General features: G+C 43.2%; 2 protein-coding genes across 3 annotated transcripts; one reads left to right on the forward strand and one right to left on the reverse strand.

Annotated features, from left to right (window-relative positions):
* The first annotated feature begins 2,140 nt into the window (after window positions 1–2,140).
* Window positions 2,141–64,887, forward strand: LYPD6 (LY6/PLAUR domain containing 6). Of its 2 annotated transcripts, XM_028745711.2 has the most exons (6): window positions 2,155–2,259; window positions 26,901–26,985; window positions 45,809–45,998; window positions 51,650–51,748; window positions 56,879–57,009; window positions 60,189–64,887. In XM_028745711.2, exons 3-6 carry the CDS (start codon window positions 45,881–45,883, stop codon window positions 60,348–60,350), a joined length of 510 nt encoding a protein of 169 aa, XP_028601544.1. In that variant the 5' UTR covers window positions 2,155–2,259; window positions 26,901–26,985; window positions 45,809–45,880; the 3' UTR covers window positions 60,351–64,887. The 2 variants fall into 2 exon arrangements, with proteins under 2 accessions (XP_028601535.1, XP_028601544.1); XM_028745702.2 differs by lacking the exon at window positions 26,901–26,985 and having other exon boundaries at window positions 2,141–2,259.
* Window positions 64,888–87,832: 22,945 nt separating this feature from the next.
* On the reverse strand, window positions 87,833–104,660 carry MMADHC (metabolism of cobalamin associated D). The gene is made up of 8 exons (XM_028745724.2): window positions 104,508–104,660; window positions 101,579–101,735; window positions 98,250–98,394; window positions 97,533–97,750; window positions 96,830–96,935; window positions 96,002–96,132; window positions 93,221–93,307; window positions 87,833–91,610 (listed from the first exon to the last, which is right to left on the reverse strand). The coding sequence occupies exons 2-8, from the start codon at window positions 101,591–101,593 to the stop codon at window positions 91,416–91,418; spliced, it is 897 nt and encodes a 298-aa protein (XP_028601557.1). The 5' UTR covers window positions 101,594–101,735; window positions 104,508–104,660; the 3' UTR covers window positions 87,833–91,415.
* Between the last annotated feature and the right edge of the window lie 39,519 nt (window positions 104,661–144,179).

Below are 144,179 nucleotides of genomic sequence, written 5' to 3' on the forward strand. Positions count from 1 at the left end.
CCCCTAAATTCCCCTTGCCTGTTGGCTCCACTGTTCTGCCACATGCTGGAGATCTGTAACTTCATTTGTGAGAGGAAACTAGAGAAATCCCTGCAGCCTAGTTGTGAAACCTGGCTGGCTTCCTGTCTTGATTTATTCCACAGCCAATGAATTGTTCACACTCGTCTACACTGTCTGGATTGAATTACATATTGCTAAATATGCATAGCTGAAAACTCTGGTTATTTAGGGCTGCCTTTAGTGAATATTTTTAGTGCCTGGAGAACACGTAACTACTGTATCCTAGTCACAAGAAATGTGGAAAGATAGGTGTCAGGATTCAAAACCCACCTAGGAGTTATTTCAGGAGATAGGCCAATGTATTTTGATGTTTGAGGCAAAAAAAGTCCCATGCTCCCACTCTCACACCAATGGTAGTAAAAAAAATCTAATACTATGCTAAATAATTGATATTTTGATGGCATTCAGTGGTCTCCTAAATCTGTTGCTTCAGCCCAACCGCCACCCCTGCAGCCTTTCATCCTCTGTGTGCAGTAACGACATCTATCTATCTATCTATCTATCTATCTATCTATCTATCTATCTATCTCTGAATCCTGGACTGGCAAACTGTATCTCTGGGCCCAGCTGAATGTGATAGCAAACACTCCATTTGTTGCTGCTTTTCTTGAAACACACCTGAATCTCATTGGGACTGTAGTGTCAAGGTTCAATAACCTTTTTGCCATGGCTTTGCCAAAAAATCTAACCCCCTTCCAACATTTCTAGTATTAGTCCTGAGAGAGAAGCTTCCATTGGTACCCCTTCTTGCTTCTGTTACTGTTTTAAAAAAGGCAGGGGAGAGAGAGAAGATCACGTGATGCATTCAGGCTATATACACACTATCCCTTTAAGGCACATTCTCAGGAAGCAGCAGGTGAGAGAGAGCTTCAAGGAGGCCCCTCCATTGGTTGGGAGGGGGGCTGCTGCTTCTGTGGGGCATCTGGTCAGAATTTGGCACTTGGTTCCTGAAGCAATAGTTCCCAATGGACCCTGACCCTGTTTTGAAGAATCACAGTATTCGTTTTAGGTTGTCCATGTGATATCTATCATTCATGCCACAGATTGATCATGAAAGCATCTGCAGATGTCTGGGACGAGGACCAAAGAGATACAGTGGGTGAGGGAAGTAATGTGTCTTACTATTGGGGGGCGGGAGGAGTGAGAGGGCAAAAACCATACTCTGACTGTAAGGGGGCAACAGGTGAAGCTGCCCATAGGAGAGCAGCAGAGGATGGGAAGTTAAGGTAGCATAGGAATAGGGGAAAGAAATGGCAGAAGGAAGGCATCCCACTTGCTTCCTAAGATGTGGGACCCAATCACAGGTGGCCTGTCACATAAGGAAACTTGGGCCTTTGGGGGCATATTTTGCCACAAACTTTCAGTGGCGATGGTGGTTTCTTTTCCAGCTACTGGAAAAAGCAGCCCAGTCCTGTGCTCAGATTTGCCACCTGCATTCTAGCAGCATTTTGTTGTCGTGGTGCTGTTGGGAGAGGGTTTGGGTTCTAAAGGTGACGAGCTCTTTTTGGGGTGCGGGAAACAGAAACGCTTTGGTGACTGGGGAAGTCTGGCAGGCATCAGAGCGAACTCCTAGGGACCAAGGTCCCTTCAGCCCCCCCAAATATTTGAGGGGGCTGCCCCCCAAAGTTAATGGGCATTGCCATCATTCAAATGCCGTGCGTGTGCCATGTCCTGTGATCGATTGTGCGGGGAGTGGCTTGCTTGCTCCCCCCAACATATTTTATTGAAGTTGGCACTCCTGGTGGCAGGGGGTTCCACAGGCGCCCCAGAAGGATCTGGGAATCATTCCATGGATTCTGTGACATGCAACCCCAAAGCGATGGGCACAAGGGGTGATCTCTCGTGACCTGTGGAGGAACCCCCAGGTGGGTCGAAGGGCTGCGTGGCGAAGCCAAGGCTGCTTCTCCTCCTTTCTTTGGCTCTCTCTCGCTCTCTCCCTCCGCCTTGCAACGCGGGCGACCAGCCCTGCAGCTCGTCTCAACCCCTCTGATCAGCCAAGCCACGCTAATTGGCTGGCCAATGGCGAGGCAGCCCAAGAATTTAGCGCGGCTTCCGGCGCTCTCATTGGCTGGCGGGAGTGTCGGGGAGGCTGAGCGTTCCAGAGCAGGACTGCAGTGCACGCCGCCAGCCTCGCTCGCTGCATTGTGCGCTCGTGGGATGGGGCGGCTGGCCCGAGGCGGGCGGCTGGCCACGCAAGCGGTGAGTAGCCCGGGTTTCCCCCCACCTTGATGACTGTTTTTAAATAAGGGGGAAAGGAGGGTCCCCGTGTGGAGGAGGAGGCACAGCGCTGCGCGCGAGAGGTGCGGAGTCTCAGGCGAGGCTTTTGTTGTGCGTTGCTCGCTGCAAGCGCTGGGGATCTGCAGCAACAGATGAAATGTTTGGGGAATTGATCGGCGCGCTTTGCAAGTGCACGATCACGAGCGCGGTGGTTTCCCCCCTTCCTGGGTCTGGTCTTCCCTCCTCGTCGGCGAGAGTGTCATGGTCAGTCCATCTCCCCCAAGGATCAAGAGCTGGCGAGCTTTCAGAGGGCAGGAAATGAAATAGGCGCTTCGCTGGGGGGAAGTTTCCGAGCTGGAGATCATACAAACGGATTCGAGACGGGAGGCTTACCTACGAAATACAGATGTATTTCTTTGCTAAATAAAGTGGACTTAAAAAAACAAACAAGCCTCTCTCTCCCCCCCCCCCCGACACCCCCGTGATCGCAGAATATTTTGCAGCCTGGTGCTTGATCCCTACAGATGAAATGCTTAAAAGAAATATCTACGTGCATCTTCGCTGTTTTGTGGTATTCGAATTAAAGCTACATCCTAGTTTTAAATATTACAGCAGAAACTCTATTAAGAGGAACAAACCAGGCCTTGTAGTTGAATATCTAGAACAGCTGCGTTGAGAGGCTTAGGTTAAAGTTGATTCAGTTCTATTGATTTTTAGTGAGACCGTTTAGCGTGTTAAATGTGAATAAACGGAATGCATTTGGTGGTATACTGAGGATGCAGAACTCCTTTTTATTTAACAGGCTCAAGAGTTTACATTTTTTGAGGCTCCTTTTCTACTAATGTGACATACACACAAAGTTAATAGGCCTGACTCAAGTACTCAAATGCTCTGTGAATGCATTTTGCTGTGAATTCCAATAGTTGCTTCTCATAGTTGCAAAGCATTTTGTCTGTAGGGTGATGCTCTTTTCATCGGATGGACATGTGTCTAGAACTGCTAAAAATTGATAGGTAAAGCCAGTACTTGCTGAGAAAATCACTTAAGGGAAGATGGAAGTCCAAGTCTAAGTTTAATCTTATGCATGTTTGCCCAGGAAAAAACCCGTGAGACTTAACTCCCAGGAAATCATGCAAATTGCAATCACTGGCTGTAATCTTTTGCACACTTACTTGGGAGTAAGTACCATTGAACACAGTGGGACTTACTTTTGAATAAACATACAAAGCTGTTAGATCATAAGTACATTTACTAGTGGTCTATATTGGTAATACAAGCGGAGTGATTCACACATTTATTTTAATGTGGTAGTCTAGATAATGTTGCACATTCTAGCCTGAATGCCGTCTTGCCACTTAAAAATGAAAAAAAATATTTCAGTCCTGAGATTTGCTTGCTTGTTTGTTTTTGTAAAAATAAAATAAAATGTGAACTTCAAAAGGTTTTCCTTTGGAATTGTTAATTTACCATAAAAACTTTCATAACTTTAATGACTCAAGAAAAATTGCAATTACTTTAATTCATCTAAGTCTGTCATTTTGGGCATTTGCTAGAATGACTGTTTTTGAAGTGATTCTTTGATTTCAAAATTGGTCTCATTGACTGACTTCTGAGTTAACATGCATAGCATCAAGTAATTTCACATTGTGTTGTGAGAGCCAGTGTGGTGGTGTGGTGAGAGTGTCGGAGTAAGACCTGGGGGAGCAGGGTTCAAATCCCCACTCAGCTATGAAACTAACTGGGTGTGGCCAGCCATACCTACCTCACAGGGTTGATGTGGGGATTGATTGAAGAAGGGCAAAAAAGGTGGGATAGAAAGGCAATAAATAAATAGTAAAGGTAAAGGGACCCCTGACCATTAGGTCCAGTCGTGGCCGACTCTGGGGTTGCGGCGCTCATCTCGCTTTATCGGCCGAGGGAGCCGGCATACAGCCGAGGGAGCCGGTCATGTGGCCAGCATTACTAAGCCGCTTCTGGCGAACCGTTTACCTTCCCGCCGGAGCGGTACCTATTTATCTACTTGCACTTTGACGTGCTTTCAAACTGCTAGGTTGGCAGGAGCAGGGACCGAGCAACGGGAGCTCAGCCCGTCACGGAGATTCGAACCGCCGACCTTGTGATCGGCAAGTCCTAGGCTCTGTGCTTTAACCCACAGCACCACCTGCGTCCCTTAATAAATAAATAAAACCATTTAATAAGTACAACATCAAATAATTTACACATGGATGAAAAGGGACGAAGATGCTTTGAACTGGTCTTCCATAAATGCATGATGCTTATAAATTACCTGATGTGTTTCAGGAAAAACAAGAGTAGGGCAAAGAATATTGATGTGCCCTGGCTTGGTAAGGTAACTAGAGGGCTATATCTTCAATAAATATTCCCACTTCTTACCTTTCTCTTTTCTTTTTAAAAATCTGTCTCATTCTATGGGCTGTCCCATCTCTCGTTTTGCGAGTTTGAATAAGCTATTTCGAGATTTATTATTATAGATAGAACGTCTACAGCTTGTGATCTCAAGCTGTAACATTCATTGAATGTGATGCATATCCAAGATTTGAAGTCAAACGATGAGATGTGATTTAAAGGATATTAATCTTTCTTAAATTCACTTTTAAGTCCAGGTGGTAAGGCTTGACAGGTTTGTGGATTGCTGCCGCAGTCGGCAGCAAGATATGTAGCCTTAAAGTTGAGGCAAGTTAAACATGAGGAAACTATTGTGTGAACGACTTTGTTTTTTTTGTAAGAATCCTGCTGTCCATCTATCACAGATGGATACAAAAAATGGCTTATAGGAGCAAAGCTAGATTCCAAAAGGTGTCCGAGAGATGGAGCTAATTATCTACAGTACACACTGGGACAACTTACACACATAAGATACATTTCTACATATGAATTACTATAGAAAAGGGGTACCAATCGGAGCCTTTTTGTTGCTACCGCACTTGGGAGTTGGGCACCCTAGAAATCATCCAAAGATCTACAACTAGATTGCACTCCCATTGTAAGGATTTTGAATTGTTCCACATGTGGAAATACTGGTTGATTATTTCGATCGAATATTTCTTTTTCTCTTTTAAAATTTATATCCCACCCATCTGGCTGGGTTTTCCCTGCCACTCTGGGCAGCTTACAACATATATAAAAACACAACAAAACATCAAACGTTGAAAAACAAAATATCCTATATAACCAACCAACCAATAAATCAATAGAAATCAATAATAATAACAACAAAAATAATAACAGTTTACAGTTATACCCAAATTAAAATAACCACCAACACCACCTAAGCATTTAACCAACACCAACCTGACAAAAACAAAACAGAGGAACCAAAATTAGAACCGTTTAAAACAATTTAAACATTTTAGCCAATTGCCCCAAACCAAGAGTTGTTCCAGCAATGTCCCAGTGGCCTCCCAGGAGCCTCTTTTAGCTGTTCAGGGTGAGTCTGGGCCCCACTCCCTAGGCCAGGCGGAAATGGGCCTTACAGCAGGGAGCAGGTCTTCCTTCCAGGACTCATGGCGGCAGCAATGGTTATTTATCGAAACAAATTACCGTAGTGTAGTTACTTGGATATAAGGTAAAGGGACCCCTGACCATTAGGTCCAGTTGTGACCGACTCTGGGGTTGCGGCGCCCATCTCGCTTTACTGGCCGAGGGAGCCGGCGTATAGTTTCCGGGTCATGTGGCCAGCATGACGAAGCCGCTTCTGGCGAACCAGAGCAGCGCACGGAAACACCGTTTACCTTCCCTCCGGAGTGGTACCTATTTATCTACTTGCACTTTGACGTGCCAACTGCTAGGTTGGCAGGAGCAGGGGCCAAGCAACGGGAGCTCACCCCGTCACGGGGATTTGAACCACTGACCTTCTGATCGGCAAGTCCTAGGCTCTGTGGTTTAACCCACAGCGCCACCCGCGTCCCTTACTTGGATATATGTCTGTGTAAAAAGTGTGTGCAAAAGTGGTTAGCTGTTGGTAGAGTATGTGTTTGGCAGTGCAGTCTGGTCTGCATGTGCTTGGAAGTGATTCCCATGGAGTTCAGTGGGGTTCACTCCTAGACAAGTTGCATAGGACCACCCCTTGTTAAAATCAGCGGCATTTATAACTGCTTTCCGTCCTTTCCCGTGTATAAGACTAGGGTTTTTCCTTTAAAAATCATGCCAAAAGATGGGGGTTGTTTTATACATGGGTAGTGCATAGGGTGGATGTTTGATTGGTTGCTGCCGCGGCTGTTAGCGGCTATTGTACGTGTGATTGGTTTCTGTGTAAATGGTGTTGATTGGCTGAAGCTGCGGCAATTGGGCGTGCGATTGGCAGCTTCTGCCGGCGAGGGGACAGACGAAGCAGATTTTGCGACACGTGCAGGTGAGCGATTTTCGGCAATCCCATCCCAAAGCTCAACAACTCCGTGCCATCTCCCCTCCATTTTCTTAAATTTGAGTCCCCCAAAATAGGGGGCGTCTTATATATGGGGGCATCTTATACAGTGGTACCTCAGGTTAAGTACTTAATTCATTCCGGAGGTCCATTCTTAACCTGAAACTGTTCTTAACCTGAAGCACCACTTTCGCTAATGGGGCCTCCTGCTGCCGCCGCGCCGCCGGAGCATGATTTCTGTTCTCATCCTGAAGCAAACCTGAAGCACTATTTCTGGGTTAGCGGAGTCTGTAACCTGAAGCGTATGTAACCTGAAGCGTATGTAACCCGAGGTACCACTGTACACAGAAATGTATGGTAACTGGCTGGAAGGGTAATACGCATTTGTCTACAATTCATTATAGAGCTTTCTTGAAGAAATACATTTATGTTGTCTGTTTCTAGCAAACTATATTTAGTTTCTGGAACTGTTTTCATAGAATCATAGAACTGTAGAGTTGGAAGGGACCACAAGGGTCATCTAGTCCAACCCATTGCGACGCAGGAATCTTTTGTCCTACATGAGGCTTGAACCTGCGACCCTGAGATTAAGACTCTCCTGCTCTACCAACTAAGCCATCTTTTATTTGTTTTATTGTCACGCTGATGGAGAACCATTAATCCAGTGTCAAGAGTCCAGCCACACCGAAAGCGCTGTAGAATCAAGTGTGGGGATGTGGCTATGCTTGTTACTGTCTATGATTGCTGAATATGTGATATTGAATACGATGATGATTCTGATAGAACTGGATAATCCCTGAGAATATGCTTCAGTACCTAAAATTATTATTTTGACTGTGTGTTAGGTTTACTGGTTTCATAGCTTACATAGCAGATTTGTTTTCTCAAATAAAATCGACCTTCTATGAATCAAGTCTCTCTGTGTGAATATGGCACTAAGATTATCTCTAGTGGTGGCCTTGCATCAGCAGAAAGCACTTCTTCTTGGACAAGGCAGGGCACCCAATATTTTCTGACCTCTGCAATGACAACATCCTCTACGGACCCATGAAAAGTTGCTCTAGAGCACTGGGAGATCTGCCAGGAGAGAATGAGAGAACTGTGATAGAGGGGCTTGGTGTAAATTGAGTGTCTTACCTCACACAAGTAAAAGTGCTTTACACTAGCACAAATACAGCAAATACAGAAATGCAGATTTCTTTCTGTGACACATAATGGAAATCAATGAGCATTATTCCACTGGGTAGGATTGTGGGTAGGATTTATGCAACATGTTCACAAAGCCATCCGTCCTCCATTTTCGGTATTTGCAATGTAAATGGGAAACGGAACAGGATTCTTCTGGAGTTGATAAGCTATAGCTGGCACACATAGTTGAACTATTAGCTTCTATATGCACTTTTCAATAATTAAATGGTTAGACTGGTAAGAGGGAAATACTAAACTCATTTAATTGTGCATATATATATATATACAGAGTGTGTACAACTGTTGTGCATGTATATTGTTCAGTGTACTCATTGCATATCCAATATGTGGAGGAAAGAGCATTTCTATAAAGCTATGGCTTTGTGCAGTTTCTATGGGCTTTTAAGATGAAAGATCTATACGGGATTCCCCCCGCACCCCACTGCTTTGTTGATATAGCCTAAGCATGATAAAAATGGTTCCTCCAATCCCATATTGAAAACTCGCTCATAACCAATAAATACTTTTTTATGTCTGTGTTAAGTTCAGTTCTTAGGAAATGCTGCTGTCATAACTCTCCGTCTAGCAAATGTATGTGGAAATAGGTTGCTGCGGGCACATTTATCACAAAGTCTGCAGTAATGGTTTAAGATTACTGTATCCAGCATGGGATAATATATGCACAATCCCATGCATTTCTTAATAGAATCTCTCTCAAATGCTACCAGCTTGTGCCTTAGGTACTGGCCTGGTTCATTAAACCATAGGCTTCTGTGTTCTCCACCCCTGCCAATACATCTGTGAGGAGTTCAGAAGCTTCTGCTTCCTTTATAGATTAGCCACAGTTTACCTTTACCTCTGAACCCTAAACTGTGGTCAATCTTAATTGTGTTTAGTGATAAGCCAGCTTTATAAAATATGCTTTGAAGTTGGCTGGTTTCCACAGAGTCCTTAAAATGTAACACTAAACCATAGCTGGCCATTGTATGTATGAGCTGCAACAAGGAAGATTTTGAAAGTGTTTGTTTCCTTTTTAGTTTAACCATACTTTGCATCATTGTCTGAATCCAGAAAACTATGGTTTATGAAGCTGGCTTGTTTCAATAAACTGTAGTTAAGAGTACCTAGAGTTCAGGTTTGGATGCAATGCTAAATAGTGGATAATTTAAAAAGGAATGGAAAACGTACGATTGCCTTGTTGCAGTGGAAGAGAGGGGAGCCGCAGGCTCATTCATGTAATGGTAAGCCATATTTATTGTTGCTTCCAAAGCAGGCTTGTGGAGTGACAAGCCTAGTCTTGGTAGTAACTCTGTGCCTGCACTTGACCCTGTAGGAAGTTACTGAAATGGGTGAACAAGCATGGAATGGATATATGTGCATTTGACAAAGCAATCAGATGACTGCATTTGTTGCATGTGTAGCAGCATCCCTCATGTGTCAGTTTAGAAATTGCTTGGGTTGCTGATTCCCTGTGGCTTCCTTCCACAGGGAGGCCTTTAAATATATGAATTTAATGCACATGGAATGAGCAAATTCTGTGGGATGCAACAACACTCAACTTCAATGAATAGCAGTTGCATAAAACTTTTGATTTGATAAGCCTAAATTAATCAGCATAGTTTTGGGGTGGTTTACGTTTTATCCAATGCTTTTTCCCGCAACAAGAAAAAAGAAATATTTGTGTGTTGATTCTTAAACACTTACATTTCAAAAATATATATGCATTTTAGTCTTTATGCTGCAGATCTAAAGGGAGCTTTCAAATAGATCTAAATCAGTGAGACAGTTTTCTTTATCATAAAATTAAGAGTAAATAGATGTTGACCATAATTGTTCTATTTAGAATGCATTCTTAGCACTATTGTTAAAATCCTTGGCACGGGTGCAGACTAAAGCTTTGATTGTGCTTAACAAGTTTACATATGTCGTTCCCTTTCATGTGGCAAACACTTTGAATCAGTTGAGTAATCTTGTAGTTGTGTTTCGGAGCTGCAGGAATGTTTACCATTAGTGAAAATTTATTCCATCCTGCTGCATAAATGCTTGGAACTAAAACATTCGGTACGTTACGCTACTTCACCCAAGCGTTCGATTGCTATAAGTAACCTTTGGGATGCCTAAACAGAAATATTGTATTGTTCCCGTATCCCAGCCAAAATATTATTTGATCATTTGGGACAGTGGTAAAATCCTGTCTTATGAACAATACTTCCTTGAGCTATATGAGATGAGAGTGGGTGTAATGCTTGCATTTGCTTGGAGGGGAGGGAAATAAGGCACAAGCTCATGTCAGCAATGGATTGTGCAATTTGTCTACCTTTATCCTTGAAGCTGTTTCCAGGCACCAGTAGGCTAGCCTGGACCACCCCTGTGGGAGACCTGCACGGGGCTGGAAAATTTGGAGATGAAAGCAATACATACTTTAAAAGCATTAAATTCCTCCTTGATTCCACTGTTATCTGTAAAGTGAGCAAAGGAGATCAGTTACAAAAGAGAGAAACTTGATAATCAAACAAAGGTACTCCTTTTTCTCACTTGTTTGGGAAAAATGTTTACCTCGTAATGTTACCTTTCTTATTAATTCCCTTTTCAAACATAATCTTCCTATGTTGGTGTCATTTTATTTGTTCTCGCTCTCTCTTTCCTGCATGTAATGTTCCTGTAGAACAACTGTTCCATTGCATATCTTCTGAGAACTTCACTTATCCTGAGTTGCACCTCATTGGTTTTCTGGAGCATCCAGTTACCTAAATGAGCATTATCAAGTACCAGTTAATTGTGTTGCTTGCAACTGAGGCTAATGGCTGCATTACCTAAATAGTAAACCAGAACAGAATTTCTATCTTGGTGAAAATAAGGTAGATAAGTAGTGGGGGAGCAAAGATGCTTAAAGATACATTCTTTATACACTAATTGATTTTTAAAATCCTTTGAAATTTAGTGTACCTTGCTAAATATTTTTTCAGTTGTTCTGTATTCTTCAGCCAAGCCTTCAGTATGGGACAATTGCACCTTAGTTCATGGCTTTGTAATGTTTTTCTCTTTGCTCTTGAATAGCACAGAACAAGATAATTGGTTGATACTGGTAGCACTGATTGCCTCCTCCTGTGTGAAGAATTTCTCCCTCTTATTTTTATACCCAGTGTCAGCTCCTTCAAATTAATTCATTCTGTGTCTCCTGCGCTGGGTTGAGCTTAGCTTATATAGAGATGAACTTAAAACTATTGAGTTGAGGTGTAAGACATAACACCATGATCCTGAGCACAGTTGTTTGGAAGGGTCGTTAATTACAACAGAATTCAGTTCCAAAACCCTCCAGTCCAGATTGCAAATACTTTAGGCGCCATATTTATTACGGATCTGACGTTAATTTGAATTTATCTGTACCTATCTATCTTTTTGGGGGAAACAATATGGTAGCTTGGGGACAGTATAATCCTTTGTCTCTGTTTCCAAGATAGTGAATCAGGGTCTTGAAGGCTTTGAAAACCTATACAAGTCTTCAAGCAGTGGTTGCTGGAGCCATTAATGACATATGACTGAAAAGGGGTTGAGATTAAGAGAGTTTAGCAGCAAAATGTCAGTCCAGGCAATAAGATCATAGATGGAATTCTAAGGTTTGATAACCAGTGACATACATGCCTTCTCATGACTGAAAGGACAATATTTATTTACATTCTCTATATTTGAACCACGCTTGTCTTCTAGTTATATGCAATGTTCTCCTGGGCAATGTTTCCTTTAAGTCAGGGATGCAGAACTAGGGTTGTTGGACTACAACTTCCATCAGCCCCAGCCAGCATGGTCCATGGTCAGGGATGATGGGAATTGTAGTCAAGCAACATCTGGAGGACCATGGGTTTCTGAGCTCTTATTTAAGTGAATTTTTTTTAGGGGAAAATTTCAGTTGGAGGATTTGCGAGATCCCATTATCTTGTCACTAAATCTTTGCTTCAGGGCTGCATATTTGAGGCTAAAAATATTTCGGAGTAGAAATGTTATGTAGTTGAAAAGAAAATTTAAGGAACCAGGGGTGGAGGGAAGTCACGGGATTCGGAGAATCCCCATTTTATGGATTTGATATTGTTTTTGCGTATATTTTTGTACGTTTGTTGTTGTTGTATTTGTTATTTTTCTGTTTTTGTTATTTTTGTTGAATTTTTAATAATATATATTTTTTAAAGGACTGCATATTGTTGCACTGCCACAAGAGTAATAAGATACAGAGGGTAGTGTTGATTATGTACGTCTTGCAGGTGTCATTGGAAAGTTGATAATACAGCCACATTTGCTCATCCTAGATAATTTTGTCCTGGCATTGACATCAAGGGCAGCACTTGGAATGAAAAGCTCCTCTTGGAGCAGGAAGCTCATTATGCTTTAGGCTTACACTCCTGAAACTGGCACAGAATTTATATGACATCACATAGCTGGCAAGATAGTAGCTCCGCTCCACAGGCTGTATGGAGACACAGCCTGTGTACAAATAATTCATGTAAGGGCTCCTTTTTTTTTTCCCAGCCGAAGAGGGAATATTAACTTTTATCAACCGGTAGTAGGGTGTCATCTTGGAAAACAGAGTCATATGTTTTCCTGTAGCCCTTTTCCATTTGTGAGGCAAGTTTTTTTCCCCTTCCTAGAGAATCAAATCTCTGTCTCTCTCATTTTTTAAAAAAATAGTGGAACTGCTCCAGAACTAAATGGAATGTGGTTTTGAGAACTATACCATTGGTAGCCCTTTTTGGATGAAGAACATGAGCAGGTGGGAAAAGAGCTCAGTGTCCCAAGTGACCCTTTCCATAAATCAGCTGGAGCTTGGCGTAGATATCAATTTGTGGTAAATCTCAATGGGCCATGTGAATTAGACCTCAGTATATGAGCTGCAGTGATTTCCTTGCGGCCATAAAATTTGTCCTTTTTTTCATCTGGAGGGCAAAAAGGGATAGACAGCAAATAAAGCTCTTCTCCTTTATTTTGGAGCTAAGACAAGCTAAAGACAACTTGGGTTTGGCTTTTCTGGTTTCGGTTCTTAAATACTTGTTCGAATCTCAGTGTTCCTTGTTTGGTATTCTTTCCCCACCCCCACCCCCTTTTCTCCTTCCATGGCTACAACTGTTTTGTTAAACTAAGTTCAAATCCTTGCTTGCCTATGAGGCTCACTTGTTGAGGCTAATCACTATCAATATTTAGTCCAGGCAAAACAGAACTACAGTTAGTGGATAGGCCATTTGACTCTGGTTTGAGTTTACAGTTTGTCCTGGAAGGGGGTTGCATCCCCCCTGAACAGGGGTGAGCCACCCATAAGGCTAGGTGAGGCTGTTAGCCTCGGGTGGTGGATCCAACCCTCTCCCTGCCCCTGCTATTGTTCTGCTGCCAGCCCTGCAGCCCTACTGGGGCTTTGCCCTCAATGCTGGTACAGTGCTGTTGCCTTCACGGTCCTCACCTCTGTTGCTGTGTCATGGTGGTAGCATGGGCACAGCCTCAGGCAAGAGTGCAGTTGTGGGACCAGTGGCAGTATGGGTGGGGCAGTGGGAGCAGGGAGAAAGCCCAGATCTGTGGGGGGGGGGGGAGTTGACATGGGGGAAGGGGCATAATTGTGGTGTTTTGCCCATAGCAGCAAAATGTCCTGATCCAGCCATGCCCCTGAATTTATAGTTTGGGGATACCCCTTGGCATGGTACTCTTGTTAGATGCATCAGCGGTGATGGGTTCCTTTTTCCAGCTTCAGCTGACTCACTCACCAAAAGCCTTCCTTGCTGTCATTGTGTATTTCCTTAAAACCTCCCAAATTGTTTCGGGTGGGTCAACCCTTAAATTGTTCAGAAACGTCAGCTGGTGCAAAGTGCCGCAGGTAGGATGCTGAAGGGCAATAACCAGTTTTGTGAGATCTACCCCAGCTGCTGATATATTTCTGTGGTCAACTCAGGCTGCTGATCTTAACCCTTTAAAGCCCTCAACACTTTGGGACCTGTATGCCTCAAGGACCACTGTCTTCCATATGAGCCTCCAAACCCAATTCAGTGATTGTCTGGGACTTTTTTTTTTAATAATAATTTTTATTAATTTACAACAAAAACAAAACATACATACTAATTTCACATCTAATTTTTCACAAATTGTTTCTTTTCTGGACTTCCTTCAGCTGTTCCGTAAATCATCCATAATCATTATTTTAGTTACGCATTCCCTAGTTTGTATTGTCATTGTTTATACCCTTCATGATTGTCTGGGACTTATTAATGAGTAAGCCCCATTGGACATGAGTATCATGCCTGATATATTGTATTCTGTTGGAAGCCACACAAAGTGGCTGGCGCACCCCAGTCAGATGGATGGGGTACAAGTAAGGAATTAGTAGTATTCTTACTACTACTAATATTAGTAAATAGACATAAAATTGCAGTGTTAAGCTTCAATTTCTGTGCTGTTTGACTTTTTTTGTAGTGTTCTTATTCCACATCCATAGCATTTGAGCATTTGTCTTGCTATTTCACTCTTTGCTTGCTGTGTTGCTCTTTATTTTATTTTATTTTTTTAAAGAAACATTTCAGAGCACCAGTAGAGAGCAGTTCTGTACAACAGGCCAGACCTCTGCAGATGTGTATTTTCCCAGCTCTCCCCAGCTCTCCCCAGCTGTAGCAGAAAGAGGGCACATGACCAGCCTTTGGAGCAACTGCACCGAAACCTGCCCTCTAATTAATCCCCGATACCTTTAACACTGTGGTCTAATTTGGTAAGAAGTTCAAAGGGATACAGTTTCACCTCTTGGCTCCTGGGCTGTAACTAGATAGCCTTATAGACAACATTGTTGAAACATGTATCTTGTGTCCATGTGTAAACTGAAGAGCGCTGCAGACCATGACCTAACTGTGAGGAACCTCCTTTGTGACAAGGGAACATGCCAACATTAAGACACTTCAGCGCTACTTAAGTTTGCTTCTGATCTTCACATGATGTTGCTGATGGAGGTGGTGGTGGTGTTGTTGATGATGATGATGATAGTAAGAATAATAATAAAATTGGAATTTAATGTAGCATTATGTACACAGGAAATGAGGTCTGCTCATGTATTTAAACTCCCCCCTCTTTCCTTCTTCCTGTTCCTCCTGAACCTGCCCTGTGGTTCCCCCAATCTCCAGAACAGTTTTAGGGGGAGGAAAGTCCCAAATGTGAGCAGAACTCATTCCATGCACGCAGCAACTTAGTTGAATCCCATCCAGTGTGCCTTCTAGAATTCATACGCTTACACCAGAATAAAGCTTTCTTCTTTAGACAGCTATTCCCTAGAAAGAGTTATGTTTTGCTTGAAACTGTGTTGGGACTTCTCTATAAATGCTGTTTTATGCAGCTGTGGGTTTTTCCATCTTTGCATCTCTTTCTACTGCTGTTACTCCGTACTGGTGGTTTCTTAAATGTCCGATCTGCATTACGTATGGGTAGCGTGAGTGCATCTTCTTTGCTTTTAATGTGATGCTTGCATTATGCATGATACTACTGAAGAATAACATGGAGGACAGTGAGATAAATAAACAGAGCTCTTGTTCCATCTCCTCTGTAGCATTTTAACCCTATTGGAGGTGTTGTTTTGAATCTGCCCACTGTTGGGTCAGAATGTTTGCACCCTGAAAACGCAATGATGTTAAATAAAGGAGTACAGTACATGGATGGTAAAGCAGACTTCTGAGAGGGTTTATTTAGGCAAAAAGCCCACTGAATTCAATGAGGCTTGCTTCTTAAGTGTGCATTGGATTGTAATCTAAATTACTGGCAATGGGAAAGAGCCTATATCACTTGATGGGGCTCATTGGGGTTCCATTAAGGCCTGTCCACAGTGCTGAAAATTACCTTTTGGAAATGAAATAATATTTTAATAAAATGTTTTGGCTGGATACTGCAAGAACCACTAGGGATTCAGAAGCTGGTACATATGTGAGAGTTATGAATGTTATTGATGTATGTCTCACTGAAATGCTTTTGATGTTGTAAGGAATAAGTAATTTAACAGGTGCCAAAGATGTATAGTTAAGAGACATCTATTTTGTCTGTGTTCACAGTGAGCCAATTGCCACTTCTGCATTTGTAGGATTTTAAATACACAGAGCTGTGATATTGACTGGGCAGATCCTCTTATGGTCATTATTGGCATTAGCCCCCAATTTTCAGACATTCACCTGAAAGGCTTTCTCATGGGCGTCCACAGCCTTTGCATTTTAGGTGTTCATTGTAACATAAATGAAATATGTACGTATTTTATGCCCTTTAGCTGAGTTTGTGAGAGTATCACACAAACCCGAGCAGGTACCTAGGTTCGGCCAGTACTGTGCTTTCCTTGTCAGGACTTAGTCGTGAAACATTTGAAGTAAAAAGATAAAATAAAACTATGCAAAACCTTGTTTCTCTTATCACTGTGTGACCAAAACCAACCCCCCCCCCAACTTGGAAATAGGGGCATATTCAGTGCAAGCTTAAATATTGGTGCAAGGTACTCTAATGGGCCCTCTCAGCCTTGAAGAGATCACAATGTAGATACCAATAATTATTTAATGGTGTCTTTAATAATGTCTTTCTTGATGCTCTGGGCAAAATGGGAATTGGGGTAGTGGTGTTTGGCAATTTGATGGTGTTGGGGAAACAATCATATATTTGCTCTCACCATCCTCTTGCAACTGGTTCATAGTGTATCTATGTACCTCACAGCCTTAACTCTCTCCCTCTGCTCAGAAAACCATAGTGGGGGAGTTGGGATACAGTAGGCACCCCTAGCAGAAAGAATTGTCAACACATTTGCCAAGTTTCCAATTCTCGAGATTTGTCGTGGGCAGTCCATGGCGCTTAAACTTCTAAGCTGGCTTTCTTGGTAGTTCTTCTGCCTTGAAACAAGTCAACTGGCAATGTAGATTTTCTTTATGCAGATGGAGCATAGTTGCCTCCAGGAGAAACACGCGGTATATTTGCTGAGCTTTTATAACTTGGACAAAAACAAAACTCATGATGTTTCACACTGGTTAATTATTACTTGGCACCCTTCATCTTCAAATACCTTTATGAATGTTCATGAATAATCACAGAAGGTGGTATTTATTATTGCCATGTAGCACATCAGACTATAAAGACATTGATTTATTTCTTTAATTTCTCTCTCCAGACTACGAATGATAATCGAGATTAGATTTGAGAGGTTGATGTCTTGTCTGATCTCCCCCACCCTGTAAAAGTCTTGGCTACATAGTCTTGCTCTGTACTAGACTCCTAATGGGGTTATTTCTGGCTGGGTGAGGATAAATTTATTGTGATGGATGGAACTATAAATTATCCGTTTGCCCTCATTTACAAATTAATGGCTTGGGTCCCGAAATAAAAGTGGAAAGTCAAATTAAGTGGAGTCGGTCATCACCATGTCTGAGACCTGTTCAGCTTCTTTGCTTCTCTCCAGTTGCTCTTTCATTACCTTCCTCAACAGTCCAACGTGCCTCTGCAAGTATTGCAAAGTAAGCAGACAGGACAGTAAGAGGGAAGGTTTATGGTGGCAGAATCGTTCTCAGTTCTAAGGTTCTCTTAGTGAAGGAGTGATCTGGATAGCAGTGGCCTGATAATAACCAAACAAAAAGCTAGCCACACTTTGCCTTTTAAATAGTTGCTTACCAGCTTGCCCAATCGGCTGTAGGTACTAACTGTTGATGGGCAATGCAAGGAAGCAGAACATGCGACTATATTAACTGAAGTGGCTAATCTAACTGACTGAAAGGTCATTCCGTCTTTTGGACAGTAGAAATCGGTACAGCTCCAATCTTCTTATGATTTTTAAAGAGTATCATCCCACCTCACTCTCAGAGAGCTACTAAATATTTCTTGCACTGTCTGAAAGTAATACTCCCTCCTAGAGACGTTAGACTGGCTCCTTCCTTGCTATCTTTCTGCTGGCAGGTAAAGGCCTTTCTATTCCAACAGGGCTTTGGGGACTGATTGTTTTTGAGGACAGAGCAGGTGCTGTGATTTTTCAAAAATTGTTATTGGATTTTTAAACATTAAAACAACACTAATTGAATTAAAATAATTATTGCCTTTCCCCATGTTCTTAGCTGGTTCTGTTTTATCTGTGTAAGCTGCCTTGAGTCCTGAACTGGAAAATGGCAGGGTATAATAACAATACAGATGAAAGTTTTTCTTTTGGGCTTTATTCTGCAGAATGTGGTATGAGTAAGCGCAGTGACGCTCTGGATGATAGGTCTTCAGTTGGGCACCCTGCTGCGCACTCTAAACAGCAGGGCTTCCACCAAAACAAACAAGCTTTTCATCATAGTAAAATGTCCTAGTGTTTTGACAGCTTTGTCTGGACATCACATTACACTGTACTGAAAATGGAAGCATTTGAGCCAATGAGAGTGCAGGGATGGTGTTCAGTTATTGACCCGGCACTTCATAGTTTACATTTTCAGTTAGGTGGATCCCCTGAACTCTTTCTGACTCAAGACATCAGATGTGCGTGAAGCTTCTCTTGTCATCGCTTGATGTGCATCACACATTATGCAAATCCTTTAGCGCTTACTGGTTCCATGCTCTGCATCTTACAGAATCTCTGAGTCTTTTGAAAGTAGTACTTAATGCAGTTGGATCTCTGTTCAGCTTTATGGAAGTCAAAAACAAGTCACAAATAGTTGTCATGGGACTGGGCCCTTCCTTAACACACCTTTAGTTGCTGGAAGATTGACACATTTTGCAGAACTGAAGGTGTGAGGAAAGGATAAGATTGTGAGTTCGTATTTCTCTCCCTCACTCCCTCACACACACTTATTTAGGGTTATTTTTTCCAAACAATAAGTATGTATATCCCACTTTTTAATCAGTCTTCAAGGTTACCAACAACAAATAGTGATCATAAAAAAGAAATATGAAAGTGGTGAAGAATAACAGTGCCCCAGACCAGAAATTAGCTGGACTGGTCTCTGCTTTCCAACTTAGATCAGTGAATTTCCCAAAGTCACATTAAAAGAAGAATTGGGTTTTGCCATGCTCTAGAAAGCAGATCTGGGACATGGGTGGTGCTGTGGGTTAAACCACAGATCCTAGGACTTGCCAATCAGGAGGTCAGCGGTTCAAATCCCCGCAATGGGGTGAGCTCCCGTTGTTCGGTCCCTGCTCCTGCCAACCTAGCAGTTCAAAAGCACATCAAAGTGCAAGTAGATAAATAGGTACTGCTTCAGTGGGAAGGTAAACGGCGTTTCCGTGTGCTGCTCTGGTTCGCCAGAAGTGGCTTAGTCATGCTGGCCACATGACCCGGAAGCTGTACGCCGGCTCCCTTGGCCAATAAAGCGAGATGAGCGCCGCAACCCCAGAGTCAGTCATGACTGGACCTAATGGTCAGGGGTCCCTTTACCTTTACCTTTAGAAAGCAGATGGTGATTAAGGTTGCCTTGTTAAATATGCTGGAACTTACTTCTGACCAGACAAGGAGTAACCCATTGATTATTTTGCCCTCTTTGGAATTGGTGTGTAACATCTCAGCTCTGTCCTTAGACATTGCTATACGAGGAGCACGCAAGCGTGAATGGGCAGCTCTTTATGCAATAAAGTATATTTCTCTATTCTCCAGGCTCCTGCTTTACCCAGACAATGTTCCCAATTCAAGCTTTGGTTCAGTACAAGTGGCAACCCACGCTTGGCAGCCGTTCCTGAATTCTTCTTCCTATAGCGGGAATGTGTGGAGTTCAGTTGCAACCTGCCTTCAAGTCAAGTGCGGCTGAAGGGCAGGTTTGCTAGCTCCTGACATCTTCTGGTGTCCCAGGGTAGGAGAGGAGAAACAATGGACCTTCCTATTAACAGTTCACGATAGGTGCCAGAAATGCCACCTGTCCACATGAAATGTGTGGGGTTAGCCACACTGTGTTTATCTTTTTTTACTACCTCAGTTAAGATGAAGCACAGGAGATGTGTACTCTTGCAGTGGGGAGAGTGAGAACACATTCTTCTGAGGCAGTAAGAGAAGCACATGGGAGCTCTGAAAATACATAAGGGAGACTGGCTCTGAAGGTGCGTTTCCTGAGTTTAATTCCTCTTCTCATCACCATCTCCTTTGGTAAGAGGCAGCCTCCCTCTTAAAGGATTGTACGAGACTGGTGGTTCATCACAGGTGATCTCAGGATGCAGGGATGGCCTCACAGGGATGGTGCCCTGTGTTGGCATAATGAGATGTGAGCATACACACACCCATCCCTGTCTTTTTCACCCCTTTCTACTGCTGTCAACAAATGAGTAAGATAAAAATCTTACTAATGAAATTTTGGAGTAGGATAAGGGAGTTGTTCATGCACTGTCAGGACAATTGTCATCAGAGGCAGGCTTGAGAGGTGGAGGCAGACCACCTGTTTATCTCCTCTCTGTTCATTTGGCATGTATAGGAAACAATAAGAACTCTCAGAATAGAGTGGGATGGTTGTTGTTCTTTGTGTGTGTGTGTGTGAACAGCTCCTTCTGTTGTCCTGTGTGGTAGCCAACATTTCTCTAGAAATGTTCCCCCAAAGTGTAGTAAGCAGAACAGAATTCTAATTAAGGACATTGCATATTTGCACAGTCAGTTAATTGTTCAGAGAATATTTTTGAAAAAGAGTTTTAATTTAAATAGCTTTTGCTGTTGGCAAATCTGTTTGCTTATGTTTGTGTGTGTGTGTGTTTAATGGTAAAATAATAATGTCTCCAATTTAACAATAATGTCCTGGGAACCTAAAATAGAAATGTTTGTTTACAGTGTATTTATGCAGTTTGTTTATGAGAAGGTCACACTGCTCTGTAACTTGTTCTGATTGTTTCCAGATTTCTGTGTTGTAATAAATTGTATACTATGTTGAACTAAATATCCCCCCCCTGCAATACAGAGTTGTATCCAGTTCAGCCATTTAAGAACGCCCAAATTTAGGATGCTTTGGAAAGGTTCATTTCTTTTAGCGTATTCGAAACCAAGGGCATTCAATGTGCAAGACTGTGATAAACAGACCAATAACAGAGGTACTGGTGGGGCTTCAGATGTTGCTGGACTACAACTCCCAGCATCCCCAGCAGCATGGCCAATAGGGATGCTGGGAGTTTTGGTCCTACAGCATATTGAGCCCCACAGATTCCCCGTCCTTGAAATATACCAAGAAAGCTTGCTAGCAAAGGGGTTCCCAGGTTTGCTGGTAGAGTCCTATAATCTGTGGCTGTGAGGTGTTCCCACTTGGCTTTTAATTAGAATTTCATCACTTTCCTCAGAGCTATTGTAATGACTGGTTACAGTGAAAAAAGATTTATGGGCATAAACGTAAGGCATAAAGTTCAACAGCCAAAAATTGCAATAAGGAATGTAGAGTGTAAACTCTTTTTTTCCCTTATCAGCAAGTGCAATTAAGACAGATGATTTCCATAGTAGTAAGCATCCTACAAAACCTGTCTGTTACTAATGTTGGCTACTCTGAAAGTGCTAATCTTAAATTTCTTGATGGTCTGAACTCTTGCCCTCCACCTCTGCCCAAGAGAGCTATATTTGGGCCTAGCAGATTATTTCTTGCACAGCTTACCTTCTGCATTTGCTGTTTTTATTTAAGTAATATTGGTCAAGAAATCAGTCAAACTTTGAAATTTTAGAGGAAGCACTTTTGATTAAAGGTTATTGGGAGGGAAATGCCCCCAGAGCTAGGAGATAATAGGAGTAGAAATATGGCTGATCTGACAGAAATGTTCACTATTCATGCTTGTGTATTCAGAACAATGGAACTGGCACTGGATAAAGACATGGGGAGGAAATGGAGTCTAGGATGGTGCTCATCTGACATGGCTAATGTAGTTTTAGCCTTCAGTGAATAGAACCATAATTTCCAGGTCGTGGGAAGGAACCCTTCCACTTGGTTTTGCTCTAGCCAGACTTCAACTGTAGTTCTCTGCCCGGTTCTGGGAGACACACTTGAAAAAGGATACAGGCATAATAGAATCAGTTTAGGGAAGGGCAGAGAAGGTCAGCAGTATGGAAAACAAGACTTCTGAAGGAACTGGGTATATATAGCCTGGAGAAGAGAAAACTGAGGAAAGGCGCTTTAAGAGCACTCTTCAAATAAAGGGCTGCCGATACAATAAAGGCCAAAGCCTTGTTCTTTACTGCTTCAGCAGACAGGATTAGAGCTTGCTGGCTTTAGCTGAAAGAGGTCAGACTTTGGTTGACCACCAAGAAATCTGCTTGATGGTAAGAACAGTTTGGAACCAATTCCTAGTGGGTTTGCACACTGTCCCTCGCTGCAGGTCTTTGGGTGATAGCGTGCTCTGACAGTTGGGCAAGATTGTTCCCTCCGGCCTGTGTTTCCCAGTTTAGCCTGAATTTGTTGATTTGGCCCCAGTTGCACTCGTTGACTTGCCCAATGGAAATTACCAATATGGATGCCAGCAGGGATTGGCAAGAGAGAAGTAGGTGGCAGCATATGCCATGCTTGAGCTGTGTTCTTTCTGTCTACAAAGCTGCCCTTAAATGGAAAGCTTAAGGTTGTTTATGTAGGAAACCTACTCTTCTGTATGTGGATGGGGAGATGGGCTGCTTGTGTACCCTGGGATTCTCCCCTGTTCTCCCTACGGGTCCGTCCAGCTCAGCATTCAGTGTTTGGGGTCGGCTGATGTTTGTGTAGGGTCCAATTCCATGCTGCATTCCACGATCTGTTTCTGCCTGTGTTAAGGTACTTCCTTGTTTTCTCAAAATAATGTGTATGTCGCTAGAAGCAGTTGAGTGCATGGCCCATGCCAAAGACTTGCAGTGTTTTGCGAGCCTTTGGTATTATATTGCATGCTCTTTCTCTCCTAAGTTAAATTCAACATACAAAAAAAAAGAGAAGTTTTATAGTAGTCAATTCTGAAAGCTACTAGTCAACTCTGAAATTTGCTAATCTTGTCTGCCGCCAGAAGCTAAACAACCAGCGATGCTGATTTTCTGATTGCCTTCCTTTTTTTCTGGCGCATAGTCATAAATGGGTTAATTTATCCAATGAAATGCCACTAAACCCAAAGCAGCCTTGGGATGGAGGGCAAGTGTATGTAAATAGCCCTAAATCAGAAAAAAAGTTTATACTATAGTATTAGTATTGGTATTAAATTTAGAGATGTAACTGTGACTACATTTCAGTGAATCAGACACTTGTTCTGGGACAGTAAGGGCCAACAGTGAATGGAGATGAAATGTGATGAAGGTGGATTTGATGCTACTGCAAATTCTTTGAGTAGACAAGATCCTGATCAAAATTCTCCTAACCAAAAGTGGATGAGCAGCAGAGTGGAGCTGGTCTGCTCTGGCAGCAGTAGCCTCAGGGCTTGTGGCATCCAAGATTCCAGGGAGAAAATGTCTCTCTTGTGTTCCTTTTCTCCTCGTTACAAAGCAACGTGCTTTGTAATTTTATATCCTGCCTGTCTTCCAACATGGAACTCAAGGTGATATTCATGGTGCTTTGAGGTGGACTCCCACTCAGACACTGGCCCAATCCAGACCTGCTTAGTTTCAGCCCCTCTGTTGCCTCATCTGCCTCCAGGCTGTACCCTGTTTGCTAATAATTATTTGCAAGGGAGCCCTTTTTCAGTGTATCTTGTGTGATTTTGGGTTGTTAAAATGTGTGTTTGTTTGTTTTCATTGTGTATCTGAGCTGTATAGAATTTAGGGGAAAGTAGGGTTTTTATTGTTATTATTTAGGTAAGAATATTCTTTTATGGGAAAGGCCCAGTAATGGAGATCTGGTGAAGCCATGCTTTCTAGCTCTCGCCCTCCCCCACAACAATGTTAAGCATATTTTCCTACATGCAGTGGGGGGTTAGATTAGAAAATGGGAATCGGTTCTATACTCACCTCATACTTGACAATAAGATAGAAGCACTTCAGTGTATAAGCTCCCAAAGAAAAGGTATGACATATATAGTGCCTAAGTAATTTTTGGAACTTTGTGTAGTGAACAATTTGTGACAGTACTTCAGTGGGTGGATTTGGAAGTCATGCGCCCTGCCTCAGATTTTTCAGGTCTTTGCAAGTGAAGAGAAGCAGTTGAAGAGAGTGTCTGTTGTTGTTTTGTTTCCTGCCAAACCTAAGACTGGAAAAATGTATAGGTAAAGGTAAAAAAAATACATACAGATGTTTGAGAAACATGCCAGTGTGCTGATTTGCCATTTAAAAGCTGTTCTGGAAATCTGTGAACCAAACACTTTAGCAATATGATTGTTCCTCTGTCTTTCAACATGGGCGTTGTGAAAGGGGTAAGTGTTTAAATTTGTACCCTGCATTTTTTAATTTATTAACAAAGCACCCTAAAAATGGTTTACACCACATAAAGCAAGATAAAACAACATTAAAACAACATTCGCAAGCAGAGCAATCAATAAAAGCTTCAGATCACTCAGCATTTTTTGAATGTCAGAATGCCTAAAAGTATACAAAGGAGTGGCCTGCTGAATCACCACTTGGAGGGGATTTCCACACAGAAGGTATTCTAACATTTGGGATGGAGGGATTTAAATGTGACTTTATATTTCTGCCTTCTCCTTGTTGGTATTTTCCTTTCTTGGTGTTTTCACGTGCCTTCAGGCTGTTCCAGCAAAGCCCTTTTTCATTGTACTCTGTGCTGAGATTATTGACGGCCATTGTGGAGCAGTGGTGGTTGAGGTTTCTGCGCAATATGGGAGGCAGTGGGTTGGGGGGATAGAAAATGGCACCCAGTTATCCTGCTGGTGCGTGGCTGTGCTGACAGTCTCTCTTTCCACCACTGTAACCCAGCATTCAAAACTCTCATTGTAGGCGTGTTTTGCGACAGGGAATTTCATAAACGCGAGCAGTTTCTGAGCTCTGGGCGCAGTACTGTGCCGAAGATTTCAGATTAAAATTGCCACTGTTACTCGGAAGTAAATCCCAAATGAGTTCAATGGGGCTTCCTCCCAAGTAAAATGTGCATGGATTGGGGACCTGAAAACTTTCTTTTCTTTTAACCCCAACATGTTTTGTTTAGGTTTTAGTTGCCTTGTTTAATGTACTTTTAATGTATGATGTCCTTTTAATTTGAAATATACTAGCCAGTTATTTATGATGGTTTAAGCAATTCATGTTAAAGTGTTATCTCAGACTTTGCTTAAAATCAAAACAAATTTTGGAGTGGGATCATTGAAGGAGCCCTTAAGTCTTAGGTTTGTGAACTGGACACTCAAGGTGGGTGTCTCTGCCATCAGTCGTATAGGCCTTTAATATGTGTTAACTGTGGTGCCAAAAAGATATATTTATATGAAGGAAAGGGGGTGTAGGGGGAATCCTGGGCTTGTCTGCAGAGTGGAAGGAAAGGAGGACCTTTTTCTGCCTCTCCACTTCCAGCCATTCTCTAAAGAATGAAGAAGAGATCCTCTTAAGAATATTAGGGGGTAGGGGAGGGGAAGCATGGCTATGTTTTTTGCAGTCTTCAGATGAGAACTAGACCATGTGGTAAATGAACATAAGATTTTAGCTGCAGTTTATTCGTTTTCAGCTTTGTATTCTTGTTATTTAAAAAGTGTGGCTAGATATTTCGTTGCTGTGCCCATAACCTAGGTTTAAGGTGCCATTTAGCTCCTAGCTTTCATAGCTCAGTTTCTAGCACTGCTCTAACCAATGATGCTGTTGGCATGCAGCAAAGCCAGTTACTGTTCTGGTTCAGTGTGCCAGCAAGAACCTATGCTGGGTAAACTTGCCCACATACCTCTCAGTATTTTTGGTAAATGCTCTGCGGGGAAAATAGAGGTTAGCAGTGGGCATCACTGCACAGGTTGTGCTATATAAATGTGTGAAGGAAGCATGGTTCTTGGTGCAGCAGTTAGCAGGTATAAGATGCAGAATTATCGCAGAGGAATGATGCAAAACTTATTTTAATGAAAAAAATGGTTACCTCATTGCCTCTCTTTTGCATGTCAGTACATTTGTCCTAGGGCACTTACCTGAAACATGTCAAGCTTGAAATCTGAGCCTAAGGACAATGCTCATAGAGGAAGTTAACAAATTATAGGCCTTGATCTGTTGGGACAAATGACATTCTGGTTTTCATTTTCTCTCCAGATCTCTCTGCAGTGGGCTGCTGTTTGATCCTGAAGCTTATTTCTAATAGGCAGCAGGGACAGGTTTAATCTTTTCTCCACCTTCGGTAGCTGCTTGTAATGTGTTGCAAACCACGAGGACCTGATAATTGCCAAATTTGTGTTATGACTAGTGCCGCCTTGGAGAAAAATGTAATTCTAGGTATATCACACAGTATGAACACTAACATTGTTTAGTGGCGGAGAACCTGGTGGACAGACCATAGGGTCCAGTGGGTGCCTTGTGCAAGTATTGTTAATGAGTTTGGTTCAGAGACATTTTGATGGCCGTTCTCATAACCCACACTTCTGCCAAGCGGCTGCTTAGTGGTAGTAGGGCAGGGGGAATTTCGGAGTAGAGAAGTGAAGGGAGGGCTGCTTAACCCTCCCTGGCCACTGCTTTACCCCACCCAGGGTTGGTTTATTTCTGCTGTTTTCAGCCCACACTTTGTTAAAACCATTAACTGGGTGGGTGGGTTCTGGACCCATACATGCAACACTGCAAGACAAAGTGGTTGAACGCTGGAAGTCTCGGCTTCCATGACTTATGAATGCAAATATCTTATTTGCAGACATGTCAAGAATTATTTTTTTTTACACATTTCAGAATATGTCACCAAAAAATATTGTTGAACAAAGACAGCATGCTCACCAGCTGTAGGTTCCTCCACCCCCCATATTTTGCAAAACTGTGTTGTGAAAGCAGGTAGTGCAAATTTGCTAAATTGTGCTCCAGACTGAATATAGCTGTTGTCTTTGCAACCCATTTTCTGCCTCTAATGTGGCCCTGCAGTACAACCCAAATTGCTTACGTGTGTATTTGAGTTGAGAGTATTGGGATGAGGCTTCATTTCAAGAACTAACATGCATTTAAGTTGGCGTTTGTGTTCAAATAGGTGCTATCATGTTCAATATTTCAGTGCCTTGATCTAGCTTGAAGGAATGTCAGCTTAAACTCATTCTTCCATGCTTCCAGAAGCAGCACCAGAAAGATCAGCTCAGCTGAAGCTGCCGTTGCTGGCTGGCTGCGTCAGGATGTTGTTTTAAAGGTTTCTGAATCAGTGAGTATGGGCTCCTCTCTCCCCACCTGCTCTTTTTGCTCCAGGGCTGTGTTAACAAATATAAAATATTCATTTGATTCTTGCTTTCTGGAAATGAAGCTCCCAAATTATTAATGTGATAAGACCAGGGGTACAGTCAAAAAAGGTAGGCCCAAGAGAGGGAAAAATTGCCTTGTAAATGTTATATATATATTCCCCAATATGTGTGCACACTAAACTTGTGTTTGTGGGATCTCTAAGGCCACATGCACATGTTAAAGGCTGCCATGTGGAGATCTTAATTGCAATTATTGTTTTTATGAGCTGTGAAGGAGGCTGTTTAATTACAAACTCATAAAGCATTTAGAACAGCTATCGGGGAAGTCTGTTGTTGTTGTCACCTGCCCTTCACCACATGCTCTCGGGGCAGGAACATTGGCTGATGAGCATAGAGTCATAGAGTTGTAGACCTGGAAGGGACCCTGAAGGTCAACTACTCCAACCCCCTGCAATGCAGGATTCCTGCCCACAGCCATCTCTGCAGGTGCTCAAACCACCAACCTTCTGGTTACCAGCCAGACCCACTGACCCACTGTGCCACATAGGACTATCAACGGGTTACATTTCTGACCACAGCCTCTTACTGCCAGGAGCTCCATAAGTAAAAAATAAAATGAAATAAAAAGGTAAAGGACCCCTGGACAGTTACGTCCAGTCAAAGGCGACTATGGGGTTGTGGCGTTCATCTTGCTTTCAGGCCGAGGGAGCTGGTGTTTGTCCAGACAGCTTTCCAGGTCATGTGGCCAGCATGACTAAACCGCTTCTGGTGCAACGGGACACTGTGACAGAAACCAGAGTGCATGGAAACACTGTTTACCATCCCGCCACAGCGGTACCTATTTATCTACTTGCACTGGCATGCTTTCGAACTGCTAGGTTGGCAGGAGCTGGGACAGAGCAACAGGAGCTCACTCTATCACGGGGATTCAAACCGCCAACCTTCCGATTGGCAAGCCCAAGAGGCTCAGTGGTTTAGACCACATCACCACCTGCATCCCATATAAGTACAGAGCCTCCCTCAAGGGGAAGGGTAGTGACAACCTTAAACAATGTAATTTTATAATAATCTGAATAAAGTAGACTTATTTTTGAGGAGCCTGAATTCAGATTTGGTTGCCCACACCCAGTTTGCACTAACTTCATTGGAATATTCTGAACTAGTAAATTTTGGATATGGGGACTATTTTTGGATGCAGATATACTGTGTGTGTGTGCTTGCTTGCTTGTTCCTCTTAACACTTGATTCTGGTTCAGCTACATCTCTGCTTGATCTTCTAACCATCCATGGTTGGGTATGTGGCCCTCCCTCCTTCCACTTTTCAGAACCTCACGACAGTTACTGTTATGTCTGCACCAGACACTTTACCTATTGATAGTTGAAAGTGGATTTTCAGGCTGTGTTTAGTTTTGTGGAAATGCCAGCACAGTTGTACCATACTCTTCTGTGTCTTAAGCTCCAAAAAAATGAAAGAGAGGAGCATTTGGAGGGAATAGGGTGCCATCCTAAACATGGCAAGAAGACCAGGCAGTGTTATATTCACACTGTTTTGTACTCTCTGTATAAGAGCTGTACTGTCTCATTATCCAGGGTCCCATTGAGCTTTATGTACTTGGAAATAGAGTCACGTGAACTCCTGAGTTCTGGTATTCTCATGATGAAGAAATAGCAAGTGGCATTGTCCTTAACTGCCATGTTAAGTAAGTATTGTTTTGGGGAGGGGGTGGCTGTATGCCTGAGTCCCCTTCTAATTCCTCAATCTAGCATGGCTTCAATTCCTGGACTAGCCAGGCTAGCTTCCTTGTGAGGTCATGGTCCTCGAAGGATAGACCATTAAGGTAATGAAGGAAGTCACTCTGTAGCAGAAGTGAGATCCTGCGCAGGAGTCCCTGGTTGGCTGGGAGGCCTGGGGCCTTTCTATGCATGGTAGCATAAATCTGGCAGGCCCCTGACCAACACCCCTCCTGCTGCACTTGGGCCTCTGAGGCCTGGGGCAAGTGTGGCCTGGCAGAAGAAAAATGAAATGGCCACCCTCCTTCAACTCTCTGGTAGTTTGAAAGACAAAGGCAGAGTTGGGAGTTGAGTTACGTTCACTAGAAGCTGGAAGGCTGCAGGCTGGGCAGCTGGGAGAAAAGCTACGCCTGATTTCTGCTTGAAACCAAGGCATTGGCTATGGGAGAACAAGACCCTTTTGTGGTGTTAAGATTGAATATATGTGTAAATAAACCATATATCCTAAAGACACCACGGTCTCCACCAGGCCTGTGCAGGCAGTGGGGCAGCCAGGTACATTTGGGCCGGGCCTCTGAAGCCTAAGTTGGCTGGGGTCCCCCACCCGGGGCCTACCAGACTTACCCTGTCATGCAAGAACTTCCCATGCCTCCCAGCCAACAAGGAACACCTGCCCTGGGTCTCAGACAAGCTCTGCATGGGCCTGGTCTCCACTTTCCTTCATTCCCAGGAAACCGAACCCTGGGTTAGTGTCTAGAACCCCCGGAATCTTGCATCATTTGGAGGCTGGAATGGCGCAGAACAGTATTAAACTGTTGTGGAATGGTCCTTCCTGGTAGCTTATATGCATGTCTTGGGATGCTCTTTTGATGTTTCTTGTTCATCATTATCATCGTTGGTTTATTTATATACTGCTTTTTGGCCAAGGCCGTTAAACAGACTACAAAAGAAAATACAGTAAAGGTGTGCGGTAGAGTCAAATACAATAAATCAATAAAAGTTTGCATCGCTTTTGTTCTTGCAAATAATGCACTGCAACATCAATTTGCAATCAAGTAGATGATCTGATTCCTGTTTCAGATGACTGCCAGCTCCTAGAGATTTGTTGTTGTGGCTGTGTTTTTGTATTTCGCTTTCCCTCCCAAAAAACTGTGTATATCCCAGGGGTGAATGCTGCTTGTAAAAAGATCCACTTCCAAGCAGGAGGGCTGCAGCTTGTAGCCTGCCATGTTGTGACAAGCTGGAGAACTCCTTATTAGTAGGTCTCTTGGCAGGGAAAAGTTCCGGTGTTCACCTGGTAGGCTGGAAACACTGTTAGTAAGGAGAAGCACTTGGGGGAAAAGGCATTTGTCTGCTCTTCTCGCCGTGGAATTATTTGCAGCCTCGAGCTCTTCTGAGCCAGCCAGTCTGCTTGGAGGAAACTGCTCCAGTTTGCCTTAGTGTCAGCCTGGGTATCACCTTCCATCTGATGAGCAAAGTACAGTGGTGCCTCGCAAGACGAAATTAATCCGTTCCGCGAGTCTCTTTGTCTTGCGGTTTTTTCGTCTTGCGAAGCACGGCTATTAGCGGCTATTAGCGGCTTAGCGGCTATTAACGGCTTAGTGGCTTAGCGGCTTTAAGAAAAAGGAAACAAACTCGCAAGAACTCGCAAGACGTTTCGTCTTGCGAAGCAAGCCCATAGGGAAATTCATCTTGCGGAACGACTCAAAAAACAGAAATCCCTTTCGTCTAGCGAGTTTTTCATCTTGCGAGGCATTCGTCTTACGGGGCACCACTGTACTTTTTACGTGGCAGGAGGAATAACCATCCTTAGATCAGTCTGTGTCCAGTTGTTACCAGTTTTGCATATGTTCATCCCATCCTGTTTCCACAATTATCTGTGTAGTGGCAACAACTGATTTATGCACATACAATTGATGTGCAATTGCACAGATGTGCATTGCAGCAACTCAGAAGTTGCTGGAAAGGGGGCTGTAATAGAAGGCATATTGAGGTGGAGTGGGATTATGTTTACTCCACGAACGCACACAGGGGTCAGGAACATAAGTCCCACACAAATCGGTTGTTGCCTATATATTAAAACACATATTTATGCGTTTCAACACAAAGATCACATTGAAATATGCCTTTTAACTCAATTACATGCATTTCATCATAAAATATACATTTTAATTCACCTTGGCACTTTTTTAAACCAGGTGCCGAATCGCAAAATTCAAAGAAGTGCAAAAATAGAAAAATAATTGCATCTAGTCCACCCATTAGTCCACGGAGCTTCTGTTTCCATCACAGTTCAGAGTAATTGAATTCCTCAAGTATTTGTACCCATGAGAAGAGCCCTGCTGAATCAGTCCAAAGGCTTTTGGGTTCAGGTTCTGGGTCTTGCTGGGAACAGAGAAGTTAAGTTCCCAGAAGCCAGTACTTGGGAACTGTCAAGTTGGTGACTTCAAGAAGTATGCATTTTGTTCTATTTGAAACTGAGTGTTGTAGTTAATAGATAAAATGTATATTTTTACTTTCATATTTGAATTACAAAAGATACGGTGTTATCTTGACAAACTTCTGAGCCCTGCGAAATGGAAATGGGAAAATCTTTTGGAGGATATGAATAACTTGTCAGTGGTTAAGTGTGCAAGTAGAAGTACAAACCAGGTTATCAGATTAATTTGGGAACAAGGCTTTTTCTATGGTAATGCCACATCTCTGGAGAGATGTCTGCTTGAGTTTGTTGTTGCTCAGGTACCAAGAGAAGGCTATCTTGTTTTCTTGGTCCTTGGAAAAAAATATCTCTTCAAGGTTTAACTAATTATTATTGCTTCTGCTTTTACTTTTGGCTACTTGTTACTTTATTTATGATTGCTCTTCTAGAATATTCACACCTGATGAAATAAGCTGCTTTGGAACACTAATGGTGGGGGGGAAACAGGACAGGAATACAAATTTGGTTAGATTAGAAAGGTTGAAAACACACTTTGAAGCATGCCCCACCCTAAAAAGAAACCTGTAATTTGTTAAGGGTGTTGGGAATTGTATTTAAGTGAGGGACAAGCTATAGTTTTCAGGATTCTTTGAGGGGTGTATGTATGTGTGTGTATGTCTGTAGAATATCCTTTAAAAGTATGGTGTGTATGTAGCCAAAGAGAGCACATTCATGAGCGCTTGAAAAAATGCTGCCCTTTTTAGCTCCATGAACTCCCCTTGCAACTTGTAATTAGCAGCAAGACTAGATGGTCCACTTTTTCATGGAGTAATTAGTACACTAATTGTGCTTGACTGTTTGACCATACTTGCCTGCTGTAATTGAGGTAGGACGGTGAACTCCTTCACCATGTCTGCTCTGGGTCTTAACCAATGACTATGTGATATAATGAAGCCTGCACAGACGTCAAACCAGCTAGAGTGTGTTTGACCTTTCCCAAGGCTTGGGAGGAAGGGGTGGGGGTGGGGACAGGAAAGGAAAAAAATGAGTGGAGGTGTTGGGGAGGGAGATTTGTTGAGAAGAGAAAGACGTGGAATGATTTTTGTCTGTTTAAAATGTCAGCCAGCCCAGGCATGGAGAAAAAGTGGGAGTGAAACTGAGCCACCAACACAGAATACAAGAATAAGCAAAAACATAAACAAGCAGTCCTGTGTATTTCTATTTACAGGTAAGCCCCACAGAATCCAAGTGTGTACAGTGGGACCTCAGGTTGCATACGCTTTAGGTTGCATATGCTTCAGGTTACAGACTCCGCTAACTCAGATATATTACCTCGAGTTAAGAACTTTGCTTCAGGATGAGAACAGAAATCGTGCAGCGGCGGAAGAGCGGCAGCGGGAGGCCCCATTAGCTAAAGTGGTGCTTCAGGTTAAGAACAGTTTCAGGTTAAGAACAGACCTCCAGAACAAATTAAGTTCTTAACCCGAGGTACCACTGTAATCTTAAAGTTCAGGAGAATTATGGAATCTAACATCACTGGTGCGATATCCCATCAACTCCTTAGTTTTCATCTGGTGGCTTCGAAACCACAAGTGAGACACACTCTGACCTATGCTGAGTCACAGCAGTGGCATCACTTGCTCCCCCCACCCTTCCTAAGGAAAGGCATGGGAAGGGTGACTAGGGGCAAAAGGATGATTTGCTTACATACATATATTTTTATAAGTATGAAAAAGAAAAGGGAATTTCAGCAGATAGATTCTTTTTTCCTCAATACTGGAAGACAAGCTAGTTTGATGTCTTATGGGGAGGTCCATAGCTGAGTGGTTGAGCATCCGCTTTGCACGCTGAAGGTTTCAAGTTCCATGTCCTGCATTTTAAGAGACCCTTCCTGAAACCTTGGAGAGCCTCTGTCAGTGGTGACAATATTGCGCTTGATGGACCAATGGCCTAGCACAGTGTCTTCCTATGTTCCAAAGCTGTACCAATATTCCATCTGCTGTGCAGCCATCTTGGGAGTGAGCTCCCGTTGCTTTGTCCCAACTCCTGCCAACCTAGCAGTTCGAAAGCATACCAGTGTGAGTAGATAAATAGGTACCATTGCAGTGGGAAGGTAAATGGCATTTCTGTGTGCTCCAGCACCAGAAGCTGTTTAGTCATGCTGGCCACATGACCTGGAAAACCTTTCTGCGGACAAACGCCAGCTCCCTCGGCCTGAAAGTAGAGATGAGCACAATACCCCATAGTCTAATTCGAATGGAGTTAACTGTCCAGGGGTCCTTTACCTTACTTGAACCACTTCACATAAACCACTTCTAGTGCTGTGCAAATAAAAGTAGTAGTGATATAGTTGAAAAATGGCTTCAAGACGGAGTTAATGGAGTATCCACTAGTGATGCTAAATCAGGACCAGTGTGAGATTAGCACTTGAAATATATATGTGTTAAACATGTGGAAAAACTCTCCTTATTTAGCTGGCCATCAGCATTGACCTTTCGCGTCCTATTTCTGCATCGCTGCTTGCCATGCATATGTTTCTCAAGTAGTAAATACAATTTTGGTGGTTTTAATTCCGGGCCTGCTCTTTATCCTTATCAAATTTTATCCAATTTATTCCTGGCTGCTGCTCTCCAATTTAGACATGCTTTTGTCCTTACCTTTGGTGAAAACAAAACGAAACTCTTCCAAATACAACAGTAACAGGAAAAGCCTGGGTACGTGCTGTGAAACTGCACCATGTGATTATTATTACAGAGGGGATTTTTTTGGTCTGTTTTCTGTAGTTCCAGTGATGATTGCAGCAAGGTTCAGCGAAAAGTGAGATTCTGTGAAATGATATGGCAGCATGAATTTTGTGTTGTTCTGGGAACAGTTGCTTCCATTGCATTGCAGCGTTCCACTCCATCACAGCAATTTTTCGTTTCTGCACCCCAAATCAAATTTGCACCAAAACAATGTCAGTTGTTGCCTAACAGGAGTGAGGTAAGGGCTCAAGGACTACAGTGGGATTGCAGAGTGTGCTGTCAGATTATTTACTGTTCAAGTCCATTGCATGGCATCTGATGGGAGATCATACACAATGAAATAATAATAATAATAATAATAATAATAATAATAATAAAATTTTTATTTATACCCCGCCCTCCCCAGCCAAGGCCAGGCTCAGAGCGGCTTACAAGCAATAATAAAACAAGTTGAATGATTACAACTTAAAAACAAAATTAAAATACAACATTAAAATATTGAAACATTAAAATATTAAAATGTAGCCTCATCTCAGGAGGAGAAGGAAAAGAAAAAAGAAAGAGAGGGAGGGAGGGAATCAAATTGGCTCCAAGCCAAAGGCCAGGCGGAACAACAGGCCCTGCGGAAAGAAATCAGATCCTGCAGGGCCCTGGTCTCATGAGGCAGAGCGTTCCACCAGGCCGGAGTAAGAGTTGAAAAGGCCCTGGCTCTGGTTGAAGCTAATCTAACTTCCTTAGGGCCCGGGACCACTAGGGTGTTGCTACTGATGGACCTTGAGGTTGGATTAGCTTGGATTACTTCTCATTGCCACATATTTTCCCATTGTAAGCATGTTGCACAGCAAAGCTGTCGGAGGCCTGATTCAGACATGCAAATACTATTGTGACTTGGTGTGTGTGTGTGTGTGTGTGTGTGTGTGTGTGTGTTGGGGGGGGGGGGTTGAGATTGAAAATTTGACCTGCCTGGAGGTTGCCCCACTTGACAAAGGGTGTGTGAGATGTTGCTTTCTGAGGTACCTTTGATAGCTTTCACCACCCCATCCCCAAAATGATATTTTGAAAGGATTGTGGAAGCGGCTCCATTTTAAGGGATTGCTATGCTAGTGTTGCAGATAGCGCCCTCACTGGACTTAGGTGAAAGCCGAAAGGAAATACAAAACTACTTGTATGCAGGATCACTAGCCATTTGAACTTACTTCTAAGCCACCTTCTCCTACAAGATGTATCAAGGTGGTGTACAGCAATGTATACAAATGCAATGGAGCATAAAATTCCATAAAACAATGCAAATTTAAATGTTGGGATCTGGATGGCATCATGTTGACTCCCTTGTGCTAAGTCAGGCTTCCTCAAACTAGGCCCTCCAGATGTTTTGAGACTACAATTCCCATCATCCCTGACCACTGGTCCTGCTAGCTAGGGATCGTGGGAGTTGTAGGCCAAAAACTTCTGGAAGTCTGAGTCTGAGGAAGCCTGTACTAAGTCATGATTTAGCAACACATGGAAGGAAAAGTCTGGGCAACAGGGCTTGTCCTCCTTTTGGCACCGCTGCATGGTGGAATTTGAAAACCCTTTGGTTTCTTTTAGAATTCATCTTGTTGCAATGTCTGAATCCAGACAAATTGCTGTTAGTTTTCACAATGGTTTACGAAAATAAGCCAACTTTAAACTATAGTTAATGGAGCTAGCTTCCTTTCATAAACAATAGTTAAGATTGACCACCATTTAGGGTTCAGATGTAATGCTATAAACTGTGGTTAAATGGAAATGGAAGCTTCCCATTACCTTGTCGAAGAAGAGCGCCTGAGGCTTATCATAATGGCTTAGGGTTACATGCTTATTTATTTGTTTGTTCATCTCGCTTATGAATCACTTCCCACAATGTACCGTATTTTTCGCTCTATGGGGCGCACCGGACCATAGGGTGCACCTAGTTTTTTGGGGGGGGAAATAAAGAAAAAAATGTTTATCCCCCCCCCCCCAGCCCCAAAGAGCAAAGAAGCCAAGACAGCCAGTGGGATCCATCCTGCTGGCTGTCTTGGCTTCCTCTTTAGCCACGCACAACCTCTCCAGCCGGGTTTGGTAGAAGCCAAGGCTTGGTTTGGCTTCCTTTTTAGCTGCGGGGCTGGGGCAGGGGAAGCCTGAGCTTCCTCTGACCCCAGCCCCCAGAACGGGTCCTGGAGCGGCAGCGAGGTTGCGCGCAACCTCGCCTTCGCTACCAGAGCTTGCTGCTATCAGCAAGGCTTTTCCGAAGGCTTGCGGATAGCTGCCCAAAGCCCGGGGTGCGCAGCGCTGACCCCTCTCGCTTTCCAGGCTTCAGCGAAAGCCTACATTCGCTGCATAGGACGCACACACATTTCCCCTTCATTTTTGGAGGGGGAAAAGTGCGTCCTATAGAGCGAAAAATACGGTGTTTCAAAGTGATTTATAATATAAAAACGTTTGTATATAAAAACAGTTGAAATAGAGTGGTTGCATTCATATTTTGTTTAGATTCAATACAATGGTGTTGCATCATGTTAGAATTCTGTATGCAAAGCCTTAGCTTCTGTTTTTACAAACGAATTTAAGTTTCTGGAGCCAACAAATGGATGTAACTGAGTCCAAGCAGAAGAAAATAAAATAACAAGAGGGCATTTGAGTGGAGAAGCAGTAGATGATGTGAAGGGACCACTTAAATCAGGGTTGAAGGATATCTGCACACCACATGTTCTTAGACATCGCCAACTCCCATCAACCCCAGCTAGCAAGGTCAGAGATGATGGGAGCCTCAAACCTTTCCTCCACCTTTTCCCACTCAAAATTACCATCTTTCCCCTCTTCCCCAGTGCCGTTTGAAATGCACGTTCATGAACAAGAAAGTTGCTACTTCTGGATAGTTTTCCTCTGTCTTCTGCATTCTGCTGCTTTGATAACAATCATAGACCATAGAAATGTTTATTAAATCACCTTACACATGTGAAAAATAAGCCGCATAGGAATGATAATGTCAGAATATGGCATTATTTATGGATTCATGTTTTTAGGCAATTATGTTGTTTAGTTCAAATCCCTATTTCTGCACCTTGATAAATTATCTTAATTTTATTCTGAGGGTGCTGTGTGAGTGGTTTCTGTCACATAAAAAAAACCATTTTTTTTACACCAAAAGCTATATGAATTCCTGGTAATCTGCTTGCACCAAGTACTGCAGTGCCACTAGGAAGAAAAATATTTCTTAGACTTCAAGATGAACATCTTAGGTGATTAATTATTAGATTGGATGAACTAAATTATTACTTGAAAGCCTAAAACAGGTATTTTTAGGAAGGCCGTGGTAACCGTTGAAGGGAAAGAAGTTGATAATATACACCACAACCTTTTCACACAAGATCCTGTGCAGTCCTTAATGCATGCAAGAGTTTAGATCATAAGAGACTGACAGAACAATCCTGCATTATTATGACACTTAGGGGTAATAAGGGAAAGAGAGAATTCTGCTTGAATGTCTCTGTAATGCGACTAGAGGATTATTTGGATGGGCCAATGATAAGATTAAAAATAAGACTAATTCAAGTTGGGTATACTTCTGATGATTAACCATGGTCTTCTATACTAGAACAGTGTAGGGGCCTGGAGTCACATTTGGAAATCTAAAATTCTGGATGTCACAAAATACCCATTTCGCAAAAGAAAAACTGCTGCTGCTCAGAACCCTCCCACCCTGCAAAACATCCCACAACTCCTAAAACAGAAAAGCAGGTAGCACCCCCTGTAATGAATCCTCAAACCAAACAAAATAATATATATTTTTTAATAATTGGAGGTGCTGGTACCCAGAAGGCTGTTTGAAGATGCTGTGCCCTGGAACGTTCCCATTTCTGCAAATGGATTGTGGACCAGACTCTTAGCAAAGGACCATCTGAGGGTAACAAATCAAAGGCCGGTCTTGGGAATGGGTCTGACGGGGTGCCACGAGACACTCTGCAAGTCCCGTCCAGCATTCAAGAGGGATTAAAAGTTTCATTACAGTTGATGTTGTTACTGCAGCACATGAAGGAAGTCTCTTCTGCAGTTTATTATCCCCGGCCTTCTATTGTTTCCTGGGCTGGTGATAGCAAAGACAACATGTCGCCATCTTAATCAGATCTGACAAATGGACAATTATGTTGCTACTTGGCGAATTTGCTGGGTGACTTCAGTAGTTCCATTTTCGGAGCAAAAGGCCAAGGGAGGGGGAACAGGCCTGCCTAACGTTGGGGAAGATGTGTCGCTGCTTGCTGCAAGCTGGGTGAGGATGAGGGAATTTCAAGTTAGCCGGAATGTTAGGAATAGTTTGCATGCAGGCTGAAGGAACTAAGCATTGTGCGGCATTTTTTGTTTTCCTTTAAAAACCTACTGTTGCTGTACTGATAATTACCCCTATAGCTCTCTTGCTTGATTATGGATTGATTGCTTTTTGAAACAGTTATAAACCACTTGATATTTTACAACTCTCTAAGCAGTGTATAGTGTAAAACAAAAATAATTTTAAAAAATGGCACGAAGCAAGGAAAAAGAAATATAGAAGTATATAAAAAACAAAATAGGTTTTGGGGGGATTCAAACACATAAAACAGGCCCGATCTTACAAGTCAGGGAAAGCCTATAACTGAATATATTTGTTTTGGAGATACCATTATTTGGCACACTTTAGTGTGGCCCAGTTCTCTACGTAAATTATACAATAATTTGGGTGGCATGGACTAATTTGTTAGATATTTGAACATAAACACTTTGCCTCTCTGTGTAGAAGGCTTGATGACCTTCCTTTCCTCTCCAGCTACAAAGTCACCATTAGCGAAGCTGAACATCAGGAATAGCTAACCTGTGGCCCTCCAGATGTTGTTGAACTCTCATCAGTCCTAGCATGTTGCGATAGAGTTGTAGTGCAACCATATTTGGAAGGCCAGAGGTTTCCTGCTCCTGCTGTACATAACAATAGGTAATCTAGTGTAGGGTCTGGGTTACTTTGGTGGCCGAGTTCATATATTACAAGGGAAAGCAGGATCCCTGGATCTCCACCATGGGTTGACCATGTGATCTTTGGAAGGATAGTTTGATATCTCTGGTCACAGTCAGTAATACACTTTCATTTCAATGTGCCTGAAAGACTAGGTTGGTGTGTTTTTTTAAGCAACATGGGCTCTTCCTAGAGGCTTATAATATTTTCAAGGACAAGACATAGTAGGGAAGAAGAAGAAAAGGATGAATCAATCAGGAAAAGTGAGAATTAAAAATGTGTATTGGGGAGGTGCTTGATTGAAATGATAGAGGAAGAAAGGGTTTGATGTTGGGTGGTAGGAAACAGCAAGAGAAGGAGGGAATCGATTGGTACCAATAGAGGGAGAAGACAAGGTGGATATACAGTAGCCGTGTTCCAAAGGTAAGTGATGCTGAGGAGAAAAAAGTCAGTGAAGAAGAGAGTGAACTGAGAAATGAGTAGAAAATAATGGGTCAATAAGCAGCATTTTAGATGATGGTAGAGGCTTCAGAGGAAAAAGAGCAGTGCTTGTGGAGAGAGTAGTGATTCTAGCTGTATTGATCAATTGAAAAGGAGAGGACTCGTCAAGAATATGGATATACGGCAGAGGAAAACAAGGGATGTTCAGAAATTCAAACTCCAGCAGTCTCTTTGATTGAAAAGAGTGAAAAACAGGTTTGAGAGGATCAAGAAGTTGTCAGAAAAGGAAATGAGACACAGAGAGAATACTACAGGATGACAGATGACAATCGGAACGCAAGCTTTTAAAAACAGAATAGGTGTAACATAAGGGAAGGGGACGCAGTAAGTGAGAGTGAATCCATGGGACGGTAGATTTACAAAGATCTGTGCGTTTGATAGGAGTTGGAGCCCCAAACCCCTGTCAGGCACCAGGTTGAGAATGCCCTAGGGCAATGCCCCTTTGACACAGTCTCAGATTTTAAATTTCTTTTTAACGATTGGTTTGAAGTTGGTCTAGGATCATTAAAGATGTGCTAGGCTTTCCATTTGGGGGGACGCGGGTGGTGCTGTGGGTTAAACCACAGAGCCTAGGACTTGCCGATTGGAAGGTTGGCGGTTCGAATCCCTGCAACGGGGTGAGCTGTTGTTTGGTCCCCACTCCTGCCCACCTAGCAGTTCGAAAGCACGGCAAAGTGTAAGTAGATAAATAGGTACCGCTCTGGCGGGAAGGTAAACGGCGTTTCCATGCACTGCTCTGGTTCACCAGAAACAGCTTAGTCATGCTGGCCACATGACCCGGAAGCTGTAAGCCAGCTCCCTCGGCCAATAAAGCGAGATGAGCGCCGCAACCCCAGAGTCGGCCATAACTGGACCTAATGGTCAGGGATCCCTTTACCTAGGCTTTCCATATACTGTACTATTTTTTGGTGCTCTATCTTCTTGGTTAAAAAATGCTTCAGCCAGCACTATTACTCAAGAACAGGTTATAATTTTTGTTTGTTTTTCTTAGTTTTCTGTTTTTGTTGTGTTGGCACTGCATAAGAGGACATGCTTTTCCCCCCAATGCTTTAAGCCAACAAAATATCTGAACCACATGCAGTGAATAACTGGCATCTTCTAACCCCTTGGTTTCTCTCTCTCCCCCCCCCCTTCCAGTTCTTGCTTTGTTTACTTCATAAAAGGAACCCTCTTGCAAATATGAATTGCAAATAGATAACCCTCCATAGTTAAGTATGTAAATGTGCTTTCACTATGAAAGCAGCTGTGACTAAGACCCAGATGACTTGTCTGCTTGGCCCGGGGAGCTGGTGGCAATATGCATGCGGTATGTTAGAACAGCTCTGCCCGAGGGCAATTTTAGTGTATTCACAGCTCCCTACTCTATCCCTCGAGAGTTTGTAGCTTGCTCTTTTGATCTGCCTTTTATCTCTCCAGTTTCTGCCTCCTGCACTTTCAAGCTTCCTAGGGCACAGCTGTAAAGAGGGACTTGGTGGCCATGTTTCCAGTCATAGTCATTTTACTGGTTTATTCTGGGCTGGAGAAACCATGATGACATACGCACTCACAGAGCAGCAGATTGCATTGGATTGGGCATCCTTCCTTGAACCTGGACTAATTGCTTTAGCATTAACTCTTGTGGTAACAGCTGTGGTGACTCTTGTACTGCACCCTGTAATTTCTTGCCTAGTACAATTGTTCATTTGCACTGTGGTCATTTGTTTGCTGGGATGCGGGTGGCGCTGTGGGTAAAACCTCAGCGCCTAGGACTTGCCGATCGCAAGGTCGGCGGTTCGAATTCCCGTGGCGGGGTGCGCTCCCGTCGTTCGGTCCCAGCACCTGCCCACCTAGCAGTTCGAAAGCACCCCCGGGTGCAAGTAGATAAATAGGGACCACTTACCAGCGGAAAGGTAAACGGCATTCTGTGTGCTGCGCTGGCTCGCCAGATGCAGCTTCTCACGCTGGCCATGTGACCCGGAAGTGTCTGCGGACAGCGCTGGCTCCCGGCCTCTAGAGTGAGATGAGCGCACAACCCTAGAGTCTGGCAAGACTGGCTCATACGGGCAGGGGTACCTTTACCTTTACATTTGTTTGCCACGCAGAGAACTATTGTTACAGCAGGCAGCTTACAGAATGAGTGGAGGAATAAATAAAGAACACATCCCCTGTATTTCCTATTATGTAACATACAAGATTACCGTATAGTAAAAGCTATGGTTTTCCCAGTAGTGATGTATGGAAGTGAGAGCTGGACCATAAAGAAGGCTGATCGCCGAAGAATTGATGCTTTTGAATTATGGTGCTGGAGGAGACTCTTGAGAGTCCCATGGACTGCAAGAAGATCAAACCTCTCCATTCTTAAGGAAATCAGCCCTGAGTGCTCACTGGAAGGACAGATCGTGAAGCTGAGGCTCCAATACTTTGGCCACCTCATGAGAAGAGAAGACTCCCTGGAAAAGACCCTGATGTTGGGAAGGATGGAGGGCACAAGGAGAAGGGGACGACAGAGGACGAGATGGTTAGATAGTGTCTTCGAAGCTACCAGCATGAGTTTGACCAAACTGCGGGAGGCAGTGGAAGACAGGAGTGCCTGGCGTGCTCTGGTCCACGGGGTCACGAAGAGTCGGACACGACTAAACGACTAAACAACAACAACATACAAGATACTGTACAAATGGCTGGGGTTTTTTTTTTTTTTTTTGGCAATGACAGGACAAAACTCCCAAGTCTGGAACTGTGCATTGGCCTTTGCAGTATGTTCCTGGGATAAATAAATCTACTTCTATATTTTCTGGTCTTGGTTTATTTTGATCTGGGATGGCAAATTTGGTGTCTGCCGGGCAGTGTTGGGATTCTAGTTCCCTTCAGCCCCAGCCAGCCTGACCAGTCATCAGTAAATGGAGTCTCAACATCTGTAGGGCCACAGTTTTCCTAACTCTGTAATACTAGAACCTCACTGGAACTCAACCTCCGGGTATAGGGCGGTATATAAATTCAACAAATAATAACAAAAACTTGGAGAACCACCAGCAACCATTTCTAGCATTCAGGCCTGCCACAAGGATACAACACATCCTTCCATTATGTTTATGCAGGGCCATTCCCTGTATGTGCCCCCTTTTGTACTTTGTTCTAACATCTGAGGCCCTATTACATGTAGTCGTGTGAAGATTGGCAGGTATCGAAAAGGAGCAGGGCCTTTTTTTATGTCCTTCAGATGCCGAGTTAAAACATGGCTCTTCAGTGAAGTCTTTGGGCCTGGCTGATAACCTCATTTATTTGCTTTTCCTGGTCATTGATTTCTATCCTGAATTTTGCATCTTTGAGAAGCTTTTTATGTAATGTTTCAACCCTTTTAAGAGAAGGGAGGTGGCTTTAGTTCTGCTAGCACTTCTTTCAATGCCCTGTTCTCCATTGGACTGATGTCTGAAAACAGGAGCCAGCTGCATGTCTGCCCTAAAGGCTGGCACCAGCTCTGTCGCAACATTTCTTACTAGCATTATGGATTGGAAGGATGAGGCTTTTAGAAGAATATAAGGAGGCCATTCACTTTCTGTTGAGGAGCAGGGAGAAGAATGTGATTGCTGCCAGGTAGGTAGGAGAGTGCTGGAGATCTGTTTGCCAACCCTCCAGAACAGCCAAGCTCTCCTGGCAGAGAGAGAGAGAGAGAGAGAGAGAGAGAGAGAGAGAGAGAGAGAGAACGAGAACTGATCAGGCTTCTGTATTTGTTGATAAAGCTCTCATATTAGCCATATTCACTTTTTCCCTCAGACCTGTATGGGTGAGGAGTAGGGCTATTGGAGAAGTCCAAGGAAAATGGGAGCAAGCAGAAGTGGCCAATGTTGGCTTATTCATCATGTGTCCAGAATGGAAGCCAACTCAGTGAATATGATTGGTATTTGCTGTCGTTGCTTTCATTCCACAAACGATACATAATTGATTGCATTCCCCCACTTCCTTTGCATTGCATTTGCATTAAAATGAATGGAGTGGAATAAAGTAATATCAGTGAAACAGTGCTATGTGCAGTGAATATGAGTGGAAGGGGGAACAGTGCCTTCTTGCATACGTAGTGAGAAGCGTGTGGTGTTGTCCACTACCCCTTCCTCCCTTGATTCACATGTGAGTGGGAAGCCTCTCCCATCAGTGTGGCTTTGCCCATGGCTTCATCAGGTGCAGTTCCATTCATCCCTCCAGAATAGGATGGGATGTGTTATTTGAATGGGATTTGGAGGTGTAAACATAACTATGGCCATTGTACCCCATGTAGTCTACTCCATGTTCTCTTCAATGCAAGAGACAAGGAGTGCTGCAAGGTACTTAAAGAACTTTGGACTCAAGCTCCTGACACAGATTGGCATGAAAAGACACAGTGCCTCTGGGCAAATTAAGGTAGTGAGTGGCTGGGGTGCCAATGGCGCTCTGTGTTACAACACATCCTGCAAGCATTTTTTAAAAAAAAGCTTTGAGAAAAGGATGGGGCAAGAGATTTTGGAGCAATCCTAGGAGGTCTGGGGTTCCAGGTTCCTTGGTTGCCCCCTACTGAAACCCTTGGAAGAGACAATAGATGTAGAATAGAATTAAATTCTTTATATGGCTCCAGAAAAGAATGTCAAAGAGAGCAGCTATAGTATTAGAGTAAGGATAAAAGTATTATAATGAATAGGTTGCTTTAAAGATTGTGTGTGTGGGAGGGGAGAATATATATCTTCTGCTCTCTCTCTTTAAATAATAATAATAATAATAATAATAATAATAATAATAATAATAATAATAATAATATCATCATCATCGTTCCCTATCTCTCATAGCTTTCATGTTCAACTTGGTAGGGGTGATTTTAGAAGGCTACTCTGTGTGTCTTCTTAGGAGTGTAAATGGGGATGGAAAGACTTTGGTAAAATTGCCTGCTTCAGATAGTCTAAACAATTGCTGGTCTATATTTTCTTCCCATTATGTCTGTTGGCACCATTTGTTGGATAAGCTAGATCTTCTTCTTTTGTTTACAAAAAGTTGTCCAACAAGTGGGTATAGCTAGATGCCATCATTTGTGTGGCACCTCTTCAAGCAACTTATTCTCCTTTAATTACTTCTCCAGTAATTACTTTGTTGTCTCAAGGGGAAAGGATGGATCTGTTTATCTCAGTCTGAAAGACTGGCTACGCTGCAGAATTTGCCAGGTGGACTTGAACATAACTGCTTAGAAAGAGCATGCTGGTAGTTTTGACGAGAGGGCCTGAAGGGCCACAGATCTCAGTGTAAAAAAAAAAAAAAGTATTACATTACAGCACATTACATGACAACAAATCAAGCATCTTGGTGTGCTGATCCTTACAGTTTCATAAGGCACACGTTTTACTGTGGCTGAGACCACATTCTGTGAACAATGGTTTTCTTGGTTTCTTGGTTTCATTGGCAACTGCCCAAGAATCTCACGATAGGATCTCACGGTAACAATCTCTCCTGATTAAAAATAAATTGTAGCTGGCATATTAAAGGGGATAGCCCTCGGTGGACTGTAGGGCCTTGTATAATAAATAAGTGGCCGTGTGGAATTTTACCAAGTGTTCTAAACTTACACCTTTGTGCCACTTTTCCGGTGCCAAAGACTTTTGGCGTCAGTTCAGTTCCAAGCCCTGACTCAGGTTGGTGCTTCAAGCATTATGGTACATAGTTGTTGTTTTTTATAATTGCCTGAAGAGAACAGAAATAGTTGTACTGATCTTATTCTAATGAAATAAAAGTGTACCTATTTGATTGAAATCCAGATAACCTCTGAAATGTACCTTCTGCAAAGGAATCCTTTATATGCAAGATTTCCTTTAGTTGGGTGTAGATGGGTGCATGCGTTGGCTGTGCATATAGTAAAATAAACCTGCACAGTCATAAAATATGAGGGCCTATGCATGATGATGTGCATCAGGGGAAACAACTTTCATGGTAACTTGAATCAGACCACTGGTTCCATTACTTCCTGTACTGTTTCTGGCCTTTCTGAGTAAGCAGATGAGGACTGAAAGCCTCTTCTAGCTTTGCTATGCAAGATTTGTTAACTGGAGACGCAAGAGTTAAGATCTGGGAAAGCATGTGCTGCCTCTTTACCTTTTTTTGAAAGCAAGAGGTTGGGCCATAATTATCGCTGTGTTTTGGCAATCCAGTTTTGGAGTATAAGGTATGGCGGAGATCCCAAATTCTTTGCGTTCTGACATTGATTAGTACTCATTGCTTGGGATTAGCACTGGATTTGGGGTGGCATGGGCACTCCCCTCCTCCAACCAAGTTGAGGGGGTACAAAAGAAATCCATTTTGGGGTGCCAAATTCAGGGTGCCATATTATGAAAGATGATCAGAGTCTGCTGCTGCTGGGGATAGTTTAATTGAGTTTACTGACTGACCAGTGTTGTGTTCTTTCTTTTTTCCTGTCCCTCCAGGTGCACATCTCTTCCAGATACAAGGAGAACGAACTCCCAAGAAATCCGCATGTTTGAGGCTCCCCCTCTGCAATGGCATCTTGGCCTGTGCTGGCCTGGGTCCTGCTCATCCGTTTCATTGCTGATTACCTGAATGGAATTCAAGCCCGGGAGTTCACAGTGAAAGATATTGTCTACCTTCATCCTTCAAGTAAGTCTTAAGGAGCAGCTTATTATATTAAGACAGGGGTCAGCAAACTTTTTCAGCAGGGGGCCGGTCCACTGTCCCTCAGACCTTGTGGGGGGCCGGACTATATTTTGAAGGGGAAAAAATGAACAAATTCCTAAGCCCCACAAATAACCCAGAGATGCATTTTAAATAAAAGCACGCATTCTACTCATGTAAAAACACCAGGCAGGCCCCACAAATAACCCAGAGATGCATTTAAAATAAAACACGCAGATTTATTTATTCATGTAAAAACACGCAGATTCTCAGACCGTCCGTGGGCCCGATTTAGAAGGCAATTGGGCCGGATCAGGCCCCCAGGCCTTAGTTTGCTTACCCATGTATTAAGATGTCCACTCAAGGAATATGAAAAAGAGGAGAGGAAGCTAACATTTCAAAGTCCATAAGCTCTTTACAAACAGCATTTTTTTCATTTTTGGGTATCAACACTAAAAAGGAAAAAGCCCTAAACATTTCCCCAACAGAGAAGTACAGGATCTTAAAATAATGACAACCATTGATTAAGTCATTTCAGTTATTGAACAAAAGTGTCACTCCACAGATCCCCGTGTGGTGCTGGGTCTCTTGAGTCTGAGCCTTCCCATTTCTCTCCACTGTAAAGAGTAAAAGAAAACAGAACTGTAAAAAAAAGCTAAAGCCAAAAATGCTTCCAGAAACGCCATACAGTATTTACTATATCTGCTGGCACTGAAGTGGCTTATAGGAACAAATAAAATGCTTAATGTCTCTGTTCTGCCCTCCATCCAATGAAAGAGACCCTATGAATCCAAAACAGCTCCTGAGAACAAGGTTGCTACTAATACAAATAGCAATTGCATAGATCTTGTAAATAATGGGAGGAAAGTGTTTTCTGGAATGGTAAAGCATATCTAACAATCTCCCACTTTCCCCCTCCCCTTAATGGCCTGGTTCAGCAAGCTCCAGTCTCCTCCTTGGGCATGGCCACCCACAAGCCAAAGTTTGGAAATACCTGCTTCTTGATTTAAAACTGGAGTTTACTGGGAACTCTGATTAGTCTAAACAAGCCAGAATCATAAACCATGGTAGGAATTCAATGTTGTGCATTTCTGCTTGTCAGGTGTGTTTCTTTCTTGGCCTGCGGGGTAGGAGTCCGGGGGGGGGGGGATAAATGGCAAACCTTATTCATATTTTTAATTCAGAGTGAGCATGCAAGTTGTCCCAGAATCATTGAAAAGAAGCAGATTTTGCTTCTGCATGCTGGTGGGACAGAAAAAGCAAATGGCCTTGTACACATTACATATGTTGCATGCAATCTTACTGTCATCTGTGGTCTCTTTCCTTGCCTTCTCTGGTCGTGTTGCTTCTTCCTGCTTTTATCCTGAGCTCTCCCCAGTTGGCACGAGCAAACCTTTCCCAAACATTCCGTAGTTGGCAGCCTAGCCACATCTTATTTAGGTAGTATCTCTGTTCTAGTTTGTATTAAATTGCATTTATAGCACCTTATTGTTTGTGTTGTTCATTCTGCATTCTGTTGTATGCCCCCCCTTTTTTTTTGCAGGTAGGTGGTCTGTAAGTATCATAAAGCCAACAAGCACACACATTTTAAGGCTGGCTTACATTTTCACAGGTGGTTTTAAAAATGATGCTTGCACAACTATAAGCACCCTTTCTCGTGTCTTTCCACCCTTTTTTTTTACTTGCAGCTTCAATTTTGTTTTTAAACAAAGGCACAAAGGTGGGGTGGGGAGTTGATTTCTGCTATTTTCTTTCAATTTGGCATCGCTAGGTGCTTTCCTGTTGACCAAGAGAGTGAATTGCAAGATATAGTTACAGGCAAATTCTGGGCACTGGGCAGTTGCTTTTGATTTCCTTTAGAATAGTCCTCTTAGGGCACTGGGGCCTTTTGCTCTGAACCACAGTCTATCAGGCTTATTAACTTCTTAGATCCTGAGCCAAACAAATCTCGATCACAGCTGTGGCTACTGCTTTTTGAAGCTTCCTTTCAGTACGGGGGGGGGGGGGACAGAAGTGAAGAAATTACCAGGCACCTCCTGGAGGTTTTTTCTGGCAGCCCTTCTTAGCTTTGCATGTATGTGTCTCTTACCTACAGACTGGAGGTATAACATCAAGGAGTCACAATGCTGAGCAATATCTTCCCTCTGAACGCAGGAGAGGAGCAATGCTGCCCTTCTGCTTTAGCTCTGCTCTCTTAAGTATCATAGGAAGAGTTGAAGACTGTGGAATCTGTGCTATTGGTCCAGGTCCCATGAACAGGGTTTCTGCATTCCAGGGGTTGGTAGCTGCTTTAAAAGACCCAGGCCCATGGCACGTTGTTGTTTAGTCGTTTAGTCGTGTCCGACTCTTTGTGACCCCATGGACCAGAGCACGCCAGGCACCTCTGTCCTCCACTACCTCCCGCAGTTTGGTCAAACTCATGCTGGTAACCTCGAAAACACTATCCAACCATCTCGTCCTCTGTCGCCCCCTTCTCCTTGTGCCCTCCATCTTTCCCAGCATCAGTGTCTTCTCCAGGGAGTCTTCTCTTCTCATGAGGTGGCCAAAGTACTGGAGCCTCAGCTTCACGATCTGTCCTTCCAGTGAGCACTCAGGGCTGATTTCCTTAAGAATGGATAGGTTTGATCTTCTTGCAGTCCATGGGACTCTCAAGCGTCTTCTCCAGCACCATATTTCAAAAGCATCACAAATATACATAAAAACTGCATGCACTCATTTGTTATATAGATGCAAAAGGAGTCTGATGTTTAGAAGGAAAGCCACCCTGTTTAAGCAAAGTTTTCATAAAAATTCTGTCTCTTTGTGTGTTTTTAAGATGATAAGGGCAGAAGATTCAGAGGCTGATGCACAAAACCTGGACCTTGGGTCCCTTTTGACAGCCCCATAGCATTGTCCCCCTATGTATCCACGAAGGATGCACGATCCACTCTGGTTATCCTTGCTATAGCCCAAAGCAGCTAGCTTTGTTGCAATCCCTGAGACCAAGGCCTGGCTAACATGTACATCCTACAATTAACTTGTGACATCTAAGAAAACAGGAGCTTGTTTGGCCTTCATGGGCACTTGAGAAATCCAGATCGGAATGAGCTCCCATTACATGAATAGTATTCTGTTTGTAAAATACTTACAACAACCTTGCAAAGTGTGGCGGTATTTTCCCCATATTGTGAAAGTTCGGTCACAGTAGATTATCTGTGCCTGCATGCACATCACATTATGCAAAGCCAGTTTTTAAAAAGGGTGTTTGTTTGTTTTTACTATGCTGGCACTAAAATTCTGAGCCTTAGCACCAGATTTATGGGTACTGGAGTGTATGTAGGCGTCAAGGAATTTTTTCTAGGTTTTGTGTAACATAGAAAGACTTCGTTCCTTTCTTTCGTAAGATACTGGTTCATTCTCAGAACACAGAACGGAACTGTAGGAGTGTTTGCGTTCCAAGGCCCAAGGCACATTTTGTAAGCCAGCAATGGTAGTATGATATATGGAGTTGATATAGGCTGCTTGCCAATGTTACAATCACTGTAACAGGTTTTCATTTTTCCCAGGAGGAAGAAAGCAATCACTTTTGTGATGGCTTCTAGAGAACACAGTAGCAAAAGACTATATGTTTTCATTTAGGCTTTTCAGAGGTTTGGGTTTGGGGAGACATAATCTGCCAGTGGCTGCGTAGTGAACAGTGTTCCTGAAAAGCAGAGACTAACTGTGATGCTTTATGTTGCTCAAGTTGTTTGAGAAGCAAATTTTGCATTTTTCTACCTCTTTCTTGAAAGCAAACGTAGCTCCCACATCTGCACATCAATTTCGCCCCTGTAGCCTAGTCCCCAAATCTCTATTGGCTATGACAGATGTGAGACTATGACATTTCTCTCCCCCATCCCTTTTGAATGCTATTTATTTCTCTCAATTAACTGGCTAAATTAATGTAGAGGGGTCACTGTAGATGCATCATTAGGGTTTGGTTGCAAATGTACATTATCTTTTATATCTTTTTTAAGTTGTCTATTGATTTTCCACAAAGAATTCTGGCCCTCTGAGAACTGAATGCTGGACTAGATTAGTTGTTGACTGATCCATCAGGGCACTTCTTAACAGGAGATGGTGAAGGTGTTGATAGTTTTCTGCTAGAGCTCCCTAGCGCACACTCTCCCCCAGCCCCACCTGAGCTGCAGTTTCCGCAATTCCCAGAGATAGGAAATTACTATTGAACCAGTTTAAGGCTACAGTTCTATATACATTTACTTGGGAAGTCAGCCTCCTTGAATTCAGTGGCACTTCGCAGTAGGCATGCATGGGCTTGTGCTGCTGGTCTGTAGTGCACATATGCAGAGAGAATAAAAAGTCACTTTCTGAATACAGGGGCTGATTAGAATTAGGAACAATATCTACTGTTCCTGCAGATAGGTACTTGCTGTCGGTCCATTTCTCACTTTTCAGCTGCCCCCTGCTCTATTGCCTAATCTGGTGGCTCTTCGAGTTTGCTGCATTGAGGAGGGGTATTTGGATTGCTGCTTCCCCCTCCCTTTCAGTAGACCTTTCTTAACATTATGTCCACCATGTCGGTGGCTACTTGAAAGGCTTCTGAATCCAAAAGGTTAGATTGACGCATGCCTTGAGTGGAATTCCACCCATGGAACTGCGTTGCTGGAGAAAGAAGCAGGGCAATTGCCTCTCGCAGAATGACATCTAACCACCCTTCAACCAGCTGTTCCACTTAATATAGCTTATTTGGGGCAAGGAAGGTCTGCAGGAAAATCAGGAAAACAGCTGGGGATCTATTTAATGTTTCTCCTAGAGTTGCTCATGTAGTTGTATAGCCAAGCTGCTTTTCTCTGGCTTTGCAGTAGGAGGTTCTGGTTTGGAAATTTCGAAGAGTGCTATAAAATACCACAAATGAGTGGTAAAGCATTTTGGGGTACACACGATCTGTTATGTTTGTTTTTCTCCTGTTCAGTTTCTCTCTTTCCCCTTCTATTCTTGTTGGGCACTTTTTGAACAGGTGCTGCTGCTGTTGTTGTGCTTCTGTTCAATACAAATTCTACCTTGATTTGGATAGTGCCTGAAATGGCAGCTCTGGCTCTATACCCCAAAAGATCAGCCCTTTCAGTTACTATACAAACTGGTTCTCGGAGGCACAATCCCCGGAGCAGGAATAGCAGCACAGTGCAGCTTCTATGTGTTGATCTGCAGCTTCCATCATTCCATTATGTCCATGGCCCTTGCTGTCTGGGGCAGACAAGAAGATACCATGTTATTTTTCTAGAAAAAGAGGTGCCAAAACTCACCATGAACACCTCCCTCGGTCTTTTCTGATGGCAATGGTGCCCACCTGAGAGGTGCCGGAACTGAGTTCCAGCTGAAAATAAGCTCTGGCTATCCCTGCCGTATATTCTTTTTCCTCAGCCAAGAAAATACTGTTCTTGTTTTGGCTTGACATTCTTTTTCATCTGAAGGTTTTTCTGAGGTTAAACGGCAAGGAAGAAACATGGAACTCCAGATCACATCACCAATAATGTTCAACTTTTGTATAAATCTTGTATAAACATTTGGCACTGTTTTCTCACCCACCCCTTAAACAATGTTCCAAATGGATTGATGATGTTAATGTAGCTATGGCTTTTTTTGTTTTTGTCTTCCAGCTACTCCGTATCCTGGGGGATTCAAGTGTTTCACCTGTGAAGAAGCAGTCGACAACTATGACTGCAACCAGTGGGCTCCAGATATCTATTGCCCAAGAGGTAAATGAGCTGTGTGTTTGCAGTGAAGGTGTTTTCAGAATGTGCGTCCGTCTTAGATGTGGTTGAAAGTTGCTACACAGATTCTTCTAGCAGATATAGGCCTTCCTGCCACCTCTAAGGAATTGTACTGAGGACAGATTATTGCCCACCTGTGAATCACTCTGCATCATGATTTCAGGTGAGCTGGTTTTGCCTGCAGCAGGCATAGGCATCGCGCACAAGCCTGACCATCAGTTCATTGTTGTGTCTTTGAGAACACTATGCAAGGCTTCACAGATCAGCTGACTGTCAGACATAGCCAATCAGCTGATCAGCAGTTCCCACTTGGCTCAGCCACGTCCTTCCCTGTCCTATGCCTGACATTCTTTATGAAATGAGGTGTGGGGCAGGAGGCATGGCCTGATTAGGCCCACAGTCCAGAGGTTCCTACCCCTGCAGTGCTAGATTTAGCTGAGGGGGTGCAAAGAAAAAGAAGAAGAGGAGTTTGGATTTGATATCCCGCCTTTCACTCCCTTTAAGGAGTCTCAAAGCGGCTAACATTCTCCTTTCCCTTCTTCCCCCACAACAAACACTCTGTGAGGTGAGTGGGGCTGAGAGACTTCAAAGACCTATCATTGAGAAGGTTCATTTGGGGGCACCCAATTTTGGGCTTGCTCAAGGTGCCGTACTACCACAGACTACCTGACCCCTGCACTATGAAGAAGGAAGCAGCTTCGAGGCCTTTTAAATAACTCCTCTTTTTATAATCTGGGCCTCTTGTGTCTCAGTTTTACTTTAATTTCCAATAGTTTTTATTATGCTATATATTGCATGTTACGTTGGCTTGCTTTTGCTTTGAGAGCTGTCCAAAGAACTCCTGTTATGGGGAAGGCTATGTACATAAACACAAACAACAAACAAACCCAATTTCATATTTAATTTGTATACTGTACCCTAGATGGTTTACACCTTAAATGTACAACAGTCACATTGCCATCCTATAACATTTCAAAGTACAGCGGAACCTCAGTTTTCGAGCATCTTGGAAGCAGAATGATTTGGAACCACAACGCCAAAAACCCGGAAGTACCGTATTTTTCGCACTATAGGACGCACTTTTTCCCCTCCAAAAATGAAGGGGAAATGTGTGTGCGTCCTATGGTGCGAATGCAGGCTTTCGCTGAAGCCTGGAGAGCGAGAGGGGTCGGTGCGCACCGACCCCTCTCGCTCTCCAGGCTTCAGGAGAGCCCCATCGCCAGCCCCACAAGCTCGGGGGACAGCGGGGAGGCGAAACGCCGCCATCCCGCTGTCCCCCGACTTGGCTAGAAGGCTGGCGGGGGGGAGAAGCCTGCTCCTCCCCGTCGCCAGCCCCGCAAACTCGGGAGACAGCGGGAGAGGCGCAGCGCGCCCTTCCCGCTGTCCCCTGACTTGGCTAGAAGGCTGGCGGGGGGAGAAGCCTGCTCCTCCCCGTCGCCAGCCCCGCAAACTCGGGGGACATCGGGAGAGGCGCAGCGCGCCCTTCCCGCTGTCCCCTGACTTGGCTAGAAGGCTGGCGGGGGGAGAAGCCTGCTCCTCCCCGTCGCCAGCCCCGCAAACTCGGAGGAGGCTGTCTCCCGACATGGTTTGGAGGCTGGCGGAGGGCTTCCTCCTCCCCCAGCCCCGCAAGCTCCCAGAGCGATGCCAAAGCTGCGCGCAGCTTCGGCATGGCTCTGGGTCCCGTTCTGGGGGAGGGGGAAGCTCAGGCTTCCCCCGCCCCAGCCCCGCGCCTGGGGGGGAATAAATTTTTTCCCTTTATTCCCCCCCCCCAAATCTAGGTGCGTCCTATGGACCGGTGCGTCCTATAGTGCGAAAAATACGGTAATTGGTTCCTTTTTCAAATACGCCTCAGAAGTCGAACGGCTTCCGCTGCATGTTTTTCCATTTTTTCAATGGATTTTGCGGACTGCCCATTGATCCTCGGTTTTCGAATGTTTCAGAAGGCAAACGGTCTTCTGGAACAGATCATGTTCGAAAACACAGGTTCCAGTATATAACAATTCAAGAATACATTTCACATACAGTATTCCAAGACAATATGAACCAAATACCAGCAAACAAGAAATCAAAATAATCCCACTGATTGCATATTACAAACAATTTGCAAATAGCCATTCTAGAAGCCCCTTTCTCTGCTTCCTGTAGGATTCCTCCCATCATCCCCTGAGTATTCTTACCCCCCATCTCTTTCAACTTGAGTCCGCTCTCAAACACCCTGTGCATCCACTGCTCCTCTGATTCCCTCTCATCCATTCAGACACTTCACCCCAAAACCTTTCTTCACTTTCAAGCAACTCCCTCCCACATTCACATCCACCAGCCTATCTTTTTTAAACAAATATGGAGGCAAGCTTTCTCCTCAGTCTTATTTCAGACTTCAGTGCTTTGGAAGCTGGCTAGCAACATCTGCAGTCCCTTCTAGATCGGTGTAGAACTTCCACATGGTCTGGCCTTACCATTTAATCCGCTGGGATAGATTTGATGACCACAGACGGTGTTGTCGTTCTGCTCCCAATGACGAGACTATAGGGAAGAAGCAAATTTGTGGAAGCATTTTAATTCAAGTGAATACAGACACTAGGGTTACCTCATCAAATATGAATCTGGTACAGCCCAAAGATATGCCTGTTCTGATGTTTTATTCTAGTCCTGCTCAGAGTGTGGCAACTAGTTGGAAGGAAGCCAGTGCGGTGGAAATCTAGTTTGAAGGGAGGAAGGGAAGGCAGACACCATGTTTTGCTCCCGCTATGGGAGAAGGCTGCTGGGGGAACGCTATGCTGTGCCAGGTTGCTTGAAAATGATGCTGCCCATAAGGAATGAAACTGGATTTTCCAAGCACCCAGCACACTTTTCTGAGCAGAGCAAGATGGCAAAGCGGGTTGAAGTGGGTAAATGCAGTTTATAGGAAGTTGAAGGACTGGTGTCCTCTTTCTCAAGCTCTTCTAAAATGAATACCCTGCGGATACACAAGAGCAGGCCTTTTCTGTGGTGGCTCTCCATTTGTGGAATGTTCTCACCAGGGAGGCTTCCCCGGTATCTAGGTGCCGTTCAAAAGCATTCCTTTTGCCCCAGGAATTGAACTTACCATATTTTTCGCCCTATAGGACGCACCGGCCCATAGGACGCACCTAGTTTTCAGGGGGGGGGGGAATCAAGGGGGGAAAAATGATTTCCCCCCTGCAGCTTTGGGAGCAGTGGACAGGCTGCACGCAGCCTGTGCGCTACTCTAAGAACTTCTCCCTGCTTCTGCGGGGGGGGGGGGGAATTCCCCCATCTCCCGCAAAAGCCCGCAGGAGGGAGAAGGGACTGACTCTGCCAGTCAGTCCCTTCTCCCTCCTTGGGGAAAAGCCCCCAAGAGCCGCTCGCTCTTTAAAGGGTGCACGGCTCCTGCGGACTTTTCTAGGAGGTGGGGGAATCCCCCCCCTCGTAGAAAAGCCAGCAGAAGCTGCAGAGCCCGTTTAAAGAGCGCGAGGCTTTTGCGGGAGAATTCCCCCATCTCCTGCAAAAGCCCAAAGGAGGGTTGGAGAGTAGCGGGAAGGCATTGCACGCCTTCCCGCTGCCCCCCATCCTCTGGGGCTGGCGATGGGGGAAGCGCTGCTTCCCCCACCACCAGCCTCAAACCCGGGTTGGAGAGTAGCGGCAAGGCGTCACACGCCTTCCCACTGCCCCCCATCCTCTGGGGCTGGCGATGGGGGAAGCGCTGCTTTCCCCCACCGCCAGCCTCAAAGAGCAGACTCTCCTGGCTTCAGCGGAAGCAACGCGAAGCCTCCGGAGCGCAGGCTTCGGAGGCTTTGTGTTGCTATCGCTGAAGCCAAGGAGTCTGCATTCGCCCCATAAGACGTACACACATTTCCCCTTCATTTTTGGAGGGGGAAAAGTGCGTCTTATAGGGCGAAAAATACGGTATTAAACAATCTATGGCCTTTTAAACTGGTGGGTGGGGGATTATTGGGGGGGGGTGTTGTATGTTATATATTTTTGTGTTTTTATATTGTAAACTGCCCTGTGATCCTCAGATAGGGTGGTATAGAAATTTAAGGGATTAATAATAATAATAATAATAGTAATAAATTAGATTCCAACCAATTTACATGAACTTTCTATTTGGGGGCAGAATAACGATTTGTGGGAGCAGCCACACTGCCCAAAGCTGTATTACAAGGAGCTGCTCAATAAAACATAACAAAGTGAGCAGCAGCACCGACTTTTGAAAATATTTCCCAACTTCAAAGAGACATGATTTGGGGTATTAAAGGAGAGTGGCTAATTAGGCTGCACAACAGCTTACATTTTTGGACTCAGGTTTCCATTACTCCCATGAATTCATTAGCGTAGCTCATAAGCTACCTGCTTTTGATGATTTAGCTGAGATGCACTTGCCATAGTTAGGCTTCTATTAAAGCTCTTTTGTGTTATCTACTTTGAAAGATAGCGGGAGCCTTTTACATCTCCTCTCAGTGGGTTTGCTGTACATCTGCAAAATATGGGATTTGGAGGCTGGAATCGACTGGGTGGAAAATCTAATCCATCTTTTATCTTTGCCGCAAAGGCTCCACAAGCTGCTTAGACTCGCAGCTTTTGGATAACCTTTTTATTCTCATAGTCTTATGACTACATTAGCTGAACTATCAAAATACATGGCAAATGATGTACACGCTAGCTAGATATTAGTCCTAGCCAGAATCGGGTTCACTTACTTCTTAGAGAATGTGAAATCCCCGAAGACATTGAGAGAGATTGCAGAATAATGGGATGCTGTTAATGAGTAAATGGCTTCAGGATAGCAAGCTTTGAGGCATTGGACTACACAGTCTAGAGGCTTTTGTTTTTAAAAGAAAGGTTTGGTTCATGAAAACGTGTAAAGGAGATGTGCAAAATAGATGAAGGCAGAAGTTCTCTTGGAAGCTTCCCAAGATTTACATTTTGCACTCCATTTCTAGTGCTATGAAAGAGGTAGGGAAAACCTTTTTATCTCCACTTTTTCCATGCCACGTATAATTTTCTAAACTTCTACCATGTAACCTCTCGCTTGCCTTTTCTCCAAACCAAAAAGCCCTATGAAACCTCTTACAAACAGGAAAAATACAAAAACATTTTCCCCCTCTGTCCTGACAGCTACACGATACTGCTATACTCAACACACGCTGGAAGCCAATGGAAAGAGTGTATCTGTTACCAAGCGCTGTGTTCCTCTGGAGGATTGCCTGTCTACAGGATGCATAGATCTCCAGCATAAGGGTTTGAAGGTAAGAAGTGAAATGGACGATCCTTGGTCCACGCTCACTCCAACACAGAGCAGATCTTTTTCACACCACTTGTGTGTATCTACCCAACAAAATGGGGACATGGCCCTTTTAGTTAGGATGATTTATTTTTGTGGCTTTGTTTTGTATTCAGATAGGCACCAATTATTAAGCATTGCATAAAAGGAGGAACTGAGTTGAGGATTGTTGGCACCCCAAAATTAAGTTCCGTATTTTTCGCACTATAGGGCGCACCGGTCCATAGGACGCACCTAGATTTGGGGGGGGGGAATAAAGGGGGGGAAATTTATTTTTCCCCCCCGCCAGGCGCGGGGCTGGGGCTGGGGCGGGGGAAGCCCGAGCTTCCCCCTCCCCCAGAACGGAACCCAGAGCCATGCCGAAGCTGCGCGTAGCTTTGGCATCGCTCTGGGAGCTTGCGGGGCTGGGGGAGGAGGAAGCCCTCCGCCAGCCTCCAAATCATGTCGGGAGACAGTGGGATGGCACGCTGTGCCTCTCCCGCTGTTCCCCGAGTTTGCGGGGCTGGCGACGGGGAGGAGCAGGCTTATCCCCCCCCCCCGCCAGCCTTCTAGCCAAGTCGGGGGACAGCGGGAAGGGCGCGCTGCGCCTCTCCCACTGTCTCCCGAGTTTGCGGGGCTGGCGACGGGGAGGAGCAGGCTTCTCCCCCCCGCCAGCCTTCTAGCCAAGTCGGGGGACAGCGGGATGGCGCGCTGCACCTCTCCCGCTGTCTCCCGAGTTTGCGGGGCTGGCGATGGGGAGGAGCAGGCTTCTCCCCACCGCCAGCCTTCTAGCCAAGTCAGGGGACAGCGGGAAGGGCACGCTGCACCTCTCCCGCTGTCTCCCGAGTTTGCGGGGCTGGCGATGGGGAGGAGCAGGCTTCTCCCCCCCACCAGCCTTCTAGCCAAGTCGGGGGACAGCGGGATGGCGCGCTGCGCCTCTCCCGCTGTCCCCCGAGTTTGCGGGGGCTGGCGACGGGGCTCTCCTGAAGCCTGGAGAGCGAGAGGGGTCGGTGCGCACCGACCCCTCTCGCTCTCCAGGCTTCAGCGAAAGCCTGCATTCGCACCATAGGACGCACACACATTTCCCCTTCATTTTTGGAGGGGAAAAAGTGTGTCCTATAGTGCGAAAAATACGGTAAGCATATTTTCTATTAAAATTGGAGGGTTGTAAGTAAGCATTTATCAAGTGGAAGTTTGGGGAAATAGAAACCCCTTGACCCATAGGCTAATCCTACATACAGTGCTTTTTTTCCTAAAAAAAATATGTTTAGGGGTACTCTCATTTTCCTACTCATAGATTCACAAAATGTTTAGGGGTATGCGTACCCCTGCGTACCCCCCAGAAAAAAGCACTGCCTACATATGTTTCTCAACTATGGTATGGATGCTACCAAGATGGTTTTATGCATGTGATGGTAAGTTAACTTTTGGAAGTGGCTACCTGTAATCATGTGAATAAAACTGGTTCATTTTTAAAACACAGAAATATTGTACATACCAATCATATCTTCCATGGGGTTCTTGGGTGATTTTCTCCAAAGTTCACAACAGCTGGCCTTTCTTTTCTTTTGAAATTTGGAAATGATCTGGAAACAGATGAGGTTGTTTTCGTTATTAATTTCTTGAGACTGCAGTGGTACCTCTGCTTGCGAATGCCTCTGGTTGCACATACTGTGGGTTAAGAGCTCTGGTTGCGAACTTTGCCCTGGGATGCAAGTGGAAATTGCGCGCCAAAGAGGCACGCGCAGCGGGAGGCACGCTTTTGCTAATGGCGCCTCAGGTTATGAGCGGTTTCCGGTTACGAATGGACCTCTGGAACAGATTCCGTTCGTAACCAGAGGTACCACTGAATACAGAACTTTTGTATTATGTGAGTTTTGGTTAGCCTTACTTTTCACACCACAATACAACTCAGCTCCAAAAAAACTATTTTAGGCATGGTAGCATCTTCTAGAGGGGTAGCACTTTCCACTTCAAGTTGTAAGTGGGGATTGCATTCAGCTGAATTTTCTCCCACCCTGAAAGGCCTTGGGTACATCCAGTGGGATTTTTAAAAACTTGGCTGTTTTTTCTTTAAAAACAAAACTTCAAACCATAAATCCAATTAGCATACTAAAGTCCTTCCTAGTTCCAAAAGTGGTTTGCCATGAGACAAAAAGGCCCTTTGCTGTGGATGGATAAAAATGGAACAACAGGCAGATAAAATATAAAAAAATTGTCCAGTAGCACCTTAGAGACCAACTAAGTTTGTTCTTGGTATAAGTTTTCGTGTGCATACAAAGAACAAACTTAGCTGGTCTCTAAGGTGCTCCTGGACAATTGTTTAATTTTTTTATTTATTTCGACTGCATCAGACCCACACGGCTACCTACCGTATTTTTCGCCCTATAGGACACACTTTTTCCCCTCCAAAAATGAAGGGGAAATGTGTGTGCGTCCTATGGGGTGAATGCAGGCTTTCACTGAAGCCAGGAGAGCGAGAGGGGTCGGTGCGCACCGACCCCTCTCGCTCTCCAGGCTTTAGGAGAGCCCCACAAGGTCCGGGGACAGAGGGAGGCGGAACGCCGCCATCCCGCTGTCTCCCGAAGGGGTTTGGAGGCTGACGGCGGGGAGATCCCGCCGCCAGCCCCACAAGCTCCGGGGACAGCTGGGAGACGCAGCGCGTCTTCCTGCTGTCCCCGGACCTGATCTGAAGGCGGGCGGTGGGGAGAAGAGCGCTTCTCCCCGCTGCCTGCCCCGCAAGCTCCGGGGACAGCTGGGAGACGCAGCGCGTCTTCCCACTGTCCCCGGACCTGATCTAAAGGCGGGCGGCGGGGAGAAGAGCGCTTCTCCCCGCTGCCGGCCCCACAAGCGCCTGGGGGGGAAATAAATTTTTTTTTCTTTATTTCCCCCCAAAAAAACTTGATGCGTCCTATGGGCCGGTGCGTCCTATGGGGCGAAAAATACGGTACCTGAATCTGGAAAGAGGCAGATAAATTAGCCCTTTCCTGCAACTTCTGTAATCTAAATTTCCATTTTATCTTATGTTTCCATTAGCATTTAAAAGCAAACCAACCAACCCAAAACCTGGAACTTGGAGTGTAACATGTAGTTATCTCAATATGACGAAGGTCTTTTCACATATGGAGCAATTCTCTTGACCAATACTTTTTTTCCTTTTTCTAGGTCTGCACTTCGTGTTGTGAGGGAAACATCTGTAACTTGCCGTTACCCAGAAATTCAAGCGATGCCATATTTGCAACAACAACTCCCATAAATCACACACAGAGACATTTGCAAAGTGTACCAGTCATAATGGCATGTCTCCTGCTAGTTTTTGCTACGTAGACATCCCAGGATAAAGTGCCACTTACATATTGAGAAAAGCATTCAAGGATGAAAGTATTTATGAATACATATGACTTTAATTTAATATATGTTTTTAAACCCTTCTTTCTTAGCGACATTTCTAAAGTCAGCTGTCTTAAATTCCTTTTAGCCTTGGCTGATTAAAAAGCCTTTGTTTTAATCTGTGTCTTTGGTTTAAAAAAGAGGACAGAATTTTGTTGTAACTCTAATAATTTGAAGGAAACCTTTTGTAATCAGAAGATTTTGGTCACTGCAAATACTTGATCGAAAAGGTATATTTCTTCCTAAGTAGTAGCTTTCAACTTCTGAAGGGAATATATCTAGAGTTTTGTACATAACAGTAAATAAATTAAGACCAGGGCTCCCCAGTGAAGCCACTCCACTATGCAAAAAAAGGCTTTTGATTAATCAGCTGACAGCACTAAAGAAATATTAGTTGATTGATCATTCTAGTTTTAATAAACTGCATACGTTATTGCATATGAATGAAAAGATCCTCTTGAAGGAAAAATATTCTCGATTCATGCATTTATGGAAAACAGGTACCAGCTTAGAGGCATTTCCTTATGTGTGATGAAGGAAGTCCATGGCTCTTCCAAGATGGTTCCTTCACCTTCTGCTTTTTGAAGGGTCAGTGTTTTCTTTTTTACAAAATAAGTAGCATTTTCTTTCACACATCTGCTACCCAGTTAATTTGGGTCATTGTTTTAATACAGGCCTGTTTTAGGCATGTCCGATAAGAATAATAATTTATTATTAATACCCCGCCCATCTGGCTGGGTTTCCCCAGCCACTCTGGGCAAATCCCAACAGAATATTAAAACCACGATAAAACATCAAACATTAAAAACTTCCCTAAACAGGGCTGCCTTCAGATGTCTTCTAAAAGTCAGATAGTTGTTCATTTCCTTGACATCTGATGGGAGGGCATTCCACAGGGCGAGTGCCACTACCAAGAAGGCCCTCTGCCTGGTTCCCTGTAACTTCGCTTCTCGCAGTAAAGGAACCACCAGAAGGCCCTCGGCGCTGGACCTCAGTGTCCAGGCAGAACGATGGGGGGTAGAGATGCTCCTTCAGGTATACCGGGCTGAGGCCATTTAGGGCAGCACACACATGCACAGCCCCAAACCTGGAAACACCAGAAAGACATCACTAAAAGGGCAGAACAGTATGTTTGCTTTTCAACGGGTTTCCAATTTCACATGAATTCATGCAGTGACCTGGAACAAATGGGGAACTGCTTGTATTTCAAAAGGCTTTTACTGTATTTTTCGCTCTATAACATGCACCCGACCATAACACGCACGTAGTTTTTAGAGGAGGAAAATCCGTAGGCATGCCACCCGTAGGCATTCCCTCCATAACACGCACAGACATTTCCCCTTACTTTTTAGGAGGGAAAAAGTGAGTGTTATGGTGCAAAAAATACGGTAATTTAACCAATTCATAGAGTAAGACTTTCTGTCCTGCATACACTTCCCCAAGGGTGAAGATGATTGGACTCAGTGAGGCTTTCTGTGTAGAGTCCTGCACACTCAATGCGCACCTCTCTGATACAGTGGAACATTCCTCTGAGTAAACTTTTCCAGGAGGGCACTGCACATGTTGCAAACCCACTTTTGATGTGCTTTACAGATACATCCCCATTTCCTTTGTGGATCTGTCCCTGTGATCGATGCTGGTTGTGTGCATTGGAGCCCCTTAAAAGCTGCATATTGGGCATTGTTGGGCTGCTGTCATGGGTCAGTAGGACTCACCTACAAAATGTCTAATGAGAATCCGAGTTTGGATCGGATCTTCTTGACAGAGGAACGTTGTGGACAAATTTCTTTTCACTAAGGAAATGCTTCCACTGAAATGTGTTTTACTAATCCAGACAATACTTTTGGCACATCAGAGGGTTTATTTTACATACTAGATCACAGTATTTATTTTTTTATGACATGATCAGGATTGGTGACACGTTATACAGTGTTCTATTGTTAAGCAGCTATGGGCGGTGCATGGGCTGTTAGTATGTCATGGCAAACCATGGTTGATTGCTTACTGTGAACGTGCAGAATGTGTAGCTCCCACTTCTTTCTTGTTCACTAGTGAGTGGAGGCAATGAGATGCGGTCCTCTGGTGTAACATCAAATCCTAACTGGAGCAAAACACCAGCTAACCTTGGTTCGTATGTTGGGGATCATCACGGGTTGTTGCTCCCACTTGAGAAGTGGGTGTCATAGTGTGTTCCCACAAAACAACCATGGCTTGCTATGATATGTGTTTTCAGCCTATATGTAACAATGACAATTTTTTTTTAGACTAGTGCTGTGGGGGGTGGGGAAGTAAAGCTGAAGCTAATTCAAATATGTGTCACTGCCTTATGACAGTATAAAGGATCAGTGGGATTTTATATACAATGAACAGCCGTGTAATCATGAGTTATAGTGATTTTTATGAGTTGTCTTTGGCTTTTTATTATGTTTGGCTAATGCTGATCCATGGGGACCTGGCACTTTTCCAAGTTACAAGGCATATTCTTGCTGTAAACCAAGGGGAGGGGGGAGGGGAAAATGGGAATAGGGAACTGTGATCAAATGTATTCCAATAAGAAACCTTTTCTAAATCCTAAGTGCTTCATAAAAACTTCTGTCCAAAGCAAACAAACCAGCATCTACCAGCCTCATATTCTGTGCTGTGTTTGTAGACACACACACCCAAATCCTAAAATATTTGTAATTCAGATACTTTATGAAAACATGAACTCTCGTATTCGTTGCAGGACTTTGTGTGTGGGATGTATGTGTATAAATAAATGTAAACCTGCTGCTTCTATTATAAGAACAGGCCATACTATCCATTTATGCATCAAGGCGCACACAGGAGTCTGAACTGGAGGCAACTACCTGGAAGTAATTTTCACTGTGTTTTTCAGCAGTCCTGGTTCAAAGTCCCATGTACACTGCATTTCATGGCTAGGGGGATCAGTTGGGAGTCAGATCCATTGGCAATGTGAGCCATCATGATGTTGATAAAACTAGTCATGAAGTCCCATTGAAAGCAATGAGATGCATTTAGTTGTGTGACTAACTTACGTTATTCTGCTAACAGCCAGCAGGGATAAATAGGGGTTATTGAAATTTCATGGAATATATTTGAAAACAAGGTGTCTCCATCCAATTTTGGTCAATTCTCACTTACTCCATTTTAGAAGTCACCTTGACCCTCAGGAGTGGTTTTTTTGGAGGTGGGGGGCAGTAAAACTCGCCTCCCTCTTCTTGTTCCTGGGATCCAACCCAGCCATGTCCCTCTGCAAGTAATGGCTTGTTTTTTCTTTGTTCGTTTCTTACATCATATACATTTTAATCCGTAACCTCTAATTTCATACACCAGATCTGACATACCCTTTTCCTGAGGCCCCGTGTAAAATCTAGTTCAAATATAATTGCAATTCAAAGGGATGCAAGACTGACAATTGGGACTGCTCATCCAATGTTGTGGCATACCACTAAAACGGTTGGGATTGGACAGGAAGGCGTCACTTCAGCCAGCTTTTAATCATCTGTACTACTGAGCTTGTTTCGTAGAGTACCCCTCAACTCACCAAAGTCATGACTGGGGCTGAAACTGTGTGCCAAAATATATGTTCGATTTATATGCTCTTTAAGTCATGTTGCATCAGTAATTTGGAAAGCACTTTCCATATTATAGAAATGTGAAAGGATTACAAGGCACTTAGATGTTATCTACATACCACACTTGTGCACTCACCATATGGAGGCAGATAGCAATGGCATCCCTTTGTGCCCTCACCACACCACTGCTATGAAGTAGTGTGACTAGGTTATATGGAGAGTTTCTGCGCCAATACGGCACCATTCATGGCAATGGCTAGCATGAAACAGGTGAGTGCCATCCTACACATTAAGAGTGTAGTGAGCACCTCATGGGGATGCTATTTTAAACAGTCTCTATGTGATAGAGCTGGTCTACATGTTAATCACTAAGAGAATTGTTCGCATTGTGTCTTACAAAGAGATGTGTTGCATACATTGTGATCTCTGAAAAGGTAGTCAGTTGTTCGTTGTTGCACGATTGAACCATGTGGTTAAGCACTTCTTCACAAGCAAGAATGACTGAATTGTCCTGTCTGTGAAAGCTGTGGTTATTATAATGTGATACATCACTCAGGAAACTTATTATACTGCTCTGTAACCATTGAATTGGACCACACTTTGAAATCTTAATTTGAAAATTTTGCAGTCTAAGCATGATGGTGTTACTAAATTTGTATCTCTGCATTTGTATTTCATTCTGAATTTTAGATTTTTATGCTGTGAAAAAAAATATTGAAATGTGTCTAAGTAAAAGCATGATCATCTGAAGCCATATTTGTGCAAAATCTCCTGGTTATTATCCTTTCTACTGTTTTTGTAACCTTCTGTGGATGTATTCCTGTGTAAATAGTGCTCAGACTTGTTAATGTTGTAAATTTTGTACATTCTATAAATAAATAATGTTTTAAACATGACATGTTTGAATGATTTTTCTTTCTATAATCCTCACACTCTCTTTGACGGTCTTTGTACTACTTAGCTTTGTACTACCTTAGTCTTTGTACTAAGGAGCAAAGTTGTGTGCCAAGCTTTCCCTTTATTGTACAAATATACAGAGTAGCAACTAAGACCTGGTGTTTGCTTATTTATTTAAAATCATTTATACCTCTACAGGCACATACCCTTCACATATGGTGGGAATGCCCCCAAATCCAACTTTTCTGGACAGCAATCTTACAAGAAATAGGCAAAATATCCAAACAGATATTGGAACCCACCCCAGAACCACCCCTATTGAATATTTTCCAAGACAATAATGCACACTCACACTATAAAGAGCTCATAACCCACCTAACCACAGCAGCCAGAAGCACCATAGCTAGACACTGAAGAGATTTGTCAGGAGTGAACATGGACCACTGCTATCAAATCGTATGGGGAAACAGCCTTGCTAGAAAAGCTAACCTACAGACTGACATGGGGACAAATAAGAGAGGACACCTTACCCCCTCCCTTTATTACATACATGGCCCAAAAAGCCAACAAAAACCCACCAATAGCATATGAATCAATATGGCTAACTTGACTCAACAATACTACCCCCCCCCCGCCACGCACAGACAACCAACTATGCCTTGCCCCCACCAACCTCTCTCACTGCCAAGGGAAATAACAAATGAATAGAAAGAGAACCTACCCAAGTGATGCTGACACAAAACCCCCACACATACACTAAGTAAAAGAATGTAAGCTTTACCACCCTCCCACTTCTCCATCAACTTATACTGTATACAACATTAATGTCTCACGTTGAATGCAACTGGTCAATAGAAATGATTCTATGGCCTGAAAAAAAGAGAAAATGCACATACTATTGTAACCCAAGAAAATCTTCAATAAAAATTATTAATACACACCATGTAGATGTTAAACAGCACGGGGGATAGTACTGAATCCTACAGAAAGCTCCAAGGGCAGAGCAACACCTGCAAGCACCACTATCTGAAAATGGCCATCCAAGAAGGATTGGGAGCAACTCAAAGCAGTGCCCTCTACCCCAGCTCAGATAGCTGCTCCAGAAGGTACCATGGCTGATGGAGTCAAAAACTACAGAGGCAACATTGAGAATAGACAGGCACCCACTCTCCTTGTCTCTGTCCCAGCAAGGGTCATCATGCAAGGTGATCAATGCAGTTTCTGTGCCAAAATCGGGCTTTAACTCTAATTGAAATGGATCTAGAAAATAAGTCTCATCCAAGAAAGCCTGGAACTGGTCCACATCCAATGGAAAAGATTGATGCTTGCTTCCTTTTTTGTAAACATTGTGCTCCTACAATTTATATTAGTGGCTACAACCTGAGGAGAGTGATTTCAACCTAGCTCAAATATTACCATTAAAACCAGAATAAAAAGAATGCTGGTTGGAAAACTCTGCAAAAGAGTGTGGCCTCCACAGAGAGAGAATTCTTTGCTCGGAAATGATTTTTGGAAGCAAACCAGAACATTCTGCAGGAAAATGCTAATATATTCTGGTTGGCATCCAAAAACTGTCCACAGATAGATCACAAAGCAGCTCAACCAGCTTAAAATATTCTGCTCTCCCTGCATTGTAGAGTTAATGCATAACATTGGGGGTACTTAAGATGCCAAAAAACATGTGGAATTGATCGGTGCCCATTCTTGCCTGCTTGCCTGTCGGTCTTAATTTGGCATTTCAACTCAGCCGCAAAAGGGAGGGAGGTCCCCCATAACAATTCTAGAAGAATTGTTAATAAATTGTGCAACATGGATAAAATGATTAAATATACTATGTAGTTAATGAAAGCAGTTTGCCCATCGCATATATGCACACTCGGAATAGACAGCCCTTAAAAGTCTGCTTTTGTAGAAAACACTAAACAAGTTCCTTTCCTTCTCCGAAGGGGAAGCAATCCTAGGAGGTGAATCCTATGAAAGGCATATCCCTGAAAGACATCCACCCTACAACCCCATGGGCAACCTTCCTCCGAAGGAAATCCCCAACAACTAGGGACTCTTACAAGTTACTAAAAATGTTAAAGAACGGGTCTGTACAACATTTGGGGTGAACAAAACCCGGGAGACACCAGCCACACATTCCAATCTGGACGCCATGGTACAGTGTCCAGACTGCACAGCATTCTGCTCACACAGGGTCTGATCCCTTCAGTGGAGTCAACATTCAGATCACAGATCACGCTCCAATAGAACCGTTAAAATAGGAGAGGAGACACAAACCACTCCAGCATGGTCCTTCAGTCCCATTCTAACTACAAACAAACAAATTAGAGAGAGTCTCACCAAAACTATTTCAAGGAAAACAATGTAGACAATATAACAACCCCTCTCCTATGGGACGCAATGAAAGCGGTCACCAGAGGAGCTTGCATAAAAGAGAAAGCATTCCTTAAAAAACAAACCTCCTCAAAAATTAGCAAAATAGAACAAGACATCACAACCCTCTCATTACGCTACAAACAGGTTCCAAAAAACTCCTTCAACTTATAGAACAAAAAAGAAGAGAACTAGACTCTCTATATATTAACAAAACAATGATCAGCATTCTATACTCTAAAGAACGCTTCTATGAATATGGAGAGAAAAACTCCAGACTACTAGCAAATAGATGTAGGAAAAGAGCACTCAAAACAAGAATACACTGCGTCACCAAAAAAGATGGCAGCATAAATTTCTCCTCCAAAGAAATAACCTCAGAATTTGCAGAATTCTTCTCCAACCTATATCCCTCCCATAACCCACCTGAGGAGGAAATCAGAAAATTCCTAGCAGGACTGACTATGCCTACCTTAACTGATGAGGAACAGAAATTCATGGATAGTCCTATCACCCCAGAGGAAATAGATGCGGTCCTCAAAAACCTGAAACCACACAAAGCCCTAGGCCCAGATGGCTTTACAGCAGAATTCTATAAGAAATTCAAAGAAGCACTGATGCCCTACATGGCGTGCCTATTTAATGATATCATAAAAGGGGGACCCATCCCCAAAATCTGGACCTACTCCAAAACAGTCTCCATCCCAAAACCACTGAAATACAGCCTCAAAATAGAATCATACTGCCCAATCACATTAATAAACCAAGACTACAAGATATTCACATCAATCTTGGCCAACCACCTAAAAATCTTCTTACACAAGTTAATAGCCCCAGACCAGACTGGCTTTGTCCCTGGTCACAATATAACAGACCCCATCAGGACATTACTGAACCAAACACAGTAAGGCAACTAAACTCCCACTGGCAATTATGTCCCTAGACATCCTCAAAGCTTTTGATTGCTTAGAATGGAAATACCTATTAGCAGTACTAACTAACATGAAATTTGGCCCCAACTTCCTACAAATTCTCAAACAAATATACTCCCAAGCCTCAGCAAAATGCAGGACTAACAATATGGACTCTAATACTATAGCAATCCAAAGAGGCACAAAACAAGGATGCCCACTGTCTCCCTTCTTATTCATCCTGGCTCTGGAACCTTTAGCAATCCGAATCTGAGCAGCCACAGACATCAAGGGAATGGAAATAAAAGTCAGAACCTATAAATTAGGGCTCTTCACAGATGACCTAATGGTCACAACACCAGACCCCATAAACACAGCAACATCCCTAATCAGAGAACTCAACACATTTGGAACAGTATCGGGCCTACAGGTAAATTTTGCAAAGTCGGAGGCCATGGGCTTCAACACCCCTCCTCACATCCAAAAAGAACTCACTAACACCACCAAGGTAAAACTTTGCCACACCAAGTTCAGATACCTAGGGGTACAAATAACCAGAAACCTCAATAAATTATACCTTCACAGCTACAAGCCCCTGTGGTGACAAATTAACAAAGACCTAAAGAGATGGAACAACATAAACTTCACTCTCTCAGACAAAATAGCCATGATCAAAATGATCACCCTCCCAAAACTAACCTATCTATTCCAAACCCTCCCAATCTGGATTCCCCCAACCCAACTCTGCAAATGGCAGAGAAAACTACACTCATTTATCTTCTCACATAAAAAACCAAAAATAAGCCCCAAATACTTGCACCTCCCCTCCTCAGAAGGAGGATGGGGAATCCCCAACATAGAAGCATATTACACTGCCAACCAAGTACGTCATATAATCCCATACATACTAGAAGATGAGACAAAACAATGGATACACCTAAAAAGAGACACAGTTGAAAATACCTGCACCACAGCATACCCACTCCTCCCAAACAAAGGAAATACTCACAACACTTAGCAGGTACACACAGACCATGCTCAAAGCATGAAATGCAGAAATAGGCAAATTGTCCCCAACCCCATCCCCACTAACTCCCCTGGCGCACCACCCATTATTCCACCACACAGCACAAAACCTCTAGATAAAAACCTGGCAAACCAAAGGCTTAGATTGCCTAATAGATGTCTATAAAAATAACAAACCCTTGTCAACACAAGAAATACAGGACAAACTAGAAGACACCCAAATGCCCTGGTTAACACACCACCAACTACATGCCCTCTTAAACAATCCAGCAGTAAAATCAGCAGCAACTAGGCCCCTGACAGCTTTCGAAAACCTCCTCCTAACAACAAAGGGACACGGCAAAGGGATGGTATCCACAATATACAAAATACTACACCAAAATCCCACGAACCCCCTAGATGCAATCAAAAAACAATGGGAGGATGACATAGGCTATGAGATTAATCCCACCCAGTGGACCAGAATATGGTCTAACCCCCCCCCCTTAAATCCATATAAATGAAAAGGAAAGAACTCACTCTGAAACTCACCTACAGGTGGTACCTAACGCTAAGAAAATTACCGCTAATACGCCCAGGAACCTCACCTAAATGCTGGAGAGGGTGCACCTCCACAGGCACATATCTCCACATTTGGTGGGAATGCCCCAAAATCCAACTATTCTGGACAACAGCCATACAATAAATATGTAAAATAACTAAGCAAGTACTAGAAATCACCCCAGAATTGGCCCTACTAAACATCTTCCAAGACAATAACGCCAATTTATATCACAAAGAACTCATAACCCATCTACTTTCAGCAGCCAGAAACGTCATAACCAGACACTGGAGATACCTGTCAGGAGTAAGCATGGACCAATGGTACCAAATAGTATGGGAAACAGTCCTACTAGAAAAACTAACCAATAAACTGAAACTGACACGGGGACAAATAGAAGAAGATGCCTTCACCCCGGTATGGCTCCCCTTTATCACACACACAGCCCAACAAGACAACGACAAAAATCCCCCAACAGCATACAAATTAATATGGCTAACCTGATCCAAACACCCACCCACCCCACTCATACATGAAAACAAAGACCACCACAGCCAATCACAAACGAACAACCACACCCTAGGCCAGCCCCAATCTCTCTCACCATCAAAGGAACGCAAGCAAATAGCAGAGAACCTGCACAAGCGACGCTGACACCAAACCCCACACATATATTAAGTAAAATAGAAACATCACCACCTGCCCCCACCCCACTCACCTTTCCCCCCTCCACCTCTTCCCCCCTTTTTCTTCCTAATGTAACACTAATGTCTCAACAAATGAAAGTGATCTGTAAAAATGTAACTTGGGAAAAAAGAGAGATCGCTCATACTTTTGTAAACCCAGAAAATCTTTAATTTAAAAAAAAGTCTGCTTTTGTGGGGGTAAGCAGGGAGAGGAGAGGAAGGTGAGATTCTATTGCACTAGCAGATGTGCACTGTGCTTAGACACAGAAATGGACACAGACCTCCCCTTTATAATGCCCAGCATTTTAATGGTGACGGAAAAGCAAATAATACAAAGCACATTTAAATTAACCTTTAAAATTACGAAGAATTAGCCTGTTAAAAAAAACCTGCAATCAGCCAGGAAGCAGGGAGAACTACAACAAAGCCTGCAGGTAAAATAAACCTATAGTGCATGCAGATTGTACACTGGAAGGGTGGGAAATTCAGTCAGCCTGGTATCTAACACTCATCAAGCAGTGGGGTAGGGGGGCTCTCTGGGGAGAGTGTTTTACAATCAGGGAGCCACCACACAAAAGGCCCTTCTGCAGGATTGCCACCTGCAGAGGTCAGGCTTGTGGGATCTACTTTGATTTTTTTACTAGAACTCTGAGACCCACCAACCTGAGCCTGATGCAAGAGAAAGATGCTTAGAATTAAAGGATGCCGAGTTCAGGGACTTGTTCTGAGTACTACTTGTTCTGAGAGCCAGTGTGGTGTAGTGGTTAAGAGCGGTAGTCTCGTAATCTGGGGAACCGGGTTCGCGTCTCCGCTCCTCCACATGCAGCTGCTGGGTGACCTTGGGCCAGTCACACTTCTTTGAAGTCTCTCAGCCCCACTCACCTCACAGAGTGTTTGTTGTGGGGGAGGAAGGGAAAGGAGAATGTTAGCCGCTTTGAGACTCCTTAAAGGGAGAGAAAGGCGGGATATCAAATCCAAACTCCTCCTCTTCTTCTTCTTCTACCAGAACTGAATGGAGCACACTGTCCTTCCACACACAAAAATACACTCCTAAATACCTCAGGCTTTCTTTATTTAAGCTTAGGGCAAGAGGTCATTTTGCTTCAGCTGCTGCTAAACCAATGCGAGTCAGAAATCCTTACTGATCTATTATGAGTCAGCAATCCAGATCTATCTTCTGCCCATTGGTGCTCTAGGTCTAGGACACAGGAACTCCAGATTTGTGAAGTTGTGCTCTGTGACCAGGAACCACTCTATGTGTACTTATGAATGTCTCTGTATACATGCACACACTTCCACTCGTTCGCTTTTTAAAGTGAACACTTAATGTGCAGCATGACGGCAACAAACAGGTGTTTCGTAACATAGGTCATGCAGCTGCAGCCATGAGAATCAGAACTGGTTTCAGCTGCTTTTTCAGATGTACAACCCTGTGCCAAACCCGAGTTTGTTGTTGTTTTGTGTGTACAATGGTTCTTAGTCTCATTGAATTCAGTGGGATTTGAATATGCAGTGCATTAGTTCAATCATATCAATTGCAAAGACCTTTAAGAGAACCTAACAATTTTTAATATAAATTGAGCCCATAGGCAATGGTAATGTCTCAGAACTATACTTGGCCCCAACCAGGGCAAAGATTGAAGTCTTCAAGTTCCATAAATATCTGAAAAAGATAAGAAGCACAAAGCAGCTGAAAGACTTTGCCCCAGCATGTCCCATTACTGCCCTGGGCATTCTTCTGTGGGAGGGAGAAGAATCTCTTTGGTAATGGACTGGGTGGTTTAAAATTCTCTGGGAGTTTTTTTGTTTTTGGTGGTGGGGGGAGTTAAATGAAAGATGTTTTGTATGAGTGGCTTCTGCAAAATACATTTGCTCAGAGACAAAGGAGACTTGGAGTCCACCACAGAAGAATTTAACATACATTAGCAGCTAATCAGGGACGTGGGTGGCGCTGTGGGTAAAAGCCTCAGCGCCTAGGGCTTACTGATCGAAAGGTCGGCGGTTCGAATCCCCGCAGCGGGGTGCGCTCCCGTTGTTCAGTCCCAGCGCCTGCCAACCTAGCAGTTCGAAAGCACTCCCGGGTGCAAGTAGATAAATAGGGACCGCTTACTAGCGGGAAGGTAAACGGCGTTTCCGTGTGCGGCTCTGGCTCGCCAGAGCAGCGATGTCACGCTGGCCACGTGACCCGGAAGTGTCTCCGGACAGCGCTGGCCCCCGGCGTCTTGAGTGAGATGGGCACACAACCCTAGAGTCTGTCAAGACTGGCCCGTACGGGCAGGGGTACCTTTACCTTTACCTTAGCAGCTAATCAAATATTACTGATAAAATATGACTTGGGATTTGACTGTAAGCAGCAACACCAGTAAAAAATAAACCAAAACCAATCACCACCGCCCTTGAAAAACAGGATGTTAAACCAGCATTAGTTACTGTGGGGAAGAAAATATGTGAATCTCTGTGGACCCACGTTTATGGGTGAACAACAGAAAGAAATGATTGGGTGCCCGGATCAAACCTTCATGAGTTTATCAGGTCTCCCTTTAAAGCCACATTATGTGGCAGTCAATTCCATAATTTGAGTCTCAGTTTAGGGTTGCCATATTTGGAAGAGCAGAGGACACATGAGTCAACTTCTACTTTTAACTATGGGTCGCTATGACAACTCTACCCCTGAAAAAGAGGACATATGGCAACCCTACGAGTCAATTCGGTTGAAAATAGCCATGTTTTAAAAGACATATCCACCCAACACGTTTGCTCAGAGTTTCAAGATTGCAAAATAGCAGGTACAGTGGTACCTTGGGTTACATACACTTCAGGTTACATATGCCTCAGGTTACACAGAGCTTCATATTACAGTGGCACCTTGGGTTACAGACGCTTCAGGTTACAGACTTCGCTAACCCAGAAATAGTACCTCGAGTTAAGAACTTTGCTTCAGGATGAGAACAGAAATCGTGCTCTGGTGGCGCGGCAGCAGCAGGAGGCCCCATTAGCTAAAGTGGTGCTTCAGGTTAAGAACAGTTTCAGGTTAAGAATGGACCTCCGGAACGAATTAAGTACTTAACCCGAGGTACCACTGTATAGGGATAGGAGGGGTGTGAAAACTGTGGCCCTGGTCATTGGACCATGCTAGCTGGGGTTGATAGGAGCCAGTGTCTAGAAACATCTGAAGGGTCACAAATTCCCCAGATGCATGGCAGTGAAGGATCACCTACCTCCATCTCAGCCTATATAGTAAAGCAGCCTTCCCTAACCCGGTGCCCTCTAGACGCGTTGGACTACAACTCCCATCAACCCCTGCCAACATGGTCAATGATCAGAAATGAAGTTGTAGTCTAGTACATCTGGAGGATCCCAGGTTAAGAAAGCCTACATTAAAGTTAAAAAATGAAGGCTCTTCTATGGATGCCCTACCCAAAAGTAGATTGTTGTCACGTAGTAGGCTCACTTTGAAACTGCCATGCAAAGATTTCTTCATTGCCCTAGGCTTTCAACGAACAACGAGTTTTAGTTTGGAATTTGATCAGTTCTTCTTCTGCTGCAATATTTTTCTTGTTGTGACTTTGTATTCTATGATGTTTCTTTTAATTCTGGAGTTTTGTCAGCCATCGTTAATGCTTAAATTTCTCAGAGTTTTTCTCTCTTCTGGAGTTTGTATATGTACAACGAAAGTAAGCCAAACTTGTGAGGGATGAGTCATGCTTATCCTCTCAAACTTGGCAAGTCAATTTGTTTCCCAGGTTAGTCATACTAGAATGTTATTGGGATGAATGGAACAAGGTAGTCATAACTGGTTTTTTTTTTTTAAGATTGGTTTTAAGTGTGGCCTAAGATAGAGCTCCTCTCTCATGTAATCTAAAAGCACATACATTCAAGTATATTATTCAGAGTCAACTGCCCCAACGCTACTCAATTCTTTTTAGCTTCTTGTAACTAATGAGAATCTCTAAACTCTCCAAGAACAAGCTTGCTCTCTGTGTGGCTGTTCTAGCTAATACTCTGGCTTAACCGATCAGGCTGGTCAGAGACATTATTTCCAGTTTTCACAAATGCCAAAAGTACAATTCATGCAACTTGGTTGAAAAGTATGGAAGGCATTTGGGAGCAGAGACTGCTGATTTCAGTAGCAGTGGACTTTATTCCTTCCTCTTTGACATCGAAGGAGTCAACCCAGGGGTCAGCAAGGTTTATCTTGCCTGGGCCCATGGAGATCCCTCTGTGGGATGGATCACGTGTGAGCGATTTCCAGCATCTGCGCATGCGCAGACATGATTTTGGGCGTCCGCGTCTGCGCAGACGCGATTTCCAGTGCCACGGAAGTGAGTCCCCATGCCGCACTAGTTTAGCGCAGCATGCTAGCGGGCAGCTCAGTTCGGGGGCTGCTTGTGGGCCAGTCAAACAATCTCTGCAAGCTGCTTCCAGCCCTGGGCCTTAGGTTGCTGACCCCTGTGTTAACCCATTTGGTGTGTGTGTGTGTGTGTGTGTGTGTGTGTGTGAGAGAGAGAGAGAGAGAGAGAGAGAGAGAGAGAGAGAGAGAGAGACTGAGACTTCAGGCATTAGACATGCCCAATTCATGGAAAAAAACTTTTCAGTTCTATTGTGGTTACTGGATTTGGGTGAGAAAGAAAAGAAAAAGCAAGCAAGCTCTAATGTGTGATATGTAAATCAGTAACTAAAAAAAGCGAAACACGCACCCATGTTTTTGAGATGCTAAGATAAATTTTAATTATGCTAATACCGCCCTTCATAGATTGCAATCACTTTGCAAGGGGGGGGGAATCACACACTCTGTAACATTTAAAAAGCACAGGAACATAAGGATCTGCCTTGCATTGAGTCAAACCACCAGTCCCATCTTCCACAGTATTGTCTACACTGACTGGCACTGGTTTTCCAGGGTCTCAGTTGTACCTGGAGGTGCCCAGAATTGGGACCATCTGCACACAGAACAGATGCTGTTCCACCAAACTACATGAATGCACCAGCTGCATAATGAATATGCCCAGCTGATGTTAGTGTGCTGGTTTTGACTTATAAAGCCTTAAATGGTTCAGGACTGCAATATCTGAAGGACCGCCTTTACCCATATGAACCTGTGCTCATCACCTGTGGCTTTTCCTCGCGTGCTTCCTCCATGAGAAGTCTGGAGGGTGGCAACATGAGAACAGGCCGTTTCACAATTTCCATTTGTGGAATGCTCTCCTCAGGAAGGCTTGCCTGGTGTCATCATTACCGTATTTTTTGCACCATAACACTCACTTTTTTCCTCCTAGAAAGTAAGGGGAAATGTCTGTGTGTGTTATGGAGGAAATGCCTACAGGTGGCATGCCTATGGATTTTCCTCCTCTAAAAACTACGTGCGTGTTATGGTCGGGTGCGTGTTATAGAGCGAAAAATACAGTAGATATCTTTAGGCACCAGGCAAAACTTTCTTCTATAACAAGGCCTTTGGTCTTTAAGTATCTGTGGGCTTTTAGAAGTGGGGTGTTTTGAATGCATTTCTCTTTCCTCTTGGCTTTAATGTATCCACATGCGGTTTATTGTCTTTTCTTTTCCCTTCCCCCCTTTTTTTTCTTTTAAGCCACTTTGGGTTGGGTTTATCTGGGCAAGATAAAGCAAATGACAAATTTAATTTTAAAACAAGACATAACAATGGAATCTCTCCCTCCTTACCTCCTTCATGAAGCCCCTACTCTACATTGAGGGACCAGAATCTGGGGTGGGAAAGAGAAAGCAGCAATCCCATTACACAAGTGAGTTTCCTCTGCACAAGCAGACAGAAATCACTGGATGTTGCCCTTACATTCCAGCTTTCAGCAGATTTTCTCATTGCGACGTGAAATAGTATTTAAGCTGTCAGCCAAAAAATGCACTGTGAAGTAGACCTCAGCAATCCCCAGCCCCTCTGTTACAGTTGAGCTCTATGGTTTGGAGTTACTGACTTCATGAGTCACATAACACTGAAGAAATTTCATTCTGTTAATCCTGTTAGCTGCTCTCCCTAAGCATTCACAGTGATTAAAGCCTTACGTGCATGAAACTAGATGGTAGAATTTTAAATCATTCTCAAACTATTTTTAAAAAAGGGTAATCTCTGAAAGAGAGAGAGAGAAATGTTTGCACAGAAAGCAATCACATTATTTAAGTTAACATAGGAGACATGATTTGAAATAAAGGCTAGAAAACATTAAAATCCTTGGGTATTCCATAGAAAACTAAGCATAACCAGGACTACACAGGACACATGTAACACAGCAGCCTCTTTTTTAAATGACAGAAATACTCCAAAAAGAAGGTTTTTTTTTTCCTGGTGACAATAAAGAGTTTTTTGGTCAGTCATAGTTTTGGGAATATGCGAGGAATGATCTCTCCAGGCCAACTCCCTTCTGATTCACTAGTTTTCAAGCATAGTTTAGATATATTGTAAAACTTGTTATAAACTTCTCTCTCTCTCTTATCTAACTCAATCCATAAAACAGGAAGGAAGTTAGGGAAATTGTATGCTTATTTCTGGCTGCTCTTTAAAATCCAAAAAAAGCAAAGGATTTTTTTTTTTAAAAAAAAACATACGCAGCAAAGGATTTTCAGGGTGTTGGGCACATGTCCTCACCAATGTTCCCTTATCTTTGCTTGGGTAGAATTTCCTCTGGAGCCATATTTCTGTTTCCTTTGGTTAGACAGGAAACATTGGGGTTACAAATGTGCTAGCTAGCCAAAGTATATTGTCCATTCACATATCAGGCCGAGATCTAGACTGGAATGCAATCTCTATTGTCACCCTGAAAGAAAGGATGATGGCCATGGGAAAGGGAGTGCTAGATTCTAAGGCTGATGTCCAGCTTGAAAGGAATGGAAGTCATTAGTTGATTAATTAGGAACATAGGCAGCCAGTGTGGTGTAGTGGTTAAGAGCGGTAGACTCGTAATCTGGGGAACCGGATTCGTGTCTCCGCTCCTCCACATGCAGCTGCTGGGTGACCATGGGCTAGTCACACTTCTCTGAAGTCTGGGAGGAAGGGAAAGGAGAATGTTAGCCGCTTTGAGACTCCTTCGGGTAGTGATAAAGTGGGATATCAAATCCTCCTCCTCCTCCTCCTCCTCCTCCGTCAGACCATTGGCTTATCTGGTTCAGTATTGTCTATACTAGCAATGCGAGGAATTAAACCAGGGACTTTCTGCATGTAAAACAGATGCTCCGCTACTAACTGACAGCTTCGCCACTAGATTTGACATAGAATCATATAATTGTAGAGTCGGAAGGGACCCTGAGGATCATCTAGCTCAACCCCCCGCAAAGCAGGAATATGCAGCTGTCCCATACAGGGATCAATCCTATGGTGTTATCAGGACCACGCTCTAACCACTGAGCTAGGTCTTTCTCTGGGAAACAGCAGTGGCAGCTTGAAAGGCGATGAACTTGGAAGAAATATCAATGCTCTCCGTGCAGTTACTCCATATGGAATAACTTTGTTAAATTTATCTTTCGGTCCTCAGATTGGATCTTATGCAACCCTTGTAAAAGGACCCTAATAACTTGGGTAGCAATCTGATGAAGCAGCCAAGGTAGACTAATCTCAAAATGATGATATCAGTTGAACACAGGGCTTGTTATTCTTCGCCTCGTCGTTTCTGGCAGCTAGTCGGTGTGAGCTTTCCTCCCCGCCCTCCTCCTTTTTACAGAGTAGTCTTGAATTTCCACCAGGATCAGCCTGCTATAATTGTGGTTTTGTTTGCTACAAAAATTGCAAATGCAACGAGAGCCTTGTGGCAAGGCTGGAAAAGTCACCCAGGTATAAATATGCTTTGAGCCTTAATCTCATTCCACCACAGGTGTAGCACATACTTTAACAAGATTAACTTAAAGCGCCATCGCCATGTGGATCTGTAAAGATGAAAACCTTTGCCCTGATGGGCAAATGCAGATATATTTTTAATCAAACTCCTGGGAGGCTGCAAATCACTAGCAGCATATAAAATGAGAATTCAACAAAGGGAAAGGCTCGCTTCAGTGAAATGACTCCATCCTTATTACTTATGTAATGTAATCAACTCATGTTACCGGGCTGTTACAAGCATTCCAATCTATTTTAGGGTACTATAACTCAAAACTCATAAAACAACTATTCAGAATGAGTGTAAGCTTGCTTGCTGACTAAATACTCCCTATTCATTCTGCTCCAATAATGAGCTCACTTGTGATAGATTAGGCCATTTAGGAGATGTTGACTCGGCTATGCTACAGATGCCGCACTGAAATGGGCTTATGCAGGAAGTCTCAAACCTTGTCATAGCAAGCCTCTCTCAATCAAGGCACAAGCTGGTTGAGCTCTCTCCCGTACAGCTAAGGGAAAACAAGCTTGACTTGGGTAGTAGTGCTTATTGTTATCCTAGGCACAATGCCAAGCATCTCAGTGGAAAAGAAACAGAGCATGGCACGGTTTAAGGACTCTACGGGAAGCACTCCAGGGAACCAAAACAAATATCCTGCAAATAATAGGGGGTCAATTCACTGGGTTTTCAGAGCTAGCAATTAGTGCAAGGGAGAATGCATGGTGTTGCTTGGGCTATTGACTGGGGCATTTGAAAGGTGTGTGCATGGGTTGTAAGCAAGTGTCAAGATGTACCCAACATTTGCATTGTTAGTCGAGGAAATTTGCACCATGACTAGCAGCTGTTCCTATTTGCATAAGATGGTACACCTTGCACCTTCAGAATCCTGTCTTAAGATGGATCAACCATTTTACTTACAGCCTGTTTGAGGACAGAGGCAAACACATAAGGAGTGTTTAAAGCTTCTTCTTCTTCTTCTTTGGTGATCACACAGGAAAGTAGATTATATGATCTGTTAAAACATTTCCCCATTCTTCAAACTTTACTATTGCTCCTTTGCAGCTGAATCGCTAACAACATAATTATGGCAATTATGGCTGCTCAGAACAAATGACATTTAATTCTTAATGTAGTTTAGGGGAAGCCAGTGTGATGATGCCCTCCAGATGTCATTGGACTCTAACTTCCATCAGCCTCAGCCAGACTAGCCAGTGATCAGGGATGAAGGGAGATGTTATCGAGCAAACATTTGGAGAGCACTGCATTGGCTGTTCCTGGTGTAGCTGAACTTGCCACCATTGCGGCACTGCTGACCTCTTGCACTCTTATAAACTTATAAAAGTGCAAGTACTGCATTTCTGCTCCCAGGTAACTTGGCCAGATCATTCTCTCCACCTCATAGACCTTTTGATACACTGGATGTGAATTCAATCTACATTCTGTATTACCATCTACATCACATCAGTTGAAAATAAAACAGAAGATTGCAGAAAGCACATTTGAAAAGAGACATATCAGCATTCCCAAAGTCACAACAAAGAGAAAAACTGCTGATGTGTGGATCTTCCCAGGCCAATTAAGGTTATTCTCCCCTTGTAAAAGTGCCTTCATCTCCCACCATGCAGAGAGGAACCTCAGCCAGGTAAGCAGGGAACCACTCTGAAAATTGTTATTTGAAAAACTCATGAATCTTTAGAGAAAAGTGTTAGTGATTTGGCATTATGGGGCCTGGTGTTAAAAAGGGCCTTGAGACGTCAATGGACACCCAAATACAAAAAAATAATAATTTGAATTTTGCTACTTGGTAAGAGAAGCATTTACATTCTCTTCAGTCTGGTCAGTTTATGGTTGAGCTTATTATTATGTTGTGCAGACATCCACTGTGCTTTGGTTTACTAAAATTCAGTTGCTAGAGCAGGGGTGGGGAACTTATTTCAGACCAAGGGCCATTCCCCCTTCTGGGCAACCTTTTGAGGGCCACATTCCAGTGGTGGGGCAGCAAATGTAAATTTTGTCTTTTTAAAGGAGGCTAGTTTCTACACAAACTCACATGCCCTTCCCTAGCCTGGTGTGCTATGTCAAGAATAAGCATTATTAGATGTGTTTAGGAACACATGAAAACCCCCCACTATCTATAGCGTTACTGATCTGTAGAGATATTACGCTTGGACTTTACTGATGCTAATAAACATCCTCCACCCTATTTGCCATCGCATTAGCTCTGCTGTGTGTTTAAGAGCTAAACGCACATACTTCTTCAGCAGCTCTGCTGTCATGCGGCCTCAGGCCATACCAACTTCTTGTGGAATCTTTGACAGATATCATAACACTACCAAACAAAGCTTGGCCAAGTCAGTGCAAACGGTAAGACATTTTCTTGAGTAGGGGATGAATGGGAGGGGAGAAAGAAAATAAACACTGATGAAATGCGATGTATATGCAGCATATAAATTATTAGATTTTCTTGGAGATTGCTGACATACTTGAAAGGTACCTGTAAACATTATGCATGAGAATTGCTACTCTCTCTCTCTCTCTCTCTCTCTCTCTCTCTCTCTCTCTCTCTCTCTCTCTGTGTGTGTGTGTGTGTGTGTGTTGTCGTCACACACAGCAGCAATACTACCAGAGGCATGGAATGCCTTTCACTCAATGAAAATCAGGACATTTTCAACCTAGCAGGGCTCTGAATTTTTAATCCCATTTTCAGAATTTATAGCAACGAAACTCTGGAGCCCTACAGGGAAGCAAGTCCAAATGCATGTTGCTGTCTCCAAGCCACAGGTAATCTGGAGAAGTCTAACTGATTTCAAAGAAGATTGTTTGAAATAATTTGCAAACTGGGTTGGTGCAGTATGAAAAGGAATGCCAGATTGAACTGCCGTGATAGGGGATGAATGGGAAACATGCTAATGGCTGTTCCAATTACTTGCTTGGAAGAGTTGCCCACAACAGCACTTTTTCTTTAGTACTGTGTAAAATATACTAGGCATGTCAAATGTACCCTGCTCATGGAACAATTGGGAGGCACAGTTTTTCCGCCTCTAGCAAATAATCAACAACACCTTAAAAATGGAGGTACTTCATCTGGGAGACACCACAGGACCAGGGCTAAAATGCAGTCCTCCATGTTTCTGACCCTCCATAGGTCACATAGCCCCTCATGAGACTGCACCCCACTTCACTCTTCTTGAGTACCTTTGCCTGGCTAGGACACGTCATTGAACCTCTTTTGCACTGGATGATGGAGGGGTGTGTGTGTAAACCTCACCTTAACATGGCAGGAATGTAACCTAATCTACATTGCTCCAGCCATTTTTGGCTCTCGCCCTGTCCATCACTAGCAGGACAGAATCCAGCACAGGAGGAAACAAAATAGCTAACCTTTCCTCTTCTGCTTTTCTGGCAATTGGACCAAAAAGCACAAACAGCCAGGCTTATTATTATTTGCTGGTTGACCCAGCTATTCTAAAATTACAGGATGTGATTTGCACAGCAAAAGACACCGAAGTCTATTTTGTTCTACAGCATCTTATCAGTGAGAACCTGCTACCACCACCAGATTGAACTGTGTTGGGGGAAAGGGTTGGAAGGAAGTTTCTACCTTCTTTCAAGGGTCTTCTGAAAACTGCACTGTTTCCACAGGACTTTACAATATGATTTTTTCCCTTTAAACCAACCAGTATCTACTAATGTTTGACTGATGCTTTTATGAGAGAGAAAGAGATTTTGTATGCTGTAAGGGGCTTTGTTCTATTTTATGAAAGAGCAGGTTATAAATTTTCAAACCACAACAAAAAACCCTGCCTGTGTGGGCACATGCACCCTACAGATTCACAAAGAGAAAGGGTTATCACATATGTCTTCCAATATGTGCATCTTTACCAGAGTTGTAGCTTTGTGTTACCATACAGCATGGTGCACTAAAGTATCTCCCCTCCCCTCACTTGTTAAGCAGAGATTGGATGGCTATCTGTCATGGATGCTTTAGCTGAGATTCCTGCATTGGAGGGGGTTGGACTAGATGACCCATGGGGTCCCTTTCAATTCTACGATTGTATGATTCTACCTCAGAACTACCCTTAAGCTGAAGCTCCAGCCTGGAAGACCTTCTGGCCTTTTCTGCGAAGGCAGACCACAACAGCTACCACCTCTCGGCTGCCCTCTGCCCCAGAAGTGCTTCCATTTCTCTGGTATTGTAGACACTAACTGATAGAGCCATATTTCTTTTCATTGCCTACTGCGGGCAGTCAGCAGGGAACCTCCTTTGGACTGTAGAAACTTCTTTTCAGATAGACATATGCTTTATGTCCCTCTTCGACAGTGTTTAGAATGATGTCAACATCCCCGATGTTAACATTTCGTTGTAAGTTTGGAAAGGGAGGAGGTAGCAAAAGAGAGTCCAGTGACATTTTTTATTCCCAACAGTTAGAAACTGAACTCCATGAGTAATACGATCGTGCTTATAGGACATTGTCCACCAGTAAATCTGTGGAGTTTGTTTAAAAAATTCTTTCCCAAATGTCAATGTCTGGCTTTAGCCATCTCCCGACACTCCTAGATCTTGTCTGAAACCATAGGCTATGCCTGACAGGAGAAAAGACTATTAATTAGATGGTTGAGTAACACACAAAAAGCTTGTATATCATGTTTCTCCTGCTCAAGGAAAAACATGAACAAAACGCCTTACCACTGATGACTACTAATTTTTGAATACCAAGTTAGGTTGTTGGATAAGCTTCACACAGGGGTGGTCCTGCCTTTAGGGAAAGTGAAATAACCTGCCTCAGTCAGAAGATATTGGAGGACAGCAGTGACAGTGCCCTAACTGTCCCTCTAAGTCTCCCATCTATTCCCCTCTGTTGGAGGGCAGGTCTGTGTATGCTACATCCCATTTCTAAACTAGTTCGCTGCCTCAGGCAGAGAAGAGGACACTGCCCCACCACTACAAATGGCTCTTGTTAGACCCATAGCATTATTTTCCATCACAAAAGGAAATAATAATAATAATAATTTACTATTTATACCCCACCCATCTGGCCGGGTTTCCCCAGCCACTTTGGGCGGCCTCCAACAAAATACTAAAATACAATAGTCCATCAAACATTAAAAGCTTCCCTAAACAGGGCTGCCTTCAGATGTCTTCTAAAAGTCTGGTAGTTGTTTTTCTCTTTCACATCTGGTGGGAGGGCGTTCCACAGGGCGGGTGCCACTACCGAGAAAACTCTCTGCCTGGTTCCCTGTAACTTGGCTTCTCGCAGTGAGGGTGGGGAACCGTCAGAAGGCCCTCAGAGCTGGATCTCAGTGTCCAGGCAGAAAGATGGGAGTGGAGACGCTCCTTCAGGTATACTGGACCGAGGCCGTTTAGGGCTTTAAAAGGGGCACATTGGTGTGTTTTAATTCTGTATTGCCACCATGGTGAATGACACATGACCCAGGAGGCTTTTCTCATATTTTTAGTTGGCTGAGGTTTTTTCTTTTTTGTTCCCCATCCCCATTTCTTTTCAGTGATAAATCTGTGTTTAGTGTGGCGTGTGCGTAGCATTTAATGAACAGCTAACAAAAGGCTAATATTAATGACCAGCTTTCATTAGCTGTTGTTCAGCAAGTATTCTGGCTGAATGTTACACAAGAAATGAGTGATCAGCTAAGTGCACTTGAAATAAATATGAAACAAGGTGTGCAAGTCCCAGAACGCTCAGATTCCTCCTGAGTCAAAAACTGTATTAGCTGTTCGCCGAGGTAGAAAAACAACATACCATGATTATTTGTTGCCTCTTTACAAGCGGAGCTCGCTGAAGAGAGACAGCGGCCACAGAGAATACCAATGCAGTATGTGTCTGACATATTAAAAGTAGACATCCATTCGTTTTTAGATGGGTCAGTTTTTAGAACATTATTCCTCATAACAAAGTGGTACGAATGAGGCACTGAAAGAATCGCTTGTTCCTACACTGTTTACATGGTTAAAATAAAACAGCAATTTGTTCAGGAGCACCTAGATTTATAGCGATGGTGAAACGAAGATTTGGTCGATGCCTTGAGGGGTGACCCATATAAGCTACTATGAGCTTTTTAAAAGGAAGACAAGGATAGATCTATACTCAAAGTAGCACTAAGGAGAACATTCTGTTAGTGAACTTCTGCTTGCATTCTCACACTCTCCTCCCCTTGTGTACCCCCCTAGATCAGTTCTGGTCCCCCTGAAGTCCTCTGGAGCAGGAAAGAGGGGAGCGGGAATCTTATTGATTCCACAAGGCTGATCCTGATAAGAAGCTGGACCATGAAGCCAAAAAGATTCCTCAGCCTTGTGCTGGCACTGATCATTGAGCTAGTGCAACTGTTCAAGTTGAATACTTTGTACTTTTTCAAGTTGGCCATTTGAGCCTCCTCTTATTTTTAGAACTGGAAATCTCAGAGAAAGCTGAATATAGTATAGGCGACATGGCTTAGTCTACAGGGGTAATAATGGCTTTCATAGATGGGAGTTTATCTTTTGACACATGTCAAGCGGCCCCTTTAACCATGCACAGCCCCACAGCAGAGTTCGAGTAAGAGAGAGGAAAACCACACTCAGACCTTCTATCACCAGGGGGTGAGATTTCAATCTGGTTCTCTAGTTATCTAGGCAATGCACTTTCTTTAGAGAAGCTGAACTGCAGAGGAATCCAGGCATGCCATTTGTATGCAGGGTTGCTCATACAGAACTATGGCAACTGAGAATGCCCACGTAACGAGTGACTTCTTTTGGGCTGAGTTATACTGACAAATTCTTCATATGAACAGTTACAATTGGGTACCTGCAAGAATCTGTTTCCTAGCGTTAATTAGGTCCTTGAGTTAATTGTTGAAGTGGTTCACTTCATGTTATCTAATTGCATCAACCCCGAAGAAACACCACCTGCATTATTTCTTGATGTCCCCCTCCCCCCATGAAACATGCTAGAAACTATTTCCAACTTTGAAAATAGGACTACCGTATTTTTCACTCTATAAGATGCACCAGACCACAAGACGCACCTAGTTTTTGGAGGAGGAAAACAAGAAAAAAAAAATTCTGAATCTCAGAAGCCAGAACAGCAAGAGGGATCACTGCACAGTGAAAGCAGCAATCCCTCTTGCTGTTCTGGCTTCTGGGATAGCTGCACAGCCTGCACTCGCTCCATAAGACACACACACATTTCCCCTTACTTTTTAGGAGGGAAAAAGTGAGTCTTATAGAGCAAAAAATACGGTACTTAATTTTTCTATTCTACAGCTTTCTGCCTTATAAAGGATTTTGTATGTTTTGCAATGCACGGCTTATTTCTGAGTTTTAAAGAACTTTTTTTTGCCCATCATGTCTCTGCATAAACTGCAGAAATGAGTATATGATGAAGTTTCAATCTTAATACAAATGAAATCTGGAAGTATTTCGCTCTTAGCACTTTAAGACTTAAATCGTACTTATTTTTTCTGCTTCAAAATCGCCCTTGGAGTTGTGTTGAGAATTACAGGGCAGTTATGGGAATACTGGTTGGTCCTAATGAAGCTATTATTTGACTGACCCCAGGAACACCTAGCATGCTTTCTTACACAATATCAAGGTATTGCTTAAAATTAATACTGTTCATTTAACAACTACTTATACGATTCTGAATTGCAGCAATTAGTTTTGGCTGACTCTGCAGAAGACTCTGAAGAATTGCAGAGTAATTAGAATCTACAATGACTGCTTTTGAGGACTTACCTGTCTTGGGCCGGCTGCTCAGCACTGTCTAAAATTACCAGTCTGCTCACTCAAAGTTTATTAACTACAATTTCTCCTCAATTACTTCCAGAGGGCAAAAGGCCTGAAAATGAAGATGACAGGGAAAGCCTAGAGACTCTCCCCTTGAATGTGCATCTTTGACCTTTTAGGTGTTTTGAGGGCTGCTTTCCTCATGACAACAATAGCAAACAGTCAACAGAATCCTTCATCTTAACACTTATGAGGCCATACCAGATACATAGATCTTTTTTCATGCTCCCTTGAACCACACAGATGGAAAACACTAGACTACCCGACAAGCATCAGCATGCGATGTAAAACAATAATATGCAAAGGTGGCTTTAAAAAAAATGATTTTACACGTAAGAATATGGGTAGATGATATACTACTTTTAAAAAACTTTACATCCATTTTTTTTTCTTTTTTTATTTCTATACCGCCCTATACCGGAAGGTTCCAGTGCTTTCAAATAACCATTTTCAAACTGTTCCCCTCCCCATTGATGAGTGAATACGGAAAACAATCACTTACAGATTTTTTAAAAATGTATTTCTTCCATGCCAGTAAGAAAGTGCACTAAGGTGATCCACATCCACTTAAGACTGAACATTTAAATTTCTATTATCCCATTAAGATCACTCTATAACATGATAATGCAGGAAGAAATGATTTCAGAGCTGCTCTTCCTCCACGATTTGCCTCACAACTATAGTTAAGCTTGGTTAATCCACTTTTAGGCCTAAATTTTTAGAGGGGGTTTGAACTAGTTCATGATGGGCCTTGGGACCCCAAACCTGAGCTAGTTTCAGAATACCCCTGTTTCGAACATCACCGTCATCATGAGATTTATATATTATTTTTCATATTATTTATATATTTTTAAAACAGTCATTTTAATTGTGAATGTTTTAATGTGCATTTTAATTGTATGCAATTGGTTTTATACTTGTAAATGGCTTAGAAGCCATTTTGGCAATTAAGTGGCGTACTAATTAATAAATAATAGCTACTGCTCTTCATTTCCAGCCTCTAATTAAAACCTTACAACTCTTCATGTTCACCATCTAATTAAACTTTGCACCAATACTATATTATTAGCAGAAAAGGACCCAAGGTTTAGAGATAACCCTAAGGCCTGCCAGGAACTTCACAGCTGCGGTGAGATTTGAATCATGGAACTTCCTGGCTGAGCAGCAAAATTATTCTAGGAAAGAGAACACACAAGGATCCTAGTCCACAACGGAATGAAGAGGAAGTACACAGGTTTAACCACATTTACTCATAATAAGCCAACGAGACCAAAATTGACTTAACTATTTTGTTAATAAACTGCTGATGCAAAGAAAGTATTTAGAATTCCTAAAACATGGTGTCAGATAATGAGATCTTTGGAACTAACCCATAAAACATAGTAGACATAAAGTACAAAACCACATGCAGAATTTTCTCAGACAAGATGTTTGTATCTCATTTTGTATTTTCTTTTAGATACATTGTGATGCAGATTTGTGAAATATGAATTCTGCACCTGTGAGGTTTTCCACATTTTCTCCCCCACCCTGTTTCGGAAAACCACAGTGAAATTAACTTATTTCCAGTCACTTCTCTTGCATTCAGCACAAAGATCTTGGCGGCCTGTGTGTTTATCACCTTAACACAGAGAGCACACTGCTCAGCTGTAGCTCATATTAGAACAGCCTTGAAGCCATAATGTTTTCCTCTAAGAGACAAGGAGACTGTGCTCATATAGAAGATTTCTAGCATATTTTCTTCCAGCACCATTGCTGCATAAATTATAAATAAAGTGTCAGCACTAATAACGAGCACTTTCACACATTGCTCCTTGGAGCATTTATTTCAGTTCAAAAAATAAATAAATGTGTGTACATATTTTCAATTGTGCCTAAATTCACAGTTGCTAAAACGTCCAATACTCCAGCCTGAAAAAAATCCATTCTGAAGAGGCGAGCAGAGAAATAAATGCAAGTTAACAACATGAACATTTTACTTGAGCATTTTCTCCTTAACAAATTGCTTGTGCCCCAAATCACACTGGGGCACAGGCTCTGCTGCCTCTTGCACCAACTTGTTATGTTCCAGCTGCTGCTGCCACCACTGGTCCTGCGTCTTTAAAATTCTGGGAAATCCCTTGTGTCACATATTTTTTGGGGGAGAGAGGAATTGACCCTCAACTGAGCTGGTTATGCTGCTTCTCATGCCAGTGTTGCTTCAGAATTGGTGGGCTTCTGCTAGTGATGTCCTGCTGCTTTTCTCAATATGGCGCCACAAAGTAAGGTGGCAGCTTAAGAGACCAGGCTGCCTTTATTCTTACTGAACTCATTCTTCACACAACCTCCACCCATCAAAATGGGATGTTTGGACTTATCATTAAGAAAGCTGAGGCCTGGCTTATACCTGCAGCAGGATGAGGTGACAGAAGAATGTATAACATCCGGTACAATTTCTTAATGCACGCCCGCGAAATAAAATTACTCGCAAGTAAGAAGCACATCAGGGAGGCAGGTTTAGTCCACCCCACTACTGTTTTCTATTTGTTGCAGAGTTGTTTTGTTTTTACACAGGAAAGCATTCAAGTGGCAATTTCCTCACCTTTACTCTTAATGTGGTACAATTCATGAAAACATTTTAACACCACCTTTCAATTTAAAATGTTCAGGGGTGAGCTGGATCCAGGGCTGCCTCTATTAACTCTCTTCCAGGGGTCAAATAAATCTTTAAGTCGCTAACAATCCCTCTCCTCAAGGTTGTGTGAATGGAAGTGAGTGTTTCTCTGTAAAACTGAAACAGCCTTCCTTTGGAAGCCTACCTTCCAAAGGTGGTATGACCAGGCGGGTTAGGAAACTCAAAACAAACTTATCCAGTTATGCAACTAGCCAGAGGTGAAATAAAAAGTTCTTAGATTCATTACAAATCAGAAGAACCCAGGGCACCTCTCTCTATCATCCTTTTGGCAAAATGTGATTTTGTAGGCAGGGCAGCGCTATTTCGTATTATGTCCAACAGTGTGCACACCACCCCTTCTAAACTGTTGACACAAAAATGAAATTAACAAATATTCCAGGCTGATAAGAAAAAGCTCATTCTGCTATATCATTCTACTACTTGCGCAAACCAGACTTTACATAATGAGAGAACAGGGCCACATAGCTACTGTAAACAGAGGGGGAAATAGCAAAAATTACAGCTGGCATTCAACTAACCTCAAACGTGCAGAAGGGGTTCCACTTGCACAGTGTGACTTTCCTCTCCTCTTGTTCCCCTGCATGCACCTAACGCCTTCTCCAAGTTGGCTCTGGAGGGTTGAGGGAACTTCTAGAACACAGGGGAGACTTCCTGCTGCTCATCAGGCAATGGCTTTTCCCACCTGTCTTGCCCCACCCTCCAGCTCTAGAACTCTTTCCCAGACCATGATTTTGAGAACAGCAGAAGCAGCTGTGAAAAGAGTTCAGGAACAGATAGATAGATTATAAGTTGTGTGCCCTTGTTTCTCAATTTGATCCTTTTACTTGGTTTTGTATGTTTGTGGCATTTTATGCATTGTGACTTGCCACTGTTTTTCTTGATTATAGTTTAGTGATTCTTTATTATAATGGTAAGTGTTAACTGTTTAATTATCATTTGCTGGTATTTAATTTGACTGTTTACTATTATATTCTGGTGGATTCTTGAATATTGCTTTGTCTGATGGAAGTTGTTTATTTTAAAGATACGGGGACTTCTTTGTATTGTATCAGATTGTTATTACATGCATGATCTTTGCTGTCTGTTTTGTTGTTTCTTCAGCTTGTAAACCCCCTCGTGTATAGTAATATAGAAAGAGGCAAATGAAGTAAAATATTTAGTGGGTGAGCAGATGGGAGGAGAGCCAGGTTGGGCAAGTAGAAGTCATTTTGCAAGTGGAAGTCATTCTGCACATGCAAGTAGTTAGCTAAGGACTGTCCTACAATAGAACCACTGTAACTGTGGATTTTGATGAAAGCCACCTGGAAAACAATTTCTTTCTTTAATTACCAGCATTGGCACAACGGTAGGTATCCAGAGAAAGAATACTAACCAGAGAAACTCATGATGCCAGGCGATGTTTTAACAGGATCTGATGACTTGGCCTATAGTTCATTCACATTTTTGTATGGCATATATTCAAGGAAATAAAACAGCCTACTGCAATGTCTCAGTCAATATTCACAGAAACAAAATTCTGCGGACAAGAATTCAACCCATACTTGCATTCAAACCAGATCCATGAAAATATGACACTGATTTCTTTTCTTTATCTTTTGGCAGAAATGAGATCTAGAAAGGGTCTTCAGTGCAGAAACAGTTTTGATTTACACTGATTTAATTCCTTTGGCTACCATTCTTTAATTCATATTGTTGTGGCTAGCTTAGAGAGGAGGCCTGTTAGAAAGTCAGGCACACTTAGGTGTACTAGCTTCAAGCAAATCTAATCACAACTTGTAAAAATTGAGTTGGGATATATTTTGGAATATTGGGTTGCATCCAGACCGGGCATTCCATGAATGGAAGAGATCTTTCCATTCATGGAACTGAGTGAGATCCAGGAGGATCCACAAACAGGATGAGATGTGAGCAGAGGCTTTCCCCCTACGATTTCTCCTTCCCTCTGCATCCCCTAATGGGCACTTTGCATGCTGTTCTGGAAGGTTCCCCAACCTCCTGCAGCAAATTTTCAAAACATGGCGGATTCAGGCAAGGCAGGGAAATTGGCAAAAATCACCTCTTCCCTCACAGGAATATCCAGGCTGCATGAGGTACAAGCCATTATGCTTTCTGAAAATCATGAAGCAGGCCACAAAATCTCCTGCTTGAAGTATATTCCAAATAAAACATGAAAAACAGAAATAAGACAATACTGGTTCTTGCATAAAAGAATGACTGATATTATTTTCCTTTAATGGGATCTAACTGAACAAGTGGACTATCTCTACCTCAAAAATGTTTCTTTTCAAAAATATAAAAAATGAAGATGTGAAATGAACATTGTTCTTTTTCCAATCAATTTGCAACCTATGTCAAACAGACATTTATAAAATATATTGCAAGTAAATTAAATCTGACTTCACCAGAATGAAAATGGGAAATGTTACAAAAGTGCTGAGGATTTGTGTTCCAGTGTAAGATTACTGTGGATGTTTCGCTTTATTGAAAGTTTGGAAAAGTAATACTTTAGAATATCATACGCTATATATACACACATCTCTCAAGTAAAATGTTGGATTACCTTATAAATCGTGTATAGAGACTACATATCCGATGAAAGACTAAAATAAATAACAGATCTTTTACTCTCTAGAAATCAGTGTAATTTATCGCTTGATATGTCCCAACTGTGTTTATTGGCCAATTCTTAAGCCTGTAGATGCGGTTAATTGCCACTCAGTTTCTTCATGATTGGGCTGTCAGGTGAAGCATTAGTGAAAATACTTCCGACTACCACGTGTGTTCCCCAGAGATTATGACGAATAACTTTACAGCAGCCAAGGTCCTCCACATAAAATCCTAAATGGCGGTAGCGTTCATCAGTTTCAAAAAGGGTGTTGTTTGTATAAGGGCCAAAAAACTGCAAAGGAAGCACAACAAAACACGGTGTACGTTTATAGTAAGATTCCTGAATATATTTCAACATAATAGATCAAACTAGTTTTAAGTCTAAGCTTAAATGCATTCAAATGTCATGGCAGAAAATGTACAACTGCTGGTTTTGCATTGACGTTTCTATAGAGGGATAACTATACTGTTTATTATATCCCATGGCAACTAGAAATTCTGGAGCCCACAGATCCAGCCCTCAAATTGACACTGTTACCAGGAAAGTGCACTTCTAATTCCTTGGATTTTATGAATCAATAGCCTGGTCCCTGTGGTGCAATGGTTTAGTGTGTCTAGCTGCTAACCGGAAGGTTGATGGTTCAAGCCCACACAGGAACAGCTGTGAGCAGGATTCCCTTGCAATTCTATATACTGCAACAGCAGATTCTAGCAGTGCCCATGCAAAGACAGTAAAGATTCACCAACAAAAGTTGGGTAAAAAACTATGTACACATTTAGTAGGAGAATATAACAGTCTTAAAGGTAGAGGTAAAGGGACCCCTGACAGTTAAGTCCAGTTGCGAATGACTCTGGGGTTGCGGCGCTCATCTTGCTTTACAGGCCAGGGAGCTGGTGTTTGTCCGCTCTGCAGACAGTTTTTCTGGGTCATGTGGCCAGCATGACTAAGATGCTTCTGGCACAACGGAACACCGAAACCAGAGCAGCGCATGGAAACACTGTTTACCTTCCCACCGGAGCGGTACCTATTTATCTACTTGCACTTTTTGTCTTGCTTTTGAACTGCTAGGTTGGCAGGAGCTGGGAGCGAGCAATGGGAGCTCAACCCATCATAGGGATTCGAACTGCTGACCTTTTGATCGGCAAGCCCAAGGCTCAGTGGTTTAGACCGCAGAGACACCCGCATCCCTATAACAGGTCTTGGTGCTTTGCTATTCCATACCGACTAGCTTTTCAAATAATTTGGATCTAGGACATTTCTAAGGGCCCTGATGTGGGACAATTTTTTTTTAACAATCAGAAATAATACTGATATGTTTGTGCATGAAAGAATTGTCAAAGGAACGTCTCAAATACCTACAATCCATGACACACCACAATCCTGGTCTGAAAGAACTAGGTTAAAGGGGGGGGGGGAGGTGAGAGACAGAGTGGTGTAGTGATTCCAGTGCTAAACTAGGAGTAGTGTGACCCAGGTTCATAGTCCCACTCAGCCGTGAAGCTCACTGGGTGACCATGAGCCTATAATTCTCTCAGCCTATCCTAAGATTGTTGTAAGAATAAATTCGGGGCTGGGGAGAACTATGTGCACTGCTTTGAGCTCCTTGGAGGAGAGAAAAGATGTAATAACTAAAACAAATAAAAACAGTCTTGCGTTATTTTGTTTAACTGCCTCTTAAGGTGCCAGCTATGACAACGGTTTCTATGATATAGCCGAGAATTGAGAAAGACTGTCACGGACATTCCAGAAACAATTTTAGATAGCCTTTAAAATGGTTTCAAGTGGAACGAGCAGAAACTCAAGTAGGAGTCGTCATATTCCTTTTTTTTTTGGGGGGGGGGGTCTGAGACACACGGTGCTCAGCCTCCCTCTTCTTGCTGTGCTTTGGTAGAAATACTTACTGCCAGTCCTGAAGTTGGATCAATGAAATCTGCCCAATAGCCTTCGGCACACAAAGCATAGCAAATTTCCTTGGCACCACTGATAAACTAAGAAGAGAGGAAATAAAAGATGCTAAGCACACTTTTAAGGCTAATGTATATTCCATTTCCCCAGCAAACAAATGTGAAATTGAACACAGTACTGTTATTCAACTCTGTCAACCGAGACTAAGAGGATTAAAATTAATAACCTATATTGAGATATGATGGTCACATGGAACCTAGAAGAAATTCTTTGTGATGGTCAGTGAAGCATTAATAGTTCTGCACAGGCAGGAAAATATAACTGATTGCTCGGGCTGGTTGCAGTGTTGCCATAACTGCAAATACAAAAAAATTACACAAATCCATACCTCACCTATTGCCCACTTTTATGCATGCTCCTTTTGCCTTAGGTTTGTTTCCTAGTCTCAACTTCCTGTATCTTGATCAGTAAAGCACTTTTTGCAGTTCTCTAATCCACAATGGCAACTCTGCCCAAAACCTATGCCAAGAAAATGATCGTCCAAACACAAAGCACAGAAGCTCAAAACTCCTGCTAACCTCTAAATACATGGTGCTAATTTAGAAAGAAACAGAATCTAAAAAGGAGCTACACGAGAGTGTGGGATGAAACTGTGCACACAGATGGAACGCTCTTTTATTTTTGCCAGAATAGACTCTATTGTCAAAGAAAGTGACACTTCTTAATTTAAAAATTCAGGAGAAGCGTGCCTCTTCAACAAAAGGAATTGTGGAGGTTCTCACCAAATGCACTCGTATATCCTTTGCACTACGGCAAAGATACTACATTTAACATATCCAATGGAAAAGCTAACTGTGGTTTGGTAGGCTGCCCCTGTATGGGAAACATCACTTGAAACTGATTTTGCTAGTTTGCATTCCATTTGTTCAACACTTTGACACCTAAAACTATATAGTGAAGAAGCCAGGCGAACCTCCCCGGGGAGAGCATTGCACAAATGGGGAGCCACTACAGAAAAGGCCTGTTCTCAGGTTGCCACCCTCCGGACCTCTCGAGGCACACAATGTTGTACAGCCGCATCCCCTCATTTATTTGAAATTGATAAATACACACATTTCTTTCTCGAAGCATGTAAGCCAGATATCTGGACCCTTTATCATAAGGGCTTACTCAGATTCTGAATAATCTTAAAACAGAACAGATTTATATTCAGTGTGGACCTATTTTTCCAATTAGTCAAAGGTCTACGTATCTGTCCATTTCAATTTCAGATTAAGCCAACGGAACCCCAGTAAACAGTCTAAACATGTTTATGCACTGGACTCTTTTGATCCTGGTGAATTACAATCTCACAGTAGCCACTCACCAAACAGATGTTAATTAAGACAACTTGAGTCTTCAATACAATAACACCTTCATTTGCCTGCCACTAACTCTCATTACTTTACTCCAAGTCTCTCATGTTAAGTTAAGTTCTCCTGAGATTGTCTACAATGCAAACAAACAGTCCATTCTATTGTGAATTTGCTGTTAGTAACCTTTAGGCCAGAAGGTTACGTCTACCATCCCAGCACCCTTGTGTTCTATATATTGGAATTGACAGGAAGGTGGACAAGGAAGGAGGAGGACAATTAAAATATAATTAGACCAGATTACAATGCCAAGGCCCAACAGACCATGACTAACACAGAGACACTGACACGCTAAAATGAGAGCTTTATTCTGTGTGCAGCTTTCATGGTGATGACTGAACACTGCACTCTCCTTCCTAACCCCTTGAAAACCTTTAGAACCCATATAAATGCTCATTTGCCATTGTGAAACTTTCTCAAATGGAGTTAAAGGAACTGCAGTGTGGCTGGTGTTAACTAAAAACTGGTCTCAGATATATTAGCCCAAAAATCAAGTTGAAATAAAAGAAACTGGCATTTTTAGGTTATTTTAAAAGCACTATTAAAGTACAGAAACTTTTCAGAAAATAACATATGGGGAAAAATTCAGCAGCAGCAAAACACTGACATTTGTCGGGATACAACTATTGATTCCAAAGCCAAGCAAAAAACGTACATTTAAGAAAGGATGACCCCTAGTGGCAATTCTGCATATAATCACTTGGGCAAACAAAATGTCTGATTTATTTACTGCAATTATTAACAGATGTGGTATAAAAGGTTCAACTTAGTAAACTGAATGTAAAACATTACAGCATGTAGCTAGTGCGTATGCATAAAATATATTTAAAGTTACTATTTTTTAAAGTCAGGTAGGTAGCCGTGTTGGTCTGACGCAGGCGAAATAAATTAAAAAATTAAAAAATTGTCCAGTAGCACCTTAGAGACCAACTAGGTTTGTTCTGGGTAGGTATAAGATTCCGTGTGCATGCACACTTCTTCAGATACACAGATACACTTCAGATATGTGTATCTGAAGTGTGTGTGCACACGAAAGCTTATACCCAGAACAAACTTAGTTGGTCTCTAAGGTGCTACTGGACAATTTTTTAATTTATTTTTTAAAGGAAAAATCAATATGGGCATTAAGTGTTAAGGACCAAGCGTTAGTCGTGTACATCCAAATTCTTTCTAAGAGAGCTTCATTAACACTGGGTCACAAAATATTGGGTCACAACCTATAATGGTCATCCACTCTTAGGGCAGACTCCACATTCCTAAAGCATGATATCAAGCACTGAATCCAATACAACACACAAACGCACATGGTCTCACCTCCAATGAGAACAGTATCATAATTCACTGCCCAAAGCTGATGAGACTTACATTTTCTATCAGATTTTCTCGCTCATTTTCCACCTCTTCACTCCATGCAGTCATATCATTTATTGTCTTCTGTGTTACTGTTAAGACTGTGAGGTTATTGGAGGTTCCTTCTGGAAACATTGACTCAAAATCTACGAAGGAAGGAAGAAGTCAATGAAACTTAACTGCACAATCTTAGCCAGGCCTACCTGAGAACAAGTCCTACTGAATTCAGGTAAACAGGATTAGGACTGCAGCCTTAGGTGATTGTTACAGTTCTTTTGCTCCACCAGCAGTGGCGCCATGGTGGAATCGAGCTGCTTGCCTGAGCTCCACCTGGCTGAGTCACTGCAGCAAACCAGGACAGAAAGAGGGAGGGACAATGTAGCATGGTGTCAGTGTGCCAGGAAAGAGTGCCAGATCGCACTGTGCCAATCTCACCCTTCCCTCTTTCCATTCTGGTATGCTGCAGTGACTCAGTCAAGAAGATGAGAAGCACAGCCCCACCTCTCCGTCACCGGCTACCCTCCATCAACCCCATTTGTAAGTATGGGGAATTGCCACTGTGTTCTTCAACAGCTTGCACACACAATGGAGACACATTTACTACACAGTGTAAATCTGACAACTGTCAGATTCCCAGGCTAAAGGTTTTGCTCATCTGGAAAAGCGCACTGTTGCTTGCTTTTTTTTTAGAATAAAGACAAAAAGAGGGTTAATTTATGCAACCGAAAAGAAAACTGTGACGTTCCAGCAAAAAAAAAAGAAGGGGGAAAAAGGGTCAAGGTATAAAGTCTACTGAGATAATGAAAATTTTGAAAAGGAGGATGAGGGCAGCAGCACCCATACCTTTGCGCAACAGCTCTGGACACGCTTGTATTGCACATTCTACCTTAGTGGTTTCAAAGTAGGCCTTGGCATTACTAACTTCTTGTTTATGAGGAGGATTACCGTTCTGAAAACAAAAACAACAGGTAATTGTTCAGAGCTACGTACAACAGTAACGCCAGCAGTGTTATTTGATATTTAAATTTGCCCCAGCTCTTATTCTTAAAATTAGCAAAAAGTTGTACCCTCTAAGGCTGGGCGATACCTGGTTTTCAACACAGTGCTCTATCACCAGCTAAACACAGAGAGATATACTGATACATGACAATGTCTGAAATAAGGATGAAGCTATGCAGAAGAGGCATTGGCTGGCTTCACGCTTTCCCCCACATTGTGCTTTTTTGCATAGCACACGCGCACACACCATGATTCGCAATATAATGCCAAGTCAAAAATTATGAAGCCAATATCACGATATGGATTTCAAGCCAGTTTTGGGCCATATATCACCCAGTTCTAGTATCCTCAAGCTTCTGCACAGCTGAAGTACAATTCTATTCCAGACAATTCTATTCCAGGGCACCACTCCAAAAATACTATGATAGCCCACCTGTAACACAGGGGTGGGTGCTCATTTCAAAATCAGGAGGGAAAGACCATGTACCTGCCTTTTTGCTAGGCAGGCCAGTTACTTTGGAGCTATGTTTTCCACCTGAGTTCTTACCTGGAACTCGTTGACGTACTGAGCCATCACAAATTCATGCCTTTCGCTTGCCAGGGGCTCCACTAATATGTCAGGCAGTTTTTTGTGCGCTTGTGTTGCCTTCTGAATCCCTGCACCGTTCAGGTGACAGTCAAAGCCTATGTTCCCCGGGAGCTGAAATCGTTGGTCTTGCGGACCAAAGGGTCCCATAGCCTCATCGGGCCACACAGTTCTTGGACCTGCCAAAAGTTAAGAATTAAGTCGTTTAAACACACACATATAATTGCACTGTGTTATAAAACACAAATGTTTTTTGCATGCTGCTCAGTAAGCTAGTAACTCAAGTTTGAGCAGAAAACGGGAAAACTAAGTTCCATTGAACTTCATGATACTTAATTCCAAGTATGTTATGACCAGAGGAACCATAAGATACAGATGATTTGAAAGACATATTGTGTGTGGTATCCAACTAACACACCCTCTGAGCGGCAAGGATTTCCACTTGTGCAACAGAACTCCCCACAGCTCCCCCCCAAACCTGTTCTAGAGCTCTGGAGCAGATGTGGGGAGGGTGTGGGGTGCACACAGGGGAGGAGGAGGGGATAAAGTCCACTGGACAAGCAAAAAGCCTTGTGCTGATGAGACGCATTAGATGGATACAGCTGTATGATTTTCCCGACAATACAGATAATTTTAGATGTAAACACGGGTGAAACAAATTCTTGTAATGTTCCTTACATATGTCTGGGGGTGCAGCAGCAACGGAAGGCTCGTCTGAGCCAGAGGACCCTGCTGTGGAAAAGGCCTTGGGAGTTACAACCCTTCTAACCAAAGAATAAAATCCCGGAAGGTACGTCACCAGTCTAGCTCTGTTACAAAGTACCTAAAGGGGACACAAAGAGAACTGAATGTAGCATATATTGCACATCAAAACAACAAGTCAGTATGCAGAGATGCATTCTGTAGGGGTGGAGGAATCTTATTAGCTGAATCTTGCATCCCGAACTTCTATATTACCAATGTACTACGCTTTCTTTGGGTGTGGCTAAAAAATTAAAAGTTTAGTATGAAAAACCCCGCATGCTGGAATTTTTGCACACCATTTGCCACATGGATAAAATGCTGCATTAAGTAAATGACACTTTTTATCTAGCAAAAGAAAAAAGAAAAGCGCCACAATACATACATGGAATGTGTTCAAACATCTGATAAGCAAAGCGTATTAAAAGAAAAAAACACATGCGAGTCGGTTCTTTCTTCCGGCCAGGGTAGTTAACCAGAGCAGACAAGTTAGTTCCTCTGGTTTATCAGGAAACGGCACATTTCCCACTGCAAAGTTGGCAAGCCACTTCAGGGTAAGGTAAGGTGACCATACTGCTTGGCCATTCTGTATGCATTCAATCCCAGACCCATGTAACTGTAGTGAGCTCACGCCTAAGCTCAAAACTCTCATGACAACAAAACCGGGGGAAATCTTACAACACACGAACCGCAGGGAAAATGGCTTCAATTTCTCTTCCTGAATCTGAAAACAGCCTGAATCAACAGGGCTCAGAGATGTGCGATACCATCTTGGTGTAGTTTTATTCTGAAGCTTAACGACAACAATTGCCAACATTATTAACTACTGCACCACTGATTAATTTGGCCGACACAGTGTTCAAGCGCTTGTCTTGCAATCCTAACCTCCCAGGTCTAACCTTTTGAAAAGTATTGCAAGATTATTAAGAGCTCACAAGGAAACTTTCTTCAGCGGATTTTTTTTTTTTTTTTTTACAGCTCCACCATTCCATTTAGAAATGCATCTGCAGCCAATGTGGGTTGGCATTTGTTTTGTTTTTTAAATAAAAAGCCTGGCTAGATATTGCATCAAAATCCAGAACGCTTTAGAAAGGAATCTAAAAGGTAAGGTGCTAAACAGGGAATGAAAACTCAATGGTTTCTAAATTTGAAATGTTGTTTTTTACAGGTTAGCTTCAAAAATGGGTATTTTTTTAATTTGGAGGTACACAATCTTTACACTAAGTTTTACAATTCTTATGATACATGCATCCTTTCCTAAAATAATGTAATAAATAGAGCAGTTTTATGTTACCTATGGCGTACTGCCCACAGCAACGTATGTTTCTGTGACCCACTGGCCCCAGTGACTCAATACTAGACTGTTACAATACCTAATCCCACATCCTAGCAAAAAGCAACCCTCTTCTTTGCACTGGATGCAACTTGCACAATGCTAATATAAGGACAATAGTTGCAGCTATGGTAGCGTAGACACAACATGAAGTAATGCAATCTGAAATCACACTATGCATATGTTTTTTTCAACACTGAGCCTTTCTTGGATTTTGGCTCATTTGCAGCTCTTTGCACTGCATTAGTGGCCACTGTCAAGAATCCCATGTTTTGAAAGCAGTTGGTCCAGTGGCAGCACAGAAAAAGGGGCAAGTTAGAAAAGGATCATAACTAGACAAACCAAATCAAAAGAAGGAAGGCAGTAATAGAAAAGGGCAAAACAATCTCAAGGATGCACAAATATAATGATTTGTATTGACCCAATGGATATTTCTTCTGCAGGGACACTGCATATCACTAGTATACTGCCAAAGCTTCATGTGGCTGTTATGGGAGTTGTTTCGTTCTGGTATACTTACGTTTCTGTTTTAAATGTGTTGTAAGTTTTCTGAACACCTTTGGGTAACAAGCAACAATAACAACAAGCACACCATTCTGTTCTCTAGTGTTATGGAGCACACTAAAGTACACAGAGGTGTGCATTTTAAGTGTCCTTAAGAAGTATATTTGGAAAGATGTTTAGCCAATAAAACATTTCAGTTTTGTGCATGGTAGAGATTCTATCTCACCCTATTTCCACAAACAGAAAAGGACCTCTGAAGCCCTTAAGGAAGGTCCATTCATGGTTTTTATAGGCATATCAGTTTATATGATGAAAAATAGTAATTCCAATTCAACTTTGAATGGTGCAACATTTCATACAGTTGTAAATGTTCAGGCTTAAATGTGCTATTGTATCAAAGCCTAAGTTTTGAACCCAGAATATGAGCTTTGAAAAATGTATTAATGCTGTCATTATTATTCAAAATGCATATGCTCTGCCTCTCTCATTATATCTGTAAGCTATCTGAGCCAACAGAAGTCTACAATAAGGAAATCTGTATAACTGATTTAAGATCACACTGGCTACACTCCTGCATATGTTCCTTTTCCTTTTTGTTTCATTTATTTTAGACTGTAGGCCTGCATGAACTGTCTTATCTTTTAATCCCTGAACAACCTGTAGAAAACTGTCGGCGTTTCATATGTGATAAATAATTTGTTGTTAAATCTAACAGAAATAAATAAGATGTAACCAACTTAACTCTTAGTCCACAAGCCTACATACACTTTGGGAATGAACGCGGTAGGACTGACTTCCGAGTACACCCACAAAGGATTGGGTTGCACTAGTTTCTACAATTACGGCCTTTATAATTTATAGGCTGATGCCTAAGAACTGTGGGGAGTGTTCCTCAAGAGGAACAGGATTTGCCTTCCCAGACACCTCCCAAAGCAGCAGCAGATGCTGGGCTGAAGGGAGAAACTGGTCAAAACACCTTCCATGCACACAAGAAGCCCATAGGATCCAATCCCACATCTTTACAGGCCCACACCCTCCAAATTCTTGTGTGTACCAAACCCAATGTTTTAGGTATTTATAGGACACTGGAAAATTCAGTTTGCCAATGAATAATCCAGTGTTCTAGGTATTTCAGTAGTGATGCAAATTACTTCCTAAAACATTCCATATTAGGAAGCCACACATCTTTTTTTTTTTACCTATCTAGTACAGTTCAGTAGTGCATCATGATTTACATCATACTAAAATATATACACCAGTCTAAGTGTTTCCATTTTTGACTTCACAGGTTTATACATCAAGAAACTTCATAAAGCACTATTCATATGTCATGTCACATAAGCTAAGGAACAAGAATAGAAACAGGAACACACTTAGAGACATTTGTATGGCATTCTTAACAAACACTGAAAACAGCAATATTACTTACAGTGGCCATTTGCATGGGTATCTTCGTCTAAAGATTTTTCCTAAAACAGAGACATACACACCAGAGTGGCTGGTCAGACACGTTGGGCCTGAGCTGCAACTTGTTAAGGATCCATGCCCAAACACTTCCGAGAACTGCCTGAACCAGCTGTTAGAACCTGTGCAAAACAAACCAGAACAATGTTTTTTTTTTCACTTTACCACAAAACTACAAAGGGATGCAGATATTATTTTGCTTCAGCAGGAGGGGAAAGTGTATGTCAATAGCTTATAAATTGTTGCATGACTACAGTTTTGGAATTTACATTCAGTTAAACATCTAAATCTCTAGCCTTTCCATTGTGCAGAGAATTTTTTTAATGGTAATGCAAACCTTAAAAAAAGCAGGCTCAGAAAGTAAAGAAACCTGTTTGTAAAATTTACACCCTGTTCAATTGGAGATCTGTCTTTGTCACCTCCAGAGCACTAGTTAAACACTGTCCATGTGAATTTTAAATTCTTTTAAAATTTCAACACTAAAGTTGAAACACAAAAAGGAACTTGTGATTCTGAGATGCTAACGCATACTACTTTTGAATAATTTCCTTGAAACTCTTGACAGATGGGAACTTATTTCTCTTTCACGCTTCCTTTTTAACACTGGCACACATTGCAGGCAATTCACAAGCTGCAGATGCCTGAAAAACTCTTTTAGGTTGTTAAGAGATCTGACCATTCTGGTGCCCATGAAAACAATTTTGAAGAGGACTAGGACAGCTTCATGATGACAAATGGGAAGAGACAAGAAACCAGAAACCTCCTTGCCCAATAACCCATTTTCTCCCCACCTCACTGCCAGGTAAAATTACCATTGCTGGCTTCACTCCCTTTAACCACCCCAGAATCAGGTTTCTTTCCAATCTCCTATACAGTACATACACAAAAAAATGTGGTGCTGTTTTCTGCCTCATGCTTAGCCAGTGCACACCTCGGGCCGAAGTGATGCATTAGGGGCTTTCTTTTTTATTTTATTTAGATGATGATCGCCCCAGACCCTCCAAGTGACCCTATTTTCCAGGGACCTTCCTGAGTTTACAGAAGCTGTCCCGGTTTCTGACTTGATCCCGGAATGTCCTGCTTTTCCTTAGGATGTCCCTATTTTCATCAGAGAAACGTTGGAGGGTATGGAGTTAAGTGACACCCCCCAGCCAAAGAGATAAGTACCTATACAACATTTAGAAGACATCTGAAGGCACCCTATATAGGGAAGTGGTGGTTTTTGTTTTTTTTAATGTTTAACGTTAACCAGGCCTTTGGTTGATCCGATTTACATCCTATGCCATTTTAAAATGTGTTGGGGTTTTTTGTGTGGAGGGGAGGTGTTACTGGGTTGTTGTTTCAATTTTTATTAGGTATTTTGTGGTTTTATAGCTTGATTTTATTCTGTGAATTGCCCTGAGACCCCAGGGTATAGAGCAGTATATAAATTCAATAAATAATAATAATTTTGTTTTTATGTATGTTAGAAGCCGCCCTGGGTGACTGGGGCAATCCAGTCTGAAGGGCGGAGTATATAAATAATATTTTTTTATAATTATTAGTTGAATTTATATACCGCCCTATACCTGGAGGTCTCAGAGCAGTTCACAGAATAATAATGATAAAAATTATTATTATTATTATTATTATTATGGAGAAGGACATCCCTATTTTCATCGGAGAAACACTGGAAGAGACGCAACTCTTTCTAACAACAAAAGCAACAAGGGACCTTGGACTTGCAGTAGCTGCTGCGCAAATACGGGAGGCTCCCCGGTCCTGCCACTGGGCGGCTGTTCACTGCTGGCCAGTGAGGATCCCACCTGCATCAGTGCTGGATTTATGTACTGTATAAGCTAAACATGCTATAGCTTAGGGCCCCGCTCTCTTTGGGGCCCCAAAAAAATTAAAGGAAAAAACCTGGATGTACATTTCCAAAATGTAAGAGCTCCCGTTGCTCAGTCCCTGCTCCTGTGAGCCTAGAAGTTCGAAAGCACCTCAAAGTGCAAGTAGATAAATAGGTACCGCTCCGGCGGGAAGGTAAACGGCATTTCCGTGCGCTGCTCTGGTTCGCCAGAAGCGGCTTAGTCATGCTGGCCACATGACCCGGAAGCTGTCTGTGGACAAACGCCAGCTCCCTCGGCCAGTAAAGCGAGATGAGTGCCGCAACCCCAGAGTCATTCGCAACTGGACCTAACGTTCAGGGGTCCATTTACCTTTTTTTAAGATAAAAAAACAAATACAGTGGTACCTCTGGTTACATACTTAATTCGTTCCAGAGGTCTGTTCTTAACCTGAAACTGTTCTTAACCTGAAGCACCCTTTAGCTAATGGGGCCTCCCACTGCCACCGGAGCACGATTTGTGTTCTCATCCTGAAGCAAAGTTCTTAACCCAAGGTACAATTTCTGGGTTAGCGGAGTCTGTAACCTGAAGCGTCTGTAACCTGAAGCGTATGTAAAATAAAACCTACATACAGCAAGTCTTTTGCGTTGTGTATGGACCTATTAGGTCCATAGATTACCATATAGCATATATTCAACACAAAAAACAGCGACAATTTGTTGTTGACAAATTATAGCTGGACATATGAAGGGCCCCATTACCTTCAGTAGCTTAGGGCCCCATCAAACCTAAATCCAGCCCTACACCTGCTCCCCAACCCCCGTCTGGGGTCCAAGGGCGACGGGATGGTTTGAGACTGGGAACTGAAGCGGCTAGTCCGCATTGAGGAGCCGTGTGCGTAGGGACAGCGCTTATCTGAAGGGGAGGCGGTGGGGGGGGCGAAGGTGGGAGCGGGGCCTGAGGACGCCTCTGGCCCAAAGCTTAAGCGGGGGGGGGGGTGTCGGGAAGTTCCATTTGGCGGGGGGGGGCAGCTGGAGGGAGGGAGACGCGGCTGACCGGGCTCGTTACCTCTTTTTCTTTTCACGTTCTGTTTGTTCCTGTAAAATGGCAACCCCCGGGCCAAAGCAATCGATCCTCGCCTCCGTCGCTTCCAAAGGGTGGTGGGAGGGGGGGAAAGAAAGAGGGAAAAGGTGTCGGCGGGGAGAGAAAACGAGACGCTCGACGCGCGACTCCTCCCCCCTTTTTTTTCCTGCTTAGCCGGCTTGCGGGCAGGCCGGAGCAATCGAGCCGACGTCTCTAATGACGGAGCAGCCGGCTGACAAGGAGGGAGAGAGAGAGATTGTCGAATCCTCGAAAGGGCTTGCCTAGTCGAGTGCTTCCGCGTCGATGCGGAGAGTGGGCGGAGTCAGCAGAGAGGCTTTGCCCGCCCCGGTTGGTTGGTGCAGTTTTGTTTAAGGCGCGCGGGGTGCAAAAGAGGCGCAACCCGAGTGGAGTAACTGGGTAGCCTCCGGAGCAGCTTCTCAGCCCAGTGGTTTGCTTTCCGTATCAGAAATTATTTTCTTTTCTTTCTTCTTTTCCCTCCCAGAGGGGCTGACAGTGTTAGGGTGTTTCCACATGGTTTGCAAATGGGTAGCTGAGATATTATTGCAAACGGGACATGCACAATTTTTGTTTCACTTATCTCCTTGCAAAAAGAGGGATACATCCGCATTAAATGGTTAAAAAAAATGGGGTGGCGTTTTAATGGCAAGGACGTCCTGTGAACACTGCAACACACAAACACAGGTGTATACACATCTTGTATGCGTGGGAACCTAGGCTACAATAAATGCCTGCTTGGAAGCGCCTTCAGGTTGTGTCGCAGCAAAAGATCTTTAAGCACCCAGGATACTATTATTTATTATTATTTATTAAACTTGTTGCTTTATCTTGCCAAAATGCCTTACAAATAAAAACAATACCCACCCCCAATAGATACATTAAAACCAACCGGAAACAAACAAACAATAGACAAAAAACATCCCACTATGGCAGATACTATGGCATCTTCCGCACACCTTTCCAAGTGTGTTTTCAGCTGCGGCAGCCCATTCCTGCCAGTGGGTGGTAGTGCAAGGCTGTTCGGTCCTTGTTTTCTACAAGCATAGACCATTCCTTTCCCGAAGGTTTCTCACCTGCTACTTATTTCACCTTGCAGAGCATGTGCCCAACTCACAAAGAGTGGCAGGATTTTAAAACTTGTTTTTTTTAAAATGGTCAGCCTGCAGGAAGTGCTGCTTGTTGTGGAATCGTCCTGAATTTCTTTGTGCAGTTTGCTCAGACACCAGCCATCTCTGGCAACCCATTGCTGGCCTGTAATTCTGCATCCCTTTGCACTTGAGGAGACTCATTTGGTGTATTATATGCATGCAATGTAGGTGTGTGTATGTGTGTGTGTACACACACACACGAATTGGCATTAGCAACTCTTATTTAACATGCACAAACTTCACTTGTCAAACAAACTGGTGCAACCTGGTCTTCTACCTGCAGATCTTTTACACTACACTTATCAACATGCCCATAGCAGCACACCTGACCTATGTTCAAGTTGGTTAGGCTTTTTTTTTTTAAACAGAACAAACCGTGTGCGAAGTGGAGCTATGGTGCACCCTTGTGACAACTTGTAAAATTAAATCCTATTCTGTTTTTTGAGGTACAGCAGTAACAACTCCGGCGGTGCGTGCATCTGGAGAAGATTATACTAAAGCTGAACTGGGGCCAACAGAAGAACATGGTCCCTGTAAGCATCACCCAAAGATGCAGGCTGTGTTTATACAAAACAGAGTTGCCATGTGCAGTGGGGACACTTCAATGGAGGATCTCTTTGCCTATGTGGTGCCACAGGAGAAATGCCAACATCTTATGCTACATACTGTTTAAGATAACTGCAAGAGAGTAAGTATATCTCTTCTCCTGGAGAAGAGATATACTTACTCTCTTGCAGTTATCTTAAACAATATGTAGCATAAGATGTTGGCATACCTGTGCCGTACTGCTTATACAGTTTCTCTCCAACGAAGAAGACCTGTATGAATTCAGATATAACCATGCAAAACTCTTGTCTTCCTTGTGGTACGCAGCCGCCTTCACAGTAACATACCTTTCAGTGTTGTACTAATCAATGGATGACACTCTGATGTGCTTAACTACCAATTCCATATGGATATTAATGAAATGCAACATTAACTAAGTAACACAGATAGTATTGTTGCAATTCTATATTTAAGATTGAAATGCCATAGTAGATATTACCACAATATTACATTCATAGTAACCTGACTCTCTCTCTCTTTTGTTAAACAGTCTATGACATCCATCTTCATTTACATTATCTTGAGGAACATCTGAACCTACTTTGGAAAATGCCTAGAATTTTTTTTAAAAAAGTTTAAAGTGTAGCAGTGTGTTCTAAACCACTGAGCCACTTGGGCTTGCCGATCAGAAGGTCGGCGGTTCAAATCCCTGCGACAGGGTGAGCTCCCGCTGCTCGGTCCCAGCTCCTGCCAACCTTGCAGTTCGAAAGCATGCCAAAAAGTGCAAGTACCTCTGGCAGGAAGGTAAACGGCGTTTCCGTGTGCTGCTCTGGTTTTGGTGTTCTGTTGCACCAGAAGCAGCTTAGTCATGCTGGCCACATGACTCGGAAAAACTGTCTGCGGACAAACGCCGGCTCCCTCAGCCTGTAAAGTGAGATGAGTGCCGCAACCCCAGAGTCATCTGCGTCTGGACTTAACTGTCAGGGGTCCTTTACTTTTACCTTTTAGCTAACTTTGAAAAATCTTTTTAAAATGTACATTTGTTTTCCAAAAACGAATGCCAGTAGCTAATTATTTAGTGAAAAATAAAACAATAATTTTAAGGGAACATGAATTTAAAGGTTGTGAATGATTACACATTGCAAGGACCTGTAAGCAGAGCTTTTTCCCAGCCAGAACTTACCAGATTTCAGTTCTCAGGTGGGCACCATTTCCATTATAAGAGAACAAGAACAATGAATGAGGGTTCATTGTGAGCTCTGGCACCTCTTTTATCCCACTCTGTAAACTGTTTATCTTCAGATATATAGTTATTGGGGTTCATTTCACATGTGTTTGTGTGTGTGTCATGGTAGTTAAGCACTTAGCAGTTGGCAGGGGAGCCAAGGTGTGTGTGGGACGGCATCCAGGCCATTTGCTTACTTGAACTACAGCTTTAGTAAACTTTCACCCCAACTCTAAAGCTGTTTATTCAGAAGCAAGCCACCCTGATTTGAGTGGGCTTTGCACCATTGGAGTGAGGACTGTGTAGCAGCTTTTTGCTACTAAAATGTGATACTCTGCTGCTGATCTCCGCCAGATGGCAGCAATGATTTGTTTAAAATATTTCTTTTTTCATTTTTTAAAAAAGAAACTTGTATACTTTATATCTTTCCCTAGAAATCACACCTGAACTATAGCTGGGCATAGCTGAAGGAAAAAGCAAATGAGACAAACAAAGCAGGCAATGTAAAATCTGATGAAAGTAGGGGTTGGTTGGTTGGTTGGTTTTTGAGGGGGAGAGGCATTTCTAGAACTCTACTGTCAACCAAAGAGTAAAAGTATAGCCAGCTCATACTTCCATGGAGCCAGGATATGTTAATGCAATTTACAGCTGAATCTAGATGTTGCCAGAGATGTGGAGCTCCCCTCCCTCTTGCAGATCTTTCATTTCCTCATAATGTTTAGTTCAAATATTGCTGGACTACAACTCCTATTGTCCCTGACCGTTAGTCATGCTGGCTGGGTCTGATGGGGGCTGTAGTACAGAACATCTATAAGGCCACAGGTTCCCATCCCTGATTTAAGTAACGGCAGCATGTGGCATGAAATGGTGGGTCAGTGGTGTTACAGACCCTCCAAGGGCCCCTATTTTTTTAGGGACAGTTCTGGATTTACAGAAGCCGTCCCAGTTTCTGATTTGATCCTGGAATGTCCCACTTTTCCTTAGGATGTCCTCATTTTCACTGGAGAAATGTTGGAGGGTCTGTGACACCACCCCCGAGCCAAAAAAATAAGACATCTTTAGAAGACATCTGAAAGCAGCATCCCTGTGTACACTGGCAGAGGAACGGGAGTGCGGAGGGAGCAGACCGCCCCTGGCACCACTGTTCCGGGAGGGTGCTGTCGCCCCCGACATGCGCCACGCGCCATACCCCCACAGGTGGCACGCCATGCCCCCAGAACACGTATCATGCCCCTGCGGGTGGCATGCCACGCCCTTGCGGGTGGCGTTCTATGCCCCCGGGATGCACGCCACACAACTATGGGTGGCGCCCCACACCCCTGGGATGCGCGTCATGCTCCTAGGGCCATTAGCCATGCCCCCGCCTGCTCTCCGCCCTGGTAGTGGAGCATGCAGCTTCGCCACTGCCTGTATAGGGATGTTTTTAAATGTTTAACGGCTGGCATGTAAATTATTAATATTATTATTATTGAATAGGATGTTCCTATTTTCATCGGAGAAATGTTGGAAGGTATGGTGTCATGTGTCTGGTTGTGTTTCGGAGCCATGAGGAGGGGGCAGTGCTGTGAATATACAAGGCAGCAGAGGCAGACCTTGGGGTCTCAAATTGCAGCAGTGCCCTGTGCAATGCCAAAATTCAGCACTCTTACACTCCATTGTAAATCATAGCTGTTGTGTCCCTGCGGTGCCCCTCCGGTGCGACCAAACTAGTTGTGCTGTCCCTAAATTGGCCTCTGGGGGCAGTGCTGGTCAAGTTTTTGTACATGCTTAAAAGTAGAAGGATCATTGTTAACCATCATGGAACCAGCAACTCGTCTTGCTAAAACAAAAGTGGAAAGCACACCCTTGGCTTCCAATTCCCACAACACAGGTAAGGTGTGCCTAAGCATAAGTTTAGATCCAGATGACTAAATTCCCACAGATTGCAATGAGACTAGTCTAAGCATCACTAACATCTGGCTCTAACCTGCTATGGCAGGGGTGGGGATCCTGTGGCCCTCCAGATGTTGTTGGACTCCAGATGTTGTTGGACTGGCCATGCTGTCTGGGGCTGATGGGAGTTGGAATGCATAGGTTCTCCATATCTGAATTATGCAGAGAGAGAAAGGACCATTAGCGGAACCTTTTAAATATATAAAACAGCCACTGTTCCCATGGCATCAACTATGACAGCGTGATGTATGACATTAGCAGGGAATCCTGTGTTATTTTGTGCTGTACAGAAACACACCTTGCTCATTTTTGCACAAGTCTCAGTTAAAACCACAAGGAAAGGGCAGGCTGTTCCCCTGATAATCTTTATTGGACAACCTTTATGGGAACAGGCCTGGACCTGCCGTGTTGAGAGTTGCTGAAAATATAAGGATATAGATTTTATTTTATTTATTTCATAGAATTAATCACACCCTTGGAGGTTGTTTTTTTTAAAAAACTTTAAAGTTGTTTACAAAAAGGTAAAACAATAAAATCAAGAAAAAAACCCTACAACTATACATAAAAACATAGAAGTTAATGTACTAAAACAGAGTATTTTACCTCAACTTTCGAAGCATCTCTATTTGTTGGAAAATGTCATTACAAATGAGTTTTATATGTTATTTGATATAATACTATATGTTGTATCTCATCCACTTTTTCAGTGCAACTAATCTTAAGGGTCTGTTTCTGTCTGGTTAAATGAATGGAATGCATGCTGCATGTGGTCTGTAAAAAAATACCATTTTTTATTTTAATTGGATTGGATTGTGCATGCAACCTTGCAGAGGATTATGATTATTTGTTGCATTTCTTACCTGCCCTTCACCCAAAGCTCCCAGGATGTGTTATAACATACAAAAACCCAATTAAAACAGAAGAAACCACCCTCATGACACCCTCCCCGCCTCTTTAGCAATCATTGCAGTGCAATACAGAGAGGCCACCAAAACCAGTTCGTCTCTTCCAAGTCCAGGATAAAGAGGTGTGTTTTCAGCAACTGATGGAAGCTGTAAGGAGACGATCCCAGGCACATCTGTCTGGGGAGGAAATGGAACATTCTTGGGGCCATCAATGAGAAGATCCTCTCAGAAGCTGCTGCCTCCAAACCACTGGGAGGACTTCCTCCACTGGTCTTCATTCCTGAGCTGATCCAACAATCTGGCTGCTGCGTTTTGTGCCAATTGCAGCTTCTAACCCGTTTTCAAAGGCAGCCCTATTGCAAAAGTCTAATCTGGAGGTTACAATAGCAGCGGAGGACAGTGGTCAAGTCAACCTCTGTCCACAAGGGGCTACATCTGATGAATCTGCCAGGGCTGGAAACAGGTCCACCTAAACACTGAGGCTACCTGAGCCTCTGGTAACAAGCTATGCACCATCTCCTTCCAGGTGACTGTGACCCTATCCAAGATAAAGACACAATGTTACACAATAGATAAAGACAAAATAGCTGCCAGATGGGTGGGGCAGAAGTATACGAAAAGTTAGATGGTATCAAGCCTATTGCTTCTCACATCCTCCCTAAAATTACTTTAGGAAAGTAATTCCTAAAATTACTTTCAAATGTGCTGCAATCCAACCCAATGGCGAAGTTATCAAATATAAATCATGTATATCTTTGACTCAGGTGCCCTTCTACAGGGACTGGGGAAGCTATTAGTAGCTATCTTTTCCTTGTAGAGCAATGCTCTTTGGACATGAGAATGAGCTTTGGCTCCAAAAGTCCATATAAAGACAATCCGTATCCAAACATTATGCTTAAACTTGTTTGTAATGTAGGGGCTGCAGTTCAATTGTAAGGTGACTGCTTTGTATAATCTCTCTCTCTCTCTCTCTCTCCTTGCCCCCCCCGACCGCACAATCCCCATTTTTGATCTCTGACATTTCCAGATGAGGTAAATAGAACCAGGCATCAATAGCACAGTGGCATCTAGCTCACAATTCACCAAATGCTCGGATTTACTCCAATGCTCCACAGGCACTCCGACATGCGAAAATAAGAGAAATAAATTTTTCGTGCCATAAGACGCACCTGACCATAAGACACACCTAGTTTTTAGAGGAGGAAAACAAGAAAAAAAAATTCTGAATGAAACAGTGGATGCATGATTTTTTGGTGCAGGCTGTAGCCATGGACATGCTATGTGATTTGATGGTGAATTTGGGGTAACCCAATGCAAAAATCCTGAGGATCCATGTGGGTCCGTGCTTTGTAACCACATTTTTGCACCATTGCGGCCCCACGAAACAGTGGATGCGTGTGTGTTTTGGTGCAGGCTATAGCCATGGATATGCTATGCGATCTGATGGAGAATTTGGGGTGACCCAATGCAAAAACCCTGAGCATCCATGTGCTTTTACATCCCTCCTCCCAGGCAGCTTCCTTTATCCTCTCCCGATTGCTTAGTGCTCAGCTGCTCATTGGCTTTTTTTCAACACCCCCTTCCCTCTTTCTAAAAAAAAACCAGAAAGCACAGTCTGCTTTTTGCCCCGGGCAATTCGGCTCCATGAGATGCACAGACATTTCCCCTTACTTTTTAGGAGGAAAAAAGTACGTCCTATGGAGTGAAAGATACGGTAATTCCTGGAAAGCAAAAAGTTCCCCATGAACTGCAGTGCTGGGGGCAGCTGTGTGTGTGCACTGTGAGTTACCAGTCTATACCCGCTTGCCCCTTTCATGAGATCTCCGCACGGCAGCAAGTAAAAAGACATCAGAAAGCCTCTGAAACATGAAGCATGCTGGATGTTTTGGTCGAATAGCATGACAAGTTGAGGTCTTTTCAATAAATATATGCATATGCAGAGTTCAAGTGTATATATTGATGGGAAACATGGAAGCAGTGAGGTAGCTAGACCATTGTGAATAAGCCTGCAGCTATTTTACAGAGGTGAGCCACAGATTGAAAACCATACACTTACTTACTGTCTTCCTTTTATGAAGTGGAACGGTGAGGGCAAGCATTCATGGATGATTTTAGTTTGGAAGCAGTTAGCTCACTGCTCATAAACTCCAGGCATCCAGGAAATTTGCTAGGAGCATCTATGTTTATTATATTAGCTGCCTGGACCCACTTAAACCAACCAAGCGGTCTCTCTTTGATTGCAGCGGGAAGTGGATGGGTGTCTTTCACAAGGTTTCCTGCCAAAATGCAAAGTCAAGCACGTGGCACATGTTTCTAGCCGTAACAAAGTTGGTATCAAGTTAGCGTATCACAATTACCTGTTTCCTTGTCGTCCAGGTCATTAGCTGCCTAGATCACAGGCCGTAAAAGAAGCCGAGGCTAACTTCATCTGAAGGGTTTCCTGCCTGCTTGGGGCATTTGCTTCTGTTCTGAAGACTAGCAAATGCTATGGAGCCACTGGGCAAGATCAGGATGATGTGCTATAAATACAGCAAGGCAGGGAATTGAAGGCACCAGTGAAGAGGAAAGAAGAAGCAGAGTGTAGGTGGATGACAAAACAGGGGTACCATGAAGAATTGGTACCATGAAGAAGTGTAGGAAAGTATCACTCTGCCACTGGCTGCTTGGGAGGAGTTACCAGAACATTCCACTAACTTACAGGGAAGCTGCAAGCCAGGGTTGGGGAACCTCAGGCCTGGGACCAAATGCAACCTTCTCATACCCTCCAACACACTGAGAGCAAAATCTGGGACCCAAACCTTCCCGAATGCCATCTTCCAGTTTTTTCTCGCATGAGAATGGCGGCCATTTTTGATGTCGTGACCTCGCACAATTTCATGCTGTGATCCCCCCGAAAACCCCCCTTTTCTTGGGCTTGGTGCCCCAAAACATGTGTTTTGGGGTGCTGTGTGAGATTGTGGTCCTGAAAAAGTGCTTGGGGGTGGGTGGGAAATTTGCAGCGGAAATTGCGTGAGAACACAGCATCCAAAAAAGCCACCATTCTCTCACAAGAAAAAAATGGGATGTCCCAGTTTTTCGAGGACACTTTTGGGGGCGTACCCTCCAGTATTCTTTATATGGCCCATGGAACTCTCCACACATACCTACTGGTCTTGCACCCCAAGTGTTTTTGCCAAACTGGATTATGTTCTTGAACGCTACTGATGCCCCTTGCTTTTTCTGGATGGAGGAAAGAGGGGTGTGTGAGTATAGAAATGAGCCTACTGTGCAAATGTAAAATTTCCATTTGTTGCTCTTCCCACTTTGCCTCTGGCCCCATGCATCACTAGCAGGTGGCCATCGGAAGGTTGTGCAGGAGGTTCCTTGCCACTGCAGTGTAGGCTGTGAGAGGACAAACATACTGTTTGTGGTGCCTTTATGCTTGGCTATCATATCATTAAGATGAAGTGGTCATAGCTACACCACAAACTGAAACTGAGACCCTGGGAATTGTAGGTTTGTGTAGAGAAGCAATAGGGGTGTCACTGAATTCCTTGGATTATTTGGGGAAAGATACACAATTAAAACTCTACATGTTTGCTGTATAAATTTATTTGTGACATTTCCCTTCTGAGTCTCCCAGCATGAAAAACTGATAATTAAGAGTCTTTTGGTTATGGGGAAAAAAAAGGAATTGGGGATATAAAGGGATATTAAAATCACGTTTTAGTGAATTGAGTAAATTATATGATGAGATGTGTATTTTTGCATGCCTGGCCTCTCAGTTGATACCTCTGCAAATTCCTTCTCCTCCTGTCGATGCTTAAAATGGGGAAAGCGGAAGTTCCTTGATGTGGAAAGACAAATAGAAAATGATTAAGTTTAATTTGAAAATGTAAACATTTATCTAATTATTTTTATTTAATAGGAGCTGGCTGAAGTAATCAGGTCTATAAATGCAAGTATTTCCCCCGCCTCTTTTCCGTTTCAGTTGGCTGCAAAGATCAATAGAGCAAATGGGAAAGAAAGGCTTGAAATGAATTTAGCAGCTAGAGACTGAAGCAGCCGGTTATCTCCGTTTGCTTGCATTTTCTTCCTCTCTAAGATTGTAATCCCTTTTGAGCTGAGAATGCCTATCTGTGTATTGCACGATGCTCATGATATCAATGCTGGTTTACAAGAAGCAGCATTTTTCTTTGTCCCCGGCCTTCCTTGCAAGACAGCCTTGAGTTATTGAGGGCCAGACTAGATACTGAGCTAACCGTGTGGCTAGCTATTGCTGAAAAGGACAACTGGAGGGTTAGCTTTCCCCTCCCACTCCGAAACGTCTGATAGAATTTGTCATGTCCTCATGTGATGACATCCCACATTTCCCCGCCTCTCTCTGGGGCATCATATTTAGGACACCGGTAGGGTGGCCAGATCAGGAACATCCCAGACTCTGAAATTTCAGGGCCCACCTAGGGGCAGTGATGTCATAAGGGTGATGCCCAGTGATGTGCAATGATCTGTTTGTATAATTTACTCCATGGTGGCACATGAACCACACTTGCTGAGAGCATGTCATTCGAAGAAGTGAGTCTCACAGATGAGCAAACATTTCATTGGCTGGAAATTAAGATAGATGTTCCTAGGGCCCTCAAAGAAGGCTCATCCAGACTTCCTTTTGTGCTGTGTTTCTAGGCACAGGTCCACACTTTAAAGCTCTGTGTCTGCCCGCCTGCCACTTACTCTGTGAAAACCCACTCATTACTGCTGAATCAGAGCAAACAGCAATCTATGAAAAACCCAAATTGCTGTTTATTCCAGAGTTTAATTCTGGTACCACCATAGCTGCTAGCGGGAAGGTAAATGGCGTTTCGGCGCTCTGCTCTGGTTCAACAGAAGCGGCTGAGTCATGCTGGCCACATGACCCGGAAGCTGTACGCCGGCTCCCTCGGCCAATAAAGTGAGATGAGCGCTGCAACCCCAGAGTTGTCCGCAATTGGACCTAATGGTCAGGGCTCCCTTTACCTTTATCCATATACTATCTGAAATCAAAGGAGCACATTGGCTGCCAGATGCGATTCCCCACCCCCCAGCTCTCCTACACCACTACAAAGATTTATACGCTTGCACAATATGGGTGAAATGCTTTTCGCTCAAACAAGGCCAAATAGCTTTGGGTGTGATATGTGGACACCCAGAAACCAAAGGACTACAGTACAAAATGCTTATTATATTCCAAGTGTGGAATTATTTCCTAGGCATAGTCGTGTCTGTCACCATTTCTTAGTAATATCCAGAAGTACCTTTGTCACCTTGGAGCATATGTAGCTAAACATGCAGTCAAATCTGCTTCAAATTCTTTGCTGTCCTTAACAAATTCAGCAATAGGCTTTTGTAAAAGCACTGACAATGAGCCTCCTTGGCTGCACTAGGAAGTTCCTGTTAGGAAATCCCTTAGTGCAGCTGATCCCAGTGGGGCTGATCAGTGAGTCCCACTGACAAAGAAACAACTGGGAGCCTACTCTATGCCCCTGCTTGTTCCTTTTAAGCTACACCCTTAGCTGCTCCATACCTGATAACACATATGACACCAGGTATGGGGCAGGTAGGCATGGTTTCAGGGGAAATGGCCTCATGGGCCAAATGGCCTGTGGGCTGGAGGTTCCCCATCCCTGCTCAGCAACATCAGCGGGGTACCATGTTTGCTGTTTCTGCCATGGAGAGTCACAGCTGATCAGGATAGGCAATATTAGGCCAGGTAGACTATAGTAGAGTTTGATAAAGTTTAAGGCAGCTATATACATTCAAGCCATAAGTGGTGCTAGGAGAACACATTTTAAAAAGTGGGTCCCTTGCACAAAGTTGTCAGACCAAAATAGAATCCATCGGCAGCATGTGTCTGCACAGATTCCCTTATTTAAAATTTGATGGCTTGACAGTAGATGGAAAGGTCACGCAGACTGGGACATCAGTACTGCAAGCATGTTTGCTTTGTGTGTCATCCTGTCCTAAGGGAAAAGAAATCCACCTTCTCCTTCCGATCTTATGCATCCCTTGCGGTCTTCTTTTTGAGGCTCGGAGAAGGCTCTGGAATATACTCTGCAAAGGACTGGGCTGGCTGCCTGTAACTGTCATTGCTTTTAGAGTTAAGCAGCTCTGTAGTTCCCTGCTTGTTTAAGTCAGGGATGGGGAACATGTGGGCTCCCAGATGTTGCTGGACTCCATCGCCACCCAGCTAGCATGGCCAGTTGGTCAGGGATGATGGGAGTTGTGGTGCAACAACATCTGGAAGGTCACAGGTTCCCCATCCCTGATTTACCCCTAGACATGAGGTATCCAATGTTGTGCTGTCCCAACTCCCACCATTTCTGACCATTGACCATGGTGGCTGGGGCTGATGTAAGTTTAAGTCCAACAACATTTTAATTATATCTGACCTAATACTCTCAGCACTGTCTAAGTTTGCCTTAGAGGAAGCTTCCTTGTACCAGGTCAGACCCCATGGTCCATCTACACTGACTGGCAGCAGCTCTCCACATTTTCAGGTGGGAGTCCCCCCCCCCCCCCAGCATGATCTGGAGATGCTGGGGATTGAAGATGGGACGTTCTGCATGCAAGACAGATGCTCTACCACCAAGCTTCCCTAAGATTCACTAGCATCTACCCAGTGCTAGTAAATGTTTCCTGGTTGCTGTATGCTGTCAAGCAACATAATGCCTTCCTTTCTCCAAAAAGCTAGGGAAGGACTCATATGAAACCACAAGCCTCTTTATCATCTTACATGTTAGAGTTATTCTAGTTCTCTTTTTTCCAATTTTCTGGAAAATACTTCTTACATTACTGACCTATCCATACTCCTGTGAGGCAGCCAGATTTTACATTGAACAGCTACATTCTCCTGAACTTAGTAGTGCTAAGATAATTTCCTCCTGAGTTAAGGAACTGGATCTTAGTTATCATCTTCATGACATATTGAATATCAGCTGTGATACTAAAAACGTAAATTCTAAGAAATATTCCAATAAGTATATACACTCCCAAACTTTATGAGACGAAGTACAGGTGTCAGAGGAAACAACAACCCTGAACGTTAGTTTTTAGACTTTTATGTTCCATCAGTGAATTTTTTTTAATTTCATAATGAAAAGGTCTCAGGATAATGTGAATCAACACCTATTCAAAACATGCAGAAAAATGCATAAAATGTTTTCATTTCCAACCTTCTGCATTAGGCCTACAGCTCTTCTGAGAGGTAATAAAGCTGAACAGCAAAAAGATCTTTTTGGAAGCACTTGCCAAAATGTTTCCAATATTAATTACAACACACCCTTGATATCCCCAGAAATATTCAGTGGTAAAGAGACTCAGTGCTCATATCATCACCATCATCTCAATCTGTTGTTGTTGTTGTTGCTGCTGCTGCTATTATTGTTGTTGGTGTTATTAGTCTGCCATTCAACCCAAAGATTCCCAGGGTGGCACACAAACATAAAGCTGTCCCATAAAAGCCACAAAATCAATAAACACCATGGAATGGCAATCCAGCAGAAGAAACCAGCTCATTAAACCAGCCAAAGAGGTATGTCTTCACATGACAATGAAAAGCAAGTTACATGGGAAACAAGTAGACGGAAATCCTGTAAAGAATTGGTACCCAAATTTGCTTTCTTCTTCATTCTTCTCTGATACTTTACCCTTGCATGTTGTTTTTTTTTGGATTGTAAGCCTGCAGGCAGGGACTGTCTCGCTATAGTTGATCATATGCAAGCTGCCCTGGGAACCTTTTTGGCTGAAAATTGGGGATACAAATAAAGAAAGTTCCTGCTGGCAGTAGTTCACCCCCAAAAAACCATTTTAGCCACTATGTTTTGCTCTAGCTGCCGCCTCTCAGCCAACCTCAAGGGTTCCATGTAGCGCATTGCAGTATACTAACTTTGAGGTTACTAAGTCCTTAGACCTGTCTGTTTGTGAAAAAGCAAACAAGACTGGTTCAACACACCCAAGAATCCACTGGAAAAAGGGTTGTGGTCTATCATATCAAATCTGTCATGTGAATCAAGATTGTGGTGGCAACCAGGATAATTCAAGAACATTTCTGGCTTGTGTAAGGATGGGAGAGTTATCATGTTAGGAGAGTCCTTTTTCTTTCTTCTGCTGCTTATGGGTTTCCATTCCATTCAAGGGTTCAGCATTCTGATGGAGGAGTGTGAAGTGCTACCATAACATGATTGCAATTATATAATCAAGCAGATGGCTTACTTGTGTGACGTCCATGCATGAATATTTTGAGACCTTGACAGGAGGAGAAAGCTCTCCTATAAATGTTATACATTGGCAGTAAATTTTGTTTTGGTTGCTAAGTGTGTGATATGCTAGACCATTCATTCACAGTAATGGATGGTGGCCATCCAAGAATCTGTGGAATATCAGTTTGGCCTTGCCTTAAGATTAACTGTTGCAGGTTCAGATGGACGGACGGTGAGGGCCAAATGGGGCTGTCATTTTCATCCGAGCATGTCTAGTGAGGCAATCTGGCTCAAAGCCTGCAATCATTTACTGTGCATAATGATATCCTCAGTTTTTAAATGCATGCACTTTCCATCTGGATATTCTGATCATCTCAACAGTTGCTGAAGATTGCAGCATCCTCCCTTCAAGTTACACGCTGGCGAAAAGTCCTAGACTTTTGTCAATAAAAGGTAAAAATAACTAAAGGCCAAGGACCCCTGGACTGGAGTTAAGTCCAGTCAAAGGTGATTATGGGGTGCATATGCAAGCCCTAACCAAAAATAATGCAGTATGTGGGTGCCCCAGGAAGATGATGTGAAAAATAGGAGCAATAGATGGGCCAGTGGTCAGAGCAAAGGCTATGTTCCTGTGCTGGCGAAACCTGATGTTGAAAGGGAAAGAAAAATGAAATGCCTAGTTTTTCATACATTGAACTCAGATTCCCTGGTGGTGTGGTGCCTATGCACTCTGCACTAGAGGAAGAATTCTGAAAGTGTGTGTGTGTGTGTGTGTGTGTGTGTGTGTGTGTGGTGTAGTGGCATAGCAGGGGGCTGGAGGGGCATAGACCCAGGCACATATTTTTTTAGGGGCATGACCAGGTGCCCTCATTGGAGCCTGAATCGGTCCAATGCTGCCAGCTGCTGATACACTCCCAGGTCAAGCTGGACCTAGGAGCAGAGATAGGAGAGCTGTGGCAATGCTGCCATCCACCCTCCTCAGCTGTGGTGCTGTTAAACATATAAATAAATGGGTACTGCCATTTCCCAATGTGCATTTAAGGTGGTAGGGAATCGGACCTGGCCAGTAGGTCAGATCACCATGTCCCCTATCACCATGATATCTGGTGACCTGTTCTCCTTTGCCTGTGGCACTTGAAATAAAATTGTGCAGGCTAAGGCTTTGCAAGAGCCAATGACCAGCTGATGGCTGATGCTCATCAAGCCCACGCAGAGTGCTTTGCAAGTGCTGATGACAGGGGCTGGTGGCACTTGCAAAAGCCCATGCACAGCAGGCTTGAGGATCTGCTCAGATAGATTGTCTAAATTTGTGGCAAAGGATAGTCAAATTAACCTGAAATGCTCATTGTCCCCTGTCAGTGACCAAATTAAAGACAACGACATATCAAAGACTAAATTAGAGGCCTGTTTCTTCATAGCAGGGCACTATGGGTCACAGGAGTAATATAATAGCCCTGAAGAACTCAGCTGGAAGGCAAATGCCCTTCCTGAAGGCCAGATTCTTTATAGCCATCGTCCTAAAACATTATGAACATTGCCTAGATAATGCAGTGCAATAAACAGAGATTAAACAGAGGACCAGCCAAATACATTATGCTAGAGACAAATAGCACTTCAGGGAAGGGCAGAGCTCTCCAGGCTAATCTGATCCTAGGGAAAAAAGTTCTCTTGAACCACAAATGTGATGGTCAATTAGACTTGGAGTATGTAAGCAAAACCTTCTCTCAGGGATACTCAAGAGAAATGTTTCTTAGCTTTCAGTAAAAATTCAGCCTGTACAACAACCCAACTCCAGCTGTGGACTTTAGAACAATATGTTCTATTTGCTGATCTCATCCATTTCTGTGCTTTACTGACCTTCGGGATTAAATCCAACCTGTGTATCCCCTATCTTCTTTGCAGCTGAAATATCCCCCCCCCCCAAAAAAAATCTGTGTATTCTGGCTCCACCAGCTAATGCTGGTGAACTAAAGCTAACTTTTCAATAGCACTTGTGCATTTGGGGCGTGCCCTTTTCAATTACAATTCCACCACCTAAACTCAGTTTAGAATTGATGTGCCCATTGCTCCACGATGCTTATAAAGTACCAAAAGTACAAAGAGCTAGAAACAAACAGAGTCCATTTTGAATCTGAATCTGATAGGACTGAGACATTCTGTGGAGCAGAGGCAGCCAACTTGGCCAGCTCCGGATGTAGTTGAAATACAACTAACACATACCCTCCAAGTGTCCCAATTTTCCAGGGACAGTCCTGGAATTATGAAAGCCACCCCAGCTTCTTATTTGATCTTGGAAGGTCCCTATTTGCCCTGCCAGTGTAGCCACTGCCAAACTGCAGGAGAAGGATGAGCCGGTGCTTGCTGTGAGCAACTGTTACTTCTCCATGGCTGGCCTCCTCCCTTGGGCAGCTCATTGAAGCTGCCGGAGAGTGGGTGAGGAGGGGTAGAGGCCGCCATCGTCAAGGCCCACCCCCAACTCCTATTCATTATATATGTGAATATGTAAAAAAGGATCCCGGTTCACAATTGGCACACATAAAGCTGCTCTACACAGCCAACAGACTAAGGAGCTAGTATGGTGAAATGATAGAGCAGCCTGCATCATTTCAGATTGTAGGTGGAGAGTCACGTTTTTCATGCTCCCCATAAAAAGTCTGCTGGGAATAAAAAACCAGCACAACAAGCAAAGGCTGGACTAGATCCATGTTCCTTGATGTGGTAGGTTTCTATTTGGAGGGAACACTCAAGAGTAGAATCCAAAGGTGTTCATCTCGTTTCACCAACTCAGCATTCTTTCACCTTTTTCTGCTGCATACGTGAGCTCCTCTGATGAAGACTGGAGTGTAAATGTAAATAAATAAAGGCACCTGGATATTTTCTTCGCTGTCAGTCCTGTGACACCTCACCCCACAACCCATTCCATCACTCTTGATTTCTCTTGCATATGAAGCTGGCCTTGTGATATTTTAGATGAGTCCTAAAGCTGGTTCACACCTGCTGGACCTTGGCAGAAGCAGTAAGCTGGACAGCTACTTCTCTTGCTGATTAATTTCTAGGACATCAAAATTATTGTAACAACTAGAAAGGATCAGCTTTAATCTAGTGTATGGTTTATGACTAGAAGAAATGAAGAGTAAGTACATAATCTCTTTAATACTCATAGTAGTCTCATAGCTGGGGCTGACATAAAACATATACTGATGATAAACTACCAAGATCTGATAGAAATCTATTGATGCACTTATTATTTGCAAAAGAAACCTTGGGGTTTTTTTTTTTAAAACACACACACACAAGATGGATTTATAAGCTATACAAAAGAGATCTAATGCTGTCTTCTTGCATTTGAGTACTAATTTTGTCACAGCGTGCGTCATGATTCAGCTGATGGAGACAAACGATTGAACACTTAGGATATGAGAGGGAGACAAGGCTGCAGCTCCCAGCCTTTGAAGAGCAAAGCCATCTATAAGTATAATGGGGAAAGGCTACAGTATGAAATTCCACAGTCAGCAGTGAATGACGCAAACCATTGCACAGGAAGGCTAGATGATGTTAAAGGTCTTTCCTGTCATTTAATTTCTGTGTCTCTATGGAAACAGTCACTGAACACGACTGGTCCTTTCACCCTGTCTTTCTGAAGCTGGTTTGATTGATGTGTAAGAAGTGATGCTTGAAAATGTTGGCCTCCATGGTGCGTAAGCTCAGGCCTATTGTAAACTCTCCAGCAAAGCTGCGTTATGCCAAATACTCTGTTTTGGATTTCCTGTATGCTTATTATTTGTTGCGGATCTGGTGGTCAACGTCACACCATCACAGACTTCATCTGCGCAAGTATAGCAGCTTTCCAGATAGAACAATTCCTACCTCACATGATTTTCTGGGGTTGCTCCTGACCGACCCACCCCCCAAACCAATTTTGGGAGGCATGAGGTAAGGGGAGGTGGAAGTGCCATTGTGCAGAGCTCTCACTGATGGGGTTTGGCGGGTGAATCTCAGCCAGAATATTCATTGTAAAAATGGGATGAAGTCTTCTTGGAGATTTGCAGTGAAATCCTGTACATGTCTATTGTGAAGTCAGTCTCATAGAGTTCAGCAGGGCTAATTCTCAGGCAAGCGGGTATATGATTCCAGTCTTTGGATGCAATCCTATGGTCTCTGGGAGGGTGTCTTGAGAAGTGGTGGGAGCTCCTTTATTAGATGTGTTTAAGCAGAGCCTGGATGGCCAATGGTCAGGCATGCTATGGTTGTATCCTGCATTGTAGAACCTACACTGAGCAAGGGGTTGGTCCAAATAACCTCCAAGGTCCCTTCCAGCTCTGATTTTGCTCACCTATAAGGACAACATACTACTGACAACTGCAGCTGTATGCACATAATCAACTTTTGTTTTCTAGTGATTAATAGACAGTCATTCTCCTTCTCAGATTCCACCCACTCCCCATTACTGACATACATGCTGTTTGAAAGACTTGATGATGCTCAGGGCAAAATAATTTTAAAGGTGTGGTATTTCTGAATAACTTTATCCTAAACTCATGCCTGTTGGCACCGCACACCCAGCAATCCAAACCAAACTGATTGCCCAAGCAAAAATAAATAAATAAATTTGATTTTCCATAGCAGCAATATTAACTTTGTGGCCTTAAAAGCTTCGTAAGTATTTATTAACAGAGCTATGGGCTAAGTCTTGCCACAACAGGGTGCCAAGTTCTGTGATGATCTGTTGATTTCTTTCTTTATTCTGAACTGTGTTAAATTAATGTATACAACATCCATACACACTAAAGCTGGAGTCAGTATAATAGCGATTTGAAAGTGCTAAGATAGAGTCATTGCTGCCTGTGATAAACACACTCATTTATTTTGTGCTGCTTGGTCTACAGCTTCACCTACTGCCCTCCATTCTTCTCAGAGTTCTAGCTGTCCTTCGGTTAAGACTACCTAGTGAGTTAAGGGCGTATTGACAGGGTCTCTCAGTTCTTAGCCCAGCCATTGCACTAGGCTAGCTCTTTGTGGAAAATACAAGGTCACATGAGGCTAAGAGAGCCTATCAGAAGATAGCTTGTTGGATGCCATGTAAGAAATTATACATTGTAAATAATGATGCATGATACGATGATGTCTCAAACATGAGTACAGAACTACACAAGTAAATTTGACAAAAATCTGCAGGGGTTCCAAACCACTGAAAAGGAAGGGAAGAACTTTTTTTGATAAAAGATAAATGAGCTTGAAAATGCAGTTTTGTCTGAACTCTTCCTATCCAGAGGTTGACACTAGAACCACATGTACCAGGACTTTACTGGGAAAACACAGTCTCCTCTTTCTGCTGCATTTGCAAATGTTTTCCCCCCAATAGGACTGGTTAGAGGTGGAGCTAGCTGCTCCAGTACCCGGAACAGCGCACATACCATGGGGGCAGGGCAAGCATCCCAGGGGCGGGGCGAGCGTCCCGGGGGTCGAGACACCCATGGGGGGCAGAGAGAGCCACCCATGGCGGGCTGCTTCCTGGGCGAGGGGAGGGAGGGAACCACACTGCTTTGCTAACAGCCTTCCTCCCATCCCTCTTCCTTTTGACAGCTTGGGAGAGACTCCCACCCTCCCCCCAGGAAGCAGCCCGGGCATGGGGGACAACGGTGTGCCACCTGCTTGTGACTCCCAAGCTGAGCTGTCAAAATGAAAGGGGAAGGGGGGAAGGCCGCCGGCAAGGCAGCGCAGCTCCGCCCCTTCCCCTGACGACTTGGGATAGGCTTGGGAATTGCAGGCGGGTGGCATGTCGAATGTCACCCCCTCAGTGATGACACCTAGCCACCGCCCCCCCTTCCTCCACCCCTGGGGCTGGTTCTACCATTAGGCAGAGTGAGGTGCAGGTGGGATTTTCTGCCTCCAATAACTTGACTCGCTTTGGGGAATATGCACCTTGACATGACATGATATGATGATGTGATAATACACACGGCCTTAGAATAAAACTGGCTTTCAAAATGTAAAAAATAAATAAACAAATTGTGGAATGATCATAAAGTGAAGGTTGCTATTTCCTTATCATTTGTTTCTTTCTATCCACTTCTAGAATCTGCAGAAATGGCTTGCTCCTTCCCTGATGTGTGTTGAAGATTTTTATGGATTTGAATGCTGCTATCTAATCTGAATTGTCATTTGTATTTTTCTGCTCATTTGGGAATCCAGCCTTTGGATTACTTCAGTCTTATTTATTTTTAGTGAAGAAAATCAGATCCCATGTTCTGAATATAAGCAAATATCCAAAAAAGAAAAGGAAAGAAGGGGAGGCAGGGAGGCAGTGCTTAACATAGGGGAGGAAAAAATATATTTAAAAATCACAATGGATGTTTTCATAGGGTAAACTAGCATTGGCTGCACGGAATACCAAACACTACCGTAAGTGGACATTTTTTAAAAAGGGCCCATAGAATAATACGTTGTAGCAGTCAGCACAGTATAACCAGAAAGCTTTTTGATAATAAACAGTGTTATCTCTCTGGGAGGTAGACAGTCTGAAGTGCCAATAAAAACTGTAATTACACTCACAACAGGAAGCAGCAGAGCACGTGTAACAGCAAGACTCTCTCTCAAGCCCTGTTTGGGTACATTAAGATTGCAGAGGTCTTCATTATATGTTCTGGGCCTCTGTGTTCTCACATTTTCCTCCAAATGCAAAAGCAGGAGGGGGAAAGTTAATTATAACCTGGACCAGCATAAATAGAAACGTAATAGGTAGACAGGAACCTCTTGGGAAGCTTCCCTCTCTGTACCTTTTGCAGCTTCATAAGGTAAAGGCATAACAACCCCAAATAACGCGTTTCCTCATTTCTTAAAGTGATTCAGCTCTTAGGTGCATGGTGTATAATAAAATTTGGTAGAAACGACTCCCCGACCACGTATTGAGCTGCTGTAATGAAACCACGAAACAGCTTTTTTCTCGTGCCCATGAGTCTGTTGTTTCATGCCAGTTTCAAAACAAATGGCAGCACAATTAGAGCCGACATAAACTTTCCTCTGTTCCCATTTTGCCTTGCTGGCTCCCTTTCACAAAGGCAATCTTCACCACAGAAAGAAGTCTGCCGCACCAGCTCTGTTTAGGCTTTTGAGAGTGGAGGAACCCTTCAACTATTTCCCTAGTCTTCTTTCAGTGGCATTTAGGCAGGTAAAAGGTAAAGGTAAAGGGACCCCTGACCATTAGGTCCAGTTGCGGACGACTCTGGGGTTGCAACACTCGTCTCGCTTTACTGGCCTAGGGAGCTGGCATACAGCTTCCAGGTCATGTGGCCAGCATGACTAAGCCGCTTCTGGCGAACCAGAGCAGCGCATGAAAACACTGTTTACCTTCCCGCCAGAGTGGTACCTATTTATCTGCTTGCACTTTGATGTGCTTTCGAACTGCTAGGTGGGCAGGAGCTGGGACCGAGCCTCGGGAGCTCACCCCGTTGTGGGGATTCGAACTGCCGACCTTCTGATCAGCAAGTCCTAGGCTCTGTCTGCCTCCGAGGCCCAGCCTCACGTGGCAGACTGGCTATGAGGTTCAGTCAGAATATAGGGCTGCCCTGGGTGGGAAGAAATGGGGAGCGGAGCAGAGCACAAGGACTTTGGGTGTTTTGTTTTGCTTTTAAAAAAGTGTTGTGTAACTGCCTCTAATCTTGCCCCTTTCTAAAAATTATTTATTGGCAGGGTTGCCATATCTTGTAGAGCGTGGACTGCTGCCATGACAGCATGCCTCTTTCCCTGGCTTGAACTGGCAAGGGCCGTGGCATGCAGAGCTGCCTGAGCCCAGGCCACCCAAGACCGAGCTGCCCAAGATTGAGCCACTAAAAAAACAACCCCAGACACCCCCCAAACCCCAGACATTTCCTTTAAAATGTAAAAATCCAGCCGGATGGGCATGTTGGGTTTTCCCAGATGTATGGTAACTTTCTTGTTTTTCTTAAAGTTTTTCTTGCATTACGAAAGTGCATACATTGCTTCTGTTTTCAGATCATAAAGTCCTTTCTACAGATTAGTTATATTTGATGTGAGACGTTCATGCTGTAGTAAGTAAGGTAAAGGTAAAGGTAAAGGGCCTCTGGACGGTTAAGTCCAGTCAAAGATGACTACGGGGTTGCGGCGCTCATCTCGCTTTCAGGCTGAGGGAGCCAGTGTTTGTCCATAGACAGCTTTCCAGGTCATGTGGCCAGCAGGACTAAACTGCTTCTGGTGCAACGGGACATTGTGACAGAAACCAGAGTGCACGGAAATGCTTTTTACCTTCCTGCAGCAGTGGTACCTATTTATCTACTTGCACTTTGACATGCTTTCGAACTGCTAGGTGGGCAGGAGCTGGGACAGAGCCACGGGAGCTCACCCCGTTGTGGGGATTCGAACCACTGACCTTCCGATTGGCAAACCCAAGAGGCTCAGTGGTGTAGTAAGTATAAGGCTGGAAGAAAAGAGAGGGGGAGAGGGGGAGTGTGGGGGAGAGAGGGGGTTAATAAACTTTCATTACTCATCCCTGATGTTTTTGTGCAGTCCTCTTATGAAGTGAGTGAACAAAAAGCCGTGATTCCAGAATATACACCTTGGGTGGAAGCATACAGTTCTTTAGTTGTTTCAGCCATATTTAATTGCATAATACAAGTTTTTAGTGCAGTTTCAACAAGTTATGTACAGTACCTAGGTTATTTTTGGCTCCTTGTGCAAAACAAGATACAACAGCAGGCAGGAGAGAACTGGTCATTCCTTGCCCTATCCACCATTTCTTCCCTGCAAATGTCCCCCCACCCTCAGGCTTTGGTAATTGTCATTTTCTCCTGTTGGGTTCAAAACTAGAAATAAGTCTAGTGGAGGAAAAATAATAGCTGGTAGATATTAGCATGGGAGAATCAGTGGACTTGGGGTGGGTTAAACAGCTTTCTTTACCTGCCAGTCCTTTCCCATGAGTGTCCTCCCCAGGCCTGGCGAATTCCCATAGTTTCAGCAAATGCAGGCATAGAAATTTGTGTTTCCTGACAATGTTGCCCACTAATAAACATGAAAAAGCTTGCTATTCAATGCTATAGTTTTAGCACTACATGTTTCACTAAATTTATACGCCATCCTTCATCCAAGGATCACAGGGCGGTTTGCAGTCTAAAGCTATAAAACTTCCAGCTTGAGCTAAAGAAGAAAGGTTATTCCCCATGCACTGATATCAGTCATGACTGTAAAAAGTGAAAGTGTTACCCGGTTTTAAACTTGTATCCTATGGGCCTATTTAAAACTATCTGGGAAAGGCTCCTTTGTGCTTTGAGAGAAGTCACTGCATTGCTAATTAAGCCGACATTAATTATTTTTAATGAGATGCAGAAGGGTGTGCGAAAGCAGAATTTAGCCAACAAATACAAAGAACACTGAAATGTGGGAGTTCAAATATTGTAAGGAGAGTGTTTAACATAAAGATGCAGTGAGGAAGTACGGTAATTTCTCCTATAACATTCCAATGGCAGGATGTCATCGTAATGCACTGTAATGACTGGAGAGGAGTATGTAATTTCAGATAGTGGGTTTAAAATGCTTTTCTGGAATGCATCTGGATCCTCTCGGGATGAAGTAAAAAACCCCTCAAAACCCACCAGGGACCACTTGAAAACCCATTTCCGCATGGCTAAATTATCATGTATGAGCTTTCTGTTGCATGTATGGTGTTCCATTATGTTTGACTTCTGACTGCTCCTAATGTGAACAAACTTCATAATCTTCTATTAGTAATTTGCAATTTAGACAAAGCCATTGCACTTTTATTTGGAGCCATATGTTCAAAGATATTTCCTGTGCACTGCCTGAACTAGAAATTCTTAAACCGTTATTCTTGGATTAAACAGATATGAAGCACAGACCCTCTAAGTGTCTCTATTTTCCAAGGACAGTCCTGAATTTACAGAAGCCATCCCATTTTCTGATTAGACCCCTGAATGTCCTGCTTTTCCTTAAGACGTCCTTATTTTCATTGGAGAAATGTTGGAGGGTATGGTAGGACGTCCCTATTTTCATAGGAGAAATATTGGAGGGCATGGAGTTATGTAACCCTATGAGCCAAGGAGACAAGTAACCTTTAGAAGATATTTGAATGCAGCCTTGTATAGGAAAGTTTTTAAATGTTTTATGTTTTATTATGTTTTTATATGTGTTGGAAGCTGCCTAGAGTGGCTGGAGCAATCCAGTCAGATGGGTAGGGTATAAATAATGAAATAAAAATAAATATTATTATTATGCAATAAGACGTCCCTATTTCCAATGGAAAAATGTTGGAGGTTGCCTCTAGATTCTCTTTGATTTTACAAATCATCTCACTAGTGGTATGCATTCTGCAGTCTTACAGGGGCAGATTTACGGTAGCACGATGGGTCCCTCTGCTCTGGATTGGGTGCCACAAGACACTGCAATTATGACATAGTGCACTTGCAGAATGGAAGGCAAGAGGTGAGGGGGCACCAAATTCTGGGCTCGCACAGGGCGCCACTGAAATTTGAAAGACCAAAGTCTGCTCCTGACCCTTGACAGGTTCAATTCAACCTGTCAAGGTAACATCAGGAGGTAACTCCCTGCTCATGTCATAAAAGGGAGGTTGTTGATCATTGGAGGAGGCTGCTGAGGGCCAGAGAAAAGTAAAGTGGTACCTAGGGCTACAGATGCTTCAGGTTACAGACGCTTCAGGTTACAGATTCCGCTAACCCAGAAATAGTACCTCGGGTTAAGAACTTTGCTTCAGGATGAGAACAGAAATTGTGCAGCGGCAGTGAGAGGCCCCATTAGCTAAAGTGGTACCTCAGGTTAAGAACAGTTTCAGGTTAAGAACGGATCTCCGGAACGAATTAAGTTCTTAACCCGAGGTACCACCATATACTGGAAAGAAAAATATACAACCACCCTTGGCAACCTCACAACGATAAGGCAATCTCAAAGTCCTACACCCACTGGAATTCTAAAGTGCTCTGGCAAGGAATGAGAAAAATGAAAATCTCTCTCACAAGGGAAGTAAACTTTTGAAAAATTGGATAATAGATTTCAGCAGAACACGACTTCATATATGGTACAAGCTGTTACGGATTTTGTCCGACAGAAGGGATAATTTAAGCATTAGCTTTGGTCACTGCAGATGGCTACAATCTGTTTGGCGTAAATGTTTGACTAGAATAAGATTGTCATATAAACAGAATATATGGTGTGCAAGACTAAACAGAGGGAGGTTCCAGGCTATCACTATTTTCGGGTAGTAGTCAATCACATACCGGTAAATTCAGCTTGCACAATTCAAGTTGATTAGTGTTCTTGTGCAAGAAACTCACTTGTTTCCCAAGATTTGACTTTTTGTGATAAGGAAAGTGATGGGCGAATGGAAAGTGTGGGATAACAACTGCTGATGTCACATTGTATGACCTCACTGCAAACAAATCAGAATGAATGCTCAACAAACATCTACTGTTGTCTAGCCTCCTCACAAATGTTGTGAAAACAAATCTGGATGAAGGTTCAATAAGCAGGTCATTTGGTAGCAACCAAAATGACAGGACTGGAACTGATAGGAAACTGGTGGCAGATTAGATTTTGGCTCCTATTTCTTCTTTACTTGCTTTCTATTCTGCTTCACCCCATTGTCTTCATTCCTTCATGGTGTTCATACTCCAGACCACTGAGCAGTACCTTTGGCCATCAAATTCATAGTTTCCAATGTTAACTGGAGTCTATTAAGGAGATATTGACAGCGACATAAATGTTCATTGTCCTACCAGGTTAACAATGGCCAAGACAAATGCTCTAATCAATTACCTCAGTGATTTAGCTCCAGGGACAATAAATCTTAATAGCCACAGAAACAAGGAAAAGTTAACTGAGCCACATAAGCAATTAGAAACATCCATTGAAACAGCTATTGGAAGAGTAATGGCAGGTGAGAAAACGATTTAGGATGTGATCACATGCACACTTACCGGGGAGTAAGTCCTATTGAACTCCAGAGACTTCTCAGTGGACACACACATAGGATTGCACTGTTAGAAAATTAAGAAAGCAGTGTTGCCTGTCCTGGTTGCCACCATACCATTCACATCACAAAAGCACAACCCTACTTTCTATGCCCTCAGAGAAGACTCCCTGGAAAAGACCCTGATGTTGGGAAAGATTGAGGGCACAAGAAGAAGGGGACGACAGAGGACGAGATGGTTGGACAGTGTTCTCGAAGCTACAAACATGAGTCTGACCAAACTGTGGGAGGCAGTGGAAGACAGGAGTGCCTGGCGTGCTCTGGTCCATGGGGTCACGAAGAGTCGGACACAACTAAACGACTAAACAACAACAACTTTCTATGCTTTGGAAATGGCAGAAGGATGTGTTGGTCTGATCTGGGAAGCCCATGTTTTCTTGATGAGGCTTCCCTATCCTCCCCCCTATTCCTGAATTTTGTCACCTATCATGAAAGGTCAAGAATATGCTGGCAACTGGGCCAAAGCATCACTCTGTTGAGATGCAAGAGGACAGGTCTGTCACGAACTGACTTTAAGCGGCTCATTAAGCTTTCCCCGCGTAATTCGAGCAAAGCAGAATGATTGCACGAGGCAGAACTAGCAGACAATTTCCCACACCCAAGTCAGCTACTCTGTTGTTTCAACACTGAAAGCAATTAAAAATGAACTAAATGATTGAGGAGCTGCTTTAAACGTGGTAGTAGAAATCTGACACTTCGCGTGGATTGTAAAACTCTTGATGAGCATGTTCGGTGATACTAAAGTGACTCTCGGCTGGTATTTTAAATGTCAAATTAATGAAATACATCTGATTCGCGTTTGGTGAAGCAAAGGTCTAGCAATATTTTCTATATGAGAAAAAACTGAAGGCATAGCATGGGAGGTGAGACTGTATGCTTGATCTGCCAGTTGAAGTTGTACATGGGTTCTTTCAGAACTGGTGGGAGGAATGAATTTTTAAAATTGCTTGTCATTGAGAAGTAATCTGCACAGCATGAAGAAAACATAATTGAGGACACCAGTATTTAAACATTAGACTACTGGGTTGTACTTGATGAATGCCTGAAGTTGCAGAGTATGGCCAATTGAACTTAATGATAGTATTGTGCCATCATTTTTACAAAAAAAGTAATCCATTTGCTACAGGGTACCAAACACATCCGGGACGCGGGTGGCGCTGTGGGTAAAAGCCTCTGCACCTAGTGCTTGCCGATCGAAAGGTCGGCGGTTCGAATCCCCGCGGCGGGGTGCGCTCCCGTTGTTCGGTCCCAGCGCCTGCCAACCTAGCAGTTCGAAAGCACCCCCGGGTGCAAGTAGATAAATAGGGACCGCTTACTAGCGGGAAGGTAAACGGCGTTTCCGTGTGCGGCTCTGGCTCGCCAGATGCAGCTTTGTCATGCTGGCCACGTGACCCGGAAGTGTCTGCGGACAGCGCTGGCCCCCGGCCTCTTAAGTGAGATGGGCGCACAACCCTAGAGTCTGTCAAGACTGGCCCGTACGGGCAGGGGTACCTTTACCTTTACCAAACACATGGGACATCTCAGCAAATTTTCTTGTACCTAAAGAGAATTCTGTTCAGTCTGTTGTTTCCTTATGGATATCTGTAGAACTATTCCTTACTTAATCATACATAATAAATATAAGCCTGGATTTATGTTGGTCAAATCTATCACCATCAGCTCCTTCTCACACAATCAATTGCTTACATACATAATTGCATGGATACTCTTTAGTGTGAACAAGTTTTTTAATGCATTGCTCTGGCTCAGATTCACCAGGGACCATGTTTTCCCACAAAATAGATGGCAGTTCTCAGACTCATGTGCTTCCCTTCCTTGATCCTTTAGTGCACTGCAGGAGGAGATTGATACTCAATATTTTAAAGTTCCTCATTTGGGACTATGGCTAAAGTATGGTTCATCTAAAAGAGGGTTGGACTCAGACATATAGTGGTCTGCAGCAAAGGAAAAGATGGTGCCCTATTACACCACTTTAAGAGTCATGGCTTCCCTCAAAGAATCCTGGGAAATGTAGTTTGTTGAAGGTGCTGAGAGTTGTTAGGAGACAATAAACTACAGCCCTTGGGCAAAGCCATGACTCTTAAAGTGGTATAAGAGTGCTTTTAATCTATGCTGTGGATGTACAAGTCCACTGATTTCATTGGGTCTACTTTGATTATGACAGCCAGATACAGTGATTTGATCATAGCCACAGAGGACTTACAGAATGCAAATGACTGGTTTTATGCCATTATGAACAACTTCAATCTTGGACTAAAAAAATCCCCAAATATCTTTTTATCATCCATTCCCCCTGATCAAACCAGAAAAATGGATCGGATGATCTACTCATGCAGTAAACATTCAGTGGAAATCAGTCTATATTAATGCTTTGCAGAACTACTGAGGTTAGAAGATAAAGCTGCAGAGTTAACAATATTGATTAACTGAGGTAACAAAGGCCAAGCTAATTTGTCTCGATCTCAAAAGACTTCAGTCATGCACAGCAGTGTTGCTAGAAATTGTTCCTGGGTTTAAAAAGGGAAATAATTAGAAAGCAGAATGCAAAGAAACCCAAGTGTAACCTATTCAAACCATCACTCAGGAAAAGGTTAATGGAAGCTTGATTTCATACAAATACTGCATTTGTGTGTTTGTGGGAGAAAGCAATTATTAAGGGCAAAATTGCACAGAATGTACAAATGATGAGCACTTTCATCAAAATATCACCTCCGAAAAGGTTAATTGCAGCTTGAGACGAAACTGATATTTACAGAGTCTATCTTTCTTTTATATTGTGTTTATCTTTACTCCATATTGTATTTTCTGTATAGATCTGTTCTTTCCAAGGACGATATAAATTTATTAAAAGCTTCAATTTTTTTAAAAAAATGCGAAACACTTTACACTGTGAATGAAAGATGCATTGGTGTAACTTCCATTAAAAAAATTAACAAAAAACTATGAAGGGGAGGAAATAGCTTAATTTGCAGAATCACTAACAAAGAGGCTAGTGAATTTATTTCTTCCAGGCCTTTAATCATAAGCCCTATTCAGGCATTCTGCTCAAGTGTAAACCCTACATGCGAGCAAAGCAAGCAGGGATGAGTGCACGAAACTCTGCTTCCTGTATTGCTGTTGACTTCCAATTCATGGGGGGTGACTATGTGAAGCAAAGACCCTCCTCTACTCATGCAGGGTCATGGCCCCACCACGCGCACGGAGGCTGGAGTCCAGCTCCTGAGTGATCGGGGGAATCCTCTGCTGTGTCACCCCCTGGCCAGCCAATCGGCTGGCTCTGGGGGTATGGCCTGCCCTATTTAATGCAGGCACAGCTGGGGATCTCCCTCGTTTCCCTCGGTTCCCACCCCGCCCTTTAAGGTTTTCGTTCCTTGACCTTGCTATGGAGCTTGGTTGGTCGCTGTTGAGGGGCCTGGTAGGAATTTTTCCACTTGGCAAATTGGCACCAGCCACTTGGTTTTCGCCTATCTCGTAGCAAATCATCACAACTTTCTTGGTATTGGCAGTTAGGCATTGGTATTGGTATTCTTTTGTAGATGGAAGAGGGAAGGAAGTGCCATCACCTGCCCCGCATATTGAAGGGTAGTTCAATAAAGGATTCCAGGGGGCGTGGCCCTGTCTGAAGCCTATGGAGGTGAGGGCCTAAGGCACGCCTCCGAGCGGTGACCCCGGGGGAGTTCCTAGTTGATGTGCTTCAGCAGGACTCCCCCTACAGGTGGTTTACCCTTCCCGGACTTCAAGCGGATGGGCTGAAGCCGGATATAGTCGGTTAGGACCAATGCCTAAGCCAATACCGCTCATCACCTGTAACCAATAAAGTTGTGGCCATATTTAGCCCATTAACCTTAAATAATTGTGTCATGTGTCTTTATTTCCACTGGGGGGGGACGGGAACTTGCCATGCAAAGGCTGAAGGTCTATGAAGAGTAGAAATTTTCAAGGCAATAGACAGAATGATTGTTACTTTATATCATCATTATCATCATCATCGTCGTCGTCGTCATCAATGTATATAGCATTTTTCAGAGAGAAATAGTTAAAAGAAAGAAGACTTTCAGGAGAATGTACATGTTGACAGCAAGGGGAAGAAGAGAGGGAAGGAAGGGGGAATCAAGGTTAATGAATAGCAGATGATGAAGGAATGGAAATGACCAAGATGATAGGGGGAAAGTTGAATTACCGCCCCCCCCCCCCCGCCAATCAGTTCTAATGGCATCAGAATGTAGATGAGGTGCATGTTTGAGTTTCCGTTGAAAGTAATACTCTGATCAATGAACAACAGCTACATCTGGATCAAACAGGAAATTAATGGTGCAGAAACTTTGCACGGTTTAGGGAAGTTTTTAATGTTTGATGTTTTATTGTGTTTTTAGTATTCTGTTGGGAGCCACCCAGAGTGGCTAGGGAAACCCAGCCAGATAGGTGAGGTATAAATAAATTATTATTATTATTATTATTATTATTATTATTATTATTATTATTATTACAGTTCTCCTAGTCTTTACCTGGGCTTCCTGCTTTTCACCCCTGCCCACTAACCCCAATATGTGCAGACACTGAAGCAAAAACTGTATGATTTTTTTAAAAAAAATATATTAAATGAAAAGCTATTAATAGTTTAATTATACAATAGTAGTCAATCTGGTCTAAGACTGATCATGAAGACAAGAGTTTAATTTGCAGCACTGCAAATTAGTTTGGAAATTGTAATCAGTGTCAAGATAAAAGGTCTCCACGATGAGGTCATTCTGCAGATTAGTTGTTGCCTTTAAAGATGGAAGACTGAACAAAGAAGGTCAAATGAAATTCTGGATGACTAAAAGTGTTCTCTACTTCTTCATTAGATTCTGCTACTCCTCTGAGTCATCTATCTCAATTTGATGTATACATTCTAACCTAGGGCATCTTGAGGTATCCATGATCCAAATTCAATGCCAAATACTAGGACAGTATTTCAAAATATGCCTAAACAAGGAAGCAACAGAATCATATTCTCCTAGAAGTCAACTTTTCCTGGGGGAATAAAAGATTATGTTTGAAACTGGAGGCTTCATTGGGGGGGGGGTGGTGTCAGCTAGAAAGCCCTAATAAATTGTTCTAGTTACAGGTAGATATCCGTGTTGGTCTGCCGTAGTCGAAACAAAATAAAAAAAAATCCTTCCAGTAGCACCTTAGAGACCAACTAAGTTTGTTTTTGGTATGAGTTTTCGTGTGCATGCACACTTCAGGAATTTTTAAATTTTGTTTCTAATAAATTGTCTTCAACTGATGTCAAAAAATGTATACTTTCAGTGGCGCCCTGTGTGAGGCCAAAACAGCTGCGAGCAGAGGATTCCGGCACCGTCTGTACGGTACTGGAGCAGCGGCGGCAAACCGCTATGTACAGCGAATGTGCAGCGTCGCTATGTACGGCACATATGTTGTACGTAGTGATGCCACGCATGTGCCCTACATAGCGATGCCCACCCTGGGTGTCATGAAGCCTTCCTTCGCTCCTGCCATAGCTGCCAACTTACAGATTTGAAAATAAGGGATCAGCAGCCAAAATAAGGGATTTTCCGAACACAGGTATGTTCGACTTCTGAGCCCCTCCGAGCCAAAGGCAGAAAGCCCAGCCAGCAGCCAAACGAAGCCTCAAGCGGTGGTTCCCACAGCGCAGCAACCCGGCAAAGGGGATGCAGCAAGGAAAACCACCGTCACCTCTCTGCTGGGAAGCGCTGAGCAAAGGCAACGCAGCCGATTTGATCGGCACAAGGCATGCAAGCTCCACCCCCCAGTCATTCTTAGACTCCTTATTGGGTGAGCAACGCAGCCAAGCAACACAGTTGGAGCCTCCCTCCTCCCTGGCCGGCAGGGAGGGAGGGAGAGGAGCTGCTTCCTTTGAAACCCGGGAAATTTAAGGGACATCATCAATAAGGGACAGCAGCGGGACACAGCACTGGGATAAGGGACTTTCCCGCCAAATAAGGGATGGTTGACAGCTATGGCCCCTGCCTTCACCCAGTCCATTACTGACACCAGGCACTGGGTTAGCACTGAAACAGCTTCCTCAGATGCAGATAGAAATGAGACGCGGAGTTGGGTGTCATTAACATATAAACTGTGCATATAAACCATCTTCACGGTGTTATTGGACTCCAAACCCATCAGTTCCAGCTAGAATGGCCAATGCTCAGGGATGATGGAAGCTGTAGTATAATGTGTGAAACTCTAACACCTCATCCCTGTCCTAGAGGAACAGTGTACTGTCTAATCTCATCAGGTCACTAATGACATATCAAATGAAAATGCATCATGTAACATACCTATCCCTCAGGAAAAGAATAAATAAACCTGCACTTTTAAAACAAAAGGGAAGATACTGATTTACGCATTTCCATTTGGAAGAGGATTGCAGTTGGTATTCAGAAAGCAAGGGCAGACCTTCATGTTTGGCAGAAGTGCACTTGCTATATGTTTTTGTTATGATTTGCTGAATGGGGAAATAGGTCTTATCGCTCTGTCTTTCAAAAGACCTTTATGTGTAACTGCGGTAGCAAGTCAGAAATCTAACTGACAATCTGCCTCAGGAAGCCAATCCAGTCACCAGTCTAAAGAGACAGAGTGACATTTTGCAGGCTGAAGCGTGAGGCCTTCCCTGCATCGTCTTCATTTGGCACCAATTTCTGCTTCTTTGAGGCCTGGTTTTTAGACAGGAGAGGGCCCGGGGTAACAAAAGCAAGAACCCAAGAGGTAATTGAGACTGACAGAGTGTTTAAATATTCTAGAGACTCGTATGTGACAAGAAGCCAAATTTATTGTGTCCTGTGGGAGTCTGGACACACCAACGTAATTTTTATATTTTCCACATTGTGATTTGAAAACAGACTTTGGCACAAGTTTCCATTCCGCCTTGTCACTGGAGACACACTGTGAAGCATTCAAATAAGGTTTTCCTCCGTATCATGCATAATGATGATTCATCATCGAGAGGCACTCTCATTGTGTTTGTAAACCACTGTGAAGTGGAATATTTTTAAAAAGCAATTAAGGTGTTGCAAAAAAATAAATAAGATCCACCTCTCACCACAAAATGGTAACAAAAAAAATGGGGAGGGGACCCACCTAAGGATAAGTGCTGGGGGGGGGGATGTGTTCTCTGTATAAAACGATACTGGATATTTAATTATTTCCAGACATTCTGTAGGACTAACACATTGTGGCTAACCTATGACCTAGATACCACCTAGCCCTCAAGACCTCCTCAAATTTGCATTTAAAAACAAAAACAAAAACTGCATTAAAATACTCCCCCCCCCCAAAAAAAAAACCTGGCTTTGTGTCCCACAAGGTCTCTTCAAATTTGCCCTCATAAAGGAGCGTACATATTAAATAAATAAATAAAATCAACTACGCTTACAATTGGATTGTGGACCAAAGTTATGGGCAAGTGCTTGAAGAAGTATAATTTACCACCTGTTCTATTGACCCCTGCACATCTTGGCTTCTTAGAGAAAGCTGTCAGGGATTGACTGGGGAAGCCCAGTGAGGAGCAAATGGTGAGAGAGGTACCACCCACCTTGAAGAGGACCTTCACAGACCCAGAAGCATCAAACAACTACAGTATTGGGAAGTTAGTTGCAGCCCAGCTTCAGGAAGCATAGTGGTGGACCCTTACCTATCCACTCTTTCCCTACCCTTGCAACTGCTGATACTCTGGATGCTAACAATGCAGAGAGCGTTTGGATGCACGAAAGTCATATTTGCACACCTGAGCTGGAATAAGGGAACTCACAAACATGCCCTCCAACATAAGCTACATTATTAAGCAGGCGGCGAAATTCTCCCTGTGGTTCTATCCACGGACTTCTAACATTGTAATTAATTTCGGAAGGTAAATAATTTCCTGGAGCTACATAGTGATGGATGTGTTTACTAACAGATGAAGGCCAGTTTTGCCTTTTCATAAGAATGTACTGATATAATTTATACCTTCTAAAATAAGAAGAGACAATGGGAGCAGGAGTAATCCCAGGGAATTGTCCTTATCTTGGTTCCAAAACACACCACCTGCTTTTCTATGCATCCCCAGACTTTTCCTTTTCTGTCAGTTTTACGGTAACATTCTCCACAAGGGATGCTGAGGCTGAGATTTGGTAGTGGAGGGATATACAGAGAAAGAGAGGACAGTGTTTGGTAAGGACCTTAGCTGGTATAAATGCAGTACTTGCCAAGTACTACGAAACTGAAGTAAAAACATATCCTTCATATATTTTCTTCTGCCTCTGGCACCCTGTGTTTTCTCGATTCTCCCCTGATTCCTCCACAGGGCAGGAAACCGTTGGCACTGATCTAAAATTACTTTATAGATATTGTACCTTTGCATACTATGCTAAGATTTTGAACTTCTAGATCTTCTGCTGTGGGTTTTTTATGTAGTAGTAATAATAATAATGGTAACAATAATCATAATGACCTACAGTTTGGTTTCAATTGTTTCTATAATGCTGCTGTTATATACCAGGCTTCCTCAACCTTGGCCCTCCAGATGTTTTGAGGCTACAATTCCCATCATCCCTGACCACTGGTCCTGCTAGCTAGGGATCATGGGAGTTGTAGGCAAAAACATCTGGAGAGCTCAGGTTGAGGAAGCCTGTTATATATGCACACACTCTCAGAATAAAATAGTTTTTGTCAGATGTGTTGTATAGACAAATTTGCTGGTATCTTTAGATATTCTTGAGCTATACACCCACAAGACACCATGTTTTTGAGTTGTCATTGTGGAAAATACTGTATCTTTCATTTTTCTTGTTTTTTAAAGTGTTGCCGCAATTTTTTATCTTCATCTGCAGGTTCAGAGGCAATGTTTTTCTTTCTTGTGTTCGTTTGTTGAGAATGTCTTGCTCCAATTTTTATGTTGACATTTGACATTTACAGTACCACTTCTAATTTCATTCTAATTTATTCTGCAAGTATGACCTTTTACCAATTTATATTTTAAATGTTACTTTTCATCTCTTCCTTGAAAGGGGGTATATTGTGTTGAAGAGTGAAACAGCAAGCCAATCAGGAGACCTAATACTAAACTTGTCGTAGAATGTTTCACAGTGCAGACCTACGCAGTGACTTTACGTTGGCATTTTAAGCCTCTGAAGTAAATACCCATTTCCAATAATGAGTTAGGATGAAATCTATTCACACAACAAAGCTTAGTATCTGAATTGAGTACCTAACATAATGTACCACCCATTACCATTTTCCTTTTTAGTCTTGTCCCCTCCAATCCTAGCGAACCTCCAGCATGAAGTATAGCAATAGGAAGCACGGATCAAACAGACAGCATTTCTGGGAAGCAAAATGCAATAAACTCGCTGAGCTTCAGAACCATCTCTGCAACATGAACAAGTATACTTCTTAAAAAGAGCACATGTGACAAGAAAAATTAAATGTGAATTTTTAGAACATTGGTTATGGCCAATCCAGAACCAAGCTTTGCCAGTACAGTGGTACCTCAGGTTACATACGCTTCAGGTTACATACGCTTCAGGTTACAGACTCCGCTAACCCAGAAATAGTGCTTCAGGTTAAGAACTTTGCTTCAGGATGAGAACAGAAATCGTGCTCCGGCGGCAGGGCAGCAGCAGGAGGCCCCATTAGCTAAAGTGGTGCTTCAGGTTAAGAACAGTTTCAGGTTAAGTACGGACCTCCGGAACGAATTAAGTACTTAACCCGAGGTACCACTGTACTTGTTTGAATACAGAGATGAGACACAAACACTGGGATAGGAAAGGCTACAATTTTATCAACTTGCAACAACAGCAAAAACATTCCTACCTATTTTAATCTCCCTTGTGCTGAAACTCCCCTATACAAGGGGTGTGAATATCTGGGTAAGCTCCATCCTGATTCTGCATCAGAAATTGTGGGCCACTTACTGCTACCACCTCAGAGCTGAACCATGCTCCCCCATGCTCAGTCAATTGATTTTGCATGGCCTAGTATTGGAAAGCCCAATGATGTTCCTGTCCCCCACCCCTGGGCTAGATGTTCGTGAGAAACTGGTTTGAGCCCCACGCCTCCAGCTGTCTGTGAAGTCCAGCTGGGCTGGGGAAGATCTTATATAGCTGCTCAATGCCCACCACCCATTAGACACTTCCTCACCAGGCCAAGGTTGTAGTATTTCTGCCTAGGAATCGTTCATCAAAATCCTGATGGATTTCCCAGGCCAGCATAACATCAATTATGCTCATCTATGCTTTGATAAATGGGGGGGGGGGGTTACACTGAAATGAGGAACCACTGTCCTTTGTCTTCTTTTTTGATGCAATTAAACCAAATTAAAAGTTGTTATTCTCCCAGATATTCCCCAGTTAGGAAATATAAAGGTACCTTTATTTGCATTTCAAAAAAGAATTCCTGTTCCAGAGAATGAACTATCTTCATGTCTTCACATTTACAGATAGTAGTTTGTAGAGTTATCATCGTCGTCATAGTGTATATTTAAAACCCGAGAGAAAAAATAATTATTGTGAGCTTTCAATTAAAGCATGTCCTTTAGAACGACTTTATTTTCTAGAAATATGCTATACACCTGGGAATAAACTGTAGCACAACTTCCCTAACCAAAATCATCTGGATGTTTAAATAAGCCTCTCTTTTTCAGGACACACGGGCAAGGTAACAGCAGGCAGATCTTGAATTTGTGCTTCTGAAAAAGTCCAGATGGAAACACTTGTCACAGTACAAAATATATGGTTTCGAAAGGTGAACAATGAAAGCACCCAATTGCAAATAATAGCCCATTTGAGCAAATACAAAGAGCAGCTTAGTCAACTCCCTGAGCCTGGAATGGTCCCTTTGGATTCTGCAGTTTTCAGTGAAATCTGTGAATGGTAGTAATAAAATTACAGTGGAATGAATAGCAATAGATATACATTTCTTATATTGTGAGTGAATCTTTTATATCTCTCAAGGTGTGTGTTTTGATTAAGAGCTACTGCATGAAATTTATTTTAAATAAATGCAATGGGTGGGATTCAACATTGGACTATTACGACCATTCCATCTGCACAAACATTTCAGCTTGCTAGGTTGAATAATCGCTCCTTTCCTTCCCCTATGAGTTCTTCTGGGGGCTCTCCCCCCCCCCCCCGACAAATTCCTTGAAGGAATAGAAGGGCAAAGAATAGGAGTGAGAACTAGACTTTGCCACCACTCCTTTCGCAATACAGCTTTTACTGGGAATGAGCTGTTGGATATGGACAATATTCTTAGAAAGTAAAGCTCATTCTAAGTTGGGTGGCACACGGGGGCTGCTGTGACTTAAGCCACGTCAGTACCAACGGTTTATGACAGGGATGGGCAGACCTTAGGCTTATGGGGTCCACATTGTTCTTTTTACTAGAACCCAACAATCCACCAATCATAGCCCAAAGTGCAAAAGACAACCAGAGTTGTATCTAATGAAGTAGTCTCGTTTGCTCAAGAAGTTCCACTTATGTAATGGAACTCCCTCTCCCTCTCCTCTCCCTGCCTGCCTCCTGCATCTCCCCCAAATCTGTTCTGGGATTTCCCCAAGAACAGACTTGGGGGCAGTGCATGGGGAGGACAGTAAAGTCCCATTGTGGAAGCTGAAGTCCTTGCATGAGCAGAACAACTTTATTGGATACTGACCTTAGAATTAAGGAACATGGAACCTCTGAGCACATACTCAGCCTAGTTTTCAGTTCCAGAACAGAACTCATAGTCCTGTCACACAAAAATCCACTTCTGGTTTCTGTCCTCCAGTCATGAGGAGCAGCAGCAGCAGCAGCAGCAGGAGTAGCCTAATTCAGAGGAGGAAAACCCCTGTGTTGTTATTGTTAAGTAACTGGGAATGATAGAGTCTTGCCTAATCTACTGGAAATAATTCAGAGACCTACCTTTAGATGTCAATATCTTTTGCCTACACGTAATTTAAGGTACAGGAGGAATAAACGGCTACCCTGCCTGACTGCCTCTGCCCCCTTCAGATTATGGTTAATAATCGTAAGTATTATTCATGAGTATTCTTTGTAATCCCACAAACAATTTGCTGGTCTTCAAAGTGCTTTAAGAACTCTTTGTTGGCTTTACTGCAACAGATCACCACGACTAAAACAAAAAAAAATCCTCTAAATATCACGAAATAGTGTTAAAATTATCATAATAATTAATAACAATTCCAACAGTATGGAAAACAGTCAAGCAAAAATAAGCAGATCTGACCTCCAGTTGACTTCTTAGAATAACTCACTCTCATGCAGCACATTAATTATAATACAAGATTGGCTAATAACTATGCAGGTGTTTGCTTGTATTTATCCTACTGACGGGAGTTATGAGCACTAGTTGCATAATACTAATACTGTGATTCCTGTTAAAAACGACACACACACACACACACACACACACACACACACACACACGTGTGTATCTTTTGTACTCTGTCCCCAATACTCTTAATGATGAAAACCCAGCATGATACGACAGGGGTGGTCATTATCTCTGCTGATGTGCATTGGCTGCTACTTTTGTGTTTCCTAACACGGAGATTAAGGTTTAAACCTTCTCATGGGAATTTGGCTTAAGAATTATAGAAGGTTTTGTTCTTCTCTCCCTTTTGCCATCTTGGAAAACACTGGTCTCGCTGAATATTTTTGCATCTATTCCCCCCTCCTCCATATTTCCCAAGTTGTGCTAATAAGGGACCCTTGTCATTCATTGTTCTTTCAGATATAATAGTAATGTTGTTGTTGTTGTTGTTTAGTCGTTTAGTCGTGTCCGACTCTTCGTGACCCCATGGACCAGAGCAAGCCAGGCACCTCTGTCCTCCACTACCTCCCGCAGTTTGGTCAAACTCATGCTGGTAACCTCGAAAACACTATCCAACCATCTCGTCCTCTGTCGCCCCCTTCTCCTTGTGCCCTCCATCTTTCCCAGCATCAGTGTCTTCTCCAGGGAGTCTTCTCTTCTCATGAGGTGGCCAAAGTAGTAATAGATCTATCCAATTAACGAACAAATAGCAATCCAGTAAAAGAAACAACTGCAGGCATTTTGTAAATAAAGGTAAAGGTAAAGGACCCCTGACAGTGAAGTCCAGTTGCAGACGACTCTGGGGTTGTGGCACTCATCTCTCTTTACTGGCTGAGGGAGCCAGTGTTTGTCCACTCTGCAGACAGTTTTTCCGGGTCATGTGGCCAGCATGACTAAGCCGCTTCTGGCAAAACCAGAGCAGTGCACGGAAATGCCGTTTACCTTCCCGGCGGAGCGGTACCTATTTATCTACTTGCACATTGATGTGCTTTCGAACTGCTAGGTTGGCAGGAGCTGGGACCAAGCAACGGGAGCTCACCCCATCACGGGGATTTGAACTGCCGACCTTCTGATCGGCAAGCCCTAGGCTCAGTGGTTTACACCACAGTGCCACCTATTTTGTAAATCCCTATTTTGTAAATACCCCCATTTAATAAATAAGCACCAAACCTTCAATATGGGATCAGATGCCTTTCTGGAAGCATGTGCTTTGAACCACCATGTGAAAACTGTTTAATGGTATAAAACCTCAATAGTATGCATGTCAGGCTACCCACACAATTGGAACCTCTGCTTTTCCAGACTTCCCAGTTATGCAGAAAGAGCTCAGGTAGTTGCATTC

The sequence above is a fragment of the Podarcis muralis genome, chromosome 1 (assembly GCF_964188315.1).
Source record: "Podarcis muralis chromosome 1, rPodMur119.hap1.1, whole genome shotgun sequence".
In the NCBI taxonomy this organism is placed as follows: domain Eukaryota; kingdom Metazoa; phylum Chordata; class Lepidosauria; order Squamata; family Lacertidae; genus Podarcis; species Podarcis muralis.

What these genes read in the sequence shown, in the direction of transcription:
- LYPD6 (XM_028745702.2), top strand. Translation starts at nt 45,881, where the DNA reads ATGGCATCTTGGCCTGTGCTGGCCTGGGTCCTGCTCATCCGTTTCATT. An exon ending in TGTCTACCTTCATCCTTCAA is followed by an intron (nt 45,999 to 51,649) that starts GTAAGTCTTAAG and finishes TTTGTCTTCCAG; the next exon opens with CTACTCCGTATCCTGGGGGA. An exon ending in TCCAGCATAAGGGTTTGAAG is followed by an intron (nt 57,010 to 60,188) that starts GTAAGAAGTGAA and finishes TCCTTTTTCTAG; the next exon opens with GTCTGCACTTCGTGTTGTGA.
- MMADHC (XM_028745724.2), bottom strand. An exon ending in AGTACGTCAACGAGTTCCAG is followed by an intron (nt 96,936 to 97,532) that starts GTAAGAACTCAG and finishes TTTTGTTTTCAG; the next exon opens with AACGGTAATCCTCCTCATAA. An exon ending in GAGAAAATCTGATAGAAAAT is followed by an intron (nt 93,308 to 96,001) that starts GTAAGTCTCATC and finishes CTCTCTTCTTAG; the next exon opens with TTTATCAGTGGTGCCAAGGA.